Source organism: Hetaerina americana, unplaced genomic scaffold, assembly GCF_022747635.1.
Source record: "Hetaerina americana unplaced genomic scaffold, ioHetAmer1.1.p SCAF_6, whole genome shotgun sequence".
NCBI classification, from domain to species: Eukaryota; Metazoa; Arthropoda; class Insecta; order Odonata; family Calopterygidae; genus Hetaerina; species Hetaerina americana.
The window spans coordinates 36604510-36707354 of NW_027287205.1; the positions used below are offsets into that span (position 1 = coordinate 36604510).

General features: G+C 38.8%; 4 protein-coding genes across 4 annotated transcripts; 2 read left to right on the top strand and 2 right to left on the bottom strand.

Annotated features, from left to right (window-relative positions):
• Positions 1 to 18047: 18047 nt before the first annotated feature.
• Positions 18048 to 19047, top strand: LOC139695346 (UPF0598 protein CG30010). Its single transcript, XM_071594060.1, has 3 exons — positions 18048 to 18256; positions 18333 to 18381; positions 18462 to 19047. The coding sequence occupies exons 1-3, from the start codon at positions 18110 to 18112 to the stop codon at positions 19022 to 19024; spliced, it is 759 nt and encodes a 252-aa protein (XP_071450161.1). The 5' UTR covers positions 18048 to 18109; the 3' UTR covers positions 19025 to 19047.
• Positions 19048 to 19378: 331 nt separating this feature from the next.
• Positions 19379 to 29069, bottom strand: peo (ubiquitin E2 variant domain-containing protein pendolino). Its single transcript, XM_071594058.1, has 7 exons — positions 28854 to 29069; positions 28533 to 28783; positions 28364 to 28428; positions 28181 to 28281; positions 27765 to 28012; positions 27517 to 27685; positions 19379 to 19605 (listed from the first exon to the last, which is right to left on the bottom strand). Exons 1-7 carry the CDS (start codon positions 28884 to 28886, stop codon positions 19504 to 19506), a joined length of 969 nt encoding a protein of 322 aa, XP_071450159.1. The 5' UTR covers positions 28887 to 29069; the 3' UTR covers positions 19379 to 19503.
• Positions 29070 to 29136: 67 nt separating this feature from the next.
• Positions 29137 to 31983, top strand: Rpn8 (regulatory particle non-ATPase 8). The gene is made up of 5 exons (XM_071594069.1): positions 29137 to 29439; positions 29536 to 29628; positions 29703 to 29881; positions 29997 to 30200; positions 31342 to 31983. The coding sequence occupies exons 1-5, from the start codon at positions 29265 to 29267 to the stop codon at positions 31723 to 31725; spliced, it is 1035 nt and encodes a 344-aa protein (XP_071450170.1). The 5' UTR covers positions 29137 to 29264; the 3' UTR covers positions 31726 to 31983.
• A 6071-nt stretch (positions 31984 to 38054) lies between these two features.
• Positions 38055 to 64447, bottom strand: LOC139695076 (putative odorant-binding protein A10). Its single transcript, XM_071593700.1, has 3 exons — positions 64185 to 64447; positions 39421 to 39625; positions 38055 to 39231 (listed from the first exon to the last, which is right to left on the bottom strand). Exons 1-3 carry the CDS (start codon positions 64197 to 64199, stop codon positions 39086 to 39088), a joined length of 366 nt encoding a protein of 121 aa, XP_071449801.1. The 5' UTR covers positions 64200 to 64447; the 3' UTR covers positions 38055 to 39085.
• Between the last annotated feature and the right edge of the window lie 38398 nt (positions 64448 to 102845).

Below are 102845 nucleotides of genomic sequence, written 5' to 3' on the forward strand. Positions count from 1 at the left end.
TCTATCGGTCTCATACCCCTATCTTCATATCTGAATGGATTGCGAAGAATCGGTCGCGTAAATATGGTCTGGGCATCTAGGTCATTGCCATCCTCTATTGTGTGTGACGCCCTCTAGAATTAGAAATACCGATTGAAACTTTCAAGAAACAATGGTTAACATTGGTCCATTAAGTATGGAAGGATGAGAGCCCCAAGGAGTTCGTATTCACTCTGGGAAAACGACCGATTGGAATACCTTGCCAGAGACATGAGTAGAGGTAGTGAATGAAGTCTTTTCCCAACGCTAATATTTTCCTCCAGGAGGATAATTAGATAGAGTCTAATTGTGAAAATTAGGCTGCGAACGAGACATCGGATTCCGCCTCGGCGAGCCCGAAATAAAGAGAGAGGGAAGGGAATAGTGCGACCGATTTGAGTTGCCAACGTCAAGGACGAATTTCTCTCTCCTACTTAGGCTTAAGATTACTAAGGCTAAAGAAAATTTCGACACGACAAACTTAAAGTCTTTCATTGGCATATTAAAAAACAAATGATATCGCACAGCCTATGAGCGTGGAATTTGTTCGTCTTCTCGAAGAACACAGGTGCATAATATACGAGGTCGCACTCCCACTGGTTTTTATGTGGGCCACACCTCACGCCAGTCACATTTTTTTCCTCCGATACCGAGAAATGGAGTTGATGTCACCAAAAAAAGATACTTTTTTCTTTCGCAGACGTGGTTCATGTTCATTCCGGATTATTTTGCCTTCGGAGAGTTAGTTCCTATCGGATCAATGACAAGATATGTGTGTGTGTGTGCGTGATATGTAAAAGAGAAAATCACCACTCTCCCACGAAATGAAACCGCTTTGAGAGTTGAGTGTTCCTCTGTGAGACCCCAGGGAGAGGCGTGGGCTACATCCAGCCCAGGTTACAATTATCAAGTTTGCGCGACTGAAATGCCCGTAGCGTATTTAAAATAGGAAACGGCTCAATTAGGTCGCTCGAGCGCATTTCTAAGGCATCCCCAGTTGTACACCGAGACCATTGAGGAGGGGGGGATTGCCTCTACGCCGAAACAGGAGCGAGAACAGGCGATCGCTTCTTCAGCCTTTTGCGGTTGGTTGAGTAACCTCTGAAAATCCGTGGGAAGCTCTGCCCGGCCTATTGTGACAAAAAGTTTTCGGGGGGAGGGGGGGGAGAGAGAGGGAAAAAAAGAAAATGAGGGAAGAGGATAGCGAGTGGGCAGTCGACTCCTGAGCCGGGAGAAATCGGGACACCTTGTGCCAGCCAGCCTGTTGTAGCATTTCGATCAATAAAAACGTTTTATGACAATCTCCTCCCTTCGAAGTAGTAGTGTGAATATATTTAGAATAAACGTGCGTGCATGCTCGCGATTAACCTATTTATCCAAAAATTAAAAATCGCGATCGGGTCAATCACATACGCAACGAAGTATGAAATTGCTGAGGTATAAGAAATCCATTTACATTTAGATGAGAGTATGAGCTAAGGTCGTCTTATGAAGCAAATGCTATCCGAGGGTTAAATTAGGGGTTTATAGTCCCAATATTAAAATTACACAAAATAATTTACTCTAAGGTTTTCTACGGTTTTCGTAAATGAAGATCAAGAATTTTAATTGTTTTATTCTAACCTTCCATTAAATGTCACTCCTATTCTGTGACCCATATTTAAAACCTGCAATTGAATTTACAAACCATAAACCTAGCTAAATTACATACCGTGAACCGAGGGCAGGTGATGAGAGTTATAGTGTTAGCATTCGAAGTCTCATAATAAAAATCAACAAGACCTTGCAACTAAACTTGTATCTACGGCTGAAACGGCCTCCAGGCTAAGAGATAAGCAAAGGAGAACAGTGAGATAAGCAACCTATATTTTCATTCGGATTCTTTTGCTAACTAAAACCGATTAAAGCTACACACCGACTAATCCTTGCGAAAAGTTTCCTTGGGGCCACTAGAGTCACCTGTTTTTCTCCCAAATCGGTCACGCACTCCATAGATGGGCGATACGAACACGTTTTGGTTTTATTATTCGGCGTCGACCTGACTCACGTTCACTCGATATAAAGAATAGAGTCAGAGCCGCTGGGAGCCGAAGCGATTTTCCCCATGAAAGAGCAGAAATATGCCCAAATCGGGAATGACCTCGGATAACCACGTCCCCGTAATAACATAGGTTCGTACGTACAAAGAGCATACCTTCTAGCACGCTGAGCTGTGGAGTGTCGCGTGGATTTCGGCGCCCCGCGACTTAACAACGCGGATTTTTATCACAACAAATTACGCAAAAAACAATTGCTTTTGACGGTTTCTGTGAGATAGAAAGCCATCTTCAGCAATATAGCCGTGCTATTATCATCTGTTCTCACATTTGACCCCATTACGTTAAAATTAATTTAACTACGCATTTTTGGCATTAATAAGAACACCTCGTATTTGAGACTATTATACATTTGCGTTTCCCTTTATGCAAAATGAGTTTTGCACGCATATGCATATATTTCTCTGTCAACTACAAAAGCCGGCATATGAAATTAAATTCGATTGAAGAATTAGAAAAAAACTTATTATATTTAACCAAACATAGTTTATTGATTATTGAAACTTTCGATTTCTTTATTAATTCCACGCCTCTCATAGTATCGCATTAGGCATTATTGTAATTATTCTAAATTGAGCGCAGTCAATGGCAGTTCATTGAACTGAAATGGGACTGCTTGTGAATAAGCAACTGTAATTATGTGCACTCATTTAATCAAAAGAATGCAGTTCCAAACGCTGGTAAACTTGAATGTAGAACTGATACTTAAATGAAAGAGAAAATTCTATAATTATTTCATTTATTCACTAAAGCAGGACGATAATTTTCCATTCAATGGCTTAATTTTTATTCGAGAGTCATGCGGCTCAAAATCTTGTCTCCGTGGCAATAAACCCCAAGCGAGCAGGCGTATCAAAGGAGCGGGGTGACGGGGGGGAAAGGCGGAAGACCATTCCGTTGTTATCCCCTAGAGTAATAACAAGAGAAGAAATGGGTGACATGAGGCCGTGAAAGCCATGAATATAGCGAGTTAATGGCCTCTATTGGCGCCGCCTGAGTAAATTGATTCTCCCCTAGAACACCTTTAGTCCTGCAATTGATCGAAGTCTGGCTACGCCTGCGGGTCTAAACAACACCCCGTGATCCACCGCAAGGGGGTGTGGCATGGGTTGCTAGGATACCAGTAATGAAAATATAGAGGGGAGTGAGCCGGTCAAGGAAAGATTGATATTAATTTGTTTGTGCGTCCGTCTCATTGTTTGGCCTCGTCCATTAACATTATTATTGGTGCTAGTCTTAAGGCCAGCATAGATTTTGATGTACCCAAGGACTAAGCATTGCTACACTTCTGAGCTCCCCGTAAGACGAAAACAAATGCCGTTCATCCAACGTTACAATCTACCCTCCTTCGACACCACACCCTCCCTTCATCCCCTCCAGCATACCTAATCTTTTCCTGCCGACGCTTTGCTTACCCAGCAACATTCTCCCCTCAATCACATTCTCCAACATTCCATTGTCAATCAATATGCCCTCCATATACCTTTCCTGCCTTCTTTGAATTCCCCCCCCCCCCCAACAAACTTTCCTCTTCACCTACCATGCCCAGAATTTCTCCATTAGTTTTCCTTTTTCCATTTTACTTTTTCCATCCTTCTCCACACATGTCTCAAAACTCTCCACTCTACACCCAACATTATTTAGCCTATTCCACCTAGTTACTGAACCACATATAACTACTCTCCCGATTCAAGTTTTCTCCAATCTTTTCTTAGTATCTTTACTTAAGGTTCCTGTCTTCACCCCCACCTGCTTCATTTATGCCTCTACCTCAGGTAATTCTACTTTTAATGTTCTTGGATTGTATAGAGGGAAAAAAGTATCATTGAATCTATCTGTTCAATAGTATAAAATCCTAATTTTGTCGTCAATTTTTCGACTTACCGGCACCCTTATTAATTGGCTCTTTGATCATTTCCTTGTGTGTGTGTACATGCACAAATTTATAAACCCTAAACACAGTAATCAACTCGAAGGTCGGTTTGGTAGGTGCTGGTTGAGGTCACTCAGTACTAAGCCCGACGGCGTGTGAAATTCAATCATCAGGCTAGGGGGGCCAGTTCCTCTCCCTGTGCCGGTTATGGTTTCCCAGGAATATCTGCTGCCAGAAAAATCACATGGCTTGGGTGGAGGCAAGCCTCTCTGAGCAGCTGCAGCTGAAGGGCCCGGGTTTGAGAATCTCCCTCCCATGGACTACAACCTTGACGTTGTGGAAGGGCTTGTGCGTGTCGATGACCCCTAGAGCTGTGCTGGCGGGAGTATTGATACTTGCTCCTGATAGGGTTGCCCATACCAGATAGGTCCACGGTTAGGAGCCAGACGAAAGGTGGTCCACGCAGCGTCTGTTCCTCAGTGAGGAGGCTGCAAAGGCGCCTGTCCCTAAGGGGCGGCCATTGAGTAATGTTGTCACGTTAAAAACACTATTGAGGGAGGTAAATTGATCACTGTGTTTGCGGTTTAGAAATATATATATATATATATATATATATATATATATATATATATATATATATATATATATATATATATATACACACACATAAACAGGTATATAAATAAATAAATATATATATATAACCCTCCCCGAACTACAACCTTGACGTGGTGGAAGGGCTTGTGTATTCCGATGACCCCTAGAGCTGTGCTGGCGGGAGTAATGATTATTGCTCCTGGTAGGGTCACCCATGCCAGATAGGTCGAAGGTTAGGAGCCAGATGAAAGGTAGTCCACGCAGCGTCTGTTCCTCAGTGAGGCGGCTGCAATGGCGTCTGACCCCAGTGGGGCGGCCAGTGAGTGATGGTGTCACGTTAAAAACACTATTGAGGAAGGCAACAGGAAACCACCTCAATTATCATTCCCAAGATTAACATGATGGACTTTACAGAGATTTTAAGTCCTGGCAACCACGGGGCTCGGCCCAATCGGCCGTGTGTCGTGCCCGGCAGCGGGGGAGGCTTCCGCGGTCGTCATCCCACGAAACCCTTGCAAGGGAAAACCAGCAGCAGCAGGACAAAAGACGCAGGAGAAGAAGACCAAATTAGTTAGAATAGGAACGTGGAATGTTAGGACAATGATGAGGGCAGGGAAATTGGAGAATGTTAAGCGAGAGATGGAAAGGGGAAATATAGATATTTTAGGTCTATGCGAGGTGAGATGGAAAGATAGCGGGGATTACTGGAGTGATAAGTATAGAATAATATACAGCGGTGGGGACGAGAGCCAACGAGGGGTTGCCATAGTATTTAATGAAGAGGTAGGAAGAAGCGTAGTCAACATAGAGCAGGTAACGGATAGAATACTACTAGTAAAGATAAAAGAAGAACTGACGAACTTGGTTATTATTCAGGTATACATGCCACCGAGCAACCATAAGGAAGAAGAGGTCGATAGGTCGATAGAATACACGATCAGTTAGAGGACATAATTGCGTGTGTTCCTGCAGGGAAACATTTGATAGTGATGGGGGATTGGAATGCGACGGTAGGCGAAGGAAGAGATGGTGACGAGGTCGGGGACTACGGTTTAGGCATGAGGAATGACCGCGGAGAAAAAGCAGTTGAGTTCTGCAGGAGACAGGGGCTAGTCATCACCAACACTTGGTTTAGACACCACAAAAGACGCAGGTACACATGGAAAATGCCAGGTGACTCAGAAAGGTATCAGCTAGATTATTACCTGGTTAGACACAGGTTTAGGAACAGTGTGATTAATTCGCACAGCTTCCCGGGAGCGGATGCGGACTCTGACCACAATTTAGTTAGTATGAAATGTAGAGTGCGTTTCAAAAAGATAAGGCAGGGGCGGCGAGTAAGAAAATGGAATGTAGAAGCATGAAACGGTTTGAAAAGGAAGGAATTCAAACAGGCGGTCGAGGCAATCATGGAGGATGGTAAGAACTAAGTACCATCGAAGAAAAATGGGAAAGGATCAAGAAAGGGTTGTCTAATGCCGCAAAAGATGCTATTGGAACCGTTACCGCTAGAAGGACTAGGAAACCTTGGATCACGGATGAGATGATTACAAAGATGGATGAGCGGCGAAAATGGAAGAATGTAAATACAGAATTAGCAAAAATGAAGTACAAAGAATGAAACAATACATTGAGGCGGGCAACAAATAAAGCAAAAGAAGCATGGTGAAAGACGCAGTGCGAGGATATGGAAAGTCTGCAGAGGAAGGGGGAAATCGGTGCGCTGTACAGCAAAGTTAAATCTTTATCGGGAAGTAAGAAAGGGAGATCAACGATATCAGTTAGAGATAAGGCGGGTAGGGTAATAGTTGACGCAGGAAAGATCCAAGAGAGATTGAAGGAATATGTAGAAGAACTGTATAGTAAAGAGATTAGACCAACAAAGTTGCACATAGAAAAGGAACATGACGTAGAGGAAGATAGCTTGGGTCCAGGCATACTAGACAATGAGATAGAAAGAGCATTAAGGGAGATGAAACAAAATAAGGCCGTGGGGGTGGACAGCATTCCCGCGGAACTTTTAAAATGCTTAGGAAAATGTGGGAGGAAGAGGCTATATGGGCTGATCCGTAGTATTTATGAGGAAGGAATCTGGCCGGAAGACTTTGTGAGATCAGTTTTAGTTCCTATTCCGAAAAAGGTAATGGCTACATCATGTGAGGACTATAGGACAATAAGTTTGATATCCCACGCAGCTAAAGTTGTTCTTAGGATCATAAACAAAAGGATAGAGTGTAGGGCATATGATTACTTAGGGGATGATCAGTTTGGGTTTAGGAAGGGGAGAGGAACGCGTGATGCCATTGCAGTAATGAGGTTATTAATCGAGAGGAATATAGAACACAACCAGGAGGTATTTGCCTGTTTCGTAGATTTCGAAAAAGCGTTCGATAGGGTGAATTGGGAAAAACTAATGAGTATATAGTATTGCAGAAAATAGGAATAGATTTGAGGGAAAGGGAGGCTAATCCGCAACCTGTACATGTCTCAGACTGCTCAGGTGCGAGTGGGGAACGGGGTTTCCGGATGGGCAGCGTTGGGAAGAGGTGTAAGGCAGGGTTGCCCATTATCACCGTTGCTGTTCAACCTGTATGCAGAGGAAATGATTAAAGAGGCATGGGAAGATCTGGATGTAGGAATGAAAGTGAGCGGGGAATTCGTAAAATCAGTTAGGTTCGCTGATGGCCAAGCTTTAGTTTGTCAGTCAGCCAAGGGGTTGCAGGCATTGCTGAGTGAATTGGAAATTCAGTGCGACAGGTATGGGATGAGAATCAATATTAATAAAACAAAGGTTATGCGATTTTCTGGAAAGAAAAAGGCTATGCTAAACATTAAAATAGGAGGGCAAAAACTAGAGTAGGTAGAACAGTTTACGTATCTCGGAAGTGTTTTGGACCAGCACGGTCCAAGTAGTAGGGACGTAAGGAGAAGAATTGCGCTAGGGAAAGAGGCTTTCACAAGGAGGGATTTGATGACAGGGACGTTGAGTAAGTATGTTAAGAAAAGACTCGTAAAAACTTTGATATGGAGCGTAGCTATGTACGGTGCGGAAACGTGGTCATTGAAGCAGGAGGATAGACGTAGACTGGAGGCTTTTGAAATGTGGGTGTGGAGAAGTATGGAGAAGGTGAAATGGACAGAGAAGAAAACTAACGAGGAAGTACTTGGTATGGTGGGCGAAGAGAGGGGTTTGTTGGGAGAAATCCTATGGAGGCAGGAAAATTGGCTGAAGGGGGTATTGACCGGCAGCGGGATGTTGAAGACTGTAATTGAGGGGAGAATGTTAGGCAAACGAGGAAAGGGAAGAAACAGGATAGGGATGTTGGACGGGATGAAGGGAGGAAGAAAGTACTCAGAGCTGAAGAGGGACCTGATGTAAAGTAGGATGTTGTGTTTTCTCAGGGGTCACAAATTATTTAATTAGTAATTATGTCCATCCAAAAACCTACCTTAACCGGTAGATTACCTAATAATAATTATATATATATTATATATATATTATATATATTATATATATATATATATATATATATATATATATATATATATATATATATATATATATATATATATATATATATATAAACACTTTTTGAAAGTCTCACGGACGTGAATAATAGTGTATAACACTTAGCACTAGTGGACACAGACAAAAACACAGAAACACACAAAAAAGAGACTCACTATTTTTCAAAATTGTGAGTAGGAAATAGGAAAATAGTGAGTCTCTTTTTTGTGTGTTTCTGTGTTTTTGTCTGTTACACACACACACGCACACATACATACATACATATATACGTGTGTGTGTTCATTGTGTGTATGACGCTTTTTGAGGTTACTCAAGGTCCTCATGAAGGATTGCAACGACTTCTTCGGAGGTTACGAACTCTAATGGATGCAGGGAGCCCCAGCATCACACCTAGCCATTGGGGCAACTTATCTCTATCGACGCGCGACTCAAGCGACCAGTTCTGCGTAATCAAAGCTGAAGTCTTCCAATAGTTATCTCGCACGTACTACACGATTAGTTTGCTAATTTTGAGCGCAATTTTGTGGCGCTATGCCTAATAAAATATGACATACTGTGCAGTGAAAGTCTCACTGTTTAATTTTGGCGACGAGAGACTCGGCGAAGGGAAAGTAATTTTCAAAATGTTAAAAGACACCCGCGTTAATACTTCAGTAAACTTCGGTTTCTGTCTTCCAAGCTCATCATTCTGTTATTAAAATCAAATCAGGCTTTAGAAGCCGCCGAAAAAATCCACGCTCGAAAAAATCTCTTGCATTGAAATGATAACCCTGTGGATTTTGCTCGCAGATGTTTATTAAAAACAAAAAACGAGCGATATCGACGGGCCGTATCGACATAATCAGGTCGAATGTTAGACCAAATCGGTCGTTTCAAGTTTTGGATAAAAATCTGTTGACAAAATTTACTAAGTTTTCCCTTAAAACGTGAGACTTGACAAAGCTGAGCAGAAACACTGGAAAAAATCTCTTGTTTTTCACTTTCAGTTTTTAATCATCTTTACAAATTTACGTTTAAAAGCAGTTCGCCTTCGCCTTGAAGTCAAATTTGCACGAAGAAAATCAAGGAATGATCTCAATATAGTCACTTTAAGACGTTATCAGCATGCAGATGGGCACAGATAAGGAATCCTCTAACGTAAACTTAAACTGGCATCGGCTGGACTACCGAACAGCGCCCAATACCTCCTCTCGCTCTTAACCACCAACTCTCTCGTCACGTCTGTCGCAGTAGGTAGTACCAAAGCGTACGTATGTCTCGATAAGTTTCATGGGAAAGTTTTTTCACACTCTCTATTGTTTTTCCCGGACGGATTTTCGTGCAAATCCGATGAAAATTGGAATTTTGGCCTACTTTCCAGGGAGATCACTCAGCGACCGCGTTAAGCTCTCCCGACGCCTCTGGGGATAGAATTCAATGTCGCACATATGCGCAGGAGAACCGGCTTTGCTCCGCGACTGTATGAACTAAACCTTGACGGTGTGAGTGGAGCTCATCTTTCACAAGAGGGGACAAGAGAAAGCAACCCAAATGAGGAGTTATCAATCGTCTCCGTATTCCATTAACGGCCGAGGGAGAATTAGAATGCGCGGAGGTGCGCGCGCACACCTAAGGGACTGCGTGCACATTCTAAGAAAGCACATTTCTCATGCAATCCTCCTCATAGGAGAGACGTGAGTGGACGGTACAAGTGGAAGACTATAGGAATGCAGGCAGGATTCGAGTTTTCGGGACTAGAGAAGGAATGGAGAAGCACTGGCATTTACTGAGAAATTCTCCGGCCACCACTGTGATACGGCTAGGCGGAAGAGGCTCCCTCGCAAGGCGTCAAAGCGTCTACAAAATGTTTGACACAAAAAATGTTAATAACAGTGATTATGAAGTGGAAGTTTGCCGGCCAAAACCTAACAAGGTAACCATAGTAATCGACCCGAAGGTTGGTTTGATAAGTGAAGGAAGAGTTCACCTAATAAACTATGTAAGTGAAATTCACACACAGGGCTGGGGAACCAATTCCTTTCCCCTTGCCGTCTGTTATTTCCTAGGAAGCTCTGATACCGAGCAAATAACATAGCATGGATGCAATCTCAGTTTTTTCTATAACTTTACGCTACGAAATAAATGATTATATATTTTTTGAAGTCACTATTCATGCTGAAAATGTTCTTTTAATCCAGGAATGAGTTGTCCTTCGTAAGGGTATCGTGGGATGCACATCAATAAAATCGTTGGAGAATGGTGCGCTATGGGATATAAAGGCAATTAAGTCACATGTTAATTTTTTACGTAGAGAAGGATTTTTGCATTAAATTTTACAGCGAATGAAAGGATTATTCTGCCAATTTCAAACGATCAACTTTCGTTTAACGTCAAAATTTAATGTTTCCAAACAAAATGTTCTAATATTTTCAGACTGGCAGTTTTTCGGTGTCTGTAGCGAAAAAGTAACAAAGTATGCACTTCCAAAGACGAGAAGAATTTCATTTTGAACTGAGAATCACTTATAAGTTCGGCGTCTGAAACTCTGAACTTCATTGCAACAGCAGATCTACCAATGGCATTGCTATAGTTCGTGTGATATTACTACACAGTTACATAAAGGATATTTATAACGACGTCATGACTTCTCTCAGATGAGAGATATTTCGATTATGGATCTTCCTAGGAGTTAGTGCGCCCAGAGTGTTCAAAGGAAATTGAAAGGAATCACGGAAATTTGACATCACAAGAGCGCATACCCAATATTACACTCCTGGCGATTGCAGTGCCAAGTGAGGAATTTATTGCCCATCAAATTTCAACCGAAAATTTTGAAAATTAAAACAAAGACAATTATATGTCATTTATGCTATAAAGGGGGCCGCGGGGGTCCAATGAGCAGAGTGCTTGGCTACTCACCAGAGATCCCGTGTGACACTTTTGGGCACCCTAGTTGCGTGATTTTAGAGATATCATCAAATCTTACTTCGAAACCCAACCCGGAAACACTTAAAAACGGAAGCATTTCTGCCATCAGAGAAAAGCTTCTACTTACCTTACATATTTCCTTCGATCTTAATCATTTAATACCCATGGATTCACTATCGTGTTCGCAATGTTTTGCAACCAATCATGACAGATTGGGAATGGAGAACATCGAAACAAAGCGGTGGGTATAAACTACTTTTTCGCGGGGAAAATATAATTTTTTATGAGCCAATATGTTGGAACTTTTTTGATGTATTGGTATTTACGACATGGTTCAGTCACAATTCGACACTAAACCGTTTTATAAAACACAAAACTTATTAATTTCAGATGATTTCTCAATAGCAAAATCGCAGAAGAGTTATCTCCATCCAAAGAGAGGGTCTCCGTATCTTCTTAGGAACGCGAAAAAGTATTCCCTTTGGTCAAAGACTCACGACTAGTACAAGTAGACACGGCGTAATGTAATTAACGCTCCGATACGATACGCAATCGAACAATGTATTCAAGAATAATCAGCTATTTGAAAAAAGATTAGCTTGAGTTCCACGACCGCGGCGAGAATGATCTGAGGGTGAATTGTGATTACCAGCGCACGGGTAACCATACCAGTTCCCTGCAAATTACCCGCACACGTCGAAACTGCAGTCATGTTCACTCAATGAAGATGTGAGGAAAGCCAAGGGGAACCCAAGGTTAGTTTGCTGTCTTTGCGCGAACACCTGCTGGGGTGCAAAGCCAAGGACGTGACACATATTAGAGGTGGCGCTCGCACAGGTGCTGGCGCTCCTTATCCGGACGATTCGTTTTCTAGAAAATCTCAGGGCCTTCCTTACCTCGTCTAATCCATGGAAACGACATCCGACTGACTGGAAACTGTACACGTTAAATTACGTACTGTCTATCGAACTTAGTGACCTCATAAGAAACTATTTTACGCGTCACTTTGAAAATATAAGGTTGAAACATTGTGCAGCTTTTCCATCTTGGATTTTATTTCGCGCGATGGGGATGATTTCATCATGAAGCAACATCGACAGGTGGAAATAGACAATTGCACTCATACGACAAAAGGGTGAAGTATTCATTAAAAACTTCAAAACAAAGAGAGAGATGGGAAATTTCTTCAGGAAAAGTTGATAAGGTTCCGAAGGGTAATTTAATTACTCTGGGTTGGGACGGGTCACCAGGGGTGATTTGGGGGGGGGGGGGTTAGAATTCTTTATAAACGACTTGTACATTTTTCTTTCAAGCTTCGATAGAAAATAACGTTGAATATAAATGTTATCAGATCATCGATTCTCAACATATAATGACGACGGAAATATTTTACTGAAAACATTTTGGAACTCAGGCTGATATCACCTGGTCAAGGAGGAATCTTAGGCATCTTGGGCAATTAGGAGGAATCTTGGGCAATGATTAGCACAGTGGGCTTTGAACAGGAAACCGGGAGAAGCATTCAATTCTCAGAGTTCGTTTTTATGCAATGGAGAAGATTTCTGAGAGTAAAGAAAACTTTACTCTCCATGTCACCGAAGATGGAAATCCCACGGTCCTATCTGTGGAGTCATTGTGCCAAATAGGAAGTGTTTACCACAATTTCTCCGTAATTATTATATTTTAAACGTTGGTGTTTAGAAAAATATTTTGACTTAAATTGGACGCTGTATCGAATCCTGCAAATAAAAATGTACCACTTAGTCAAAAAAGTTCTTGATCACCCCCTTTACATTGGTGATCCAGCGTACAATAACTATCATAACACTACTTTCATTTTGGCTCTTTACTTTGTCTGAAGCATTTTTACGTATCTCCCTTTGCCTTAGACTGGAGTGGGGTATGCTTGACATCATAGACAAATGCATTATATGCGTCCCACGGAAAGATTGCCTGAGGCCCAGGAAAGATACTATATATGGGCAATAGTATTGGGATATAGGAAGCTTGCAGAGGAAGGGTGAAATTTGGGCGCTACACAAGACGGTTAAAATACTATCGCGAAGTAAAAAGGGAAGATCTGTGCAAACAGCAAGAGATAAGTCGGGTAAGATAATAGTTGACGCAGAAAAGATCTAAGAGAGATGGAAGGAATATAGAAAGTAACTGTATTGTAAAGAACTTAGGCCACAAGGATAGACATAGAAAGAGGACATGACGTAGAGGAAGATAGCTTGGGTCCAGGCATACTAGACAATGAGATAGAAAGAGCATTAAGGGAGATGAAACAAAATAAGGCCGTGGGGGTGGACAGCATTCCCGCGGAACTTTTAAAATGCTTAGGAAAATGTGGGAGGAAGAGGCTATATGGGCTGATCCGTAGTATTTATGAGGAAGGAATCTGGCCGGAAGACTTTGTGAGATCAGTTTTAGTTCCTATTCCGAAAAAGGTAATGGCTACATCATGTGAGGACTATAGGACAATAAGTTTGATATCCCACGCAGCTAAAGTTGTTCTTAGGATCATAAACAAAAGGATAGAGTGTAGGGCATATGATTACTTAGGGGATGATCAGTTTGGGTTTAGGAAGGGGAGAGGAACGCGTGATGCCATTGCAGTAATGAGGTTATTAATCGAGAGGAATATAGAACACAACCAGGAGGTATTTGCCTGTTTCGTAGATTTCGAAAAAGCGTTCGATAGGGTGAATTGGGAAAAACTAATGAGTATATAGTATTGCAGAAAATAGGAATAGATTTGAGGGAAAGGGAGGCTAATCCGCAACCTGTACATGTCTCAGACTGCTCAGGTGCGAGTGGGGAACGGGGTTTCCGGATGGGCAGCGTTGGGAAGAGGTGTAAGGCAGGGTTGCCCATTATCACCGTTGCTGTTCAACCTGTATGCAGAGGAAATGATTAAAGAGGCATGGGAAGATCTGGATGTAGGAATGAAAGTGAGCGGGGAATTCGTAAAATCAGTTAGGTTCGCTGATGGCCAAGCTTTAGTTTGTCAGTCAGCCAAGGGGTTGCAGGCATTGCTGAGTGAATTGGAAATTCAGTGCGACAGGTATGGGATGAGAATCAATATTAATAAAACAAAGGTTATGCGATTTTCTGGAAAGAAAAAGGCTATGCTAAACATTAAAATAGGAGGGCAAAAACTAGAGTAGGTAGAACAGTTTACGTATCTCGGAAGTGTTTTGGACCAGCACGGTCCAAGTAGTAGGGACGTAAGGAGAAGAATTGCGCTAGGGAAAGAGGCTTTCACAAGGAGGGATTTGATGACAGGGACGTTGAGTAAGTATGTTAAGAAAAGACTCGTAAAAACTTTGATATGGAGCGTAGCTATGTACGGTGCGGAAACGTGGTCATTGAAGCAGGAGGATAGACGTAGACTGGAGGCTTTTGAAATGTGGGTGTGGAGAAGTATGGAGAAGGTGAAATGGACAGAGAAGAAAACTAACGAGGAAGTACTTGGTATGGTGGGCGAAGAGAGGGGTTTGTTGGGAGAAGTCCTATGGAGGCAGGAAAAGTGGATGAAGGGGGTATTGACCGGCAGTGGGATGTTGAAGACTGTAGTAGAGGGAATAATGTTAGGCAATGGAGGAAAGGACAGGAATAGGATAGGGTTGTTGGGCGGTTAGATTGGAACAAGAAATTACTTTTACTGTTTACCTAATTTAGATGCAGTACTCTACCCAGCTAGTGTAGGTTTTTTAAGGGTCGTGGCACCACACTGTTCACCTAAGTCCTAAATTGCACTACACGAAATATTCTTCACTCCCATTACACTAACTCATTCTAAGACCCTGCATACTTTCTACCTCCCATAATTCCATCCAAAATGTCTACTCTTTTCCTCCCCCTAACAAGTTTTCTCAACATTCTAATCTCTGTTACCGTCTTCAGCATTTCATTTTCCCTCGGTACCTCCTTCATCCACTTGTCCTGCCTTCTCCGAATGTTTTCCGACAACCTTATCTCTCCCCATGACATGCATCGTTTTTTATCCTTTCCATCCATTTTCTTTTTTTTCTCATTCTTCTCCAAGCCCGCATATCAAAGGAATCTAACATACGCTTATCCTCTCGCTTCAATGACCTAGGCTCCGAGCCATACAAAACTACCAACCACATCAAATATTTCACAAGTCTTTTCTTTACACCTTTACTTATGGTGCCAGTCATTAACTACCACCTCTTCGTAAACGCTTCTTCACCTAACGTAATTCTTCATTCCACCAATCGGTCCACCCAGGTCCAAAAACTTCCCAAATAGGTGAACTTTTTTGCGTGTTTTAGCTTATGTCCCTCAACCTACATGGTTAGACTTGTCTTCCTATTCCTTGGGAATCTCAATAAGTTTTCTTGAGGTAATTATATCCCAAACCTACCACATTAATTCTACACGGCGCCATATTACATCGCGCCGTAAATGAGCGAAGCATTAAGAAAAAACCGTAAGAAATCGATATGGAAATAATTTTTGGTTTTTTTTCAGGCATGCAAACGAAACTACATATTACGTTAACTGCTCCATAAAATACTTAATTATTGTTTTTAAATCGTATGTTTATATATCACTATGATCTAATTGGTAAGCACTTCCCAGAGTGACCCTAATTACACCAATTTTCTTGACTTTTGCTCCGCGCCGAATACTAAGCTGTACACCCCCGCAATATGCACGGGTAGGGTGGGCGGGTTGATAGAAGTGTGTACGTTATAAGTAACGAAGTATGAGCAGGACCGGTAGGAGATTTTGCGCATGGGTAGGGACCCCTCACCTGAAGAAAGAAAGTGAAATATGAATACATAAAAGCTAAACCGAATAAACATTCTCCAGAATCTCCGCATACAAATTTAAATTGATCGACAGAATAAAAAAAATTGAACTACTCTCCTCTAATCGTATATTAATCGTTCTATTTCCCTCAATTCCTGGCGTAAATGATTTTTTTTAAATTTAGAAATATTAATAAAGGAAGACACGTAGTAGTCCAATGGGCAGAGCGCTGAGATACTGACCGAAGGGCCTGGGTTTAATTGTCGGAGAACCTTCAGACCAAAACTTCCTGGGAAACCAAAGGCGGCACAGGGAAAGGAACTGGCCCTCCTACCCTGATACAGTTGGGCTTAGTACCAAGGGAACCTACCGGAGTCTTACTCTACCTTTCAAGCCAACCTTCAGGTTAATTACTGTAGCAGTAAAATTAAGGAAAAAAATAAGTGTATCAACGGAAAACATTTGGCTAAAACAAATTATGCAAAACCTTTTATTGGTGTCACACCGCAGAGTGGGGACACTCATACAAGTAAAATCCTGCGCACGCCCCTGTACACGACGGTGCATTAACTGTATGAAATGCAAATCTTACTAAATGTATCAACACCGTTATTACGGTTTCCCTTTTAAGCCAGATACATGGCATGAAAAAATGAAATGGACGGATACGAAAACAAACCAAGCAGTATTTGACTAGGAGATAAATACAGAAGAGGCAATATGAGTGAATGCATAGCATTTAGTTACAATTGGAATTTTGAAGACCGTGACGGAAGAGTGTTGGTGAGGCATTGTAATTGGGGGGGAGGGGGAGGAATAAGCATGTTGGACGTCAGGTCAGGCGTGGAAGTGTGCTATGGTTTGTTTGTCCATCCATCCAAAACCTAATTCCAACGGAAGAATATCATTTAATAATAAATATGAGCCATAACCATTACGGCAATTCATACCGGCTGTCGATGAGACTTGGTGCTTCAAGCCAAAGAGAAGAGAATACGTTCGCGGGGAACGATGCGCCGTCGCGACGCGTCGCGGTCGAGTTCACCCCGATGGGCGTAGAAGCAGAGGGACGCAGCGGAGGTGAACGGATACACACAAATTTTCTCTGCAATAATGTATACACGGCAATTCTAAGCGCATCCAGTTTGGCTTGGTTTCATCTTAATTAGGGAAACAAGTACTTTTCATGGCTGCTTTCAAGTCGTATCAGGTACTTGCCAGGACTCAACAGAAAGAATTGGATAGGGCTACAGATGGTGGTAGGACGTTGCCTCACTACGATACTGTGCTCATGTGTTATAACGCGTTGCGTGGGAAAGAATCACTTTCCTAAATGTCCTTAAAATATGCAATAAAAATTATATTATGCACAAGTGCATCTAAGTACGATTACGAAAATGCACACTCAGAACTTCCTCACAAAGTTGCATAGTTTCAAAAAGTATAATGGAGACAGATTTTAATATCTCTTGGCCGAATATAATCAACGAATTCAAGCGAGATATTGGAGAAGTTCATCATTATGAGAAAAACAAATTTGCACTTTCCATTCACAAAATCTGTGGGAAAGAGCAAATTTGTTTTTCTCATAATCACTCAGCCGAGTAAAAAATGCGGTCTTTACAACAAGATAACAGCTATCATGTATTTGTGTTGACTCCATCACGAAGTTACCTCGATGGACGTTACATCGCGATACTAGCTATTACGTTTTACCATGGCCGCGGCAACCTGTTTACATTTTAATTGAGCACAGAGGGATAGAAATAATGGCGGATTCGAAAACGATGAGTAGTTTTCGCTGATAGAATTCTACACCAAAAATTCAAATATTATCAGCAAATTTTACCCACCGCATAACTTAATGAAACGTTCCAGATAAGTCAATTGAGTTCAAAGTGGAAATTAGCAGAAAAAACAGCCGAAATGAAGCGATGAAAAAGGTTGCTGGTTGGATGTCCAGGACATTTTTTGCCGTGCTTCCAGCAATTGGAAAGCATAAGGTTTGATAGCCGAACTGTCCAATAGACAATTTCTTTTTCAATATAACTAATGGCCTGACGCCAAAATATAATCGTAATATCATAAGGTATAATCTCGAATAGCATTGCCCTCAAATTCAAGAAAACCCTTTTGGCGCCCTATCATACAATCCCCCTGGTGGAATAAACGAGAGATAATGGAATGGAATTCCATCTTCCAAGAATTTCCATTGGTAAACGAATAGGTGACAAAAAGACAAGTGAGCTATATTTGCGGTTCATTTGCTTTAATCGTAAGATTTGCAGTGGCAATTTATCTGTCATGCTTGGAATAATTTTACGTTCCAATAGAACAAGCTATATAAGAAGACCTTTATTTTTATTTTACAAAGGGATGCATTATGTTCAAGGGCAGTCCCCTGAGCCAAAAATCCGAGAATACTTCTATTACGTTGACCACCAAGGAATGGTACGCAAATCGAGAAAAACTGATCATACTGGGCACATAACCTAAATAACGCCTCATAATAAAAAAATATTTTCAGTTGTTTTTAGATGACTCTCGAATGAAAAACTTCACGTCGTGTTTTAAAGGTACGGAATAGAGAATGACTCCATCAATTGCCTCGATGGGATTTCGGAACGCTCTGCTAATTATTCGATTTTCTTTCAAGATAAAGCATTCTTGGTTTTCTTCTTCAAACGTGTGAGGAAAAACAATACCGGCCGCTACGAGGAGGATTTCCCATTCCTGTCGCTGTGTGGGAGAGAAAGAAATTTTATTCGTTGTGATGACACGCCAATAGTTTTTACCCAAGTTATACAAGGAGAAGTAAAACCTAAGAGTAAAGGAAAGAAGTCATCAGGTGAAGCGAAAGAATCCAAGGACGTGCAAATAAATAATCAAACACCCCTATCAATCAATGCAGTCGAAAGAGACATTGGAGTAGCAGTAGACAAGTACCACCTTAGCTGTAACTACACTGGCGAGGACCTATGCGTGCCATTCCAACCGGAGAAAGTTTTTGTATCCAACACTGAAGGAAGAGTGTACCATCCTGCAAGTCCCGAGGTTGGTGGAGTCGGTTTGATAAAGTCATCGCTGGCATTTCTGTTTTCTGAGAAGTTTCGATTTGATCAAGGAGCAGAGAAAAGACCTACTCACTTGATGTGGGGGGGTAAATTACACAAACTGAACTACGAATGGATTGAGGATACCACTATACCACTGAAATGAATGAAATTAACATTTTATTATAGCACAAATGTTATTTCTATAATGTTTAAAACTACCATACATTATTTATAAAGTTGTATAATTTAATGCATAAAAATTATGAAATGGCCATGCTTTGTATTTATCAAAATATGTTTTGCAAAGGGTGCAACAGTGTAACTAGTATTGTTACTTACATTGCATATTATAAAAGTATCAGTTATTGGCTGTAATTTGTACTGGTTAATAAGTTATACAATAATGTACATTTGAGAATAAATATTTTTACACTGCATGATGTAATGAATACAGCTTTTGTCCCAGTATTTATTGATTCAACTGTCAAGTATTACCTTGACATCATTGCATTTGAGCTTTTCAAGACAATCATTGAGCCATAACCTTCTTCGGGGTAATTTTATAGATGACCATCCATTACTTTGGCAGATCAATGAGTATAACCCACACAGTTGCAGCTGTTCAACCAAGCACATTGGCTGTCATAAAAATGATAATTTCTTGGAAAAAGGTAGCAGCGTCCCAGGCTGAACCCAAGACAATCCCACAGTTGATGAAGATGATGAATTGTTGTTCTCCGAAGGCTGAAGTAAAATTAAATGTTCGCATTAATTTTTTTGGATAAAATACCTTCACATATGGTCAACTACTAAGAATGAAATAGCACTTCACAACATGTAATCATAATTACTGCATCCACAATTTTGAGAAACAAAGAGCATTGAAATGGTGACTTTGGTATTTGCATGTATGCAAAGTTACAATTTCAACACAGTAGCCCAGATCCTACATAGGCTGACATGTAAAAAAATAAGAAATACCAAGGAAGAGAACAAATTTACTCACTGAAACTATGCAATCATAAATTTATATGTGATAAACCCAAAGGTTGGTTTGATAGGTGAGGGTAAGAGTTTGCCTTATACTACACCCAAAGGTTCCAGTTGCTTTCCTTGTACCTTCTGTGGTTCCCCAGTAAGTTGTTAACTAAAAAGTAATGTCGCTTTGAAGAACCTACGAGGGTCCAAAATCACCTGGATTAGAGCCTGTCCTCTCTGGTTAGTCCTTAAACTCTTATGTACTGGATTACTATGACCCCAATGTAACTACATATATGATTGACATAGCAAGCCTTGACTAGATAAAATTTCATCTTGGTGAGAAAAAATATTATTACAACTATGCAGAATTCCTCAATATTTTTATTTATCACTGGGCACAAATTTTAATATCATCATAATACACTTTTAAAACAAATTAATTAAACAGATACAAAATTATTGGAGTGGGCGAAAAAGTAATGCAATAAGAGTTTCGGAAAGAACTATCACAAAGCTTTTGGCCAGGGGAATATTCAGTAGGGAAGGATTAGGGAATTTCATAGTAGACAATGATAGTTTTGCGGGTGTAATATTTGGGTATTGTAAATATTACAAGGGTGAGTCAAATGAAAACCTAAATATTGTGCTACAATTTTGAAACATCATTCCAATGTCAATTTTTGTTTGCCACAGTAATAGGGTTGATCATTGGGCTAACTGGCAGCATGATACCAGAATGCAATAATAGAGCACAAAAACAGTGTAAACATGGCTGATCCACTTTTAACATGCACCCCAGAGATACAGTATTTTGTTCATTCAGTAGTAAGGGGAGGTTAAACATGTCTATCCATCGACGATAGAAAGTTCAGAACAGTGATGCACAAATTCCACTATAGCAATGATATTTCAACTAGAAGTTCTGAAAAAGTGTTATTTCCATATTAGGCTCCCCTCAGCCAGGTTAGGCACACATCATACTGTGACGGCATAGGCTTTTAGAGCAGATAAATCAATGTTTTTGCAGAGGTATCCAAGAACTTTTATGGCAATGATATATTTCTATTGTATGCCAACAGGACTACATATGAAAATTGTACGAGAGAACTTCTAGTTTTCAAGAAATTACAAGATTTAAATATTCACGTTTTACATAATTCCAATATCAATTCACACCATCTGAGAAATTAGGGTAGCCAAACTACAGACAAGTTTTTTTTAGATTCTAATGTCTGTATTCACAAATATATAAAATGTAGTGAGGATGAGGTTAACAAGCTAATGAAATAAACTATCAGAGAAACCAAAATGCATTCATAAAAAATTAAATATCATATTAGTTGGTAGCATGAAACACTAATAATGATGAAACATTAAACATATCACATTGTGAAAAACGTTAGGACTTAAAAACATCTATTTATCATTCATAAGTGTTGCAGAGTTATAAAATATATCACAGCAGCAATCACTCTGGACCAAAATATGAATATTTCATTGGAATCAAAGTTCTTATCAAATATTCACATAATGGATGATTTTCCATCCATATCTCATTTTCCCTAGCACTTTTGTTGAAAAACAGTAGCAGAGCCCCAGTGATAGATGCATGGGGAAAACTTACGGCGGAAATGTTATCAACACAATCAGATATTAATAAAAGATAACAAGAAATGAAAACCATAACTCCTATTTCAACCAATAGTACTCAACTTCCAAATAGCAAATTACTTCTGCATCCTACAAGTAACAGAGAGTGTGCTTCACTGCAAAGACCCCTCTGTCTCCATTGCCAATGCATACATTTTCCCCAAACATTAACCCTTACTAATGCCTATTATGCAGGTAATATACAACTATCATCATCTTGGTTTAACATCCTGGTATCACCACAAGTTAACACCTACTGCATAATTTTTGTCTCTAAGCCACACTGGCTACACCTATTCATGCCATCCACCCTTACCATATTTTTGTTCATATGGACTGCATTTTGAAAATACAACTCACGTCATGATAATGTTCTGAATTACTAATTACACTGAAACATATCTTGGGTCGATAAATGAAAACATTATAAAATTTAACTTACAATTAGTAGTAACATTCTTTCTATACAAATTGCATATGCGCTAGAAGAATACCCACTGTTACCCGAGGTGGGTAGAGTAGAAAAGTAATAATGTTAACTGAGGGGCCAACTGATGTCATAAATTTGAAATGAACACCGCTATTAATCATGCATCAAAAATATATAGCATGAAAGTATCAATTTTGAAAAATGTAATATTTTTAGTGCACATCTATCAACACAATGAACTCTTATCATTACCCATTACAAATTAGGAAAATTCACTATTTTAAAATTTGTAATTCCCATTATAAATATGCAATCTTTTGAAAGTTATCACAACTGTCTGTAGCATTAGTAACATTTCTGAATTATTGTACTTGATGGCTCCATGTGCTATTAAATATTATAATTCCTAAGCAAGAAACATGACACATACTTTCAGTAGTTTTACTAGTCAATAGTAGGGATTTTCAATATTACAACCAATGAATGATGAATACTGAATGGATCAGTGCAGAAAATCTCAACCATTGAAAATATAAACCCCCAATTTGCCAAAATGAGTAATTCCATGTCATGAGTTCATTTCAGCACCAGCTATTGTAAAATTATAAATATTATTGAATCAACATTAGAAAAAAAAACAACAAGAATTATCAATTTTTGACACTTCGTGAAACTGCATGATCACTAACTGAAACACTATCTAGATGAAAAATGGTTCACTATTTATTTACTCCATCATTCTCAGACCGCTCAAAATTGCTAATGGGATTATTAAGCTCCTTCTATTTTTCTTTGCTGAAGTTTTTTGAAAACTTCAAAATGAACAAGAAAGCTAAATATATGTGAGCATTCCCTAAGTCTGAGCGCAGAGATGTGGATTTATATTGTACTTCTCTTGATAGAGAAAGGTAAGTGGACATCTTTTATTAATCACACACTATGTTGACATAATTTGGCCGCAAGTTATCCCCAAGGTGCTTTTTGACGTGAAAAATTGATAAGTTGCACCCATTAACAAGGCTGTACTCCTTTTTTCAACAAATCTGCTAGGGAAAATAGGACATAGATGGAAAATTCATCCATTTTCTGACTATTTGACTAGAACCATTTTGCAATACGATATTGATATTTTGGTTTAGAAAGATTGCTGCCGTGATACCTTCTATAACACATTGCATTTATAACTATAAGTGCTTTTAGGTCACAACAATTGATAAAAATGTGACAAGCTTAATGCTACAAACTAACACAATAATTCATTTTTCATTAATGCATTTTGGTTTCTCTGATAGGCTACGTCATTAACTGATAGGCCTCATCCTTACTTCATATTATATAGTTACGTATCATAATATATCAAAACCCAAGAAACAACTTGTCTCTGCTTTGGTTACCCTAATTTCTCAGCTTTTCATATAGAATACATGAAGTACTGTTCACCTTTCAAAATAAATTCATGCAAGTGCAGCCCTGATGCAATGCTGAATTTTTTCACTCCAAGCCTTTTGAGCCAAAATGGTCAAAATAATAGGGACATAAGGCGGAGAATTACATTATGCAGAGTAGCTATCATAAGAAGGAAGGAATTGATGACAAGAGATGTTGCATAAGAACGCTACAAAATAGCTTGTCATAAAGTTTTATTTGGAACGTGGTTCTGTATGGTGTGGAAGTATGGTCATTGATGCAAGATAATAGCTAGAGATTGGAGGCTTTTGAAATGTGGGTGTGTGGAAGTATGGTCATTGATGCAAGATAATAGGTAGAGATTGGAGGCTTTTGAAATGTGGGTGTGGAGAAGGATGGGGAGGTTAAGTGAATAGATAGGACAATACAAATGAGGAAGTGCTAGGTATGGTGGGGGTCAGAGAGGGGATTGTTGAGAGAAATCCAAAGGAAGAAGGAAAGACTGATGCGAAACATTGTGACTGGCAATGGGATATTGAAGAATGTGATGCAAATGAGGAAAGGGCAGGAATAGGATAGAGATGCTGGCTGGAATGAAGGGTGGAAGAAAGTACACCGAGATGAAGAGAGCCTTGTTTCAGTGTTGGATGTCATGCTGTTTTTTGCTAGGAAACAAGGAAATTGTTGTGGTAGCGTTGTGTAGCTTGTGCCAATTCAAAACCTACCTTAACTGGTAGTTTACCAATAATAATAATAGCGCCCAAAGATTACTTCATCTTGCCTTGGGTATTACACATATACATTTAGAATCATTTGTGAAAGGAATGGAAAAACAACCACAGCAGCAAATGGTGAATGCATGCTATTACGAGAGAGCTAACGTCACACCTTCTCTGTTGATTTTTCCATTCCTGACATGATTTTTTTGAGGATGGAATGAGTGCATACTGGGAGGCCTTATGAGAAATGAATTTTTTTAGAAAATGGAGGAATTAAGTTTGATAAAGAAAAAGACAAATCAAGAAGTCTAAAAGGGTGCTAGGAGAATAAGAGGTTATTGGGGAATAAAATTCAAAGGTAGCAGAAAAAGTGGATGGAAATGATACAGAGAGACATTCTATAAAGTAATTAGGCATAGAAGAATATGATATGAATGATAAAACAGGCATTTTGGGTGGATTGAAGGTTGAAAAAAACGCACATGACAAGTTCACACAGGAAATCTTCTAGGGGGATAAAGATGTTTATTGTAAATGTAAAACGAATGTACCTATGGCCGTGAAACAATGGAAAAACAAAATAGCCAAGGCTGTAAACTTGATTGGCACTGGATTTGTTTTCGGGGGTAGATAAAAATAAGAAAACATGTTCGGGGAAAATTGAAAATCACACACACAATTGCTCCAGTGTGCTAGGGAAACAGTGACCCTCAATCTCACTTCATCCTCCTGAAACATGCCCCAGACTACATGCTGGACTATTATTAATACAGTCACATAAAAAAGAACAATACGAACATCATGAAAAGCAACCAAGGACCCATTACATCCTGCCTATTTTCCCTTTGCAAACAAAGTTGATTCATACTATCCTCTTTAACACTTCCTTCTCCCTAACTACCCTCCCTTTAGCCATAATCCCCCAACTTTGGTCCCTTCCAAGTGCATTTTGAAATAGAGAGGCATTACTCTCCCTTTGGCTCCCACCTCTATTTTGCCCCCTCTCATTCGGGAAGTCTTACTCATCTTAGTCCTTCACTGTACTTTCTCCTCCCCCACCCCCACTGAACCTCAAATACTTCAATTGGCCCTTCACCTCTCCCCCTGTTGTCCAACCATGAGTTTCCCCATTCCCCTTCCCCACAGGATATGTCATTCTTCTCTTAAGAGGCCTGCTTGGTACGCAAAACACCTGGTGTCAGGTTTGCTCCGGGCACTTACCTACTTCCACTGCCTACCACCTTCTTTAGTGTGACTGACGTATCCCTGGCACAGGAGAAATCCTTGCAAACCCTGAGCGTACAAGTATGACTCATAATGTTCACTATTTCTGAATACACCCAAGTGATTGAGTGACTGAGCGTGAACATGTACCCATCCTTTTTTTATATTTTTATGTTTGCATTCCTCTGTGTCATTGATGTATCCCTGGCATAGGAGATATCTTTGCAAACCCTGAGTGTGTGCATGCGATTCACAAGTTATTATTATTCTGCAACCAGAAAGTTATACTGCAACAGTAACTTTTAATGGAATCATCTGCTTATACACATTACACTTCAACAAATTCAAAGTATAAATAATTATTTGCCTTGACCTGGATCGCAATGAAGGAGAATGATTTTCACCCTTTGAGAATTGTTGTTTTCCTTAAAATTTAACAGGAACGCACCATAAATCCACGGCCTCCAAATTACACCTTAAATAATCTTCATGTATACATTACACATTGATACTTTTCGGGCACAGGTTAGAAAAACTAAGAAGATTAATTTGACCAAATATGTTGAAATTATTTTGATAATACAGATTTAATGAGTGCTTTAAAAAGAAAGAAATAAATATTCTTTCCTGAAAAATTACAAACTAAGCCTTCCTTTGTAACACATCCAACTGGCTTTGAACAATACCTCATTGAATAAAAGAAAAACAAGAACAAAGGACAACATTTTCCAGTATTTTCCTATAGTTCAAAACTTTTCCCACAATTACATGCCTAAATAAAAATATGACATTTTTGTTTCCCAGGTAAGCGGCAGCACTAGGGTTAGATGGCAAAGATTCAATTTCAGGTGATGCTCTTGGGCACCCTCAGCTTTACCCAAGGGATGTGATTTCTTGGGTAAAAGATCCTTCTGGGAAACAACAGGCAGCACAGTGAACTGACCCCCAAACTCTGATTTGTGCATTCCACATGCCTGTATAGCTGGGTATTAGATGATATCAACACCTGCTATTTATTGACATTATTACATTATTATTGGTTTCAAAGGTTGGTAGAATCTTAGGCACCCTTACCCATCAAACCAACCTTAGAATTGATCACTGTCATTATATGTCCAACTGATCACATCACTAAGGCAATCGTTCCACTTGCAGTACATACTGTAAGATCCAAAGTCATGTTCTGTCAATGTTCTATTTTTCTAAGCTCGTATCTACACTTATTAATGGTCAGCAAATTATTTTCAGATATTCTCAAGTAGTAGAATTCATTACACCCTCCTTTGTAATATTTAATTATTTCATGGGTGCCAGATTTATTGCAATGGTTGCTATTTATCTTTCAACTGTCTTGCACACAGACATGGCGCATTTAGGAGTTATCATTCAAGGCTTTCAATAATCAGGCATTTTTCTATATAGTCAACCATATCTCCTTTCAACAAAATGAATAGATTTCCCTTACGCAAAAAAACATGCAATGACTACAAAATATATTTATAATTATTTACTTCCCTCCTTATTTTTACCTACACAGCACCATTAGTCAAATGTAAATGTATTTATTTCAGGTGAATTAAATGAGGAATACTGTGTTGCCCTTGTAAATATAAAAAGAAAAGATTCAATGATCAATTAGAGAGCTTAAAACCATACTGCCTATCTATCATCAAGTGAAATAACAATATTGTCTTTCTGATTCCTTCCCATGACAACCCCTTCAACATTATTCTCTTTGATGATTGTCAAGGGATCGAGATGGTGCGGGGGCTAACGTACTGGCTTCCCACCCAGAGGGCCCGGGCTCATATCCCGGCGGTGTTGAATATTTTTCAGAGTTACCTTGATCCCTACTTGAGGTGCTTTGTGGAGGGCACTTTGAGTGAGTACGCCGTCCGTCGGATGGGACGTTAAGCTGCGGACCCCTTGGTGCCTTGCATAAAGAGTAGGCTAATCCCGACGCCGGGTTTCTCTCCTCCCTTCATCCTATCCTGTACATCCCCTATGACGCAAATGACTTCAGCAGTCGGTCACCTCTCCTAAATACTACTACTACTATGATTGTCACCCAATGGCCAAAATATCGAGTCTGGAGTTTTTTCCTCCTGTTATACCCAGCTAAATTTAGAAATGTATATCTTTTACACTTCGTGATCAATAACTACCACATTACGATTTCATTAATACATGGACACATGAGAGTAAAATCTGGGATTCCAAAATGACAGCATGCCATGAACTTACCAGCTGTCTCAATAACTGCCTTCTGTATGGTTCATGTATCTGTTCATCATATTCTTGAAATACAAAATAATGTGGATCATTTATTGCTGTTGGGTCATTAATATGTTCTAAACTTTGTTTCACAGATTCAGCTACTTTTTGAGCAAATACTTCTGCATCATTTCTGTACCTGAGAATGGAAGATAGCAACGTTTAAGAGAAAAGAACCAATTTCATATGCATGGAGAGAGTATGAAAAACTGGCTAACATTTCAGCAGCTTCTTCATTGAGGGGGTTATTTGTTTCCACTTTAAGGATAGCACACTGGGCAGCCAAAAGAATCTGCCATATATGCTTTGATTGATGACAGTGATTACTCGTTCCAAACATGGGTCGTTCAGAAATCTCCAGCCTTTTCTCTTCTGCATCCGTTTCATCCAAGGTATCCTTAAATGCCAGCACTCCTGTTTGAGAGTCCACCCTTGGATGGAACAGAGGTTTCTCGAAGATAAAATCCTGTTCGGAAAATGTTCGCGAACATTGTAATTGAATGTAATCAAAATATATTACCATTGGCTTAAAGGAGCGGCTAAAATGATGAGGACCTTGATCATAGAAACCCTTATATCATGGGAAAACTGGTAAATATAAGGATAAACAACTTGTAGCTAAAATTACACTCACAGGAAATCCGATGCTAGGATAGGTGTTAGGAATTCTCAATTGAAAACGAAACACTCCCCCTTGGTAGACTCCATCGTGGATAAATATAACGCCAAACCACACTGTAATTATAAAAATGTAGCATTCACTGCACTGCACTTAATCAGGTTTCCAGTAACACTACTGTATTAACAAAACACTTACAAAATGCAGAGTTGGCAGAGGGAATTATATACATCCCAGGAATCGCTCGTTTTAAAACTAAATGACTGAAAGTAAAAAAAAACCGTATCACTGTAGCGTATTCTTTCAAATTATGGATCAAGTTATTTTATCCTTTCCCGGAAATTCATTACATCGCAGACACCCTTACTATTCGGATATTATGTTGTACTCCTGAGAAACAAGAAGTTCGATCCCGTTGGAAGTTTCCTTTCCAATACCACCAACTGTAAATTCAGATTTGTTATCTGAGACAGATGATGGGGGTCTATCAATCATTTTAGCAGCCGACGATTTTACGATGCTTGTACTTCCCACATCATCAACAGTTGTAAACGGTGGTAATACTTTCCTCAGGGAGCCTTGCCTCTTGAATCCTGAGCTCATCTCGGAATCATCGGACTGGAACAGACAATTTGGTTAGATAGGGGAAGTTCACATAAACAGTGAAATTCAAAATAAATTTTCTGACCTGAACTTTTCCTCTAGCTCCCGAAGCCATCATTTTACTTATTGCAAGCCGACGGCTCTTTAATTACTCATTGCCGTTTACATGCTTAAAAATACAACTATACTACATGACAAGTCGAACATATTCATACACTGTACATTCCCCTGCAAAATACGAACAGATTAACTTCACTCAGAGTTTGAAATACCACATCATCCTCGGTATCACCCAAGTTGAAAACCGCATTACTGCATTCTTGTGTTATTTTTCTTCATAGCGCTGAAGTCTGCGGAAATAAGCGTAACGAAATTTTCATGAGTTTACATTCCTGCATGTAATCTTGTACGTGAAAACTAATTGTCACTGTTGTTACTAGATATAAGAAAGTATACTTTACTTCATTTCAAAGTAGAATATTCACAAGTATTAACCATGCCGAGCCAGGAAATTACTACGAGCAAAGTTGTAGTTCACCCACTAGTTCTATTGAGTGTTGTTGATCATTTTAACAGAATGGGAAAAATAGGTAATCAGAAGAGAGTTGTCGGTGTATTGCTAGGATGTTGGAGAGGGAAAGGCGTATTAGATGTATCTAACAGCTTCGCAGGTGAGTTCAAAGCCGCATCGGAACAGCATTTAGTCAGATACCATGTGCCAGAAAATATCTTTTTATTGTGCTGTTCAACCATATCTTTATTTTCAGTTCCTTTTGATGAAGATGATAAAGATAAATCAGTATGGTTCTTAGATCATGACTACCTTGAAAATATGTATGGAATGTTTAAGAAGGTTAATGGTGAGTTTTGGTGTCCTATTAAAATATTGCCGACCTCCGTTGTTTTATTAATCAGTTCATTTTTTTGCGCACAGCCAGAGAAAAAATCGTCGGATGGTATCACACGGGCCCGAAACTACATCAAAATGATGTGGCTATCAATGAACTTATTCGAAGGTATTGTCCATCCTCTGTTCTCGTCATCATCGATGCTAAACCTCGAGATTTAGGTTTACCTACTGAAGCATATCACGCAGTCGAAGAAGTGCATGATGTAAGTATATTTAGTTCAATCCTAGGATAAGTTTGACAGCTCTGCATTGGTATATGCTACCATGTATTTATTGCCTTTACCCCATTTTAATCTTTCTCAAATAATGCTACTGCAGGATGGTACTCCGACAACAAAAACATTTGAACATGTTGCCAGTGAAATAGGTGCTGAAGAAGCAGAGGAGGTTGGCGTGGAACATTTGCTTAGAGACATTAAAGACACGACTGTTGGCACCCTCTCACAAAGGATAACTCATCAACTTTTGGGGCTAAAAGGCTTGCACTCTCAGATTTGGGAAATAAGAAATTACCTTCAGCAGGTATGATCACATAACTAATTTTCAGGTTTCAGTGTTAAAAAGGAAACGGAGTATGGCATTGAGATTAACAATTAAATTTTTCGAAAAGGGTTTTGCTACTTTTCAGAAAAATAATAAGATTTCTGACAAAATTCATTTCCGTTTTGGTCAGTAAAGTAATCATTTTTTAAAATAATACTTCTTTGTACTTCTAAGTTGTATGTTTTTTATATTTTGTTGGATATTGCAATTTTTTTGTTGTTGGATGCTGGGGAACGTTTATTCAATACAAAAACGCGCGTGGCCTTTATAATAATCGAAATTTCACGGTACTTAGTATTGAAATTAATTTTGTGATTGAGACGTTTGTGGGTCACATTGGTACTTTTATTTTTATGAATGTTTTCGTTTACCACGCAAGTTATCATTCATGTGTACTTGCAGCCCTAGAACCGCATACTTTGCTGAAGGACTTCTTTAATTTCATGTTATAAATGAAAGTTATGTTTACATTCAAAGTTGAAACTTTTTAAAGGTATTATGTTAAAAAATGCTAACTGCTTGAAATAGGTTATTCTGTCAAAGTGTTATATTACTATTTTGGGTGTATTATCATATTATTGAAATAACTGAAAGATTTTGAGGATAAGGTCACTTTAGGCTTGTTCCTTTAGGCTCTTCAATTGTTAAAGGGGTGAATTTACAGTTCCAGACCATTATGGGTTCTATATGAAAGGACCAAATTTTCTGGTCTTTAAGGGCATACACGCATTATGTTGTAGTTTACAAGCAATTGCCATTGAATCATGTTACAGTTAAGAGTGTTTGTATATCAGTTTTTCTGGCATAGGTGTTCAACAGCTGAGGATAAAGACTAGTTGTAGTTGCTAGCTCTTCTTCCTGGAGCTTCTTAAAATACAATATGCCAAGATTATGAGGAACACATTCTTTTCCTTAAGAAAATAATGTACAGTATATCATTGTAACTATTTGCATATTGTACATCCCTGGTGTGAATGCACTCCCTGCCACACACCATGACTATGGCTTGCAAGTTTTATTGTAGATTTAGATAGTTACTCACTTGAAAATGATTATGGTGATTCATTCTCGATATAATTGTCATAGCAAACAATATAGATTATTTCTTTTCTTTTTGAAGGTTGTATTGGGAAAATTGCCAATGAACCATCAGATAATCTACCAGCTTCAAGATGTCTTCAACCTACTACCTGATGTCTCTGGGCCCTCGTTTGTTCAGTCCTTGTATGTGAAAACGAATGATCAAATGTTGGTTGTGTACCTGGCTGCCCTGACCCGATCTGTTGTCGCGTTGCACAACTTGATCAATAACAAACTGGCGAATCGTGATGCAGAGCGCAAGGAAGGTGGGGGTGGGAAGAAGGAGGATAAGGAAGGCTCAAAGAAGGATGACAAAGATGCCAAGGACTCAAGTAAAAACGGAAAGGACAAGGATGAGAAGTCCAGCGATAAGAAGAAGGATGAGAAGGAAAAGGAGAAAGAGGAGAAGAAGAAAGAGAAGTAAAACTGGTATTTTTTTCAGTTGTGGAGTGTTTTTCTCCGATTGAAGTTTTGATGTGTGCGACGAGACATGAAGAGACTGTTTAGATGGACACATCGGTGAACATTGGCTTTTCTAAAAGCTTTCCCCATAACAATTTTCAATTTTTTTCCCCGACTGTAATTATTGAACCAGAGGATTGGAGGCTAGCAGGAGCTTGTTTTTGCCTGTACAATTTTGAATATGTGAATGAAATATTTCCATTAAATGTATCACAAAGTATGAGTGGTTCTTGGTGTATCATTGTTGAATTCCCAGTGGATGGGATGACTTGATTATACTTGTCATTGATTTACATTTTACATTAATTATACAACACAGTAATTAACCCAAAGGTTGGTTTGGTAGGTGATGGTAGAGTTGACCAAGTACTAAGCCCGACTGCATGTGGACTTCGCACATTAGGGTAGGGAGGGCAGTTCCTTTCCCTGTGCCAGCTATGGTTTCCCAGGAAGATCTGGTACCCGAAAAATCACACAGCTTGGTTTGAGCTGATTGTGCCCAGAGAGGCTTGCCTGGTATTGAACCTGGGCCCTCGGTCAGTAGTCCAACGCTCTACCTCTGGACTACCATGACCCATAAATTTTAGATTATTGAATATTTTTAATTTCAAAAGCACTTGTGTCTGTTGGCAAAGCAAGCCATTTTTTATTGAAATATAAAATATATGAATATAAGAGCATAAAAATAAAGGCAACCAATGATTAAGTCAAAATTATTTTTCTTGTTTTATATTTTGCTGAAAAATTGTAATTAGATTTAATAGGCATGTTGGATGGGAGGAAGGAAGCATGCAGAATTAAAGAAGAGTTAAGTGTCAGATGTCATGCTGTCTTTTGTGAGGAGAGGCAAAGAAATGAATGTATCATTGTATAGTTTGTGTCCATCCAAAATCTGTCTTACATAGTGGAATACCAGTAATAGTACCATCTATTAGTGGTGGAATGGCTTGTACATTCTGATGACCCCCTCAAGCTATGCTGGCGGAAGCTATAATATATACATATATATGCTCATGGTAGGGTCACTTATGATAGATAGATCGGTTGGTTTTGTGCCTGTTCCTCAGTGAGGTGGCTGCGAGGGCATCTGACACCAGTGCCATGGCCATTTAAGTGGTGGTGTCATATTAAAAATACTATTAACAGAGGCACCTGAAAACCACAGCAATCATTCCACGAAACGTTGATGGATCTGATTATGAAGCCTGGTAACTATGAAATTACGGCCCCTGGATCATGTACTTACAAAGCAAAATCGGCAGCAATAGTACGGGAGAGGATAGTACTAGTTTATAAGCACTTGAAATGATATTGGGTACAGGGAAATTAGAAAATTACAGAGGGAGATAGATAGGGAAAAAACAATTTTGAAAAGAAGGACCGTAAACATAGAGCTAGTGACTGATGGAATATTATTAGTGGATGTAAAAGTAGAATCAACAAACTTGGGCCTTGTCCAGGTTTACTTGCCACCGAGTAATCGTAGGGAGGAACAAGTCAGCATCATGAGGGTAAAAAGAAACTTAATATTTTCACCAAAAGAATTTAATATTTCACGACCATGGTTTCAATGCTGTTCATCATCATCAGCATCGAAACCATGGTCATGAAATGTTAAATCCTTTTGGTAGAAATGTTAAGTTTCTTTTTACCCTCATAATGAAGGAATTTCACTAAGTTAAACCTGAAACTGTTATGTTTAAGTCAGCATCCGTCAAGAGGACATAATGTGGGTGTTTGTGAAAGGAAACATTTGATATTGAGGGAGGATCGGATAGCAAAGGAAGAGATGGTAGTTGGGAGAAAGCAATAGATATCAAAAGGAGATTGAGTTTAATCATAATGAACACTTCGGTTAAACATAACGATAGTCATTGATATACTATGTGGAGAATGCCAGTGATTCAGAAAGGTATCCGTTAAACTAAGTTATGATTAGGCACAGCGTTAGGAACGTTTGATCAATTAGCACAATTTCCTGGGATTGGATGCCCATTCAGATCGTAATTTAGTACTGAGGAAGTGTAATGTGAGGTTCAAGAGGATAAAGCAGGAAATATTGATGATAAATGGATATAGAAGCTTTAAGCGAAGCAATAATGAAGGAGTGTCAGTTGGCAGTAAAAACAATTGAGTTAAGATGGGTACACTAGAAAATTTATAAACTAATAACAAGCATAGACATGGATAACATAGGTACAGTCACACTTGATTGTGCAATAGAAAGGGACTCAATGGGATCGAAATCAAATAAAACCATGGGTACTAATATTCCTGTGGAAATTCTTAAGTATTAAGGAAGACATGGAAGGAATAGTTTTCATGGTCTGATTTGTAGCATTTATGAGGGAGGAATTTGGCTGCAAGATTTCGTCGGATCAGTGTTGGTTTCCATTCCTGGAAAGGGTAAGGCACACATATGTGAGGAATCTATAGCAATAACTTTGATTTCACGCACAGCTTAACTGGCCCATAGGATCATCAATAAGAGGATGGACAGGAGGTCTGATTACTTGGGAGATAATCAGCTTGGGTTTAGTAAAGAAAGAGGTGTGCATGATGTGATAGCAGTTATGGGGTCACTAATGGAGAGGAACATAGAATGCAATCAAGATGTATTTGTTTTTATTGTAGATTTCAAGAAGGTATTCCATGGAGTGATTTGGGTTGAATTAAAGAATGCATTACAGAAAATGGGAAGGATAAGCAAATTATCTGCAACATGTATGAATCCAGACTGCTCAGGGTGAGGATTGTAGAGTCAGGATAGGGAATGTTAGAGAGAGTGATATGATGGGTGCATACTGTCACTCATGGTTTTCAATGTATATGTTGAGGATTTGTAAGAGGGGCATAAGAAAAACTAGGAAAAGATGTGGAAGTTGTGTTGAATTAAAAAAATCAGCTAGGTTGGTGGATGACCAAGCTTTTGCTAGCTATCATCCCAGGGACCAAGTTCTAAGCCTCATAAAATTTGTTTTGTTTACATTGATTCTCATCCCGTACCTATCGCTCTGACTTTTCAATAGATTCAGAAATGCTTGCAACCTCTTGGCTGTTTGGCAAGTGAAAGCTTGATCATCCACAAGTCTAATTGATTTTACAACTCCTCACCAACTTTTATTCCTATCTCCAACTCTTGTCATACCTCCTTTACCGATTTCTAGACATATGCATTAAAAAGAATGGGTGATAATGGACACCCCTGTCTTACCCCTCTTCCTAATACTTCCCACCCTGACTCTTCATCTGCAGAAATTTTATTGTCTGCAACCCTATTTGATTTCAATTCCCTTGATTCCTTTTCTTTCTCACAATCGAGCATGTTTGGGCCTTAGCTAACCATGTCTACGTCATTTTCTATTTCAAACTTGCTGGTCTAATGCCTTTACCATGTAGATTCTCAATTTATTATTTCCATCTCTCTTGAATCTTTTTTGGTGCAATTCATAATATTCTTGACTTAGTTTTCATTTTTTGCATGGATTCTTACTTCCTGAGAGTGTGTTTGCCTTCCTGTACAATGCGCTAATTTCCCCCTTCCTTGGGAAACTTACTCCATATCCTTACTGTATGATACATCTTCCAACATGCTTCTTTTGCCCTATTATTTTCCTGCCTTAGTTTATTGTTCCTCTTTTTGTACCTTCACCTACCTAACTTTGAGTTTATATCCTTCTATTTCTGTCACTCATCCATCTTCCTATTGATCTCATCGCTATGCATTGGCTGTTTTTATCCATTTCTTATATACTGTCCAATAGTTTCATTTGCAGATTTCAATATCCCCTTTTGATACATTCTTTTATCTCGCACCTGTATCTCTATGCTATCTTATATTTTATTCTACTGCCAAATGATACTCCTTCCTTTTTGATCTAGTTAAAGTCCCTGCATTCCATTTCTACTTATAGTAATCTGATCTAATATCTACATAAATCTTAATTTCAATACAAAGTCCAATAGATGTATGAGTCAATGGGCATTCCTTATGTATACCTACACCTTATTGTGGTGTTTGAACTAATTATTTGTGTTGGTTAAATCCCTTCTCCAGTGAACTCTGCAAATTAAAAATGCTGATCTGAAATCTGTGGCTAACCTAAACATTAAGTGTTAAATGTTTCAGCTGGTTTTTCTGGTTGGAGACCAAAGAGTAATTGGTACTTCTGAGCATAAAAATTTCCTGTGTCAATTTTTTAGCATGCAAATGACATTGAGGATTTATTATACTAATATTTGAATTGAATGTGGTTTAACTGGAATGATTTACCAAAAACAAGTAATTATTGGGTACTTTTAATTCTATTCTACTGGTTAAGGTAGGTTTTTGATATATCAGGGACTAAGCACTGCTATGCTTTCAATCATGCCTATCACAAGACTAAATACTCATACTCTGCATTACAATAAATTATTTTTTCACCGCCATGTATTTTCTACCTTCCTCCATTCCATATGCCTATTTCCTTCCCACCACCTTGCTCATACAATTGTGGGCCGTCCATTACAGTCTTCAAACATGCCACTCAATATATTCCTGTCATCCATTTCTGCCTTCGTCAAGTGTCTTCTAACCACATCTCTTTCCTTACTTCAAGATCTTCTTTATTTTCCTTTCTATTAATTTTATTTTTTCTATTAGTCTCAACATTCACATCTCAGAAGCCTTAAACCAACATTCCTCTTGCCTCGTAGATGGAATTTTCAAGCCCTACAAAATTACACTCCATAATAGGGTTTTCCTTTCAGACTCATAGCTTAAAAGATGCAGAAATTAAACATTTAAATGAATAAATGATTGGTTATGTGAGGGAAAAGCTACAAAAAATGCCAAAGAAAAAAGTTTAATTGGCAAGGTATGATTAATTCACCTTTTTTCATTATTTCTTCCCATTAACAATTTAACTCCTATTCAAGACTTTTTTAACTGATATTTTGTCAATTTAATCAAAATCTTATTCCAAATTAGAATTTATTAAACTGTTTATGAACATTAGTTGAGGTTATATTTTCCACACCCATGTCTCAAAAGATATCAATCTATAAATATCCTCTAGTCTGAAGAGCCAGGTTTCTGGATATGCTAAACTATTCCCCAAATGAAAATTTTTAACTCAAACTTTACATTAAAGTCTTTACTTTTTTGCTCATTTTCTATGGCATCATCTCTCTCTTGTTCATAAAAGGTTATTATTACCTAACAGTTCTTCTTTCAATGTCTTAACCATTTATGGTATTACTATTGAAATCTATCTGAGTACGTGAAAAATTGTGATATCCACAAATATTCTACAAGGCAGAATGAGCAGCTGCACATTTTATATGTGCGTACAAAAAATGCAGGTGCTGGCCCAAATTTTATGGGCCTTCAACTTTATAATAATCTCCAAGCTGAGATTAAGGCCCATAAAAGTGTGGCTGCATTTGAAGTCAATCTACTTAGGTTCTTAAAATTAAAAATGTTTTATTCAATTGCTGAATTTCTTGATTATTCCTGATATGTGTCTTGTATCCACAAATGTATTTTGTCACTTTCCACTGGCGTGTCTTATGTCAAGTGTAATAGTTGTAACTACTTGATCACTGGACAAATAAAATGTATCATTATTATTACCAGCATTGTACCTTAGGTAGTAAGTTTTTGATGGGAGCATAGGACTGAAAATTGCTACAATACATTCCTATTCAGCATGTTTATCCAACAATACTTAACAATAGGATAACCCTTCTATATAAGTCTTCAGCACTTGATTGTAACTCAAAATGCTGTGCATCTGCTTTAACAGTCTTCTTTTAATTTATCCTCAATCTTCCTTCTTTCCCTACCATATCTCGTACTGCTTTGTTAATTTTTTTATCCAACATGTTATTTTGGTCAGTAATTTCCATCCTCACCTTTAAAGTCTCTATAGTCTACCCTTATTCTCTTGCCTTATTGACCAAGTTTCCAAGTTATAGATAACCTTCTCCATATCACATTGTAAAACAAATGGTGAAACTTTAGAAAAAGTATCTGTATAAGAAGTGATATCAAGTATTGAAAGGTCACATAACTGGGTGGATACACATGAGGAATTTGTATTAGGTGTATTTCTGATTTCCCTTTCATAAAAATTCTTTTTAAGACTAAATAGCATTTGGCCTAGTGTTAAGTAGGTACATTCCTGTGACTGCGAATCATCTTGGATGGATTTACAGGAATAAGACAAGCAGGGCAAAAAATTCCTGCATTCCACTGAAAAAGGATAGTAAAATGCATTATATTTATAAAAGTTTTATTTTCCTACTCAACTTAATTTCAAAAATTAATAATATGCAATAAATTTAATACAGATTAAACAATTATAAGTAATGAAATACATACAGCATTAAGTTTTCAAAAATAATTTTACGGTTTAAAAAAAAACTGGATGAGCAACATGAAATCACAACTGTATATGAATGGTATATCACATTTTTTCATCATTAAATGAGTTAAGGACTTAAATTAAGGAATGTGTTCAAGAAAATGTTGACTACGAGTTTATGAGAGATCGAAATTCATTTCACAGGAAAAATCATCACTGACTTAGGGAAATAGCAAAGGGCATGGTCTTTCTAAATTGGCAGAAGTGTGAGTTGTTCATCTTCCTAATTTTTTCACGATTTATATTTTCAAATCATATCAAAGCCATATTTTTACATATTCAATGGAAATAGTCTAAGAATTTGGAAACCTTGTCAGTTATATTCATATCATTCTTCTAACATTAACTAAGGAAAAATCCATCACTAATGAATGGCTATTGAATTTCAGTGCATATTTAAGGGCTATTTTGGCCATATACAAGTTCAAAGAATCCATTGGTGTGCATAAATGACAACTCTACAATAATAAAATGTTCTCATTGATTAAATTAAATAATTTTAAGTAAGTGTCACCAGGGTAAAATTAATTATGGTTCCCTTGCAAGCAATATTTGTTCATGGATTTCCATCAAATGGTCTATACTATATGCTTATGTCTTGACCTCATGAAATGCTCTACTCTGCTTGAAGTTTAAATCCAATGTTTTAGAAAAGTCCCTTAAGATAGCTATGAAGCATCCAAGGACATTCATTGAGGTTACATAATAAGCATAAATACACTGAACACACATAACTCAGATGAATATTGCATTAGTCACTGGAGACTTTCCTGATTGATGACTAATGTAACAAGTCAGGAGAGTTCAAAACTCAAATGAAAATGAACATTGATTAAGTAATGCAGGCTGAAGAAATAAATCGCCCTCTGAAAGGTGAGCTGAACTGAATTAAACATATAATCCCCAGTCAATTCAAAAAGCTCCTGTATTTTGCTTAACAATCTTTGCCCATTCTCTTGGAAAGTTTTGTTGAACATGTGAGAGAACTCTTTGTATTTGTCTGTGCTCTTGAGGAGAACAATTGGGGCATGATCCACGAAGAACCAAAGGTGCCAGGGCTGTAAAGAAAAAGACTCCATTAGCACATTTAAAAATGACAGTATGGCATAAGAACTCATTACATCAGCATTAAGTATTTTAAATTTGTGTTAGCACCATAAGCTTAATACTTAAGTAGGTATTAGCACACTTAAAGTAATCTTTATACCCTTAATTATTTAATATTATCATGGATTCACTCAAATTACCTTTTAGACGTCTTCCAACAGGATCACAAGTTGCTTCTCCAAGTGCACATTTTAACTGACGCATGAGGTAGCGTCGATCTCTTAGTGCCATATTTAATGCATCATCAGAAATTGGAGGCCTCTGCGTTGCAGTACTCTCGGCCATAATAAGCACTATAGCCATCGCCAGAAAGAGAAAAGCTATCCTCATGGTTGTTGAATAGATCTGCAAAAAAATATTTTGTTTTATTTAACATTAAAATATATGGTTAGTCTATTTAAGTCATCATGGAAGATAAATCACTCTACATTTTTAGCCATGAAGGATTGACATTAATTTTATGGATAATCATATGTTCTCAGAAAATTGTTTAATCACAGCAATGTGCATCTGCTGATATGTATGTGGCCTATCACATTTTTCTTATTAGTTAGTGTACCCTCTATTTTGTTTTGATAGAATTAAAGCATATTAACATTAAAGTGTTTAAATGATGCTAATGATAACGGACACTGTATAAAATCATTTTAATGAGAAATATACAAGTACTTTCCCCTAAACTAGAGAGTAAACTAATTTCTCTATCTTATCCAAAGATATTCTTCCAGCTACATTAATCTGAAGTGGATATGAACAACTGGGTAGTACCTAATGCACATAGAAGTTACATCATATTGTTCTCTTGCTTATCTAAAAAATGACTTTCTTCAAGAGGGACACATCTCATTTGGTTTTTTTTGGTTATGAGCTATTTTTTTGAATAATTCAAAGCATTGTCTATCTGTTAATCCCCTCAAATGATTTTTTTTCTTTCTATGGCCCGTTCTGTTCTCCAGGTCTTGGTGCACATTGAGCTATAAAAACTTTCTGCAATACTTTCTCCGAAATGCTAAATGTTCCATAATACAAATTTCTGGTACATCAATTTAGACATTGTTAATCTTTTCTGAAGGGCATGGATGATTAGCTACAAACTAGAAATCATGCCATGAAATTAGAGGGTGGCATTGATTATCGCCATAATTTTTCAGTATAGTAGCCAAACGAATGAGCAATAGAATAATCATAAATTAATAAAGAGTGCCTGACTTAAATGTGTAAATTTAATACATTTTAAAGTGAAAGGAAGAAAATTTTGCTGTTATACATAATATCTCTTTTAATTTTTCATGACTAGTTATGATATAATGTATAATCTACTGGTGGATCAACTCCATGAAACCTTATTGAAAAAAAATATATTCCATCTTTTCCAAAGTTTTATCTCCATCACTTCATGAGGTAGAGCCTTTGTGTGTATCCTTACATTGTTACCGTATGAATCTTTTCAATAAAATATTCTGTTGAAAATTTTTTTCTGGATTGGGGAAATAAAAATAATCAGTATTTGTGTTACCTATCAGAGAAAATGCAAATAGAGTTGCAGGTCGCCCTAAAACAAAATTCTCACCAGTGGAATTACAAATGATCTTATGATCAAGTATTACCTAATCCTATTCTAACAGTGAAGGGTCAGCCTATTTTATAATAATTTATTTTCACCAGGCGATCAGGATGCAATAAACTCCAGGTCAATTATAAAGAAAGGAAGTGGAAGTAAAATATTTGATGAAAATAAACAGAGATATTAAGAGAATTATATAAGGAACAGAATTAGGAAAAGAAATAACTCATCATATAGCAGTAGTACATTATATTAAGCTAAAATTTTACTGTAAGTACTGAAGAGGTCTGATGACTACCCTGAAATGCCTAGCAATGGTACCATTTATATTCATCTCATTGAATTCTCATTCATCAAAGACATTTGAGGCTAACAAACCCCAAAAACATGGCATGGGATTGGCTTGAATGGCATATTTTTCTACTGGTTTGGGTTATCTTTTTATTTCATAGCCCAGGATGATCATATGCGTGTACCCCTAATACAGATCCTGTCATCATTGTGATTTCCCTTTCCCTAAAAATTCGAAAAACATTACTTTATTGTTTATTCCTGTGACTGATATTCAAAAGAACTTAATAGAGACCAATAATAATATTATGAACACTCCTATTCAAGGTCGATGCTACATTTGCTAAAGTGGGACATAGTTTTGAAAATACTATTTTGCCTTTCTTTCTAAATGGTATTTCGCCAAAAACTGACCATAACTTATCAGCTGAGCATCCACATAATAGGTACCAGCCCATACTGTCAACAACTTTGAGTTTCAGAGCCGCTGAATTGTTGTGTTACCTCTATTCGGTGCAGAATATGCTAAACTATGTACGCCGACTAAGGTTCTGTAAAATGCATGAATTCATGCTTCACTTGTTGTTTGCTCGCAATCCATACTTCTCTAGTTGCCATGTGCCGTTGCTCACGGTTGTTAACATCTAATAACTATTTATGTTAAGTACACTTTTTATCTTTGTGCTCAGTGAGTGAATTTTACTTAAAGATTTAAATGGCAATTGGAGATAAAATAGCCCAAATGGGTGAGTGCTTAGTATTCAAGTAAAATATAAATCATTCCAAACAACGACAGTGAGTAAAAGTGTGCTGTGGCAGAAGGGCCATTCTAATGACGAAGGAAAGATAGCACAATATTTTTTATTTCGTGTGAGAATCATGGCTGTTGCCACCGTTAATGTAAATACCATAATTTTCAAAGTATGTCTCGAAGATCATCTATCATTATACAGAAGACGTCACTTATAGTAATCGCATTGGCGATTTTGCCTACTTGGAGCCAAGAACTCGTATGTAACGAGGCATTTTTTGTGAACATATTACCATTTGTCATTATGTTAACGAACAAGCACTGGAAATGTTTAATGTAATATATTGTTTACAGATTCATTGGTGCCATTTCCCATTATAGGCAAACGGATTTGCATTCCGCGGGTGGGAAACAGAACTTCCTGTTCAATTCGCGGTAAATTTAAAGATCCTTCTCTTTACTAAATGTAAGTTCTACATTTTCACAATATTATAATGGTTGGAACTACACGTATCTATTATAGCTATTGCTCTAAGGGACTGAAAGGCAATTTTTCCAAAAGACACTGCGATTGTCTCTATAGAAATAGAGAATAAATGTTCTAAGGTACATGCCTTCCTACATTTACGTTTATTTGGAATTCAAATTCACGTTGCAGAAAAATGAATATAACTGTGGGGAGATACTCGATATTCTTAATTGAGTGCTTCATTTACGTTATTCGAAAACAATATTCCATGGTATGCCTAATCGGTGAGCTTCGTCTAGTTGTGATAGCCCTACGATGCGTGAAATTCACGTAGGTATCAGTGGAAGGGGACAAATTCCTTTTCATACGCAGTCTTTAATTTCCCAAAAAGTCTCTTTCTTCGGAAAATTGTACTTATTGACTTTAACTGGCAGTGTCTCTAGTCTGGAAGCCATCGGTCATAAATGAATGCGTGTACCTACTTAGACTGCCAATTGACCAATGCCGGTTGTCCTAATGAGCTGCAGGCTTGTGCAGTATTGCAGAAGCTCCTATCGGTGCGGGAATATTTCTAATTGTTGACGTCAATATGCGGGCAAAGAACGTCCCAAAGCTGTAAAAGGATAACAGTTTTGCCAACAATATCTACAAAATCCAAATCGGTTTACACTAAATCCATCGTATGTTTACACTCTTAACTTTGCAACTTCTCAACAAGTTGCACAGTCCCATTGCAAGGGCGTCATTTCTTAGAAAGTGCTCATGGGGCTAACAGTTAACATTCCAATTAGTCGTCAACTATGTTTACGTTTCCAAAAGAACTGAAATTATCAAAGCTTAAAGATTCTCCATTTGTCAGGAATCATAAGACACAAGAGTTAAGGAACCTCCAAAACGTCCAGCTTTCAGCTGCAAATATGCAAGACTACGATACATATAGTAACTTATCGATTTAGGTAGGTTTTGGATGGTTAGGGTGACCAACCAATGCTACACTTCGACTCTTTTCCTAAAACAGTGTGATATCGGCACTACAATAAACCCTTCGATTCCGCATACTTTCTGCATTCCTTTATTCCGTCAAACATGCCTCTCTTCCTCCCCTAACCTCGTCCGCCTAAAATTCTCCCCTCTCTCGGTAATCCTCTCTCCTCCCCCACCGTCTTTCCTTGCCGAGTATTACTTCGTTTCTTTTCCATTTTACTTTTCCATTCTTCTCGATACGCACATCTTGAAAGGTTCCTATTTACACTTATCCTCTTGGCTCAAGACAAACTTTCCGCGCCGTACAAAACTAGTCTCCACGTCAAAAAGTTTTCATTTATCCTTTCTTTATATCCTTACATAAGTTCCCCGTCATCAACTCCCTGATTCAATTTAAATGCAATCCCTCTCAGGCCCCTAATAATTTGACAATCTTTAAATATTTAACTTAGTCTTCCTCTTTCTCGAAAACCTCATTACCATTGCATTATATTTCCAAAATCACTTAAAAATGTAGGAGGAAATCAATTGGCATTTTTAAGAAAAATACTTTGGAAAAAGTATTTGTATTTCATTTAAATAAAATTTCACGTAATACCTGGAATATTAGGTACACGGAAAATAGTGAAAAAATTATTGATATCCTGAATGTACATCCTTAAGGCCTGTAGTTACTAAGTCTTAGGGGTACTTAATTCTTAGTTTTTGGTGCCACCATGCAACTTTTACGGCCGTGATGAACGTTTACTTTTTACTATGAATTTTGGCTCTTTTTCCGGACGGTAATTTGATACAACGCTTCGTTTTCTTCCGCAAATGTTTCATATTATATGAGTAACATCACTGTACTGACGGAACTCTGTTGCGAATTGAGAGCTGCAATAACATCAACGGAGCATATTCAAGGGCTATTACTGCATAGAGCTCTCTTAAATTGTTATTGGACCCATTTCAGGGCCTCGTAAAATGAAATCGCCATCAGCTATTCTTATAATAATAATCCCAGGGTACAACTCTCCCGGTACGAGAGACGTAACTGCGCCACTTGGGACGAGCAACGAACATCGCTCATTCAGAACGCGAGGTCTCCTTCGGCTATTCCCCCCCGACGGCTATTTTCCCATTGAGACGACCATCAATCACCATACGTTGTGAATAATATTTCCGGTTCAAACAAAGTGCCGGCGTATCATCTAGTCGTGGATCTTCGAAGCAGACCACTCGGATAGGCGCATGCCAATATCCTAATGGCCAACAAGGTAAGAGCCGGTCAAGGGCATCCCCGCTCTGATTGGCAATCTTCGAGCCAAGACTTCGGAACGAGCAATAGCAATTGGTAATAAAAATGCATGGCGTGATGAATCGGATTGATTCGAACGCTGGGACATGGTGCCCATTGCGTTCTTTCCCATAGTCTGAACCAACAAGTGGCCAATACGCCCTCAATCAGAACGTTTTCTGTCGCCCACACAAGCAGTCGCCCAGTCAGCTAATGTTCCTGAGTAACGAGTCCTGGAGCAAATATGTATTTACTGTTACAAATAGACACCCTGGAACGCTACGCAGATTCAGGTGTCCGTGGACGATAATCAGATACAACCCTCGACTTGAAACCCTGAACACGCGCATGGAGATGCAATATTAGACTTGATTAAAATAACTTTTAATTCTCAAACGACTCGGATTGTAAGGTAATATTCGAATATTTATGGCAAGTGGATGCAGGCAAAAGGATGCTGAAGACGGTAATACACGCAGATGAGAGAATGCTGGGAAATTGGGTAGAGGGAGGAATAAAAGTGGCATTTTCGATGGAAGTGAGATAAAAAGAATGTAGAGCTAAAGGAATAGGTATTGTAATATGTAGTTTGTTTGGGGTTGAAGGATATATCCTTAAGGTAGTGCTAGTATGTCGAGATTAGATCCATCAGAAAGCCACTCAAACCTGGTAGACTATTGCATAAAGGTATTAATAATTAAAATGATTACTGATGATTCATTATACTCAGAGGAATATGTATATAAGAGGGAACTTCGGGACTCATGACTAGTTTACTAGACGTTGTTTAATTAATTCATACGTCAATTACCACCGTAGAACTCAATCATGTCCGAGAAATAACGATCAACCAACGACTAACGACGGGGATAACCAATTTTGAGGTTTTCCATTGGTTTCATGGCACACCTCTATCGATTCAACGAACTTCACTCCACAGCTGTGACTGTCAATAATCGAAATGATCTTCTTGACCTGTATCATCGGGTCATCTAGTAAAATTGTAACCCCACAAAGTATTTAGTCTTGGAAAACAGATCTTAAGACGTTGGGTGGGGAAGACGAAGGGAGGAATGCACATTCCTCGCTAAAAATGTCCAAGGAATCCAAAAATCGTACACGAAAACGGTTGAGTTGAAGGTTTTTGCATCACAATTTTCCAATTCCCGGTTAATTAGAGAAAGGACCGACCTTTTTCTTTCAAAAAATTTCTCACTTCTCTGAAGGCTTCAAAAAGAGAAACTTAAAATTATCTCTCGCGGTCTGATGAATGGTACCTTGGCGCTAGGCGACGGCTCCTTCTTTCGCCAAAGCAATCTTCACTTTCGATCGCGTTGTAGAGAATTTGTGTGAAAAGCGAGGCGAAACCATCTCGCTTTTTGCCAGCTCCAAGAGAGTAAATATGATTTAGAAACTATTTTTCGCAGTAAGAACTTCACTCTTTTTTCTTAATTTTCCGCGCTTTCTTTCTAGTCTGGCTGCCACCATCTGCTTTCGACTTTACCCCTTACTGGAAAGAAAATAAACCGTTAACGCGTCCAATTGGAAGTCAGAACCGTGTGACATTGCGATGCTCGCGGTTCGCGGGACTCCGAAATATGATTTTGATGCGATAGGCAATACGGTGTGTGATATAATTTACGTTTACATTGCATAGCGATGCATTGACACTTTTGTGACGTTTATTCTACATTGAAAGCACCCCCTATAACCCTGTCCACGTCTGAGAACTAAATATAAACGATTCTCTCGATACAGTTATATTCAGCAGTATTCCCCAGTCAGCCCGTGATACTTGACGCCTAGATTTGATTTGATCGTCTCTTAACGATCTTGAAAACCTAATGGTCGGTGGTCAAATTGTCGGTATGGATTTCTTATTTGATGTACGCAGTAAGTAAATGTAGTTCGCTAAGAGAAATTATTTTGTTGCATAATAATCAATGGGAAGATATTGCATCCCAGATTTTTACCGATATATTGGGATAAGATTTTAAATAAAAATAATGCATTTTGATATAAATTTTATAAGTGCTCTGCGTTTCCTTATAGGAATGCTTCATAAAAAATGTTGCATGAAAAAAATATTTTTCTGCATGAGAATGAACCACTCCAACAAATTAAGTCCATTTTACTCTCTTTAGAAATGATGATCGTTAAATAGTAGTTTTTTTTATTCTTTCATCTACGTATGTCCGTCAGATGATGCCTATGACCGAGTTGAGGGATGATGTGGACTCTCACGGGACGATGAGGATAAAATAATGTATGTACACATGTACACTCGTATATAATTATAAAGTGCCCTCTGTATTTTAGCATACATTTGCACATTAACATAGCTCTTTCCCACATTTAACTCAAAAGTCCTGGTTACCTAACTTTGAGAAACGTTTCAGAGTATTTTTCTTAAGACCATTTTCATGACAACAGTACCTGAGAAAAAGTTTACGGCGGGGGCTAATTTCCCCTCCCCCTGATTTATCACATCCTTCAATTATTCCCTGTAGTATATCTCAGGCCATTAACTGTCGTATACGTGGCCTTCAAGAACCAACGCCCTCTTTGAAATAGAAATGAGGAAGAATATTTTAATGGGTGTTCCGGCTTCAACTTTAACATTTAAGTTGGCGCGTTTGAACGAGACCAGGTAGTTCACGTAATCAGGAGCAGTTTTTGACGGGTTTAGGCAATAGGATGTGGATTTGAACTTAAGGACTATGTCAAAAGAGTTGTGTCTGATGAAGTTTTTACAAAGAGGAAGGAGTTAATGGCGAGTACCTTAAAAAACATTCATATGAAAGATTAGTGAAAGTTTTGATATGGAGCGTAGTTTAATTCGGTTCCGAGGCTTGATTATCTAGGCAAAAGCATAAGTGTGACTTGGATACCTTTGAGGCGTGGGCTTGGAGAAGATCGAAAAGATGAAAAAGAATGGGAAATAAACGAAGAACTTCTAGGCAGGTTCAGGGAAGAAAGGAAGTTGTTGGGAGAAATACGAAGGAGGCAGAAAAAGTGGACGTAGATAATATTATGTGACGATGGCATGTTGAAGACTGTATAAAAGGGGAGAATACTGGGCAAGCAGGGTGGAGGGAGGTGAAGATTATGCATGACAGACGAATTGATGGAAAGTAGAAGGTTTGTGATGTTGACAAAAATGGCTTATTTTAATCTACTAATATCGCATTATTGCCCTGTTAAATAGGGATTAGAGGTGTAGCACTCCTTGCGTTCGTCAAAAAACCTACCTTAGCCAGAATTAGATTGCATGTAGCGGAGAGGAGCTATATGCGTAAAACGTTAGTATGATAAACAGAGCAGGGTATCAAGATTGTTTGAGAAACTAGGCTGGGAATCACCCACAGAGCGAAGGTGAATTTACACATAAAATATCTTTCATAAAATGGAATCAGGTCTCTTTAACGGTGATGTTGAAAAAATATATGATTAGCTCCATCGTACTAGAGCAAGAGAGATCATGAAAATTATATTCGAGATATCAATTGAAGAGTCAACAGATTGAAAATGTAATTTCTCCCACGAAAGATCAAGGATCATATTAACCGTGAACTACCGCGCTAGGGGGTGCATTTTTCTTGGCTCATTCTAAGTAGATTAGAATGTTGCCATTATTCTTGGTCCCCTGTTACTATCATCTCATCTATCAAATGCGGAGAAAATTATTTGACACTGAAATACGGTAGGGAAGGCACCTTTAGTTAAGATTCTGTCTATTTTTAAAATTATTTTCATCTTTTGTCGAAACTAACAGTTAAGAAAAATTTAATCGTTAATTGAAATGAAATGAAATAATTGACTTTGTAGTTCCACACACTTAATTTAAAAAAAACACGATCCAGGTTTCGACGTTGAACGTCATCATCAGGTCGACGTTCAACGTCGAAATCTGATTCGTGTTTTTTTAAATAAATTGTGTGGAATTACAAAGTCAATTATTTAATTTCATTTCAATGGGTAATGCAAATTCCATAAAGTTATACCTGAGACAACACATTTTTTAATTGTTTATGTTGCATACCTGGTGTTAAACTCACCCCGTCACACTACTTATCAGTGGCTTGTAGGGTACTAGGGTGCTGTGTAGATGCACCTTGACCGATAGAATAAAAGCAATAATAATCATTCTATTCGGTTGCATAATGAATGCTCTATCGTGCTTAATTTCAATGATTTCGTCTCATTGGTGATTTGGTAATCGAGGTTGCCATTCGTCTCGCCTTTCTGCGATTGCCATCAACCCATAGACCCCGAAAATTAGAATGAAGCCCATTCTGAAGTTTTTAAAATATGCAAAGGCTTCAGTAAACTAGAGCAGTTATCAGTTAATGAGAACATCACAAAAATTGTTTACGTTCTTATGAACGATCACACGATGGAGAAAGTTGTTTCTGCGACTTTCGCGTTTTCACTGAAATATCATTTAAATTTTCACGAACAAGCTTTCCTTGAAGGTATGATTCATTAAATTTCTCTCGTTGGTGTTAAAAATAGCTACCCAATTATGCACTTACGGCCCCTGGATTGAACTGATCACTTCGTATAGTAATCATTTAGAAGAGCGTAGCTGCTCATGGGCGTTTGATAATCGATTCCTTTATTGTGCAAAATTTAGAGCAATTTGCAACTTTTGCATTCTCTCGGTCATCATCATTGGTCATGCAATCCTAAGATTGGATGACTGCAGCCCTCCATCTGATGCTAATTGGCTTACTTCCTGATATTATTTTCAATGTAATTTCTTATTTATTTTTCTCATTTACATGTGACAAATTCTCTCGAAGGAAGTGGCTAAAATAAACATCTACATATTCTCTACGAGCCACCACAAGGGTGTATGGCGGAGGGCGATAGGCCATCGGATATGATGATTTTACAAATTAGGTATTATTTCATTTCTTGGGTAGTTTCAATTTATTTCTAGTTACAGTTCAGCCGAGCAACGTGATACGGAGTTTGATCCACCAATGCTTGAATATATCTAGAAGTTTAATTCGTACACATTATTAGGCAGAACACATAGTCTTTAAAGTATTCTGGCAGCGGAAATTTGATGATATGGAATGGTATCTGTACAAAAGAAATAAATATCAGGATATGAAGGGTAAAGAAAACATATTTAAGGAGGTGAAAGGAATATCGACTACCAAAGGATTCCAATTAAGTTAAGGAAGATAAGCATCTAAATGTTTTGTGTAGAGTGTGGTTTTGCATGGATGTATAAAAAGTACGAAAGGAATAAAGAAGAGAAGCAAGAGAAATTGAAATGGATTGTAAAAGTGTGAAATTAGGATGTCTTGAGGACAACAGGAGAGGAAGTTTTTGAAGAAAGAGGAAACTATTTTGGCTGAGACTTATATTATGCCGAAATTGTATTAATGCTATGATTAAAATGGGAAAATATGAAAGAAAAAGAGGAAGAGAAGGATTGGAATGTTAACAGATATTAGGAAAGAGAGTAGTTATGTTCAGATGAGGATAGAGGTTGGAGAGAAGTGAGGAGATTTTGGAAAAACAGACCCAACAAGGGAGAATTTGAGAGAGTAGACAGAGGAGGTAATAAGAGAAAAGGGAATGGAGAGAAGACAGAAGACACGAGAAGGATCGGGAAATAGAATGCAGGAATAGAAGAAATTATTTTCTTCCGTACGTTGAGAGGGAGAGGGTGGTGACCACATTTTGCACACCCTGTTACAGCGAATGTAGCAATTTTTCTCTCTCTCTCTCTCCCTGATTAACAAGCGGGATAGTTAAATGAGAGAAAAGATGAAAAGGAGTAATATACTTAAAGGCGACGTCAAAACGACTTATTTTTCGTAAATAAAATGTTTTTCCAAAGAAAGTGCGTGTTATTCACCAAAAGATTCATCTATTTACTCAATTTTAGGTTAGTATCGTAAATTCATGAACGCGAAAATTTGGTTTCATAGAGTAATACAGGTACACATAGAGTAATACATTGTATACCTTTCGCGATAATCTTCGAAAATACTGCACTTAAATGGCACGACCATGAAATATAATATATTATGGCATGAAGTTCAAAATCTAAATATTCGCAGCTGATGTATTTTTCATACAGATTTAAAAAAATAATCTTTCGCCATATAAATGTTCAAATCACTTATCAACGATTAATTTGAAAATGCTACCATTAAGGAGTGAGAAGCGGCATACAACCACGTCAAATCTTGCGTACCGTAAATAATAATAACCAATAGTTGACTCTACAGGATTGTATCCCGAGAATACAATTTACGTAGGGCAATGATTGATATTTTTAAATATTTCTTCATAAAGATGGAATTTCACAAAGTTAAAGTTTCTACAGTCAAATTAAATTAGCTCCCTGTCCACTTAAATAAATACCCTCTGTAACATTTGGTCTACGGGTAAATTAGAAAGAGCGAGCGATAAAAGGTAACAACCACGTTATACTGACTCTCTGCCTATCTAGATTTGCCATTAACTACCGTTACTGATTTATACCTCTTTAAAGTAATTTGTTATAAAGACTAATTAGATCCTATATTTTGGCCCTCATTATCATTATTTACGATAAACAATTGGATTTGAAGTAAAATTGTGCGCATTTTTTCCCATCAGTGGATATATCAGATATATAATCGCATGCGATACAGTTATGAATTAACGGAGTAGGTTTATTTTTATTGAATTTCTTACAAGCATTAAGCGATACTTGTTTTATAAATTGTGTCGAAGTGGGAGCTACTCTGTAACTCATACAGCTGCAGCAAGTTGAGTGACCTCATTTTGAGCCAGTGCCGCTCAACTTTTTCGCGGAATACAAATTCCGCGAACTGTCTTTGATTTCATGAAGCAATCACTTCTTGGGTATAGATTCGTTCGGATGGCATTGAGATTCTTTTAACCTTTCTTCTCGAGAGTCAAGCCCAGTCGACATTGTCCTGAACTAGTGGTTACGTTAGCCATTATTTATTTAGAGTTATATTTTTTAATCTATGCAAAATGCGCGAAGCAAAGAGAAAGCTGTTGAGCTTGCAAATATTTGAACTTTCGGAAGTGATTCACTTTCATGCTTCGAGGAGGAAAACATTTCGTTTCGGATGGTGAACTGGTGAAGGTGCATGAACCGCTTCCTTGGATACTTTCATCGTTTACATTTGGCTAAATTCAACCCAAAGTACATCGTGGAGTCGCGAGGATTTATAATGGCCGAGCACCAAAAGTTATAAAGAGGAAAACGCAGAGAAACAGACCTAAACAAATTTTATTAAAAATGTAATTGTGATCCTCTTGATGCTTAATACGAATAAATTTTACCGATTGAGTAATTTACTTTAAAAAACCCAATCCAAAACGGATATTTCGCCTAAGTTCGGAGTAGAATTCTCATTTTTCTTGTCAAAATGTTTCCCTAGCAATAATTATAAGTAGCAATCCCTTGCCCTAACATTGTTCATAAGTAAATCTAAGAAAATACTTGAGAGTTTTTTAAACAGTTTTTCTGTTCCATTCGATTCCTTTCGACCTGGCAGTAAAGATCATCCGATGTCTCTAGCTAGAACCTCAGTTTTCAGAAATAATGTTTTTCGGAATATTGTGTTGTAATACGTATATAATCGCTATTAAAGAAAAAAAGATCCCCCCACTTTGGGAAGGGATTGGTAAAAGGTCCTTTCTCCATTACAATTTATTGACTCCAAAACTAGATACATACTCGTAAGGCTTCAGTTTGATAATTTTATCTCAATTGTATCTACCGTTTGAAATGGGTCCATAATTCGTAAAAATATTTTGACATTGATAAAATAAAATAAGCATTTGTATTTTTTTCACGCTTTGAATAGTACATAACATGCAAGTTAAACCTCTAAGTAATTTACTAACCACTTTACCAATGCCTTTCTCAAGAATATACCTTTGACTTCTTGAAAACATTAAATATTTTGATCCCTTCTTGACTCCGTTACATTCTATTAACAGCTTGTTTTCGTGAATAAGAGCTAATGGGAACCAAAAATCACAGTCTTCGACCACGAGGAAATAGGTTTAATAGGTAAGAGAGCCCAAGTGGTACCATGCACCATGCCTAGCGAAATTCACCAATGTAGGGGTGGAGGATAACATTAAGGGTGTCCGGGATGCCATGACACCACGCCGAGTGATTTCCCAGAAAGATCAAGTGCATGCGAAATCACAAGGTTTGCCATAATCTAGGGGTATCCATCGGTAAAACCCAGATTCGAACCTGGTTAGCTGGAGTCTGAAGCCGGATTCTTTACCCACTAGACTACCAGTCCAGGGGGGCGTGGAAATTAGTCAACGAAGGTGTCGATGAAAATGGTTTTGGGGCAATGGCCTTGGAAAAATATCCTTTGCTTTAACCAATCAATAAGGTGCGAGGAGGTGGAAGAAGACAGATTCGTCGGAAGCATTTTCTTATTTCTTAAAAAAGTTCATGTAATTTCCGCTCGAATGCCATTCAGCTAAATAGTCATTTCAGCTTGAAAAATTCCAACAAATTATTCTTAAAAAATGACTGCGGTAAGCATTTTAAACATGATGCGCTAAATAAAAGGTTATCCAATGATAAAATCAGTTGATTGAAAGGATAAAATTATTAATTATTTTAATTATAGGGGTTGATATCCTTAAATCATTCCTAATGAAATGAGACATTAAAATACAAAACATCTTAAACAACTTTTGGGGCAAAATGCGAAGAAATTTATCCAAGTCTAAATATAAGAATATCATACAAATATATCAAATCAAAGTATTCAAATACCGTAATAATTACATGAGGTTATGCATATAATATAGGCATATACGAGGGCTGTCCATAAAGTAACCTCCGTTATGCTATAAAAACACGCCTGAACAGATGAAGAAAATGTATTCCTTTCATCTCAAAACTACATATCTCTACTGCTTCAATATATATTCGCCAAAAAGATTTAAAATTTTTCACATCTTTGAACCAGTTTTCGAATTCCATCAACATTAAATTCTGCCGCCTGAGATCGCAGCCAACCGATGACGGCATCCTGAAGGTCCTCGTTGAGACGAGCACAAAACATGTAGTACGTAACTTTTCGGTCGTGTTTCCATACAACAGAGTCATAGAAATTTGTGGAAAACTTTCTAAAGATTTCAGATATCGTAAAACTCCAGTTTTCACGAACTTTTGCATGATATTGCTATAAAAGCTATATAATATGCATGCTATAAAATTGCTTTGCTATAAAATATGCATGATAATCAATGAATTCGAAGAAATCAATGGCGTTTCGATTGGAAATTACAGGGAAATAATTATTTGGGTCGTGTATAGTTTTGTGGCTCGTGGAAATCAATTTTGCCGAGTAGTTCCGTCAAGTCGATTGAATTATCAGTTGAAAAGGAATAAAACGTCTACTTAGCGTCTTCCTTGGGTTAGATCCGATCAATTTACATCTACATCTGTAAAATACCCCGTCAGATATGTGTGACGGGGGATAGTAGAGCACCAGCCATGCATACAAAACTATTATCCCATAGATGCATTTGAATACATGTTAGCTCATATACAAAACACGCGGGCACATTCACACATAAATGCCAAAATACAACAAGTAGCAATGGAGGAACATCGTTAAATGTTTGTCCATAATTTAATATGCTCGGATGCTTGCGTTCTATTTAGTTGTGACTGCGCATCGTACGAGGGGAAGATACAAGAATTTGAATCTGCGGCTGACGGCATCGCTGTGATTTTTATTCCGGCGTTCGAATCTACCAATATGATTTGTTGCTATAATTATTCCCTCGGTGACTTAATAAATCTCAGGTGTCTTGCGCCTTTCTAAAAGCGTAAGTTTTTCCTGGACTGAGTCCAGGAAAGAGGAGGCAGGTTCTTATTTTAATAATTCAATACTCGGAATCATCGCCAAATTGGTTGATTGGTCCTTAAATCCTCTAGGGGAAATGCACTCATTCAGTAACATAATGGAGAGTCTGCTAGTCGCGAGCCTACTACTACGGCTTGCGTTGTTCGACGAACGTTGCCGAGGCCACCGGCGGGGACCTCATTAAATAAGAAGCATTTCAACCCGACCGACCCTCCCTCATCGACTTAGCTCAGGGGTCAGCAACCGAAGAACCCACGACGCATAAGGATCTGCGAGGCCATCACCCTGTGGTCCACATAAAATGAAATATTAAATACGACGGAATAGTTACAACAACCAATAATTAAGACAATGCGTATGAATGTACGGAAAATTCGTAATCATTACAGATAATATCACCGATAAAACTCTTTAAAATTGTGTAATCTCCATGAAAAGTAAAACCATATGTTTCGTACTCTCTCATTCAAACGCCCAAATATTCGTAAATATGATTCTTTTCATTTGAAAGGCTAACGATTTCTGAATAAGATTGCTTGGACATGGTAGTCTTTTTTTCCAATAGTTTTCGCTTTAAATTGAGTAGTATTCGTCGTATAGCAGCATTTTCATTTAGATTTTATGACGCATACCCTAACTAAAAAGCCATAAAGATACGTATACACATTTCACACAGTACAGATTGGTACAGTATTACATTATATACTGAAGATGTTATACCGATTCTATAATTGTTAAGACATATGGGATGACCTCGGTCCATTAAGGCATCATTTCTACCGTGACGATGCTCTCGGTTATTCCTTTAAATTCACATTTCGAAAATTAATCTACCCTGTAACTCGTCACCACGATTATTAGGAGGAGACTCAAGGATTCTGCTGGTCTAATCCCAGTCACACAACGTTTGCAAAGATTCCAATCGAATAGCGTCGCAATTCAAAATAGTTATAGATAATTTTTTCTCATTTTTATGAGAATTCACCGTGAATTAAGGGGGGATTGTGGATTTTGTTGTTGCTGGACATTCTTAAACAGGGATAATATTAAGTTTACCTAGAGGAAATACAAATGAATCAGAATTATATGGACGTATAAATCCAGAGTACGATGCCAAGAAAATATTTTGGCTACAGAAATAGGATCCGGTTTAATTTTACTTATGTATTGAGTCTTACGTTAGAGTTTCCGTTTATTCTGGCATATACCAAGATATACGGGAATTAAAGATGTTCCCTAATATTTGTGCTATATTTAGGAACATATAAAGGAAACCTTCCGATTGATACGTATGTAGAAAAAACACCATTGATACCATGAGCTGTCAAAATAATTGCAATGCATTCATTTAAATTGATAATAATTTTTATTTTTTAACCTGTTTTCAACGAGCCTTAATACGCATACCAGCATACTAAGGTGGTGTTACGAAACTTAGTAGTGCAGTGCATATTATATTGGAAATCTGATAAAGCATTTTCATTCACGGATAAACATTATTTCACTTATTCCTATAGTATATTTAAAGATAATAAGATAACATCTTAGTCACCATTATATAGTTTCACCAGTTTCTACCGGCACATAGGCTAAAATTGGCCAAAAGGTGCGTGAATTTCTTTGAGGAATTAACCGCATTTTTGATGTCAGTAAATACGAAAGTTGGTCCCCTCCTTTGGTTGAATCGATGAATGGAAATCGAAGATATCGACACGTGAATCAATGGTTCACGTGATTCTCAATCGAATGAGTACAAGACAAGACCCAAAAGACATTCCGCGGTTATCGCGAGCATTCGAAAAGCCTTTAAAACATGAGATCCATTTCAACTGAACGTTGAGTTTGTGGCTGGGAACATACTAGATTTGTGGTAAAGGACTGCAATCAAATATCACAGCGATTGAAAGAGTTATGAATCCTTTAATCAATAATCCTTTGTTGCCATTAGTCACCTACTTACCCACTAACTGCTTAAATAAGTATTGCAGCCAATCCTTTAGCGGCATCACAGGTAGATGTTTCAGGCTGTATAAATGTGATTCGCATCAAATGGATTCCCTGCCTATTTCCTCTCATTACGAATTCCATTTACGCAACGATTGCGTTGTCATAAGTAACAGCTTTGACACTCGGACGGAAGGGATAACTTTCTAACTGAAATAATCGGCTCATCGAGACTGAGGTATAGCAGTGCGGTGAGCAACCTTTTGCCTTATCTCTGGTAAGTTTGCAGAGAAAAATCAATCGAGTCATACCATCATGCTCCATTTTTTATTCCCATAGTGCCCGTCATACATGACAAGAGACACTTTTTGGAAATGATTGACTTCCATCCGTGAGTAGAGAAATAACCTTAACCTGGACGATCCATCGTATTCTCTGATATTCATTTTTATGGACGGAGTCTCCGTCATGAACCTTATGAGTTCTGAATGTCAATCGATAAATTGAGATTCAGTTTGCCGTGTTCGAAGATATCCCATTCGAAGTTTTTATTTTCAATCGGTAAATGTCTTTGACTGTTAATACACTTAAATTTCCTACCTGAACCTCAGAATAGTTATGCTTCAGAGAAACTTATCCGACAGCAGAGTTTGATTGTTCGTAGACTAACGGGAGATACTCACGAAATTACGAGTACATATTCGTAATCAAGATAAGATTTTTGGAACAAAGATATTTTGCTAGAAAGACAATTCTCTTCTGATATCAATTCATATACTAAACGATAAAGGTTTGATTCCATCTATATATTATACTGACAAAAATGTGAATTTTTGGTTTTCAAATACATCGATACTGGTGTTAGACTTGAATGAGGTTCTTATCGGACAATATTTAAAAGAGGGCACTGAATATTAAGGGGCGTGTTATCATAGAGATCACAAGAATAATAACCGGAGATTCCGAATTCATATTCGGATGACTCATGTACTACCTTTTTATTCATACTGAATTTTTGAGACAGAAAACCCGCAAAATATAATTCTCTGGGTCAATAAAACCTACTTTGGCCAGTAGACCACTGTTGATTGAAAGTGAATAGCACTATTTGCAAATAAAATTTTCAAATACGGTCGCCTATCTGAAGGAGATATGAAGCTAATTCCTGAGATGCGAAGCAGAAAAGATAAAAGTCATGGAAGAAACCTTTATTTCATGCTGTGGGATACAGTTGATAATGAGGAAAATGAAACCCAGAAAATGCACTTACTTTTCATTTGGCAGTCTCCGGATTAAGGTAAGTTTTGGATGGACAGACTGACCAGCTACTGATAGATTTCTAAACCTTGCCTAACATGACACAGCTTACACTATAATGAACCCTTCTTCAAAGCCGCATACTTCCTGCATCCCTTATTCCTGTCCAACATTCCTATTCTTCTCCTCCCCATACCTCGCCTACCTAAAACTCTCCCCTCTATAAGAGTTTTAAACATTCTTTTGCTACTCAATATTTTCTGTATCCATTTTCTCTGCCTTTGAATTGTACATCTACATAACACCCCGCAAGCTACCGCAAGGACGTGTGGCGGGGGGTGTTAGGCCACCACCCGTCAAAATGAATAAAACCAAAAGAAAAACCAACATATTCATGCAAACCCACACAGGCGTATATATTCATGCGAAAATCTTCTCAACTTACGTGCATGCAAATACATTTACCATCAACCATCATATACATCACATACAAATTGAGTAAAAATCTATTCAATAACGTGGAAATTAGAATTGTAAAGCAAAAAGGGGAAATTTTAATATCACATAGACATGTAACTTTTAGCCTTCACCCCCAAAGACACAGGTAGGGAAAGTGACACACCGCAGCAGGCGGAGGAATAGTTCCCGACAACCCTCTCTGCTCCCCTATTATGCTTAGTACTTCTTCTTTTGATTTTCTTTTCGTCCATTGCACTTTTTCCATCATTCTCCACACTCGCGCTGTAGAAAGCTACGTTCCATGTAAGTGTTCACTGGTACTTTCTTTACTTCCTCACTCAACATCTTTTTCATCAAATCTCTACTGGAAGATATTTCTTTGCCTAATGCCATTCTTCTTCCTATAGCCCTACCATTTTCACCATCTTCGTCCAAAATACTTAGATATTATCTAGATAGCCATACTATAGACAGATAGACACCTAGATATTATCGGAAGGATCAACCCCAGCCGTTAGTATTTTGGTTTAATCATTCGTTCCGTTCTAACCCCCCAATATAATTTTATTTATTAATTTATTTTTATTTATTTATTTCCACTCTAATTTCCATCACCATATCCTTTGCTCACTATTAAGAGTACGGCTGGGGTTGATCCTTCCCATAATATTCATACGGCCGTAGTTACCGTTCCTTTTAATTCACTTTCTAGATAAGCTTTACATGTTCCAGTTTTTGCCCAAAGAGTTTGATATTAACTTAATGTTCCCATTTTTCGAGAACCTTAATACCTTTTTCTTACCCGTACTTGCATTGATTCTCATAAAAAAATAATATCCTTTCAAAATGAGATTACCTATCAGAATATCAACTTTACGATTGCAAAGAAGGCGACGCACCGATTCTCTGCGAGGGTTAATTACTGATTATTGTAATATACTTTGTGCTTAACAGAATGTGGGACGGTTCAGCGATGGTTAAGTTAGGCAACCTTAACACTAATCTGTCGCGAGGTTTGCCTACGCCAAGAAAGAGGCCCCCCCCCCCACACGTACCAACCCTCACCCCCTTAATGGATACTGCCGCTGCCGCTCTCCCAACACTCTGCAAGTTCGACAAGTAAGGATATGATTTCGGACTATTGTATGCCATAAACCTTCATGTTTCGGTAAGCGCTGATAAGAACTACTAATGCATCAAATACGAGTCTCGTTCCTCCTATACCCTGAAGAACAATGCACAAGGACAATACTTCTCTTTGCTGACCCATTACCTGAGGTCAGTTTCCAGAGTAATAAATTTCGTAGTATTAACACATTTTTCCTCTCAACCATCATTGCTAATCAATGCTCTAGTTGGATTGATAATCACTTCAGACTTTTCCACAGCAGGATGCGTGCTGAGTGTAGTGACGTTTAGACACCGAGGTGGTGGCTCTAGCTCTACCCACTGCCACGCTAGGCCGAAATGTAAGTGACTTGACATCCCTCGTATTTAGGTTTTCACTCTGAAACTTGATGAGTACCGGCATTAGTTTAAACTTGTAAAGCGGAACCATATGTGGTACTCTCTTATGTCTTTTTTTTAACATTAAAATTGGCAAAGATATCCACCCTTGTAAATAATGCACGCGTCACTTTGAAAGACAGACAATAAAATTACTATAGATGGTGATTCTACTTGTCAATTAATGATTTTTTGATGTGAGATGGAATGAATTAAGTTATGGATGGGATTCCACTCAGCGCACTCGATTATTGCTTATGAGGAGATACCATCTCCCTAGACGTGCAAACTAAGTTTTTTTGCCATTACCAAAGGATTATAGACGTGAAAGTGGTATTTAACATTTTATACGATGACTCGAATGTTAACTTTATACTTCAAAATTGTAACCGGTAGCAAATTCTTTAGTATTTAAAACAATCGATATCCATTAAAGAAAATGCTGGCTATAATACGATTTCCGATATTTTGAAAAATTATCTTTTGAACGAAATGAAGGGAAAGACTAAGGAGATCGTCTTATGTAGATTTTAATGTTTTTCAAATGTTGTCAATAGCACAAAGTTACTGATTCGATGCATATTTGATAACATTGTGTGCGCCCCATATTGAAAAAGTAGCAAATGGACCAATCAGGCAATTGGTTCGACAAACATTGGAATTTGCTAAACTTCCAGGGCTCCTTTGGATCTTTTCTTCCAGTTACAAATCGATTTATAAATGCTAATAATTGGCTCACATAAGGTCTGCACTGGCATTAAATCTGTTAAAACACTAAAGAGTTGTCTTATACTTGATAGGATTCAATCAAGAAACTTTATATAATAACTGCGACTGTTTTCAAGGGAGTTGTGAATTAACTAGTAACTGTAACGAACGGGCATTGGGTTGGAGTCTTAGCAAACGGTTCAATTTTGCGTTTCCTCAAGGCTTTTTCGAATAAAAGAGGATAATTAGTTTTTTTTCAGAATTTGCGTAATTGAAACAGTCGCTTTCAAAATAAAACAAGATATCTAACTTCTATATTTTACGGATTCAGATTGTCATAAATTAGTCTGGTTATGGATTTGAAAATTAAGGGAGCTCGAAATATCGAGGGAAGATCTTGAACTGCCTCTCCCGTAAAAACCAGCATCTTTTTTACCCAAGGGATCGAATTGGGTTTCTCATCCCATAGAATCTCACGTTGCGAGAACGCATTATCATTCCGACTTGGTCGTCTTGCGGAGAGAACCTAGAATTCAGCAGACCATCCGGCTAATGGGACGTTCTACTCTTTTCCCCTTGAGCATTCTGTCATTATACAGTAAGAGCCGTGGCGTGGTTTTTCATTTCACCCTTCCCCATCATCCTGAGCGATCCCTCCTAAGAACCTTGACATTTTAATATCATTATGGTTACCGAAGAACTCTGCCGTTTCGCATAAACTGCGAGCAACTGTTGTTACTCTTCACACTACAATGATCCCTTCATCAATTCCGCATACCTCCTCTACCTCGTCTGCCTAACGTCCTCCTCTCTATCACAGTCTTCGACATCTCATCATCAATCAAAATGCTCCCCATCTATCTTAATTGATTTCTCTGTATTCCTCCCAACAAACCTCTCTCCTATACTTCCACACTCATTCGTTTCTGTTCATTTCACCTTTACATCTTTCTCCAAAATCAAATCTTAAAATCTTCCAATGTATACCTATTATCTAGTCTCAACGTCCTAGTTTCCGCGCCGTACAAAACCACGCCCGATATCAAAGTAATATTTTATTCATCCCTTCTCAACGTTCCTGTCGTCAACTCCCGTCTCCTAGTGAAAGCTTTGCTAAACACATTCTCCTTATGTCCCGACTACTTTGACCATCTTGGTTCAAAATAATTCCCAAGATATTTGTTGAGAGTGATTTTTTAGCAAATTTTTATCTTATTATATATATTGAGTCTTGAAAAAAGGATACTCCGCACCCGCGAGTCTAATTTTTTAAATTGGTCTCCCCCGTCAATTTGGTGCAGGATTAGATTTGTTCCCTGAGTGGAGCTCATGTGTTTTTTCAGTAGTAATCATTTTCGCGTGTAATTTTCGAGTGTCCACATTTTAGTTTTTCCAGTGATTGCGCGGCACTTTCTGCTCTGGGATGACGACAACTTTCATCTACATCTACATAATACCCCGCAAGCCGCCGCAAGGGCGTGTGGCGGGGGGTGTTAGGTCACCAACCGTAAAAAGGAAAAATACCACATGCAAAAAAACAACATGGAAAATTACACCCACAGCAGCGCACACGCTCACGCAAAAATCCCTTCATCCAACACTCATGCAAACACATATACCGCAAAACAACTAAAAACTGCACCCCATGATGCAGCACGAAAGCCATCCTACAACACGGAAGCCAGGACACAATAATCAAGAAATTGAAACATCACTACCACATGAAAATGCACCACAAAACACTCTACCCCCCAAAGAGTCTGTAAAAGGCAGGGAATGCGACCCAACGTTGAAGGTAGCAGGAATTTCCCCCGCGGAGAGGGACGAGGGAATGAAAGGGAAACTTAAAAACAGATGAACAGAACACGAATGAGGTCATTTCTATTACGTTGTCCTGTAATTCATCCCATTTCCTATTAATATCTACTTTATCCAAATGTTCTAGCTTTTTCAAATTTCTTTCAACAAAACACTCTCTTACACTATCACTCCTAGACCTTTTCTGTCATGCAGGCTCACCTCAGGGAATCCAGGTAGATGTTGTGTCCCCTTTCTTTTAACCTCTAACGCTCTCCCATACCCTCATTTCATCGAGTCAACTTTCAGCGAGTCGCGTGGATTTCCTTTGCATTAGGTCGGAATGAACCACACTGTGAGGTGAGGAGTCATTCCAGGTGAGGTCTAATTCGAAATGTCACTCCTCATTAATGCTTTCATCATTTGTCGAATATTGGTTCAATGAAACAAGAGTTTCCATATCTCATTTCAGAACTGCCGAATACGTAATCAAAATTGGCATTTGGTGTCTCTATTGAATTGAAAAAGACAAAAGTGATGAGTCAGAGGACTCGCAAAGAAGTCCCATAATTTCAAAATCAATTGTTAAATGTCGTCATCAATATTTATTTAGTATCAGGCTGTCAATGCAGTTTTCTATTTATCCCTGCTCTACGATAATCCCTTGACACGAAGCTGACTGGTCTTTCTTTGCTTATTAATTTGGAAGGAGCTTTCCCCCTGGCCATCCTAATGCCTTTATTCACGATTTTTTTCTCAAAGGGTTGGAGCTTGAATTTTTGTGACGCCACACTTTGACTGTTTATATTCTGGGACTAATGACGTGAAAATAAAAAAATGGAAGTTGAGTTTAATATAATTTTCAACTACCCGGTTGTGATTTGGTGTCGAACGTGTCGTTAAATTATCATATTTAAATTAAAAAAGTACCGTGTTTATCTTCACTTTGCTTAAATAGATATGGTGACACAAATGAAACTTCACTTAAAACTGATTGTGAGCTCAATCGCACAAAAATGTATCAAAAGAATTTTTCTCCCGATTACAACATACATCATTTATATAATAAACGTGAAACTCCAATAGCCGTTTACGGCTATTGGAGTTTCACATTTATTATATACTATATTACTAGCCGTAAGAGCTCATTTCTATCAATATAAACATACATCATTAATGAAGTTTTTTAATATAACAAATATGATCTCAAAATCTGATCTAAATATGCCGTTACAATTTAAAATATCGAGATATTAGTATTATAGGTAATCTACCGGCTAAGGTAGGTTTTGAATGGACATAACTACTGAATATCTTGTCTCTCCGAAGGAAACACAAACCAATATCCTACTCTACAACAAGCCCCTCTTATTCTCTGGAGGCTTCCTTCCTCCCTTCATTCTATCAAATGTCCCTATCATATTCCTGTCCTTTCCTTATTTCCCTAACATTATCCCCCCCATCACACTCTTCAACATCCCATTGCCAATCAATATGCTTTTCATCCTTTTTTTTCTGTTTCCTTTGGATTTATCCCAACAATCCCCTCTCCCCCCCTTCCATACATAGTATTTTCTCATTTGTTTTCCTTTCTGTGTCAGGTGTGAAAAAATAGGATGTCTTTCCCGAGTCATTTAGTTGTGTATATTGATTCCTTATTGATGACTAGTTCGCCAGTTAGATGAAAATAAATTCAACTTGATGGAGGTAAAAATATTTAAATCCACCCTCAGGACCAGGCTAAAAGGCGATTGGACCTTGGATCCCGTTCCAATATACCATTCAAGAAAATCTCTGCGATTGGAACAATATGTTGGAAAACGGATACGAATTGTCCCCAAGTTACGAAGATTATTTAATGCTCCATTGAAAAAGGCCGCTGGAGACTATCGACTAGAGGAGGTTGGCACCAAACTGGTTGACATTTCCTTCAATGCAAAAATTACATCTGCGGAAATAAGGACAGAGAGGACATGTTCAGTTGAAAACAAGAACTCACCTCGTTATGCGCCATCCTGGTCGATTTCCTCTCACGCGTGCGTGCCGAAGCGAAGGGCGGAAAATGTGACAGACGAGAGACGAGACGTGCGCTCAACCCTGTACTGAGAGAAATGTCCGCCGGTGGAGAAGAGGAACAAAACTCACTCGATCCGATGGGTGTCGGAGGGGGCGATAGGTAAGGAGGCTTCGGAAAACGCGACTGCGGACTGAGGGGAGCAAAGGAGGCGTTTGCGCTGCAGAGGACTGACTCCCTTTCGGCGCGGTGACTATAATACGACTGTGCTCGCCCTGAAGGGAGCCCCAAGACTCCCCCAAACCCCGCCCCACCCATTCAGGGGGTGGGGTGGGGGGGGCGGATTTTAACCGCTCCCTCTGTTGGTGATGCTATGCTCGGACTCGGTACACGGGCGACGTTATCCGCCGGGGCCGACAGGGGAGGTCGGTTGGTGGCGGTGGAGAGAGAGTTTTTTTTATCGGGAGTGAGGAGGAGAGCATTAGTAGGTCAAATGGAGAAAGTGCCCCACGCTGGTCACCGAGGGGGAAAGTGAAAGGAGTGTTGGTTGAGCGCCTGCCTGCTTCTCTCTCCCGGACCGAGAGCCCGCGTTATTCGACATGGAGATGGGATGCAGTACGGGAAGGGGGGGATTATCAGCCGTGTAGTGAGCGTGGATTTATTTTTTTTACACCAGTCGTATCTTCGTCTCGGACTAGGGATTCCTCTCTTCCTTAATTTTTCCCTCGCCCCTGAACTCACTCGCTGGCGGGGATCCGGCACGAAGTCGTGTCCAATTTTCTCTGTCCACTTTGGAGGAGGGGTGGGGGTGAGAGGATCCGAGGTGTTGGTTTTTTACGCGGGAGCTCGCTGTTTTTTTTTGTTGACTTCTTCCCGCCAGCCGCAAATTGCCGCGCGAACTGCTTGCCATTCGGTGGGTTTTCCCGATGTGGTGACTGGTTGGGAGGTTACGCCGAGTTTGTTTTCATTTCTAATTTTTTTTTAATTGCGTTTTCTGTATTTTTTTAATTTCGTTACCTAGAAACTTAGATTTCCCACCAGTAAACAAATGGAGGTGACCTCGAATTTTGAGGTTTCGGAGATATATCATTAGTCTTAGTGTAACTTGTGAAGTAACTGGGAAACTCATTTCTCGTATCACTGGTAAAAAAATCCGCTACTATAATTAACTTCGGAATCCAGTTAATTAAGTAATAAAAATTTGTTTGATATTACTTTGTCACTTATGAAACCATAGTACATTTAGCATCTTATCCAAAAACTAATAGAGTGATGCGTTTCGTCAAGAGTGACCATAGGCGAGGAGGGGGGAATTATGTTAGAAACGAGGCCCTAGTGCAATCTTTTCTGTTTATTCAATTCGTTTAAGGAATATATTTTTACTCGACTTTTTGGTTTCGCTTTGGCTGTAAAACGCAACAAATCTCTAAATCAAAAAAAAACCAAACCAAGAAAAAATCTCGAACCAAGCTTTATCACTTTTTCATATCCGCCAAGTTAAGCATTTGCAGCATGATGTAATCATGATACCTGCAGTAAGCAGTAGCATAATGACAGATGCTTTGGCGTTCTAATTTATTTTCACCATAGTTTATTTTTTGGCGTTATTGTGCACCATAAAAAGTCTTCTCTTTTCTTTTATTTTCTTTCCGCCTGCCTCAAATTGATCGTCTACTTCCATGAAACAGGACTAAGTAGACTCGTGAAAATTGAGTGGAGACTTAAAATAGGATGACGTAAAATATTTACTGGTTGATCTACGGGCCAATGTTCATTTCCCGTGAAAATTTCGTATCACTTATTTCTATCATTTCTTCAAACGCTGTGTTGAAACTTTAATATAACTGACTTTTATTTGAGAGATAAAGTGAGGAATGATACGATAGAAGGGATTATAGTAATTTTACGCATTATCGTGGAAATGCTAATTTTAATTATCCTACGAATCGTTTTTGTAATCCCGAGCAATAACATGCTAGTTGCTGAACAGTCTGACTACAGTTAACAATTCAGTGTGATTCGTTTTGTCAACAGCTGTAAAATTATTGCATGGTAATCGTTTGAAAATTTATCCCTGCGAGAAACTGAAGCACGTCTCATGCGAATTACACTGACAGTAAGTTCCACGAAGAGGTTTGCAGGAGAAAAAAATGCTTACTTTTTGTGCAGTGCGTGATGGCAAGATTCAAGACCGTAAGAGAAAGCAATTGGCATTAATTCCCATTTCTACTCTTTCATTATGCTATCAACGACTCAACAGTGAGGAATATACGACGGCGACTTTGCGGAGAGCATATCTGACTAACGTTGCGGGAATGATGGCAAAGGGATTGGCGATAATATGATACACGAAAGATTGATGACGTTGCATTGAATGTGTCTCAATTTGATTAGATTCGCGCGGAGCAAGATGGATTTGCACATGCCTGAAAGAGGTGTTTAAAGGCTCGGAACGCGGGAAAGTGCATAATACCCGCATATTATCCAGAAAGCTGTCACAAGTGCGCAAGGCAAGGGAATTTTGGGACATAGGGAAGTTATTGAATTGATCATTCAACCTGTTCTAAGAATGCAAAGCAAAATGCTAATAGAGAAATTAACGTGAACTAATTTCTGGCATTTGAAAATATCAACAGCTCGACTTACAGAGTGCTCTTCCTCATATTCGTCAGCCTCCGGGCTTGGTAACGTCGCAATATCAATCCTAGCGTCTCGAAAATTAAAACTGCTAAAGCGGCAGTGGGGGCATAATTCTCGAGCTGTATTAATAATCATATTAAACTAGCGAAACACATGCAGCAATCTGTACGAAATTGCAGGAACTGAGCGTCGCACCATAAACAAGCACACTGAAAATCAGCTAAAGGCACCATCTACATATTACCCCGCAAGCCATCGCAAGGGGGTGTGGCGGGAAGTGCTACATCACCGCTCGTAAAAGGGAACAAAACCACATGCAAAATCAACACATCTATGCAAACCTATACCCACTGCGGCGTATACATTCAGACAAACATCCTTTCAACTTACTCGTATGCAAATACATATACTATCTACTAACAAACAATTGCACCTTACAATGCAGTAGTAAACATTTATCCATTTACGTGCAAGCTAGAATTTGTAATGTAAGAAGGCGGAATTCCACTACCACATGAACATGCAATGTACAGCGGTCTGCTCCCCTAAGGGCACAGGTAGGGAATGTGACCCAACTCTGCAGGTAGCGGGAGGGTCCCCCCACAGAGAGAGATGAGGGATGTAAGGGGAAACTTAAGAACAGACAAATCAGAGCTAGAAATACTGTAACGAGCACTAAATTATTAAATGGAATTCTAATGCGGTCACGTGGGAAGGGTTTTGACAACAAAACACACGAGGTTAGTGAAAGTTCATGCAATTGAGTAGAACTAATTATTCCCTGGACGCTGAGCGTGGCCAGTGAAATTTTAGCTATCTATAACCCAACAGTTGCTATCCCATATTTTCCGTGGGAAGGAGGAGTCATTGAGTCTGCTAGTTCTGGCATCTATTTCCCGAATTTTATATACATTATCCAAGCGACCAATGTACGTTGAGTACAAATATTTTGCGAGTCCTCGGTGCTGAAACATGCGGATCTGAATTTATTTAGTAATTTAAATCTTGCATTGAATCGTCTTTCTCCTAATGCTTCCAACCCCAACTCCGGAAGCCATAAAAGTAACAGATATTTCATGACCGGACTCTTAATCCTCGTAATACCAATGAATGCCTTTCGATAACTTCAATCACGGCATGTATGGACCGACTAAAGCTCACCACCCGCCAGCTAACCCGATCGTCTCTGCTAGGTAGAGTCCAACACTGGCCTAGGATGTGCTTAATTACATTCTAACCTGGAAGAAGCTACAAGGACGGTTGGCAGTGGGTGTTAAGTCACTAGTCATTAGAATAAGTGGTGATTATTGGCATTCTGTACAATTATTTCCTTATTCTCTCTGGTCCATATCGTATTTTCAGTGTTTACAATCATATGTATGTTCTAATTGTCCATGGGACAGAAAATATTTCAGGGAAACTTAGAATCTACGATGGGCATTAATGCTGATACCCTTACCAGTGTTAGTGTTTTTCCCTTTTTAACTGAAATTGAACTTATTTATTTTATACGAATCTCGTCATTTGTACCTAACCATTCTAGCAAAGCTAAATGTTTTCTTAAGTGATTCCGTAATATGTAGTATTTTTAATGTGCCTTCAAGTTTTGCCAATTAGGACTTAAATGATTGACTAGGTGTAATATAAATGACCTTGTAGCATACGCAAAATATAAATGCATACCATTATTAATCGAATCGTTGTAGGTGTTTTGGTTATCACAATTGTACAATGGAAAGTCTTGTTACATCGATCTGTCCGGCAGTCAAGAGGCCCTCAACTGCGCATAGTGGCCTCGTATGACCAAAAAAACACAGTAATCAACCCAAGGGTTAGTTTTACAGATATGGGTAGACCTTACCTCCTGCTTTTCCCTATGCGCCGCGAGAAATTCACACATCAGGGTAGAGGGGTCAGTTCCTTTCTCTGCGCCACCTGTGGTTCCCCAGGAAGATCTGGTATGTACCATAAAAAGCACGTAGCCTGGGTGAAGCTGATTGGATGGCCTATGTGCTACTGGGTAAAAATTAATTCCAATTTTTACCAGTAAACTCGAACGAATTGAATTTACCTTATTGGAAAAGGATTTACGTCTCGTAGGTTAGACCGGAGGCTAGAAATATAGCGACATGTGCGCCCATCGAAAACCTACCTTAAACCGTATAATATCTTTAATAATAATAATTTAGATTTGCATAGAACGGTAGGTATGGGTGGGGTATAGTTTGTTCACTGACCGGAAGAACCCAAATAAAATCCGGGTGTGTTCTCTGTTGAAATATGAAAAATGTATTTACTGGACATCAAAACTTTCTGAGAGAACACAGGTATTGCCGGAAAAGGAACTCACCCGCCAACCCTGGATGTGGTAATTTTCACACGACGCCGGGCTTGGCAGGAAACAGCCCCACCCTTCAAAACCCACCTTTCAGGTTGATTAAAGTGGTTCAATATATTGTGATGATTTTCGCGGCGTTCCGTTGTGGATACACAGCAGGTTTTCGGGATTTACCGTTTCTTCAGCTGTGCTGTAGGTAGGGTGGGCAATTGAAAATTTGGTTAAAGAGTTCTCGTATGCTGATTTAGAGGTATTCGTTGTTAGGAAATAGGATAATCGCACCGTCAGATATAAAGAAGAAACAATTGTGATAAGAATATTTCATTTTTTATACACTCAATTTATTACTCACGCAAATAGTAATGTGTATTTTCACTTGCGAGTTTCATAACTTGATCAAAGTTCCCGAATTCATATGAATTTTATGCCTTTTCCTTGTAGTCGGTCACACCACTGACAATAGAGGAAATATTCAAATATTTGTGCGTATAGCACATAACACTGACGAAAGAATTTAATGGTCGAAGGACTGAAAAGGGATGCTTCTCGAGCCATTTCAGATTTTTTAAATGGACTATTTAATGAATGCGATTCAATAAATGGGGAATTATACCCCGGGATTGGGCAAGTCTGGCCACCCTCGTTGTGGGCGATCTCAGGTGACTTCAGGGGGGTTATTTCCTAACGATGGCGCCCGTTGCTATTTGCTTATAGATTCCATTATGGCACCAGCTACGTGAAATGGCATCAGTAGCTATTCCATAAAAGTCGCCGATGCCATTTCCAGATGCCGTCTGAGTGTCGCCGCGCTGTCGAGGCCGTGACAGAAGGGCATCACTGAAATCGCATCAAACAACGCGCTGCTCCAAGGTCGTCTTTTGTCTTCATCGTCACACAATATGTACTTTAAACTCTTAAAAATTGAATGAGAATTTATGGAGGTGACGCGGCTGCTTTGGATCTAATTACAATCCGCTGCTGTAACGGAGAGTTGTTGTGATTCAAAAGAGGAGGCTGCTTGATCAATGAAGTAGCCTTTCGAGGTCACGATAACAATTTTTACCATTGCTTTAGAATTTCATACAAATATTAGCACGAACATATTTATAAATATGCCCAAAACTTTAGGCATACCTTAGATTTCAACGATACTAAGTTTGAAACTAAAAAAATGCACATTCCTATTTTCCCATAGAAGATGATATTCTGCGACATAATTAGTGCATACGATTATTATTTGACAAGTGGGGGGAAATTTTTTAAAAATATTTGACGAATGGTATCAATCAATTTTTAAACGTATACAAGAATAATGGACGTAAAGTTACTTTAATCTCTAGTGGCGGGAGTGGTGTTTGAAGTAAACGGACCAGAATATTATTTAACAAAAGTGTATTGGAAATTGTCATAATGCCTTATCACACTGTAATATTTACCACCAAATATCCATTGTTTAAACATGATGACCATAAAATGTAAGAAGGAGGCGTCTTGTGGCAACGAGCAAAAATAATCCGCGTTCGCTGTTTTTTTTATTTCTTGGAATTAATCCCAACCATTGGTAGGATGTAATGTTTTCTTCGTCAGCCTTCCGCTAGCATGCAACTTAATGAATAAGGGGTATTATTTTCATTCTTCTCGTATGTTTCCGTTGTGTCGGAAAAGGCATCTTTTACGATCGATGCCGTTTTCCGATGCTGACGCAGGGCGCCTTTATTTATTAACTCCCGATATCAATTTCAGATTCCGTTCGAAAAATGGCAATGGGTAACTTCTGAGTAACGGAATAACTTCTCAGATTCATTATGAAACATTAATTATGCAACAGGGTACTATGCCAGCTGAAATACTTCAAGTATCCCAGACCTCTAAAATTTGCAAAAGGCTTGTTGAAGTACCATTATTTCCATACGGTGATTTCAGTTCCTTTATTTACTCACGTATTTCTGAAAGAATTGAACTTGAAACTGTAAAGCTTACAGAATTGCAAAATAATAGTTATTTTGGTTCTCTAGCATCTCATCTTTTACTAATTTTTAATAATAATTCAATGCCTTTTAATTATATTTTTCTAATAGCATTTAATATCAACATCTTCCTCAAGGAGAAAGGGGCAGGAATAGGATAGGGAAGTTGGATGGGATGAATGGAGGAAGGAAGGATGCGGAGATAAAGAGGGTCTTGTGTTAGAGTAGGATGTTGGGTCGTGTTTTTTTAGGAGAAACAACCAATATTTATTTGGCAGTTGTGTCCATCCAAAACCTGCTTTAACTGGTAGATTACCTAATAACCTAGCATTATCAACGTAAGGCACAGAAGAGGCCCGAATTAGTTGGAATAGGACCTTTGAATGTCAGGGCAATTTTGAAGGCAGGAGAATTAGAAAATATAAAACGAGAGATGTAGAGAGGAAAGATACATTCTTAGATATTTAAGGGCTGTGAGAGGTGAGATGGAATGGAATGGATGGATTTCTGGAGTGATAGTTATGTAATAATAAACAGCAGAGGGCAAGAGAGGCAGCGAGGGGTGAAAATATTATTTAATAAGAAGATCGGAAGAAGCATAGTAAACATTTAGCAAACGACTGATGGACTATTATTAGTAGATTTTCGACAAGTAGAAGCAAGGAACTTGGTCATTGTTCAGGTATATATGTCACCAAGCGCCAAAGGGAGGAAGTCGATAGTCGAAGACGATCGCATAAAGGATATAATTGCGGGTGTTCCTTGTGGGGTCTAGGGACGAGAAATGACCACAGGGATACAGCTCTGGGATACAGACCGCAGCAATGCAGTTCTACAGGATATGGGATTATCATAACGAACCTTGCTTCAGACACCACGGAAGGCGCAGACACGCAAGGAAAATGCTGGGGATTTTGGAAGGGATCGGGTAGACTACATGACGGTTAAGCATAGATTTAGGAGCAGCGTGATCTATTCGCAGTTTCCCAAATTGTCAATGGAATGTTGAAGACTGTGACAGAGGAATGTTAGCCAAGCGATGAAGGGGCAGAAATTGGAAAGGGATATTGGACGGAATGGAGGAAGGAGGGAAGTATGTGGAATTGAAGAGGGGCCTGTTGTGGGGTTGGATGTTGAGCTGTGTTTGTTGAATAAGACAAGGAAATTATCGCTGTACCGTTTGGTAGCCTGCGTCCATCCAAAACATGCCTTAACCGGTAGATTACCGATGAAATAATTTTTAACGTGTACTCAATATTAAAATTATCTCCATTGGCTAAAACATAAACATTGGCGTTTCTTAAATGGTCGTGAAACAATGGAAAACGAAAAAGCCTCGACATCACCCCCTCCCAAAAATCCCCTCACCTCCACCACCATTACAAGCACCTCATTTTTTTCCTTTCTGTCAATTTTCCCTTATTCATCCGTCTCCGCAGCCACATTTCGAAAGCCTCTAATTTAGGCTTATTATCCTGCTGCAAAAGCCATGTTTCCGTACCGAACGCTCCTTATCAAAGTTTTAACGAGCCTTTTCTTAACATCCTTACTCAACGCCCGCGTCAACAATTCCCTCTTCGCTGCTATGCCTAACGCAATTCTTCTCTACTACCGTTACCATTTTGGTCCAAAACACTTCCAAGATACGTAAAATGTTCCACCTGATCTAATGTCTGCCCCCCTTTTTTATGTTAAGCTAAGCCTTTCTCTTTCTGGAAAACCGCATAACCTTTGTTTTATTAATATTGATTCTCATCCCATATCTATCGCACTGAATTTCCAATTCACTCAGAAATGCTTGCAACCACTTGGCTGACGGGCAAACCAGAACTTGGTCAAGAGCAAATCTATTTGATTTCCGAATTCCCAGCCTACTTTCATCACTATCTCCAGTTCTTCCCATGCCTTTTTATTGATTACCTCCACATATACCTTATACTCCTAATAGCACCGATGATAATGGACAGCCCTGCCGTACTTCTTAACATTTCCCATCCGGACATCCCGTCCCCCACTCGCAACTGAGCAGTCTGAGACATTCAGATTGCAGATTAATCTCCTGTCCCTCCAATCTAATTCTATTTTCTACAATATATTTATTAGTTTTTCCAAATTTACTTAAACATGTATTACATTAATTTATTTCTTCGAAATGGAACGCTATTCGGCGACGCACAAGTATATAAAAACACATGTAGATTTTTAAAACATAGAAACACAAAGAAAGGACACTCACATAAGTAGTTTTGACGTTTCGACAGCTCGACCGTCGTCATCAGAATGCATTATATAGATAAATATTTATAATATATATTTCTAAATATATATATTTATTTAATTATTTAATTTACGTGGAAACCTTAACAAAAGTTTGGTTTCGACTGTTATGCGAGTATCTTGAGACATAATGGATTAGTCAGAAGTATGATGTTCACTTTTGGGGTAAGCCAAAGCAAAAAAGTACGGTGTACAAGAAGTGCTGGGCCAATTATTTGTATACTTCTTTCGCCTGGCCAGACCTATATATAGTTAACTGTGGGCATGCATAATGTCTTGATAATTTCGTTCATTCTTTTGGTGAGCGCTAGCGTTGATGCTGTTGCAATCAAAGTCCACTCCCTTGTTTCTGAAAAGCCATTTTAACTGAATCTCACAGTCACCATCAGGGGTTTTTAATCCCAGGATAGATTAATAAATCCTCTCCAAACTACATCCTGTATCCTTCCAATTTCTACATTCCCTGATATCACCTTACTCCGGGATTTTCATTACTTGCTTCTCGTAGTTCATCTTGACCTTCCCCTGAAATTCTTTTCCCCTATGATTCCTTCTGTATGGCGTTTCTTAAACTATCTTGCCGTAGGATAAGTCAAATAAATTGATCTCTTTTTGTAAGGATTCCCCCAAGGTTTCTTCTCACTTCTCACGCACTCTCTACAGCATTTATTCATTTGTTACTGTTTTTCCATTTTACTGTCATCATTCTGCATTAGCATCGAGGATGAAACGAAAGGAGGGAAGATGAAGAAAGAAAGATAACGATATCGATTGTAGAAACATTACCCAGGAAAAAAGGAAGCCGAAATAGGAGGCTGTGGCAAAATTCATAAGAGAGGACAGGGAGAGGGGTAAAATAAAATTAGGAACATCTCAAAAAAGGGATACCGAAAGCCCCAATCGAAACCGTAGGAACATTTAACGGGAAAATGACGAGGAAAGCGTGGATTACAAATGAGATGATTAGGAAGATAGACGAGTGAAAGGAATAGAAGAATGTGCAACGAGAATAAGGAAGAAGCAATTATAAATACGCATTTGAATGAAAAACTTAATTGCGAAACAAGGGACGCGATGGAAGACAGTCAGAGGATATGGAGAGTTGACAGAGGAGGGGGGAAATGGGTGCGCTGCACTGGAAGGTGAAAGCGCTATCAGGAAGTGAAAAGGTAAAATCCGTGGGAACTATTCAGGATAAGGTAGAATTGTTATTAAATATCCCAGGAAAGATTCAAGAGAGATACAAGGATTTAAAGAAAATCAATGCGGTAAGGAAATTAGCCCAGCCAATTTATGCTGAGAATGTGACCACAGATGAGGATAGCTTAGTGCCAAAAATACATGATTGCTAGATGGAAAGGCATTAATTGAAATGAAATCAAAAGAGCCTGGGGGGATGGATAACATTCCCGCAGCATTAGTTAAGGTTTTATAAAAATCATATGGGAGTAGTTTAATGGGCTGTTTCGCAGTATTTATGAGGGAGAAATTTGGTCGTAAGATTTACTTAGATAGGTATTAGTGCCACGAAAGGGGAAGACATCCATATGCTAGGGCCACTGGAAAAAGTGATTTCATTTCTACGCATTTAAAGTGGCGCGTTTAATACATGAATTGGAATCATTACTAAGAGAATGTAGAGGTAGAGACAACTGATTAATTAGGGTATGGCCAGTTTGGGTTCAAGATGGGGAGAGGTATGAGTGATGCGAAAGCAGTTCCAGGTATCTAATAGAGATGAACATAAAATCAAATCAGGATGTACTCGTATTTTTCTGTTTCATACATTTTGATCAGGTGTTAGATGGAGTGATCGTGTCCGAATTAATTAATGTATTTCAGTATATAGAAGGGGTAGACGACTCATCTGCAACCTGTACGTGTCACAGAGTGCTCAGGTGCGACTGGCGGATGTAGAGTCGAGGTGGTCAGCGTTAGGAAGAGGGTAAGAGAGCGGCGCCCATTATCGCCGGTGCTGCTCAGCGGATTCGTGGAGGAAATGGTAGAAAGGTATGGTGATCGGAATGAAAATCGGAGGGGAATTTATTAAATCAGTTAGGTAAGCGGATGATCAAGTTTTCGCCAGCCGGTCAGCCAAGGGGTTACAATCATTCCTGAGCGATTTATAAAAACAGTGTGATATGTATGAGATAAATATAGAAAAAAACAAAGGTTAATAGTTTTTCAAGGAGGAAGATTGAGTAAAACGTTGAACTAGGAGGGCAAAAACTATAGATGGTAGAATATTTTACTCACCATGGAAGTGTTTTGGACCGGGTTAGTCTTAGTATTAAGGATATCAGAAGAACAATTACCATACGAAAAAAGCTTTCACAAGGAGGAGGGAATTGATGACTGAGACGTTGAATGAGGATATTAAGAAAAGGCTCGTCATGAACTGCAAGGAAATATGATTGTTGAAGAAGAATATTAGGTTTAGATTGGACCCTTTTGAAATGTGGGTGTAGAGAAGGACGGATAAGGTGACATGGACAGAAAAGAAAATAAACGAAAAAGTGCTGGGCACGTTGGAGGATGAGAGAGGGGATTGCTGGGAGAAATATAAATGAGGTAGGAAAAATGGATGCAGGGAATTATGATAGGCGATGAGATGTTGAAGGCAGATAGATGGGAAAACGTTTGGCAAATGAGGAAGGGGCAGAAATTGGATAGGGATGTTGGATGAAAAGAAGGGAGGAAGTAGGTATACAGAGAAGAGGAGGGGCTTGTTGTAGAGTAGGATTCTGGTTTGTCTTTCGTTCGGAGAGACAAGATATTCAGTAGTTGTGTCCATTAAAAACCTAACTTAACCGATAGATTACCTTTATAATGATATCTCGATCTTTTAATTTGTAACGGCATATTTAGGTCAGATCTTGGGATCATTTTTGTTTTTATTAAAAAAAACTTCATTCATGACGTTTAATGATATCGGGAGAAAAATTGTGCGGTTGAACTCTCATTCAGTTTTAAGTGAAGTTTCAATTGTTTCACCATATCTATTTAAGCCAAGTGAAGATTAATACGGTACTTTTCAAATTAAATTATGATAATTAAACGACACATTTGACACCAAATCACGACCGGGTAGTTGAAAATTATATTGAAACATAAATTCCATTTTGATATTTTTACATAATTATTCCCAGAATATAAACAGTCAAACTGCGGCATCACAAAAATTCAAGCTGTAGCTCTTGAAAAGGAAAAAAAATCGTGAATAAAGGCATCAGGATGGCCATGGGGAAAGCTCCTTCCAAATTAATAAGCATACAAAGACCAGTCAGCTTCGTGCCAAGGCATTATCGTTAAGCAGGAGAAAACTAGGGTAGGGATGTTTGATGGAATGAAGGGAGTGTGAATGTATGCGGAATCGGAAAAGGTTATTGTAGTGTGAAGCGTCAGGTTGTGTCTGACAAGACGAAGCTAACAAAGGTAATGGGTGAACTATACCATCACTTAGCAAACCAAACTTCGGGCTGATTACTGAGTCGATAGTTCTTATTACTAAACCCACTTCGTAAATGGAACGATTTTTTCACCTCTACGAACAACACGCAAAATGTACTACTGTTGTCTATTATTTCCTTAATTTGCCTTAGCATACAATTTACGAGAGGATGGTAGTAATGGGATAAGCCAAGTACGCATCAAACGATTCGTCACGACAACAACAAATGAATGACTTTTCTTGAGAATTTTCCAATTTGCAGAACCGAGTTGACATTTTTCTGGCAAGATGAAACCTTTCAATATTGCCTCGTCAGTTACGTTCGGCTTTTCCAATCCAGTTCCCGTGTCATGACGTGCACGTACGCTGTACCGTGTATTGACGAGCAGGGAAATGGGGCGGTATTTGGGATGACGTTCGGGGCGACTCCAAATTTATACTTCAGGTTTCAATCTCGTTGGGCAGGCATGAGACCCGTGATTCGTGACGCCGGAGGGAATGGAAGAGAAGGAGGTTGGTTTGAAGGGCGGGTGATGATACCCCGAAATGATTTATCATGATGAGGTTACGAGGAGGTTTGGGGAATTAAAAAAATGTCCACTGTCCATCCCATCCACTAAACTCTGTCCGGAAACGTAAAGCGCGGTAGTTTTTCCTGAAACAAGTCGTTGAAACTTTCCCTCGGGATACTGAGAAAAAAAATCGATAACTTAATGTGGCGATGATAAAATAACTGTTCATTTTAAACCAGTGAGTATATCTTGTAGGTGCAAAGTATATCGAGTTTTGTCGTCGTTGATAGTAGTTGAACTGAACGTAAACTTTCAACTACTAAACTTGAATGGAACCAAATGAACTTTCTACAGTTGAAAGATGAATTGCTGTCAACGCTCCCGTACCACTAGAACGTCCCGGTGGAAGAGAAATAGGAATAAATATTGAATTATTTTTATCTTGAACTTCGCTTTCATTTATCTGCAAACTAGAACGAATGTTATTGTTTTCCCACTTCCTTTTAAAATTTTATTTAGTGAAAACCATGAACTTGGTAAAAGATAAAATAGTTACATAAAATTATAAACATTTAAGGAATCACGTACCCTACGGTATCTTGTTGGCAATGATTTCTACAGCTTGTGAATTAAGCTTTTAGTTTTGATAACAAATGTATGTATGTCTGCCCAATCTCAAATAAAGATTAATATTACTAAACGTTAAATAAATGATGTGAATAAAGAAGCAAGTCCTAAAAAATTAATATAAGGAATTATATGAATTTGAAATTCCTGCAATTTTTTTATGACGTGAATAAAGGAGCAAGTCCTAAGAAATTAATATAAATAATTATATGAATTTGAAATTCCTGTCATTTGTTATAATGTGTAAGTAGCGGTAGTTTGTAGTCGGAAACGTGTGTATGGAAGAAGTCACGTCATAGACGCTACGAACGCAATTCCTTTGAAAGGAAATAAAAATTTACCTAAGAATCATTTGGGAAGCAGATAACATCACCAATGATGTTCACAAGGTTACTAAAACCTCGAAAAACAATTTAAACTGTTTACAAATTTCAATTGCTTTCCGATTATCTCATGTCAATAAACAACGTTGTAATCAATGATGGTACCACACCGCTTCCTATTATAACCGAAGGAAATTTCCATTATATAGGCTTAAGAGAAACTGATGCTGTTTACAAAATAAAATCACAAAGGTAAACTAATATGAATAGTATGAGCTGCGAAAGCTGCACCAGAATAAAACAAGGAACTTCTGTTCCTTAAAGCACGACTGAATGAAATCCAGGGCAAAACTCTATGCATGTAAACTTGAAAGATAAGCACTAATGTGCATACATACTTAATCGTAAAGGTTGACAGATATCCTTGACGAAAGGAACCACAGCAATAATGCATAAACTCAAGAAGGGTTAAAAGCCCTTTGGCATCCATATATTGTAATAATATTAAACAATAATTCATACTATATACGCATGATGCTAAAATAAACAACAATAAATTACAATTATAATTTTGTTGTAAATAGCAGAAACACCATCAATGTCCCAATGTTATCAACGTGTATTTACAGGACAAATGATATCGAAATAATTTTCAGATAATACTGAAAATACCGAGCACAAATTTAACTAGTTACACAGTTTTAAGAATTGTAGCAGTTGTACCTGTATATTCCATCATCATGAATATTAGAAATGTGAACAAAGTAACAACGGACTTCGTATCTTCAATTGCACCTAATTTGTTTAGGCTTAACGTGATCTAATTAACCGAAACGTTAATTAACTCAACGTGAAATCAGCAAAGGGATCGTGAAGTGATTTAGATTCCACTCTCTCTTAAAGGTGCTTACAGGAGGGGGAATCGCAGCGAAGGTGTCGCGACACGTTTGACCCGTCACACGTGGCCGTGCGTGACGTAATCGTAGGGAGAAGAAAGGGCCGACCCTCCCGAGCAAGTCCTTCTCCGTGTGCACTTTCGCTCTCGGCGACGGCCAATGGGAAGGGTGGCGTTGGAAAGGGGTAGAAAGACAACGTGCCCGAGTCAGATGCTTGTGGAAGGTTCGCGGAAAATTTAGGTGCCGTCACAGTGGTCTTTTCATAATACGTGAGGGCACGAAGTGGATCCATGGCATATCAGGATGGCACGCCGAGGAATGCAGACATTAGGGATGCGCAATCGACCACATTAGAATGAGGAAGTGTGTCGTCACCATTAATACCGCGGTTAGACAATGTATCGCAACTTCAGAGGCGGTTACACACAGGAGTTGGATCGTTTAGGGTTCTTCTCGGAGGGAAGACTTGTTTCCATCCTGTTGGAGTTCACTATCTTTTGCCGAAGATTAAATAATTAAAATAATCGAAATTTCCATCATTTCTTTTGTATAGGAGTAGTAGACAGCGCATATTTCTTGAACTGATTGCTCCAAAAAATAAAATATGAATACATCAAATTTATATTGTCTCATCCTTTTTACAAGGAGGAAGAAATTAATAACAAGGAACTGCGTATGGATATTACGCAACGAATGGAAATTTTGATATGGAACGCAGTTTTTTAAGACGTGAAAACTCGGTCGTTGAGGCTATATGACCGACGTGCATTGGAGGCTTTCGAAATGTAGGCGTGTGGAGAAGGATGGAAAAGGTGAAATGGACAGAAAAGAAAACAAAAGGGGAAGTGATGGTCATTGTGAGGGAAGAGAGGGTACTTGCGTGAGAAACCAAAGGAGACAGGAAAAGTAGATGCTGAGCATTTTGATTGGCATCGGACTTTTCAGTTTTGTACTCAATATTCAGGATTTTTCAAGGTTTGTGACGTCACAATCTCGATAATATTGATTGATGTTCAACGAAAAAAGAGCCCCCCTCAATAAGTCCTTCGAACGTGCGGACAAATGTTATGCCTTTCTAGTCCTATTTAGCGATCAATTTGATAGAAATCGGTGTGTTTTGAGTAATTGAGTTTGACGTCATCTGGGTTATTAGGTGACCCATACGGAAGGAAAGTGATGGCATACAAAACACTTTTTGGACCATTTTGAATTTCAGTTAGCGTTTTGTATGGATCCTTGACTTTTTTTCCGCGTTGAAAAAAAAACAGTCCAGTATGACTTCTATTTCTCCCGGAGTCACCCCCAAACTCCTGCAATTGGAACGATAGCCAATCAATTCTCTCGACACCCGGATGAAATACTTTCCCTCTCGCTTTTACCCGGCAAAGAGTTCCGGGTGGTGGGTTCTTGGAAGTTCCCAAGTTGAAGATTAAAACACTAGGATGGGAGAAATATACTCTCGATCTGATAGATACTAGTTCTTTCCTCGCATATTCTCCGACGATATTTTATGAGGATGTCTTTCAATTTTCCATCCCTTTTACAAACACATTAGTTCCACACAGCTACTACAAAATCAAAGGCTTTGTTGCTCTAGCTTACGTTATCACGCGACCTCAGGTACTCCACAGAGTTCGACGTTAGCAGTTGAGATACATAAGTATCTGTCCTTTTTGTTCCTATGCATTTTTTATATCTTGCGTAAAATTTGCTTTGCTATCACACTGAAAACCCATGGTAAATGAACCTCCAAAGACTCAATAAAAAAATAGTCAGACGGCCCATTAAAAGAGAATTTTTCAAGTGACCGTTTTAATGTACATGTTGAGTATATTATGTCGAAAATGCGAAATCGGTATTCTTCTTTGTCGTAAACAAGACTCTGTAAACAGTGAATTATTTATATTTTATACCTTTTTTAATTTTTACATAGTTGATTACATATTGAGAGCATTGCTCCAAATTATTTACAATAATAATGACCCTGTTAACGCAAAATGGCACATCTCTGGAGTAACTCATCCGCAAATGTTTGCGTGAAACGAGATGAAAATACTCAAAGAGGATTGATAAAAATAGCAACCACACACCCTTTTTTTATGTATGCACTCCCTCTTGCTGAATGGATGCAAAGTTATGAGCAAGCGAGGAATGAAAATGAAATAATAAGCACGGCCATTTAATAACAGACAATCTGCATTCTGTCTCGTTGAATCAGTTGTTCGCTTTATGGAACAGATGCAAAGCGAATATATTAATTCATTGGATGCTCTCTTATTCACATTTAAGCAGTGTAGGAGTAGTTTGACATCTATTGGTCTGCGATGGCCGTGTAAGAGAGGGATATTTTATTTCCTGTTGAAGATTTTTTGTTTTTCTGTTGAAGACTTAAATGGAATTTGATTGATTGATGGAAATTGACCACTTTACAGCACTTCAGTGGATATCAGTCAACATTGGAGACGTGGGGGATGACTCATTGGTAGTTATTATCTTATCAGCTTCCACGCCGAGAAGAAATATTGGGAAAAAAGAACGGCATATTCTTCGGGATAAATAAAGAATAAAAATCTAGAGAATGAATTACCACTCGTATGAAGTATTAGCGAACGATAAAATTCCAAATCTGGGCACATTTACTCCGAATCTACGAGGCGAACAAATGGAAAGTGTATCGAAATGAGAGGACCCTATGACAACGATTTTATGAAGTTTAAATGAGGCATAAAAATTCATAGGATTTATCAGAGCTTTAGTAAATATTCCTCGGTTTCGTAGGTTCTGCTAGAATCGGGCCACTATGTCACAGAAATCAATGTTTCATAAATAATTAAGTCAATCCTCTTCAGCTATATCAGCTGGCATCCATCAGTTTAACTTTACGCTTTTAAAATAAATCATAAAATGGCTGTCATGTCACCTAACCCAGCAAATGTCCGTTATTAAGGTCACATGCGATCTAAAATAGTTAATAACTATATTAGAAAAAATATTTTAACTGAATTATTACTAGAAATGAGCAGAATGTCTACCGTTTTAGGGAAATAATGCAACGGACTAAGAAATATCACTCTTATAAGTTCCACCTTGAACGACACTACACGTACACTATTCATGCATACCTTAATAATACACACAGTGTACGCAAAAAGTTCCCCAACTTTTAATAAAACTCAAATTTTTTCCAGGAGATTAAAATTATATCATAAATTATCCGAAATAAGCTCATTATATTGGAATAAAATCCATCGCAGTGGTCTAAAAACTTTTTTTAGTTCCTGGTACACAGCCAAACCATTATTAAAAGCGTCGGTTACAGTCCCCTGGATGGTAGATCCGTCGTTGAAAAACTGCCCTTTCATCTGTAACTCATGTGCCATCCCAAGTGCCTGGAAAGACAAGCTTCTTGAAAACTATCGCGACGAAACTTGGCATTTTAAATGCGAACCACTAACAAAGCGCCGGAGCTTTGAGTGGAAGATTTCGGCGGAACCAACAACAGCAATACTATGCCTGAAAAAATTGAGAGCAAAGACAATACTCATCATCTTTTTTATTACATTGGGAGTTCGTCCCACCAGATCAGACAGTCACCGGGGATAATATCTAGGCGGTACGCGGGCGTTTGCGCTTGTGAAGCGTTTGGCGACAAGAATCAATCATATTCTTTCCCAGCACGGATAGAAAGGAAGCTGATTACTTCTCTATGATTATGTGCCGGTAAATTGCAACGTTTTTGCCTCAAAATCGATCCAGGTCATCAATCATCCGCCACACCTCTTAGATCTGGTATCCTGCGAAAATTTACGGTTCCCGAAAATCAAGTTACAATTGAAAGAGAGGTTTTTAGACGATATTTCTACCAACCAGACAGCTGTAACCGAAGCTCTCAAACAACATTTAGGCAGAGGAGTGCCGGAAATGCTGCTCAAAGTTTTTATACAGCTGTGACGCATGAACCTCATCAGAAGGCATACACTTTAAATATACTATAACAAAAACTTAATTTCTAAAGAAAAAAATTGAGTTCTAAAAGTTCTGGAACCTTTGATACATGCAATGTACGGGTGCGGCGCTTTAATCCGGGGAAACACGCGTTTCCTCGAATGAGGTTTCCTCGCCGGGTTAGCGAAACTTTCCCCAGACTTCTATGAAGCATTATACTTAGCCACAATATCGTAAAGAGTTGATTGTGGTACCAGAAGAATCGAAATATTACGCCCAGCGCGAACACTTTCGATTTTTGCGGCTCTTCGATTGTACTCCGCACTTGTACGTAACATCTCGGCCATTTTGAGGTTATGGCTGTTTACTAGATGCCTATAGCTGTCAATGACGCTACGCGCGACCTCCAGTGGAACTACGATATGGCGGGTAATTCAAATAGAAATTTGTCCGGATTTAAGCGCCGCATTCTATGTTATAATTAACCATTTTTCTGCCCCACGTGCTTTATACTTCCCTTCACTCCTCCCAAAATTCCTGTTCTTTTTCTCTTTCTCCCTCATTTTCTCTATGTACACCCATCTATCACGGTATTTAGCATTCCGACGCCAATCGAAATACCCTTAATTCGTTTTTCTGACCTTCTTTGAATTTCTCTCAACAATCTTCTCTCTTTCACTACAATTCCTGGCACTTCCTGTTCGTTTTCTTTTCAGTCCATTTTATTTCTACATTCTTCTCCGTACTCACATAAATCTCCGATAATCCTGAGCCCTAAACGGCGAAATAAGAATGTCACGTGGCTCCATAGATGGCGCAATACACGATCATTATATTTGAAGGGTAAGCTGAGGTCGAGCATTCACGAATTCTCAAGTTTAGTTCTTCACTAAGGGTGCAGCACTGTCCTCACTGTCCAGAGTTGTTTTAAATAACGTACGTGTTTGCGGGTGTCATGTCTGAGAAGTTCCGTGACCGGCGTCATTAACTCTTTTAGTCTCTGCGGGGATGTCCGCGTTGCAGTTGAGCGCTGCCACGAAGCGGCAGACCGAGTAATGCGCCAAGCGTTTTCTTTTTAAAACGAGGACTTCCTCGAGATCGCGTCGCTCTTGACAATTAGTCGGGCACAGCGCGCTAGCCGTTCGTGAACTGCAGAGAGACTTGTACTCCGTTCCTCCTGACGTGTTTCCGGCGTCATCCCTTAAACTTTTGTATCCGAACAATTTCTTCTCCGCAATGACCAACGGGGTGACCTAGATGATGGGGCTTAAGTGCATTCGTAGAGGTGAAGGAAGAACGGCTGGAGCCAGGAGTGAAAGCCCCGTTTTGCAGCAGCTGCTGAAGCGAGAAAAAGTCGAATTGCATGGCGCCGTAAATTACCATCGCATTATCAACATGCGAAAACATATCCAATCTCCACTAACGGGTTAATAAAAATTCATATGCACTTTAAACCGTTGTAGTACTACTTACCGTCCTAATCTGATTTATGATCCACATTTACGGCGCTGCAACGGCATTGATAACATTAGTTGAAATATAGCTCAAATTTAAAATCAAATACAATTCGTATTTGTAAACGATTCTTCCATTAACATATATGGTTGCGTGCGATTCATCTGGAAAACCCTTGAATACCGTTCCTATTTCTCGTGCTAACCCAGTTGTTTACATTTTGCTCTTCGTGGGAATGATATCTTGGGAAAATAATTGTTTATCTGGTTGAATGCATAATTTTGGAAGTGGCACAAATTATTTTTTTCTACGTTTGTTAATCGCGGTGATCACGTGGAGTTTTTTATTTCCTTAGCTACCGTTGTTAAAACCAACGTCTCTGTGGTGAACCCTTTACATAATTCCATTTATATGGATGCCAATACCTCCCCAAAATACCAGTAACTCCTTCGGTTGTTCTTTTAAATACAAAGGTTCATTTTTTTACAATTGCTCATTTTATCACCGTCATCATGTTCATGATAAAATTTATGAGGTGGTTAGCTGAAAATATTCCGGAGAAACCCGCAGTTTTGATCCGAGGCCGAATATACTACCTTGATCAAAAAGTTCCCGGAATAACCACCGTGTGGCGCTCCCATCGTTCCGATTTGAGTTCTGTTTTTTTTTGTTAAATTGGTACATCTGTTGTTGATATTCCCTTTAAATCTTAGTGTCATAACTTGACATTTGCAAAAGTTACGTAGCCAAGAGTACATCTATCTCTGTGTGTGTTGGCGATTTTTTACAATTTCAGAAATGGATTTAAATTTGCAACAACGAACTTGTATTAAATTTTGCGTAAAAAACGGATTTAGTGGCGCACGGACGTTGGAAATGTTGGAAAAGTGTTTCGGCAACGATTCTCTAAAAAAAACGGTCGTTTACCAGTGGCACGAGCGGTTCAGAAGTGGTCGTGAGTCAATCGAAGATGATGAACGCAGTGGCAGACCATCGACATCGAAAGTCGGTGAAAAAATTGATAAAGTAAAAGAAATGTTGGTCAATAACCGCAAATTAACCATCAGAGAAATAGCGGAGGACTTGAACATTGCCTATGGATCCGCCCAAGACATTGTGGTTAATGATTTGGGTTTCCGTCGTGTAGCAGCAAAGTTGGTGCCGAAAGACCTCAATTTCATGCAAAAAAGAGACCGTGTTGACGTCGCAAAAGACATGATTTGCGAGGCTGAATCCGATCCCACATTCATCAAAAGGATCATTACTGGAGACGAGACGTGGGTTTATGAGTACGACACGCAATCCAGACATCAGGCAAGTGAATGGCGTTCAGCAAATGAGCCGAGACCAAAAAAACCACGTCGTTTTCAGTCAAAAAAGAAGGCAATGCTGACGGTTTTCATGGATTACAACGGTGTAGTGCATCATGAATTTTTGCCAGAAGGCCAGACAGTAAACAAAGAGTATTATTTGGGCGTTATGAGACGTTTGCGTGAAGCAATTCGCCGAAAGAGACCAGAAATGTGGGCAGAAAACTCGTGGATTTTGCACCATGATAACGCACCGTCGCACAGCGCTATCATTATTCGTAATTTTTTGACGAAAAATGCAACAAATACCATCCAACAGCCACCGAATTCACCTGATTTGGCTCCCTGTGACTTCTTTCTGTTCAATCGAGTTAAAAAACCATTACGGGGAACGCGTTTTAGCAGCCGAGAGGAAGTAATGGAAAAATCGCAGGAAGCACTGATGGACATACCGAAAACCGAATATAAAAAATGTTTCGAGGATTGGATCAAGCGCTGGCATAAGTGTGTTGCAGTCGATGGGGATTACTTTGAAGGGGACAATATAGATTTAGATGAATAAACTTGTATTTTTAATTTTCTGAATAAATTCCGGGAAATTTTTGATCAAGGTAGTATACCTATATTCTATTGTTTCAGGCTTCACTTCGTGGAAGTATTTAATATCCATACTAAAAAGAAAGACTCGTACTTTTCCACAGATTTTATTATACGGTACCGTGTAATAAAATCTGTGGAAAAGTACGAGTCTTTCTTTTTAGTATGGATACATAAACCTATATTTAAATGGCGTGGAGGTTGTGGAGTATAATTATTGATTTCATGTACTGCTAAATTGTAAGTAACCATATATTCATGTGTTATAATTATTTCGCATCTCACCAGCTCTGTAAGTAGTGTAACTTAACGCTAAGGGAAACTGGAAGGAAGTTCGCCTATGTAGTCAATTTTCCTCGAATACGATGCCATTCGCAGTCAACTGTTTTTCGTAACGTTGGCGAAGGTTATCACTAGCCGTTTTAATTCTCATTAAAGGTAGCGTTTAACCCAATTTTTCTCTTCGATTTAAAAAATAATTGAATTTTAAATTTTTATATCGCTGGCTTTCATCTTAGTCGTTGCAGCAGCGATGGCATTAAAATTTTAAATGTCCTTTACAATTCACCGAGATGGATTTACCTGGGAGTCGTTTCGTGCAGGCATAATTCCCGCTGTTCCCATTGTCCCTCAGCGACACCTTATAATTTACTGTGCTAATGCATCTCTTTTGAGGTACCCTACCCAAGTTACGATGTACATGTAATTGGCCCTCACTTGGCTATTTTTTCCTGAGGCTGGCATATCATAAAAGCCAATGGGACCGAAAATATACATCTATTCTGAGCGTTTACGGAGAGGTGAATGAAAACGTACATTCGCTCGCCTCCTTAAATTTTATCTCGTTTGGTGAGAGTTGGGTGATTAATGGTCTTGAGGGGTGAAGGTTTAATTGGGAAGAGGTGAAAATTAACATACAACAGATGAACCTAGCAAATGGGCGAAACAAATAAATTTCCATAAAGACTCAATAGGTTTTTGTGATCTGTAAAAATACGTGTGCCACAAATTTGCTTTTAATTGCCACTCGGATTGTCATTGATCCAAATTTTACAAAAAAAATCAGCGTTCAAATACACACGTTCCGTTTTACGCTTCACCGATTATAAATATTTTGAAAGTGACTGTAGACCAGGATTTCGAAGTAACAATAGATTATTCAACTTAGGGAAGGGATTAAAACAATGTCGAACTGTCAAGTTATTCACTTTCAATTAGTGATATATCGTCGAGTTTCACTAAAATGTGAGTTATGTTTCAGTGCATCTCAAGATGAGTTATGACAGCTTTTTCGATTAAACATATATCTCTTGTATAGGACTTCTTTAATCCCTGCAATAACTTATTTCGTACTACAAAACGCAGATAGAATATATGGAAAGAGTTCATTGGGAAAGTCCTCTTAATATGTCAGTTAAGTTTTCTGCCTCGACGGCGTCAAAAAATAATATTTTGAAATTTTTCAATATTCAGAGTTGAAACACATCGAAGGCAGGCGACAAACCTACTTCCGTGGAACTCTTAGCAAAAGCAGATTTTACTCACACAGAATACGCACTTATAAAATGCGAGATAGACACACACACACGTGGAAAAACTATGTACCGAAGGATAATGATATAAATCAAGAAAGACTAATGTGATTAGAGTGTAACCTAATAAGAGCAGTGAATTGACACCACTCCTGGTTCTGTTTCGTTTGGACTGAAAAAAATTAATATTTTAAAATAATGGTCGCTTAAATGCGTGGATTTATAAATACTTCTTTTCATTTAAGTTATTATTAATCTTTTTCTGCAAAACTCGTGAATCAATCACTGGCGGTGAAGTGTATTTTATTCCCTATTCACCGGGCCATTCCTAATTTAACCTCATCCATTGTGCTGTGTTTAGTTCCACATTTTAGATTGTATTATTGTTTTCCCAGGGTAATCAAATTACAGGCCTATGGGAGCTCCACACTTTAATTCCCATTTCCCCTTATCCCCCACGTTCTTTTCCTCTCCTTCCATCTCCTCTTCTTATTCGAGCAACGCTTTTGGAGAAAGGCAGGCAGGGCCTCTGAAAGTGGGTGTGACTGGAGCAGTATCCACAAATACGATCCTGGGTTTAAGAATTTAAGTGTACCTATGTATTTTATTATCAACTGCAGTATCAATTCTCCCAGAGAGAAATTGAATAGGAATTTATTGCAGTTTTGGATTTAGGGTTGTGCTTTGTTAAGGGATGCAAAGGAATAATCGTTGTAACATGTAAGTAGCATGTGTCTATGTTGTCTAGAATGTGTTCACCCACCACAACCAGTAAAATACCAAGTCATAACAATAATCTCCGTATTGCTCTATTTTCACTCCAAAAGATTTTGTGGAAATTCAGTTTCATGTCCTAATTTTTGCCTTGGAACTTTCTAAAAAATCTCTCTACATTTTGTTCAATGTAAATTGTAAGTTATTTTCAGTCAATCCTTTTAAAGTCAGACACATTTATTGCGTATAAAAGCACGATCGGGTAGGCGTAATAACGATTATATAAGAGTCAAAAAAACCCAGCTAATTCATCCGCAGTTTCTTCATCTGAGAAAGAAATTACGACGGGACTCGGGAGGGGCGGAAACGGATAAGGGAAGTTGTCTACCTTTTACAGGCGTTTCCTGATTGGTAATGCATTTTCATTGCTGTCCGTGCTCGTGAAATCCGAGCGATGAAATCCAGTAAGGAGAATGCGTCACTCCAAGAAATCATGGGATTTTCCCAAGACGGGCGGGACTTGACTTTCAGTCTCGGCACTGCCCCGTGCCCCTCACCGCTTCAAACTTTCGCTTCGGCGTCCTGTTTTCACGAAGTTCATCGTGTTTAAACATTACGATCACTAACTCGGCGTTGAAGTTACTCAAGCGGAATTAACTTAGCAGCGTTTACATAGCAGGTGCTAAAAAATATGCAATATTCATCCGCTTCTTCAACATCGAAACAGACAGAGACTGGTCTCTACTCTGTTCCATTCTTTGATAACTCCTTCCCTCTCTCTTGCTTCAACTTTTCCCGAAAACTATTTTCCTAGCTGTATTAACTTGCAACACTTATCAGAGCTGTAAACTGCCTGGCATAGAATGTGTTTGATTTTGGTGTACATTCGGTGACAACGATGCAACTCCATCAACAGAGAAGAAAAGTAAATTCACCAATTCCACCCCTCCCCTGCCTGATAATATATTTTCTGTAAACATTGAATGGCATTTTGAGGAATACAGTTGAAACAAACTGGATTTAATTTTGTAATACCAATATTTGTAGGCCTAACCTCCTCCTGTCTATCTTTCTCCCTCCTATCACAATCGTCTATATTCCACCGTGAATCAAAATTCTCTGCATCCACTTTACCTGTGTTCCTTGGATTTCTCCGAACAACCCTCTCTCTTCCTCAACCATACCTAGTTCTTCGCTCGTTTTCCTTTCCGCCCGGTTCACTTTTTTCATTATCCTTCCCACATTATTTGTATGGAAACCAAACTTGGATATGCTGGGATATGCTAATTATGAATATCGACTGGATGCTTAGTTAAGTGTTACTTAGGGAATGTTTATAGCAACAATTGTAGAGATAGGGTTAGAAATGATTCAGGGATGTAAGAACAAGTTTGGATGAATGTTTGTGTGGTTCGCCGGTTAGTTTATACTGAAAGGATAAGTGAGTCGACTCACAGAAGAGATGAAAGAGGAGAGTGGTTTGATAATGAAACGGAGGGCTAGGCTGAGGAATTCATGGGTAAGCACGCTCCACGAGACTCATGACAAGGAGTATTGGAAGTATCAGGGACATAGTGCATCATACATGAGGCGAAAAGACGGAAGGCATTCAGGAGGCGAAAGATGTATGCGAGACTTGTTCGGAACAATTAATTAAATGGAATACGTTTTCCAAAATAAGCACAAATGAGGTTTCGTTGACTATCTACTCGAGAAGGAACTGCATGAAGGGTATATGTGTAACTGACAACTCCATTCCTGACGCCAAGCACAAATAATAATTATTATAAGGATACTAGACCGATAAAGGTACGTTTTACTTGGGCACCCTGATTAACCATTCGTTGGATTTCTTAGCCTCATCTAACACGATCAACGTGATAACCTATACTTGGATAAACCCTTCTTCAACTCCATATACATTCTATCTCCAATATGCCTATCCTACATCTAACTACCCCTCTCTCGCTTTCCTAACGTTCTTCCTTATCACATTCTTCAACATACCATTACGAGTCAAAAAGCTCTCCATACATCTTTCCTACCTCATTTGAATTTCTCTCAACAATCGCCTCTTTATCCTTTTCACCATGCCTAACACTTCTTCGTTTGTTTTCCTTTCAGCCAATTTCACCTTTTACAACCTGCTCCACATTTTCACGCTTCATATTGAATTTTTCACTAAACATTTCTTCTTATTTTTACTCAGGTCCCGTGGAAATAGCCGCCAATCTATGCTTATCCTTCTTCCTCAAAAACCAAGCTTCCGCACCGTACAATACAATTCTACATTCTTACACAAGGGCCCTACCACAAATTCCCTTCTCTTAACATCCTTACTCAACATTCCTGTCATCAATTCCTTCCTCCTCGTGAAAGATTCTGTCTAGAGATTTTCTTCTTCTAATGCTCCACTACCATCTTCGTCCAAAACACCTCCTAGATAGTTTAAATGCTCTACCTTATCCAGTTTTTGACCTCTAATTTCAATGGTTAACTTAACCAAGGTCTCGAAAACGTCATTAACGTTGTTTTATGTATATTGGTCATCCCACATAACAGTAATTTATGAATATCCTAGCTGCAAACTATAGTTGGCAGTTTAGTAAGTACGGTAATTACAAACGCATGTTTTGCAGCGACCCAGAACGGATGGTTACCCCAAACTTACCTCTTAGAGCGACGCTGGAGAGGTGACTACGGCCTGTCCGAAAGTCCTGTCCACTGGAAAGGCGGGTTGGGATTGACACGGCCCCAGCTCCTCGTCTCGGCTCCTACGACCTCCCAATTCCCCTTTTGAGGGTTCGTCGAGGAAGGAGGAGAGAGGGGAAAAGGTAAAAAATACGGGGGGCCGTCAAGCAACCCCTAAATAATATTCCGGGTGAAGAGGGGAAGGGCACAAAAAAGAAACAAGGGGGACTGGAATGAGGGAACGGTGTGATCCCTACGGCGGGTAAGGTCACTCACACACACACACATATTGTATAAGTTTTTATTGGTCTTAGGAAGAAAGGGAGTGACTAAGAGAGGTTAGAAGGGGTGAGGAGGATACAGTCGAGGAATTGGGCGGAACAAACGGAGAATGCGTCTGGGGGGAAAAAAAGACGGTAGAAGGGCGTCCGACGTGGAGGACGAGTGCATTCCACATTTTTTTCTCGGGGGCTTCCCTCCCCCCCTCCTCCGCCCGTCCTCATCTCCAGTGGGAAGTAAATAAAAGGCGTCGGAATCTGATGGAAACAACCCTTTTCACTCCGGTGTTCTTCCTCTTCCAAGTTTGGGGTATTTCTTGCGCTAGTCAGATGCTACACCACCGGCCTGTGCTTCTTTTCCCGTTGACAGCGATGTGGTGTCGGACCGAAGAGAGAGATAGACCGTTTGGTTTCAGCATTGGAAACTCGCCAGCCATTTACTTAGTGATCACCATTTCGGAATAAAATGGAAAGTTTTATCATATGTATTATCGAGGAAATATTACGTCGTTGGGGAACCTCATCCAAGGATAAGAAACTTTCCATGATTAATGATTTTTCTCACCCCTTCCTTCGAAAATATAAAATTGATCAACTATAATTATTTTTACTCAGTTTACCTCTGCTATCCAGCGCTAACTGAAGACAGTATTTAAGTATCCGATTGGAAACTTTTAATCAGTCCAAATTTTAAAGTGCTAATTCTAACAAACGCTGTTTATGAAGGATTTCTCCGGCAGTCTATTCATCATCATAGGTAAAATTCTCATCCAAGGTAAAATTAGGATGGTCCTTAAAAACAATTATGTATTAAATATCACTTGAATTTCTTCGTTTTTTTCCTATATTATGTCCTTCTTCATCTCTGAATGACTTTTACCTGCCTTCATTCTGTCTAAAGAGCCTATTATTTTCCTTCCTCTACCCTGCTTACCCTCCCCGGACTACAATCTTGACGTGGTGGAAGGGCTTGTGCGTTCCGATGACCCCTAGAGCTGTGCTGGCTGGAGTAATAAGTATTGCTCCTGGTAGGGTCACCCATACCAGATAGGTCGAAGGTTAGGAGCCAGACGAAAGGTAGTCCACGCAGCGTCTGTTCCTCAGTGAGGCGGCTGCAATGGCGTCTGATCCCGGTGGGGCGGCCAGTAAGTGATGGTGTCACGTTGAAAACACTATTGAGGAAGGCAACGGGAAACCACCTCAATTATCATTCCCAAGATTAACATGATGGACTTTACAGAGATTTTGAGTCCTGGCAACTACGGGGCTCGGCCCAATCGGCCGTGTGCCGTGCCCGGCAGCGGGGGAGGCAAGGCTTCCGCGGTCATCATCCAACGAAACCCTTGCAAGGGAAAACCGGCAGCAGCAGGACAGAAGACGCAGGAGAAGAAGACCAATTTAGTTAGATTAGGAACGTGGAATGTTAGGACAATGATGAGGACAGGGAAATTGGAGAATATTAAGCGAGAGGTGGAAAGGGGAAAAATAGATATTTTAGGTCTATGCTAGGTGAGATGGAAAGATAGCAGGGATTACTGGAGTGATAAGTATAGAATAATATACAGCGGCGGGGACGAGAGCCAACGAGGGGTTGCCATAGTATTAAATGAAGAGGTAGGAAGAAGCGTGGTCAACATAGAGCAGGTAACGGATAGAATACTACTAGTAGAGATAAAAGAAGAACTGACGAACTTGGTTATTATTCAGGTATACATGCCACCGGGTAACCATAAGGAAGAAGAGGTAGATAGGATATACGATCAGTTAGAGGACATAATTGCGTGTGTTCCTGCAGGGAAACATTTGATAGTGATGGGGGATTGGAATGCGACGGTAGGCGAAGGAAGAGATGGTGACAAGGTCGGGGACAACGGTTTAGGCACGAGGAATGACGGGGAGAAAGCAGTTGAGTTCTGCAGGAGACAGGGGCTAGTCATCACCAACACTTGGTTTAGACACCACAAAAGACGCAGGTATACATGGAAAATGCCTGGTGACTCAGGAAGATATCAGCTAGATTATATCCTGGTTAGACACAGGTTTAGGAACAGTGTGATAAATTCCCACAGCTTCCCGGGAGCGGATGCGGACTCTGACCACAATTTAGTTGTTATGAAATGTAGCGTCCGTTTCAAAAAGATAAGGCAGGGGCGGCGGGTTAGAAAATGGAATGTAGAAGCATTAAATGGTTTTAAAAGGAAGGAATACAAACAGGAGGTAGAGGAAATCATGGAGGATGGTAAAGAGCTAAGTACTATCGAAGAAAAATGGGAAAGTATCGAGAAAGGGTTGTCTAAAGCCGCAAAAGACACTATTGGAACCGTTAACGCTAAAAGGACTCGTAAACCATGGATCACGGATGAGATGATTACAAAAATGGATGAGCGGCGAAAATGGAAGAATATAAATACAGAATTAGGCAAAATGAAGTACAAAGAATTGAACAATAAATTGAGGCGGGCAACAAATAAAGCAAAAGAAGCATGGTGGAATGCTCAGTGCGAGGATATGGAAACTCTGCAGAGGAAGGGTTAAATCGGTGCGCTGTACAGCAAAGTTAAATCGTTATCGCGAAGTAGGAAAGGGAGATCTATGCTAACAGTTAGAGATAAGGCGGGTAAGGTAATAGTTGACGCAGGAAAGATCCAAGAGAGATGGAAGGAATATACTATACAAGAACTATAGTAAAGAGCTTCGACCAACAAAGTTAGACATTGAAAAGGAAAATGACGTAGAGGAAAATAGCTTAGGTCCAGGCATACTAGACAATGAGATAAAAAGGGCATTAAGGGAGATGAAACTAAATAAGGCCGTGGGGCTGGATAACATTCCCGCGGAACTTTTAAAATGCTTAGGAAAATGTGGGAGGAAGAGGCTATATGGGCTGATCCGTAGTATTTATGAGGAAGGAATCTGGCCGGAAGACTTTGTGAGATCAGTTTTAGTTCCTATTCCGAAAAAGGTAAAGGCTACGTCATGTGAGGACTACAGGACAATTAGTTTGATATCCCACGCAGAGGATATAGAAAGTCGGCAGAGGAAGGGTGAAATCGGTGCGCTGTACAGCAAAGTTAAATCGTTATCGGGAAGTAAGAAAGGAAGATCAACGATAGCAGTTAGAGATAAGGCGGGTAAGGCAATAGTTGACGCAGGAAAGATCCAAGAGAGATGGAAGGAGTATATAGAAGAACTGTATAGTAAAGAACTTAGACCAACAAAGTTAGACATTGAAAAAGAAAATTGGCTGGAAGGCTTTGTGAGATCAGTTTTAGTTCCTATTCCGAAAAAGGTAAAGGCTACATCATGTGAGGACTACAGGACGATAAGTTCGATATCACACGCGGCTAAAGTTGTTCTCAGGATCATAAACAAAAGGATAGAGAGTAGGGCAAATGACTTCTTAGGGGATGATCAGTTTGGGTTTAACTTAAGCTTGACATTAAAGTAGGAGGGCAAAAACTAGAGCAGGTAGAACAGTTTACGTATCTCGGTAGTGTCTTATACCAACACGGTCAAAGTAGTAGGGACGTAAGGAGAAGAATTGCGCTAGGCAAAGAGGCTTTCACAAGGAGGAGGGGGTTGATGACAGGGACGTTGAGTAAGGATGTTAAGAAAAGACTCGTAAAAACTTTGATATGGAGCGTAGCTATGTACGGCGCGGAAACGTGGTCATTGAAGCAGGAGGATAGACGTAGACCGGAGGCTTTTGAAATGTGGGTGTGGAGAAGAATGGAGAAGGTGAAAAGGACAGAGAAGAAAACAAATGAGGAAGTACTTGGTATGGTGGGCGAAGAGAGGGGTTTGTTGGGAGAAATCCTATGGAGGCAGGAAAAGTGGATGAAGGGGGTGTTGACCGGCAGTGGGATGTTGAAGACTGTATTTGAGGGGAGAATGTTAAATTCCAAAGAAACTGCGGGAGATGCCGCAACAGTAACTTTTAACGGAGTCATCCGCTAATGTGCATTTTAATGCAACAATTTCAGAGCGTAAAAATCATTCGCCTTGACTGGGACTCGAACCCAGATCCCTCAATATCCGGTCGAGTGCTTTAGCCACTTAAGCTACCGAGGCGTCCTCTTAAACTCTGAAATTTTGGGGCTTTTAAAGGAACTAGATGTTATGACAAAATACCGTACATACAATGTCACATGCATTCGTAGTCGTGCGCGAGGCGCCACTGTCCACGAGGTTAAAAGCCAACTTTAAACACGTATGGTGTTTTCCCTTTGACAAATTCCAAAGAAACTGCGGGAGATGCCGCAACAGTAACTTTTAACGGAGTCATCCGCTAATGTGCATTTTAATGCAACAATTTCAGAGCGTAAAAATCATTCGCCTTGACTGGGACTCGAACCCAGATCCCTCAATATCCGGTCGAGTGCTTTAGCCACTTAAGCTACCGAGGCGTCCTCTTAAACTCTGAAATTTTGGGGCTTTTAAAGGAACTAGATGTTATGACAAAATACCGTACATACAATGTCACATGCATTCGTAGTCGTGCGCGAGGCGCCACTGTCCACGAGGTTAAAAGCCAACTTTAAACACGTATGGTGTTTTCCCTTTGACAAATTCCAAAGAAACTGCGGGAGATGCCGCAACAGTAACTTTTAACGGAGTCATCCGCTAATGTGCATTTTAATGCAACAATTTCAGCGGATGACTCCGTTAAAAGTTACTGTTGCGGCATCTCCCGCAGTTTCTTTGGAATTTGTCAAAGGGAAAACACCATACGTGTTTAAAGTTGGCTTTTAACCTCGTGGACAGTGGCGCCTCGCGCACGACTACGAATGCATGTGACATTGTATGTACGGTATTTTGTCATAACATCTAGTTCCTTTAAAAGCCCCAAAATTTCAGAGTTTAAGAGGACGCCTCGGTAGCTTAAGTGGCTAAAGCACTCGACCGGATATTGAGGGATCTGGGTTCGAGTCCCAGTCAAGGCGAATGATTTTTACGCTCTGAAATTGTTGCATTAAAATGCACATTAGCGGATGACTCCGTTAAAAGTTACTGTTGCGGCATCTCCCGCAGTTTCTTTGGAATTTGTCAAAGGGAAAACACCATACGTGTTTAAAGTTGGCTTTTAACCTCGTGGACAGTGGCGCCTCGCGCACGACTACGAATGCATGTGACATTGTATGTACGGTATTTTGTCATAACATCTAGTTCCTTTAAAAGCCCCAAAATTTCAGAGTTTAAGAGGACGCCTCGGTAGCTTAAGTGGCTAAAGCACTCGACCGGATATTGAGGGATCTGGGTTCGAGTCCCAGTCAAGGCGAATTTTACGCTCTGAAATTGTTGCATTAAAAAGGGAGAATGTTAGGCAAACGAGGAAAGGGAAGGAAGAGGATAGGGATGTTGGACGGGATGAAGGGAGGAAGAAAGTACTCAGAGATGAAGAGGGACCTGTAGTAAAGTAGGATGTTGTGTTTTGCTAGGGGTCACAAATTATTTAATTAGTAATTATGTCCATCCTAAACCTACCTTAACCGGTAGATTACCTAATAATAATACCCTGCTTACCCAACATTCTCCAAAGCCCAAATGGCTCCAATCTACACTCATACTCTTACTTAAAAGACCAGGGTTTCGGATCCTCGCAGCGCTATGTTATGCAAACCTTATCTTTATCTCTAAAACTTGGGGCACTAGTCATAATCTCCCTTGTTGCGATTCTTCTCATAACCACAATACTATAATACCAATTTTACTCCAAAATACATTAATTTTTCTACACCCTGGATATATTTATCCGCTACGTCTTTTTAAAACACTAATATCAACGCTTTTCAGTGTTTTTGAGGCATGGATTCTTCCGACAGAATGTTTTCAGTCGAGTGAATCAAACTTTTCAGTTTGTGCTGCCATGGAACACTTTGGCATCTCCAAAATCTGCGTGCCTAACCTTCTCAGGCTATCCCAGCTGCCTCGCAAATTTGCGTCCCCTGGTCCATCATTCTAATTTTCCCCAGCATTCTTAAAGACTGTGAATCATGAATGGATCAATATATGATAGCATGAAAAATCTTTTCTTGAAAAACCACTGTTGTCATCTAAACCCGAAAAAATACCAGATTGTATATTAAATTTGTTCTCAGAAAAAAACAAGCTTCTCCGCGTTAAAAAATCTTTCTTTGGAATGCTAATAAGAATCCAATTGCTTTAGATTTAAATTTACCCTCGTAAAATTGACTCAGTTATAAAAAAAAACACGATGCGTTTAGCTGCTGCCAAACAGACGAATGTGAGATGATTGAATGTTTTGGAAGGAAGGGATGGAGTAAGAAGTTCATGGGTGAATGAGGTGGAAGAGATTCTCAAGACGAGAAATATTACAGGTCTCAGGAATAGAAAAAATTGCACAAAACAAAATATAAATGTCATTTGGGTGAAAGATGTATGCAAAGATAAAAAGTATTATGGAAGATTTTGGTGAAATTTCATTCCCTTTCCTAACCTAAAATCAGGATTTTTAAAAATTTGGCTACGCCGAGAGGGAACGGGCTGAAATTTATTTACAAATGGATAAAAAGAACCGATTTTCTTGTCCACGATTAAGGATGATTAAGTACTTAATAAAACACATCCTCCCCTTACCGTATTTTCGTGAGTGGGACTCCAAACTCTAGACGCTCTCGCAATAAAGTGGCCATAAAATCGAAACACGAAGCTCTTTCGACCCCAAACAATTAATGTTTGGCAACCGGCATAAGTGGAAGAAACCGACCTAGTTTACAGAATTGATATCTCCTTCCAGTGAATCTGAAGAAATGATACACTCTTGACTCATTTCAAAAAAGATCAATTATGTGGTTGCGCGATTGGGTTGGAGAGGCGGAAAGGGGAAAACCGACAGTTCATCTGTCCTGAGTTCGGTGTCTACCGAACGAGAGTGTCAATCAGCGATTGGTTAAGTTGGGCAAAAAGAGCCGACACTGACATCATAAAAAAAAGGCTTGCGTCATGCTAATTCAAATGAACGGTAAGGATGGAACACAAGTAAGCAGATCAAAACCCGTTAATAAGACTGAAATATTTTTTTTAAACTCGTCCGCACATTAATCATAGATAGGAATTGTATTTTTCAAGATGTTCCGTTTTTATAACGAGACGATGCGCAAAGTTTGATATCAGTTCTCTCCGGAAAAAATTCCAAGTGGGTTACATTAATCGGAAGCCGAATATGTACTTAGCATTACCGTACAAAGCCATGCAAACTTGATAGGAAAAAGTATCGAAATCTCTGTAAATATTCCAGTCGTTCGAAAATGAGTAATGGAAAACCAATGGTAATAAAACTGGATTTGAAAGGAAAGACCATGTACCATTATTAAATAAACCTTCTCTTTTAAATATATAAATAACGTCGTCTGACAAGATCTCACAACGTATTCCATGACGAATACAGTATTGAACCGCCCTGGTAAGTAATTGGTACTTTCCGAAGTCACGAGGGCGGACTCATTCATCCATTAGTGATGCAATAACGCTGTAACAGTCCACAGAATAGTTTCTGTTAGCGCAAACGAGTTTTTTGGGATCATTGGTATTTTCCCCATTTATAAAACTAAGCCTAGTGGGGTAAGCTACGATACAATAATTTCCCTATCTGGTAAAGTTCGGCCGAGAGGAAAAATGAGAAATTAGGTGAACGCTAGGACGTGGAGAGTACATCGAAGGGTTTTAATTGCATGTATAGTGCATGTAGATGCATACCCCTATTTTCGAACCCTTTCGTAGTAGATAAAGTTATAAAAGGCCTAATTATGTTATTTCAGGAAACAATACCACCTTTTAATTATTCCCTCTATATTGCCCTTTCGTTCTAGACGTGGTAGGAGTGAGAGAGGAACGGCCGCTGGGGGATATTCGAAGGCAGGACATGGATTCAGCAGATACTGAGAGGCGATGGGATGCTACAGACGGTAGTAGAGGGGAGGAGGATACATGTACTGTACATTCAAGGTAAAGAGAGGAATAAAATAAGCATTTTGGAGAATTAGGGAAAATAAAAAGTATGCGGAGATGAAGAGAGCGTTATTGTAATATGTATGTAGAATGCGCAAGTATCCCATTTATTCGAAATTTATACTATTTCTGGTATACCGAGTTTTTACTTGCTGAAATAAAGATAACGGGATGAAATATTCCTCACTAGAAGAAATATGGCATTCACGTGGATAGGTTGAATTCAAATAACAAATTACATATATCGCAACTGTAAAAGCCGCGATAAAAAAGCATGTGATTTTGTTTCACGTTTTATGCTGTTTCCAAAAATAGCAAAATGTGTACAGCATTGAGCACCCCTTTTCGCCTTCCCTTTAGTTCAGATGCATCTGTTTGATCTGTGAGCTAACTCCCATTTGGCTACTATGTGAATAAGAATGCAACTTTCTAAGGAAAAATGTATGTGATGAATATGAGATGACCGCCTTAAGTTTTAACTATCCACTTATTGTTAGGGGCCATATTTACGACTCAAATTCCCCCGTAAGTTGGCATGATTTCCTGCTCGCAAGTCATCTTTTAGCTGGATATAGACTTAAACAAGCTAGAAGATTTCTTTTCTCATTTTCGCTCGAAGGCTGAAATCCAATGGCCAATTTCAGCTGTATCTTTCGCCATTTTGTCCTCGAAAACTTAAGAAAAATCTTTCTTCCTAAATAAATACGACAAAATTTTAATGGATAGGGTAGGGCTATCAATAGTGTAATAACATGGACTACATTTATTAAAGATTATCATAAAATTTTTCTGTTCCTTAAAATGGCTAAAGAAATAGGTCATAGATTAAGAGCGAAAGTAAAGTAAAATTTTAGACAATTGAGCTTACAATACAATAGTCACTCCCTCAATTGGCACATCCTTTCGGAAATACTATATGAAGTATTAAAACATATGGCATGGTTTTGAATTTAAAAATGATGTCATTTTACTTGGCAAAGCAATTTCGTCAGTAGCAGCACATAAGACGCAGAAGAAGACCGAATTAGTAAGAATAGGAACATGGAATGTTAGTACAATGTTGAGGACAGGTAAATTAGAGAATATAAAGCGAGAAATGGAAAGAGGAAATATAGATGTTTTAGGTCTATGCGAGGTGAGATGGAAGGATAGCGGAGATTACTGGAGTGATAGTTAATGAGTAATATATGTGCAGCGGAGGGGACGAGAGCCAACGAACAGTTGCCATAATATTGAATAAAAAGATTGGAAGAATCGTATTCAACATAGAGTTAGTAACAAATAAACTCGCCTCGTGATCAAATGTTATCAGCGCATCACCCCTACCACCTTTTGCCTCACCACCAGGTAGCACCAATTTAACACTGTGATTTCCCTGGGCTGAGAGAGACATTTACTGTTTCAAATGACTCTACTAAGAAAATTTTAAAATGAAAATAAAATATCCCACTCAATTAAACCAGCAGTTCTTGTACACTTCATCTTGATTGTTTAGATGCATCTGCTCTTTCAGTGTATATTACGCAGAGCTCGAAGGCAGTGAGATAATGCAGGAACTGGAAACCATTACAGCAAATATGTATTCTGAACCGAAGATGTTTAACGTTTTCATATTTAGTCTATGTTCCATGTAGTTCCATAATAGTTCCATGCTTTCATCCCCTGCCATTCACTCAGTCTTCCTCTCACTTGCCAAATGATCGTCTCCCCCTCCTGTAGACACTACTTTTTGCACCCCTCATCCTCCAAAATGTATTCTGAATCAAGACTTTCTGACAGTTAAAATAGATTTTATGAAGAAAATTGACAATGTAACTTGCATATCTAACCACTTTCTCTGTTGAGGAACTTGGTGTGCAGCTCATGTATCCAATTCCAAAATAGTATCTTATACTTTAGTTATTTTAAATGCTTTTGTAATGAGAAACTCTATCCAGAAGCTTAACAGAAAGAAATGAGAGAAAATGTGTCAATCAGGAAATATTTTCAATGAGAGCCTTTAATCTAGTAATCAAAAGGCTTGTTAAAACCATTTTCAGTTCAAGGTAAATGCCAAGCATTTGAATGATTCATGGGCTGCATGACATTTTTCCCCCTTCCACAAAGCTATCACCCTTAATTATGCCATTTCTTTGAGGAACTGTACATAGATTTCAGCCAGAGAAAAGGTAGATGAGTGTGTTAGAGTATAAGGAGAAGGTACAGTAGACCACATAGTTTTGGATGGAGAGCTGAATTTGGAGGAAGGAAAGTTGGAGGTGAGGATAGGAAGCTGAGTAAGATATTAACCATTACGAGAAGGTGTGATTATTGGAACATTCAAATTTATGTTTATTGAGACACTAATGGAAACATTCCTCCTCAAGAATACTTAAATTATTAAAGCAAAGTAAACATAGTATGAAAATTTTCACATATTGAGTGAAAACGGACAAGGCTTTAGTTTTCATGGTTAAAATTCTTGTGGGAAAGACAATACCAATTGCTTCAAACCACTTTTTCCAAGTTGAGTGATTTATAATTCACATTGCCACTATGGTTTTGGCTAATCAATGTTGAGAAGCTGATTCAGTCAAAGCGAGGAAGATTTCAGGAGGGCCAGAGATGGAAAAGTCAGGGAAATCATCAGGATTGGGAATAAGAGTATGATATACCCAGTCAAAGCTCCTAAAACTTTCAAAAAACTCTTATTTACTTAATTCCATGAAACTGCAGGAAACACCACAACATTAACTTTTAACAGAGTCATCCCCTAATATGAATTTCAATGCAACAATATCAGAGTGTAAAAAATCATTCGCATTGACCAGGATAATTGATGATCCTGGTCAAGGCGAATAATTTTCACACTCTGAAATTGTTGCATTGAAATCCATTTACCTAATTCAATCTGCTCTAGCAAAATCTTGCCTAATGAATCAAGCACATATTGATAAACTTCGACTCTCCCTTATTTTAGCAAAGAGATTAAATTCCATGTTATTCTCTTCTATTTAAATATAAAATCACATTAATCAAAAAGCTTTAACTTAAACACTAGAAACTTATTCAAAATGGCTTGCTGAATGCATTACCATAACTGTAATCATATCACGCCATACCCTTACCATACCAAAACCAACTGC

Bases quoted from the DNA above. Each gene is read 5' to 3' on its own strand.
- peo (XM_071594058.1), bottom strand. From the start codon at position 28,886: ATGATGGCTTCGGGAGCTAGAGGAAAAGTTCAG. The intron at 28,429-28,532 runs GTAAGGGTGTCT...TTTTACTTTCAG, and splicing joins TACAACATAATATCCGAATA to TCATTTAGTTTTAAAACGAG. The intron at 28,013-28,180 runs GTGAGTGTAATT...TTTTCCGAACAG, and splicing joins ATCCTAGCATCGGATTTCCT to GATTTTATCTTCGAGAAACC.
- LOC139695076 (XM_071593700.1), bottom strand. The intron at 39,232-39,420 runs GTAATTTGAGTG...TTTTCTTTACAG, and splicing joins TGTTGGAAGACGTCTAAAAG to CCCTGGCACCTTTGGTTCTT.
- LOC139695346 (XM_071594060.1), top strand. From the start codon at position 18,110: ATGCTTGGAATAATTTTACGTTCCAATAGAACAAGCTATATAAGAAGA. The intron at 18,257-18,332 runs GTACGCAAATCG...AAATATTTTCAG, and splicing joins ACGTTGACCACCAAGGAATG to TTGTTTTTAGATGACTCTCG. The intron at 18,382-18,461 runs GTACGGAATAGA...TTTTCTTTCAAG, and splicing joins CTTCACGTCGTGTTTTAAAG to ATAAAGCATTCTTGGTTTTC.
- Rpn8 (XM_071594069.1), top strand. From the start codon at position 29,265: ATGCCGAGCCAGGAAATTACTACGAGCAAAGTTGTAGTTCACCCACTA. The intron at 29,440-29,535 runs GTGAGTTCAAAG...CTTTATTTTCAG, and splicing joins TGTATCTAACAGCTTCGCAG to TTCCTTTTGATGAAGATGAT. The intron at 29,629-29,702 runs GTGAGTTTTGGT...TTTTGCGCACAG, and splicing joins AATGTTTAAGAAGGTTAATG to CCAGAGAAAAAATCGTCGGA.